The sequence below is a fragment of the Chlorocebus sabaeus genome, chromosome 12, assembly GCF_047675955.1.
Source record: "Chlorocebus sabaeus isolate Y175 chromosome 12, mChlSab1.0.hap1, whole genome shotgun sequence".
NCBI lineage: Eukaryota > Metazoa > Chordata > Mammalia > Primates > Cercopithecidae > Chlorocebus > Chlorocebus sabaeus.
The window spans coordinates 44,757,015-44,869,463 of record NC_132915.1 but is presented as its reverse complement, the minus strand read 5'-3'; the positions used below and the strand labels follow the sequence as shown (position 1 = coordinate 44,869,463).

At 40.1% G+C, this 112,449-nt stretch overlaps 2 protein-coding genes and 1 non-coding gene across 6 annotated transcripts; 2 read left to right on the top strand and 1 right to left on the bottom strand.

The window, feature by feature from the left end:
* The first annotated feature begins 1,271 nt into the window (after positions 1-1,271).
* PSIP1 (PC4 and SRSF1 interacting protein 1) lies at positions 1,272-51,903 on the top strand. Of its 4 annotated transcripts, XM_007969195.3 has the most exons (16): positions 1,272-1,376; positions 1,867-2,066; positions 5,499-5,575; positions 24,747-24,885; positions 28,257-28,361; positions 29,103-29,165; positions 35,761-35,857; positions 36,878-36,953; positions 41,527-41,755; positions 42,980-43,098; positions 45,724-45,779; positions 46,382-46,452; positions 46,662-46,763; positions 46,874-47,087; positions 49,199-49,310; positions 50,450-51,903. In XM_007969195.3, the coding sequence occupies exons 2-16, from the start codon at positions 1,995-1,997 to the stop codon at positions 50,508-50,510; spliced, it is 1,593 nt and encodes a 530-aa protein (XP_007967386.1). In that variant the 5' UTR covers positions 1,272-1,376; positions 1,867-1,994; the 3' UTR covers positions 50,511-51,903. The 4 variants fall into 4 exon arrangements, with proteins under 4 accessions (XP_007967386.1, XP_007967387.1, XP_037854300.1 ...); XM_007969196.3 differs by lacking the exons at positions 45,724-45,779; positions 46,382-46,452; positions 46,662-46,763; ... (1 more) ...; positions 49,199-49,310; positions 50,450-51,903 and adding an exon at positions 44,481-44,937; XM_037998372.2 differs by lacking the exons at positions 45,724-45,779; positions 46,382-46,452; positions 46,662-46,763; ... (1 more) ...; positions 49,199-49,310; positions 50,450-51,903 and adding an exon at positions 44,401-44,937.
* A 1,867-nt stretch (positions 51,904-53,770) lies between these two features.
* SNAPC3 (small nuclear RNA activating complex polypeptide 3) lies at positions 53,771-96,213 on the bottom strand. The gene is made up of 10 exons (XM_073021618.1): positions 95,863-96,213; positions 95,069-95,146; positions 81,219-81,303; positions 71,855-71,959; positions 68,991-69,140; positions 64,830-64,912; positions 63,014-63,178; positions 58,162-58,269; positions 55,630-56,217; positions 53,771-54,271 (listed from the first exon to the last, which is right to left on the bottom strand). The coding sequence occupies exons 1-9, from the start codon at positions 96,177-96,179 to the stop codon at positions 56,070-56,072; spliced, it is 1,239 nt and encodes a 412-aa protein (XP_072877719.1). The 5' UTR covers positions 96,180-96,213; the 3' UTR covers positions 53,771-54,271; positions 55,630-56,069.
* On the top strand, positions 82,817-82,924 carry LOC119624583 (U6 spliceosomal RNA). Its single transcript, XR_005240743.1, has one exon. It is a non-coding gene; the product is annotated as a U6 spliceosomal RNA (small nuclear RNA).
* Positions 96,214-112,449: the final 16,236 nt, after the last annotated feature.

Sequence of the window (112,449 nt, the reverse complement as noted above, 5' to 3'; positions counted from 1 at the left end):
CTTCCTTCTCCTTTGCCAGCCAATTTCTCTTTTTGCTCCACTTGGAACTCTCCGTGTATTGCCCAGGTATAATTTCTCGAAACTCCTTGCAGGACATTTTACTTTGGGACTGTCTTCTTTCATTCGTATTTAAAGACATGCTGTATTGCTTTCAAAAAATTCTCAATTTTTACCAACTCAAAACAGCTTTCCCTAATTCATTTCCAGTTGAGTCCTGTATTTAAAGCAGTATTATCTAGGTGCCAATATGTCTTATTATTCTTATTTTTATGTCTTAACATTCTGTTTAAAAATATTTTCAGCCTCTCTAAAGGATCAAAAAATAAAATGATCTTTAAAAGCCCTTGAAGAGCATTTTAAGAGAGAAAATATTTGAGGTTTAGTAACACTTATACATTGTACCACCTACTAGCTCCTATTCTACTAGGGAGAAAAAATTTGGATGCAGCTAAAATTTAGTTAGGGCCCGAACCCACATCCTATCTAAAAGATTTCTGTTTTCCTGTCATTGTTTTCCACCCTTCGCATTTTGCATTCAGTAGGGCTGCATTTTTCTTAATAGTTCTTGGTGATTCAAATGTAAAATAAATCAAATAGGGCTCTCTCATATTACAATTTCAAGGAAAAGGAGACTACGAGGCCCATTCAGCGAGGTGCAAGAGGCCTGCATGCAGCACACCCTGCAACCGCCGCATGCTCCAATTTCATCTTTGGGTTTTCGCACAGCTCCTCTTTTTTGGATGATGCAAACCGCGCAAAAGCAGCCTTCAAGCCTCCCCACCCTGGAAAACGATACAAGAACATGAAGCTTTACTGCCAGTTTCTCCCTAACACGCAGCCAAGGGATACAGGCCCGGATACCCGCCCCCAAACCGCGTCCACAACAATCATTTCCTCCCTCCCCGCCTTTTACATACAGTACACATACAAATACACACACGCAGAGAGGCCAGCAGGGGCGGGCCGGGCCCGACCACTCTGCAAACCGCAGGGGGAACTTGCGGCAGGCCGAACTATTTTCGCCCAGTCCTTTCTTCTTCGCTTGCGTCTCCCTCTCCATCTGCATGCACTTGTTACATGAAAGCGAACTTGGGGACCTAGATTTTCAGAAAATCGGCTTCGGAGCCACACGCCTTCGCCGGGTGCTGCATCATCCCCCCTCTCTCGGTAAGCAGATGGTCGCGCCCCAGTGCTAGCGGGCGCCGAGCGGGAGCCGCGCGGGAGCAGCGCAGCTACGGCGGCGGCAGCGGCGGCGCGGTTGCGATTCCGAGCCGTTGAGACGCCTCTGCGGCAGCTGGTGGCGCAGGTGGCTTGCGTGGACGCGGGTAAAGGCGACCGGCCAGCAACCGCAGCGTCGGCGCCCGCGGCCCCGGCAGGTGAGCGGGCGACGGGGACTCGCCCCGCCCCCCCCCCGGTGGCCTCGCTCCTGGCTGTAGCGGAGAAGTGGACGCGGCCCGCTCGGGAGCCGAGGGGGCCGAGGCTGCAGTCGCTGGGCAGCAGGTTGCGGGGGAGGCCTTGCGTGGGCGGAAGGGGGCCGCTCGCCTCTCGGAATCCCTGCCTTTTTCTCTCCCATGCAACCCCTCCCTTCTAGGGCTTAAGCCCGGTGGAAAAAGCCCGGAGAAAGATGGGGCGAGCGGACGGGAGATTTCGGGCCGGGCAGCATCCCCGCCTCAGGTGGTGGCGTCTCTTCGGTGGCGGGGCGGAGGACCTGCCCCGGCGCGGAGGCAGCGCACTGGCGGGGGAGGAGCGGGAGGCGGCCCTCCCCTCGCTCTGCCACCCCCACCCGCCGGCTCCCCTCCCCCTCCCCTTGCGGCCCCTCCCTTCGGGGTTCTTCGCTTTAACCGCCCTCGGTGCTCTCCCTGGCAGGCGCGTCGGGACGCCCCGAGGCATCATCCCCAGCCCGTGGGCGGCCAGTGTCCGCCGCCCGCATCCCCGCGCCGCCGCATCTCCTCGTCGCCTCCCGGGCTTCGGACCCCCAGTCTCGCCCCCGAAACATGACTCGCGATTTCAAACCTGGAGACCTCATCTTCGCCAAGATGAAAGGTTATCCTCATTGGCCAGCTCGAGTAAGTGATTTGTAGCCCTTGCGCTTAGCAGTGCTACCCTCTTCCCCGGAGGCCTGCTGCCCACCGTGTCTCTTCATTTTTTCCTCTGTCCTTTCTCTCCCTCGCTTTCGTCTCATTTGTAACCTGATTTTTCATTTTAGTTTTTTACCCACTAATCTCCCATGTAATTATAAAAATTCAGACGTTTCTACATACCTGTGTATTTCTCTATGGTTTATTGGCCGACTTGGACAGATTTTTTCCCTAGGAAATATTTAAATACGTTACTAGTTAATATTCCATTGTAGGTGAAATAATGAAGAATGAATTTTGTTTAAAAATTATTGAAACATTGACATTTCCGTAATTTTGGATCAAGTACAAAATATCTGGAATTTGTGCAGATTACACACAAACTCTTGGATGTCAGAGAAGTGCGTATGTGATTAAATTGCATTTACAGGGTTTTTAAAAAAATACCTTGTACTTGATGAGGCCTTCTGGATTTGCTTGTTTAATACAGAGATTCAGGACTGGATATTCTTGAAAGTATTATAGTAGTTTAGCACCGAGGAAGGGCCAGAAAATTCATTTCTCCCTTTTTATTTGAGGTGTTTATGACCTTGAAGAAGTTGTTTTACCTTTTCGTTTCCAATAGGCAAAACGGAGGTGTGGACCAGATTCCTGAGTTCACATCTAGTGGTACAGAGAAATGATTAAGGACCCAGGATGTTTTGTGACATTTAGGAATTGAGACTGTTTAAAGATATACGCTCCATTTTTAGAAAAAGGGGTATTTTTGTTTATGGTGGTACCCAGGCTCTAAAACAGTGATAGATAGGACCTAAAATATGTTGCAATCCATTAGATTGGGTAAACTCGAGATCCTTTAAAAATATATGGTGTTCTGAAGTTGTATTTTTCCAAGCCATTTATTTTCGACTAATTTACTCTCCTTTGAAAATGTGTTTCTTAAAAATAGTTAAATTCTATAGTTTTAGTTATGTCAGCAGGGAAGAGGAATGGGGGAAAATACCCATTAGATAACAGAGTCCTGTCTAGGAGTTGAGAGTGCCATCCAAGTGTAGAATGATCACTGTTCCTTGACTTTCTTCCATCTAGCTGCTCTACGTAGACTCCTGTTCACAAGTTTCCTTCCAAAGCTTTTTTCCTTGCCTATAAAGTCTGCCTTTTCGGTGCAGTCTTACTTGAACAATCCTTAGTCATAATCCTTGTCTATATATTTTACTTTCTAATCTATTCCTTTCGTGATAATCTTTTGTTTTAATTCTTACTCTGTGTATGCTTTGACTTCCAAGTATATTGTGAGCCTGAGGGCAACAACCTTAAATGGAATGTAGTACATATAATGCTCACAATTCACGTTCAAATGGAGCCCAGGGAAACTGATCAGGTTTAAGGCCCCTCTAATATACTTTTTCATGATTATCGAGGTATCCTTGTTTATTTTGAGGTGTTTGAAAATCTGAGGTTGTCTAATACATCTGTATTCTGATTTGCATGCCACAATGCAGTTGAAAGCCAATGAAACGTTTTAAAAATCTCCCAAATCACCCTCCCCACGCTCACGTTAAGTGACTAAGAGTGCTACTGAAAATAAAATAGGGTAGCCTTTGGAAGACCACAGTGTTTTCCTTATTTAACAAGTTCATTTGGATTGGAAGGGAAGTGTTTGTCTTTTCCCTTTTCCCCGTCATTTTGTTCTGAGAAACAGCTGCATTTAGTTTTGGTGTATTCTGTGTCCAACAATGATTTCCTTTTTCTGTTTTCATTAGAAATTTGAAATCTTTGCTGTAGAGAGTTTAGAGTACATATTTAAAGTCTGAGCTGTAAAGGTGACACCTCTTGTTGCAATTTTTGCTTTAACATTTCTGTCTGCATGTCCCAGACTTTAATTTTTAAGTCTTAAACATTCATGTACATAATCCTTTACCAGTAATAATCATTTTAAAAAATCGAATTTTGCCTGGCATTTGTTAAAGGCTATAGGTGCTAGGTACTTGCATAAACTCTTAAAGCTGTTTGCTAGCAGAAAGAAGCATATGAACTGGGTTAACAAATTATCTCTTAAGGGATTAAGCATTTTTGCAATTATCGGGACCTTCCCACAAAGTTCAGATAACAGGTGTGATCTTCATCATATTGGTGGGGAAATAGGTCCCTAGAGATACTGGGTGGTAATGATTCTGTTGATGTGTGAGAGCCTTTAGACTTCACTTATGAATAACCAGTTCAGTCATCCTCATGGTCTTTTCTGCAACACCATAATGATTACAGAGGGGATAGTAGGTCCTCTAATGGTCAGCCCCCTTCTTAAGAAAGTCAGCTGATTTTCAAATTGAAGTGTTTCTGAAATTACGAAAATTATGACATTTAAAATAGATATGATGTTAAATTCTTTTTGTTTGTTTGTTTTTTGTTTTAAGACAGAGTCTCACTCTGTCACCCAGGCTTGAGTGCAGTGGCATCATCTTGGCTCACTACAACCTCTGCTGCCCAGGTTCAAGCGTTTCTCCTGCCTCAGCCTCCCGAGTAGCTGAGATTGCAGGCACCTGCCATCGCGCTGGGCTAATTTTTGTATTTTTAGTGGAGATGGGGTTTCACCATATTGCTCAGGCCGGTCTTGAATTCCTGACCTCATGATCCACCAGCCTCAGCCTCCCAAAGTGCTGGGATTACAGGCGTGAGCCACCATGCCTGGCCGACATGTTGTTAGATTCTAGCTAGGTAGTACTGCTTTAGTCCTGAGGTCTGCTTTTCCTTTATTGATAAGGGAAAGTAACAAATATTATGGATATATTAGATGTGATAGCACCTGATGATTTCTGCCTTATATAATTTAAAAGGTTGAAAGAGCAGTGAAAAAGGAACAGCTAGCCTCATGTGATTCAGGCATATTAGTGAAGGATCTTTTCATAAGCTTTTCAGACTTCGGGAGGTACTAATTTAAACTTTTGTCAATGTCTGCTTTTACATTATTCTGTTATTTGTATAGATTTCCTGCAGAACTAACATTTAGGGTTGTCAAATAGATTCAGACTCCTTACCTGAAATGATGATATGATTAATAATTCCGAATTTTGGGATTTTAGGAAGGCAGGGAGAGTACATATATATTTTGCTTCTGGTGTGGTCTGGAATAGCACATGATAATCTTAATTATCTGCAAAGAACAGTGGAAACAGTAGGTGGACAAAAGAAATGACTGATACCCGCAGTGTCAGTCCAGGTTTTGCCACCAAATGAGTTTTAACAGAAATTGTGGTTTTCAGAGTTTCTTGGGTTTCAGATTTGGGGATAGGAGATTCTGGGCCTGCAGAACTGGTCCATTTTATAACAGATCCTTTTTGGATGTTTTGCTCTCGTTTATTCAGATAAATGTTGAGGTGTGTGTGTTTTAAAATATTTTAATTTTTCTCACTTTTCTTTTAGGTAGATGAAGTTCCTGATGGAGCTGTAAAGCCACCCACAAACAAACTACCCATTTTCTTTTTTGGAACTCATGAGACGTAAGTCCTGTTAGCTTTAAAGGCAAATCAGAGCTAATTTAACAGGGTTATTGGGCAGTAGACATTAATTCAAGGGGGAAATAGTAACGTAATAGGAAACTTTAAAATCTTTGAACTTTGGAAAGAGCCTTTAAGTCTCTTTTTAAGGTAGTGTTTACAGATGCTGTAGGTTTATTTTTTATTGGAATTGATATTTCCTTAACCAAAAAGGAAAGTAGAAATTCTCTCAGCAATAAGAATGGTTGATGGATGAAAATATGTAGGGAAAGTTTTAATAAGTTATCTAATATTCCTATGCAGTAAGTGCTTTTTATAAGGACTACTTGGTACCTAATTTTTGGTTTTATGATATCAGATATACAAACTGTGTATATTGTGGGGAAGGTGAGAAGAGGAAGTCTAGATACTTGCCTCCTTGTGTTTATATGGTCCCTGAAGCTCTGCTGCCTCTGATGGATATGTGGGCAGAGAACTAATGTGGTGAAGCAAATTTTTCAGAAATTGCAGCTGAATGTTGAAGCATGTTACTGCCAAGTGCATGGGATCACTCTGGAGGCTACCATTAATTTCCCAAAGAATATTCCTACGTACCTATAATTTAATGGCCTTGCAAATACGATATGATCTGGTTGATTTTGGACTTGAAGTTTGGAGTCTGTCATAATTGTGGTAGTGTTGTTTACCTGGGATGAGGAGAAACAAAACGATTGCTATTCTGATTAGAATTACCTATTCCTAAGAGTGGCTACGATGGCAATATTTGGTTTAATGTTGCTTAGCTACTGTATAAACTTTCACACAATGTCTTTAATAGCTTTATTGAGATGGAATTTATATACAAAGAAGTTCACCTGCTTAAAGTGTGTAAGTCAATAGATTTTAGTATATTTACTATCATAACCTATTGTTGATCACTTTCCCCTCTCCAACCCTAAATGACCACTAGTCTACTGTCTGTGTAGACTTACCAGTTCTGGATATTTTATTTTGAGGGTATAGTACAATATTTCATAATTAGTTTTTTTAAAAATACAACTTTGGATCCAGAATTGATTTGGCCTTCATCATAATTAGAGTTAGGTTCAAGTGTGTTCTATGTATAATAATAGAATTTTTAAGAAGTGATACATTTCTGATTCCATGGGATACTCTAAAGAAACTCTTCAGTAAATTTAGTAGAGGACAAAGGTATCTTTTAATGGAAAATTGTGCAGTGTATATTAGAGTAGGGCTTTTCAAAGTGTGTTGTCAGGTCTAGCACCATTAGCATCTCATGGGAACTTTAGTTAAAATGTAAGTTCTTGACTTTGTGTGGTGGCCCATACCTGTAATCCCAACACTTTGGGAGGCCAAGGCGGGAGGATCGCTTGAGTTAGGAGTTCGGAGACCAGCCTGCAGCATGGTGAAATTGTGTCTCTACAAAAAATACAAAAATTAGCCGTTTGTGGTGGCACACACATGTGGTCCCAGCTGCTCCGGAGGCTGAGGTGGAACCATCACCTGAGCTGGGAAGGCAAAGCTTGCAGTGAGCCAAGATCTCACCATTGCAGACCTTGTCTCAAAAAAAAAAAAGTTCTTAGGTCTTACTCTAGACCTACTGAATCAAGCTGTGAGTGTGGAGCCAAAAATCTGTTTTAACAAGCCTTCCGGCCGGGCGCGGTAACTCAAGCCTGTAATCCCAGCACTTTGGGAGGTCGAGACGGGCGGATCACGAGGTCAGGAGATCAAGACCATCCTGGCTAACACGGTGAAACCCTGTCTCTACTAAAAAATACAAAATATTAGCCGGGCGTGGTGGCGGGCGCCTGTAGTCCCAGCTACTCGGGAGGCTGAGGGAGGAGAATGGTGTGAACCCGGGAGTCGGAGCTTGCAGTGAGCTGAGATCCGGTCACTGCACTCCAGCCTGGGCCACAGAGCGAGACTCCGTCTCAAAAAAAAACAAAAAACAAAAAACCAAGCCTTCCGGATGATTCTGATCTGGAAGTTTGGATTCTGATCTGGAAATTGAAGTTTGGAAATACTGTGGTAATGTGAGTGGACATTCCTTAGCATTTTTCAGTTTTATAAGCTTAGAATTCTTTAATTCTGATTTTTGTCTGAAATGGAACAGATTTTTTTTTTTTTTTTGAGATGGTGTCTTGCTCTGTTGCCCAGGCTGGAGTGCAGTGGCGCGATCTCCGCTCACTGCAAGCTCCGCCTCCCGCGTTTATGCCATTCTCCTGCGTCAGCCTCCCCAGTAGCTGGGACTACAGGCACCCGTCACCATGCTCAGCTAATTTTCTGTATTTTTAGTAGAGATGGGGTTTCACCGTGTTAGCCAGGATGCTCTCGATCTCCTGACCTCATGATCAGTCCGCCTCGGCCTCCGAAAGTGCTGGGATTACAGGCATGAGCCACCATGCCCAGCCTGAAATGGAACAGATTTTATACTTCTATATATCCTTATAGTCTTATAGAACACACAGTCCCTTCTTACATTACTATTTTAAATTCAGAAGAGGAATGATTATCCCTTCCCTAGCATTTGAAAGGATTTTCACATTATAAATATATGTACCCTTTTTTTTTTTTTTTTTTTTTTTGAGGCAGAGTCTCACTCCGTTGCCCAGGCTGGAATGTAGCGCCATCTCGGCTCACTGCAAGCTCCACCTCCCGGGTTCATGCCATTCTTCTGCTTCAGCCTCTTGAGTAACTAGGACTACAGGTGCCCGCCACCATGCCCGGCTAATTTTTTGTATTTTTAGTAGAGATGGGGTTTCACCGTGGTCTCGATCTCCTGACCTCGTGATCTGCCCACCTCTGCCTCCCAAAGTGCTGGGATTACAAGCGTGGCCTGGCCAAATATATGTACGCTTTAAACCAAAGCAAACTAAACCAAGTAACTAAACTTAACTGTTGTTTAGTTAATAGGTAATTAGGTAGTTAATGAAGACAATGAATTACTAATAATTCAAGAATTTAGGATATATTCAAGGAATTCAAATGTATTTAACTTTAAAGTTAAATTAATGATACTGAATTTTCATTTCAAAATGCCCTTGGTTTTTGCCTTAGTGTTCTTATATCATTTATCTTTGGAAAAGCAGTGCTGCCCCATATGTATGTTGGTCTGGCGGTGACTTGAGATTAATTTTGGGCTGGGCGTGGTGGCTTAGGCCTGTAATGCCAGCGTTTTGGGAGGCTGAGGTGGGAGGATCACGAGGTCAGGAGTTCAAGACCAGCCTGGCCAATATTGTGAAACCCCATCTCTACTGAAAATATAAAAATTAGCTGGGCGTGGTGGTGTGTACCTATAGTCCCAGCTTCTCGGGAGACTGAAGCAGGAGAATTGCTTGAACCCGGGAGGCAGAGGGTGTGGTGAGCTGAGATCATGTCATTGCACTCCAGCCTGGGTGACAGAGTGAGACTCTGTCTCTAAAAAACGAAAAAGATTAATTTTTGGAAACTAAGTCGCTGATGATCTTTTTTCCCCTCAAAATTTGGGAGGGTGGTTATTTGAAGTTTTTTTTTTGAGACAAGTCTCATTCTGTGGCCCAGGATGGAGCACAGTGGTGATCATAGTTGACTGTAGCCTTTTAACTCCTGGGCCCAAGTGATGCTCCCATCTCAACTTCCCAAGTAGCTGATACTACAGTAGTTGACTAATTTTTGTATTTTTTATTATTATTATTATTGTTATTATTTAGAGACGGAGTCTTGCTACATGGCCCAGACTGGTCTCCTGGGCCTGGTTTCAAGTGATCCTCCTGCCTTAGCCTCCCAAAGTGCTGAGATTACAGGCTACCTGAATTTTTTTTTTTTTTTTTTTTTTTTTTTTGAGATGGTGTCTCCTCTGTTGACCAGGCTGGAGTGCAGTGGCACAATCTCCGCTCATTGTAACCTCTACCTCCCAGATACAAGCGTTCCCCCTGCCTCAGCCTCCCAAGTAGCCGGGATGACAGGCACCCGCCACCACACCCAGCTAATTTTTGTATTTTTAGTAGAGATAGGGTTATCACTATGTTGGCCAGGCTGTTCTCAAACTCCTGACCTCAAGTGATCCACCTGCCTTGGCCTCCCAAAGTGCTGGGATTACAGATATGAGCCACTGTGCCTGGCCTGTTTGAACTTTTTAGTTTGGATTTTGCATGAGTAGTTTAGTCTGCTAGCCAGGAGTTAGGGAGATGGGATAGTAAGAACATACAAGAAGAAAGGGGTATTTGGAAAATCGTACTAATTCATAACTGATTTATAGATTAAGATTTTTTAATTGTTAATTTAGAGCAGAATTCTTTTGTAACTGCATTCTTTTCCTGGCCTACAAACATCTGGTTTTACTTAGGACATTCATAGTAAATATTCAGCAATCAAGTTTTGAATATTAGACAATGAGCCCTAACTGTGACCGTGTACTAGATATTTTAAACGTAACATATTCAAGCAGATTTTTAGTAAGTGGGAATGACGTAGACTCAATTCTTGCTAAAGCCAAGTCTTGGTATTATCCTTGATTACATATTACAGTCTTTCCCCTTTCTACATCTAGTCAGTCAGCAAATCTTCTTTTCCTTTCAAATGCATTCGGATCTGTCCACTCTTGATCATCTTTGTATAATTCAAGTCCATGCGTAATGACTTCTGTAAATAATGTTCTAAGCTGGGCACACTGGGACATGCCTGTAGTCCTAGCTACTCAGGAGGCTGAGGCAGGAGGATCCCTTGAGCCCAGGAGTTCAAATCAGGCTTGCAACATAGTAGGACCCTGTCTTGCAGGGTAAAAAAATTAAATTTTTTTTTTTACTTACTCTATGTTGGTTTCAGTTTCCACTCTTCATATACAGTTGGCCTGCTGTATCTGTGGGTTCTGTATTCGTGGAGTCAACCTGTCACAGATAGAAAATATTTGGGGAAAAAAGATGGTTATGGCTGTACTGAATATGTGTAGTTTTTTTTCCTTGTCGTTACCTTAATGCAGTGTTAACAACTATATAGCATTTACATTGTATTAGGTATTGTAAGTGATCTGGAGATGATTTAAAGCAGTGGTGGAAGACATTTTTTCCGCAGGGGTTGGGGGGGATGGTCTTGGGATGAAAACTGTTCCACCTCAGATCAGCAGGCATTACTTAGATTCTTATAAGGAGCACTCAGCCTAGATCCCTCGCATGTGCAGTTCACAATAGGGTTTGTGCTTCTGTGAGGATCTAATGCTGCCACTGATCTGACAGGACACAGAGCTCAGGTGGTAATGCCTGCCTTCTGCTGTGTAGCCTGGTTCCTAACAGGCCACGGATGGGTACTGGTCCTTGGCCCGGGGACTGGGGATCCCTGATTTAAAGTATATGGGAGGGTGTGCATTATATATATGTGCTGTTTTATGTAAGGGACTTAAACATCCATGAATTTTGGTATCTGTAGGCGTGGGGGAAGGATAATCCACAATCTTACGGATACAGAGGTACAACTGTCTAGTCAAAGAGATCTTTATATCCCAATTAGATCATGTCATTTCACTGAAAACTTTCAGTGACTCCCTATTTTAACATTAGCAATGAATCAAAACCAAAAACTACCTACAAATGCTATTTGTAAAACCCTATATGAACTAGCCCATGCTTACCTCTCCAGCCTTATTACATTTTTCACCGCTTATTTCTGTTGTACAAATAAGCCTCATCTTGTCTCAGGTCTTTTGTTTTCCCTTTGCAGGAAAGGTTATGCCATCGAATATTTGAAGTCATTTAGATCTTAGCTCACATCCTCGTCCTTGTGTTTATTTTCTCCATTGCAACAATGACTGAATTTTTTTTTTTCTTTTCTTTTTCTCACCCACACTCGAAGAGCTGGATCAGCAGGGACCTTGTCTGTCTTGTCATCATTAACTTAAGTGCCTGGCACTTAGTAGCTGTTAAATAAATATTTGGTGATTGAAAGCTTTGTGCACTAGATAAAGTCAGTTGTTGATTATGCATCTGCTGTCCATTAGCCAACGTTTATGTAGAGTTTAAGACAACTAGATCAGAAGTTTGTTTTTGAATCCTGACTGCCACTTAACCTGCTATCTAATCTTGGGCAGGTTACTTATATTTGTGTTTTTTTCTTTCTTGTTTGTAAAGTGGGGATAATAATATCTTGCCTCAGAATTATGGGATGCTAGTAAGACATGACATGAAAAATGCTTAGAACAATGCTTGGCATGTATTGAAGACTAAATAGCAGCTATTATTTATTTAAAATGTTTAGCTTTGGCAAACTTAAGTTTCATTTTGGGAACAAGACTTGTGGGGATTTACCCATTTTTCTAAGACTTCTACTAGTAGTATTTATTAAGTTGAAATGCAGCTCAGTTTGAGGTTTGCTGACTAATTACCTCTGCTAATTCAGGGGATATTCCTGTCTAGCTCTATATCTTTGAAGTCTAGAAAATTTAAATAAAGATATTTTGCTGTTTTTTCCTCCTTACTGCTCTTAATTGTCTTAATGCAAAGAAGTTGGGTGCTCAGTTTTAGGAACTTTAAATATACATCACAGGCTGTTTTAAAACCCATCTAATTTATAGTTTTAGGAGTGAAGGTCAATGCAGAGGTACTGATAGTGGTCACAAGAAGAAAATAAAGTAATGAATCATAGGATAGGGTTTTTTTCTTCTACGGTAGTTCTTCTATACAAGTTTCATAGCTGCATGTATTGGTGTGGGACTTGTATGATTTCTCTTAAATTTTACACCAAATAATGAGATGAACTGTTTATTCATCTCTTTTTTATTTTTTATTTTTATTTTTTGAGGCAGAGTCTCACTGTCGCCCAGGCTGGAGTGCGGTGGCAGTGGTGCGATCTCTGCTCGAAGCAAGCTCTGACTCCCAGGTTAATGCCATTCTCCTGCCTCAGCCTCCCTAGTAGCTGGGACTACAGGTGCCCGACACCATGCCCAGCTAATTTTTTTGTATTTTTAGTGGAGACAGGGTTTCCCTGTGTCAGCCAGAATGGTCTCGATCCCCTGACGTCATGATCCGCCCACCTCGGCCTCCAAAGTGCTGTTATTACAGGCGTGAGCCACCACGCCTGGCCCTATTGATCTCTTTTTACCAGCAGGTTCATGACTAATAGTGCATGCATATTCAATTGTCTGTTGAATCATTTTTCTATTATAGAATAATACATGCTATTATAAAATATAAAATATTTATAATAAACTTTCATATTTTGTGATTTATAATGTAGAAATGAAGCAGCAAGTTAGAATCAATATGTTGTTAAAAATGGGATTTTTCTGTTTAGCAATATTACTTGGCAACAGTTATTGTTTTGAGCTTCATATATTTGGCTCTGATAGGATTTCTGTTTTGTATATGTGACTCTTTTTTTTTTTTTTTTTGAGATAGTCTCTCGCTCTGTCACCCAGGCTGGAGTGCTGTGGCGTGATCTTCACTCACTGCAACCTCCGCCTCCCGGGTTCAAGTGATTCTCCTGCCTCAGCCTCCTTGAGTAGCTAGGATTATAGGCACGTGCTACCAAGCCCAGCTAATTTTTGTATTTTCAGTAGAGACGGGTTTCACCGTATTGGCCAGGCTGGTCTCGAACTCCTGGGTTTGAGTGATCCTCCCACCTCAGCTTCCCAAAATGTTGGGATTACAGGCATGAGCCATCATGCCTGGCCTGTGACTTGTTTGTTTTAAGAGTTCTAGCCCGGCGCGGTGGCTCAAGCCTGTAATCCCAGCACTTTGGGAGGCCGAGACGGGCGGATCACGAGGTCAGGAGATCGAGACCATCCTGGCTAACATGGTGAAACCCCGTCTCTACTAAAAAATACAAAAAATTAGCCGGGCGAGGTGGTGGGCATCTGTAGTCCCAGCTACTCAGGAGGCTGAGGCAGGAGAATGGCGCAAACCCGGGAGGTGGAGCTTGCAGTGAGCTGAGATCCGGCCACTGCACTCCAGCCTGGGCGATAGCGATACTCTGTCTCAAAAAAAAAAAAAGGGTTCTAGTTGTGTAACAGCTGAATTTTTGTGTGTGTTCTTGTGGGTATACATACTACTCACAAAAAATGAATTAACAGAAATAACTGCTTTTCTTTGTTTATAAATCATTAGGAAAATAGGGATGCACATGTATACACTTAGGACTTCAAAGTGTGTGCCATGTAAGAAACACATTGTAGGATTTGAGTTGCCTCAGTATTACAAAACTAGTATTGAATTCAGTTAATGATTTGCAGTTTTCTTAGGATGTTTTACATTAGTCTTGACTCTTATAAGCTTTGACATTGGTGTTTGAGGTCTGAGTTCGTACATATAGAGAAATAGCATGAATATTTTATTCGGAGATGTTTCAAAGACTGTATTACGGTGGTTAAAGGAAAGCCCAAAACCTGTTTAAGGAACACTGCAAGTTAAAACTCTGCTGTTTTAATAGGTAGATGACTTTGCCTGATTCAGTCTTTTTGAATTTTAGTTTTCTAATATTTAAAATGAGGTTTTGGTGATCCCTCAGTTTCCTTTCAGTTCTGAAATTTGGTAGATAAGTTACCTTGAATGTGTATCTTGTTAAAATTTTTAAAAACAATATAAAAGGAAACAAATCATTTTTATGCCTATTTTTAAAAATAACCCCTAAACCTGGTAATATTTTGGTGTATTTTTTTCAAACTTGTCTATGCATTTTTTAAAGGAGTTTCTGTCGTATATAGTTATGCCCTGCTTTTGTGTGCATGTGCGTATTAAGCATTTGGTATGTTATTTTAAAATGAAATGCCTTGAATGAATCAGTCAGACCTACTGTTAACATTTTGATATATTTTCTTTCAGACTGACTTTTACAATTTTTTGGTATTTGCTATTATGTATAATTATATCCTGCTTTTACTTAGCATATTAAGGATTTTTTTATATGTAATTTTAAAGTGGAATGCTTTGAAGAATGCATCAAAACCACAGCTGCATAAGGTTGTACCCTTGGGAAGTAGTATAGTGATGTCTCGAAAAACTAATGTGGTTCATTGTTTACCAAACCCGTAGGACTGTGTGCCCAAGGAAGATTTTTTTTTTTCATCTTCTGTCGTTTTTAAGTCTCATTAAGAGCTCATGAGTCTTGAGCATATCTTTGACCTACTTACTCTTAGTGTTTTTGTTTTGTTTTGTTTTTTGAAATGGAGCATCACTCTGTCACCCAGGCTGGAATGCAGTGGCACAATCTTGACTCACTGCAACCTCCACCTCCCGAGTTCAGGCGATTCTCCTACCTCAGCCTTCCTAGTGGCTGGGATTACAGGTGCCCGCCATCATGCCTGGCTAACTTTTATATATTTAGTAGAGATGGGGTTTTGCCATGTTGGCCAGGCTGGTCTCGAACTCCTGACCTCAGGTGATATGCCCGCCTTGGCCTCCCAAAGTGCTGGGGCTGGGATTACAGATGTGAGCCACCATTCTCGGCTTGACCCACTTACTCTTTTTTTTTTTTTTTTTTTTTTTTTTTGAGACAGAGTCTCGCTCTGTCGCCCAGGCTGGAGTGCAGTGACCGGATCTCAGCTCACTGCAAGCTCTGCCTCCCGGGTTTACGCTATTCTCCTGCTTCAGCCTCCCAAGTAGCTGGAACTATAGGCGCCCGCCACCTCGCCTGGCTAGTTTTTTTGTTTTGTATTTTTTAGTGGAGTTGGGGTTTCACCGTGTTAGCCAGGATGGTCTCGATCTCCTGACCTCGTGATCCGCCCGCCTCGGCCTCCCAAAGTGCTGGGATTACAGGCTTGAGCCACCGTGCTCGGCCGACCCACTTATTCTTAGAATTTATTGTGAAGATAGATGTAGAGATTGAGCAATATGTTTATTACAGCAGTGTGATTTTATAATATAAAATTTGGTATGGAAAATGGCCCAACAGTAGGTTTAGCTATTCAGTGAAGTACTGTGTAGGTGTTGAGTAATTGTTGACATAAAAAGATCCTCATCTTAGGCCGGGCGCAGTGGCTCACGCCTGTAATCCCAGCACTCTGGGAGGTCGAGACGGGCGGATCATGAGGTCAGGAGATCGAGACCATCCTGGCTAACACGGTGAAACCCTGTCTCTACTAAAAAATAACAAAAAACTAGCCGAGTGAGGTGGCGGGTGCCTGTAGTCCCAGCTACTTGGGAGGCTGAGGCAGGAGAATGGCATAAACCAGGAGGTGGACCTTGCAGTGAGCTGACATCCGGCCACTGCATTCCAGCCTGGGCGACAGAGTGAGACTCCCATCTCAAAAAAAAAAAAAAGATACTCATTTTAATTTGAAGAGGTCTGCTTTTGAGTACGTTTGTATCATATACATTAAAATTGTATAGTTGTATATGTATATATACAAATAAGTGGGCTGAAAACAGATTGAGTTAGTGAAATTATGGATTAGTTTTCTTTGATAGGATATGTTACTGTCAAAAACTTTTAACAGCTTTATTAAAATATAATTCATTTCTCCAAAAAGAGACCATGTATCCATTTACTTTCCATTTCTACCCAATCTTCTTTCCCACCTTGGTCTAGGTGGCAGCTAACCTCCTTTCTTCCTATTCTGGGCACTTCATTATAAATGGAATCCACCGGGTGCGGTGGCTCATGCCTGTAATCCCAGCTGTGGCAGGCGGATCTCGAGGTCAGGAGTTCGAGACCAGCCTGGACAACATGGTGAAACCCCAACTCTACTAAAAATACAAAATGTAGCCAGGCGTGGTTGCACATGCCTGTAATCCCAGCTACTTAGGAGGCTGAGGCAGGAGAATTGCTTAAACTTGGGAAGCAGAGGTTGCAGTGAGCTGAGATCACGCCACTGCACTCTAGCCTGGGTGACAGAGAGAGACTCTGTCTAAAAAAAAAATATGGAATCCTAGAACAAGTGGTCTTCAGTGGCTGGCTTTTCTCACTTAGGATGATGATTTTCAAGGTTCATCCATGCTCTAGCCTGGATGTGATAGTGCATTATTACTTTTTATTGTCAAATATTCCATTATATTGAGTTACTGTATTGTATTTATTCATCACTTGATAGACATTTGAGTTATTTTTACTTTTGGCTTTCATGAATAATGCTGTGAACATTTGTGTTGAAGTTTTTTTGTGAACATAAGTTTTCATTTCTCTAGGAGAAAATTCCTGGGTCAGATGTAACTTCATGTTTAATATTTTGAGAAACTCTCAGACTTTCCAAATCAGCTGCACCGTTTAACATCCAACCAGCAATTGTATGAGAGTTCCAGTTTCTCCACATCCTTGCCAACACTTGTTATTATTTGTTATTTTTTGGCCGCCTGAGTGGCAGTGAGGGTGGTATCTTGTGATTTTTGATTTACATTTCCTGAATAACTTAATGATGTTGAATTATGTGAACTAAAAAAAAATGTGCAAATTTAAAAGTTTTTTGTACTTATGAATTTACATTTGTAAAAGTCTTTCAGTTGGAAGGACATAGTTAATTTTTGGTATATTAAGATTCGTGAATTTATGTATGACATCAGTTGAACCGTAATGGTTAATGAAAGGTACAGGGCCGGCCGCAGTGGCTTATGCCTGTAATCCCAGAACTTTGGGAGGCCGAGACGGGCAGATAATGAGGTCAGGAGATCGAGACCATCCTGGCTAACACGGTGAAACCCCATCTCTACTGAAAATAGAAAAAATTAGCCAGGTGTGGTGGCGGGCGCCTGCAGTCCCAGCTTCTCGCTTGGGAGGCTGAGGCAGGAGAACGGCGTGAACCCGGGAGGCGGAGCTTGCAGTGAGCCTAGATTGCGCCACTGCACTCCAGCCTGGGCGACCGAGTGAGACTCCCTCTCCAAATAAAAAAATTTATGAAAGGTACAACTTGTAAATCTGAATCTGGGAGTAGGAGTAAGGGGTGAATTTTTTTAAAAACTTACTTAGCAAAATTAAAAACCAATTGTAATGAAAAGGTACGTGTAAAATGAGGTGGTGTGAATAAAGCTAAATGCAAACATTACATTTTATGAATAAATATAGTTTCATTAATACTTTATGTGTTAATAAACCATTTTGCTATGTCTTTTTTTTTTTTTTTTTGAGATGGAGTCTCGCTCTGTCGCCCAGGCTGGAGTGCAGTGGCCGGATCTCGGCTCACTGCAAGCTCCGCCTCCTGGGTTTACGCTATTCTCCTGCCTCAGCCTCCCGAGTAGCTGGGACTATAGGCACCCGCCACCTCACCCGGCTAGTTTTTTTTGTATTTTTTAGTAGAGACGGGGTTTCACCATGTTAGCCAGGATGGTCTTGATCTCCTGACCTCGTGATCCACCCATCTCGGCCTCCCAAAGTGCTGGGATTACAGGCTTGAGTTTGCTATGTCTTAATTTTGTGAGACAAAGCTCAAACAAAACAAGACCAAGTAATGATATAATGTCACAAAGAAAGCAGGAATGGCAATACTGCTGTCTGTTAAAAGTGGAATTTAGGCCGGGCGCGGTGGCTCAAACCTGTAATAGGCAGTCCTTAGCTTTACATAGTTCCTGTAGGCACAAATTTCAATTGCCATGACTTAGCTAAATAACAGTCCCCTAACAACATGGTTAAAATTTCACCTACCCTGCCGTATTAACTGTAATTACATCAACTACAAAATTTGCTGCTAGTCTTTCAACCCACAAATTGAGATGTAAATTACAGGTGCATATAATGTCACTTTCAAAGTTTCTTGGTGATTGGTCACCGTGCATCAGTTTCTCAAAATCATGCACAGTGGGATGTATAGTTGGCCTCTCTCTCCTAATGATGTCCCCATGTGACAGTTTACCAAAATAAATGAGGAAATTGATCATCAAAGATGATAGTGCAGTAAAAATCATAATGCTAGATGGGAAATTTGAATTTAATATAAATGGAATAATAGAATAAATGGCTTACCTTGTAAATATAGATGGTTTGCAGTTGGACAGACACTAATTGTCCAGCCAGAGAAACTTAGTGAAGGCAAGCTTATCAGCGTAAATGAAAAAGGTAGTTGTAATGGAAAAGATGAAGATATCCTATTAGTAGAAGTGATACCAACAAAAAACATTGAGGATATTTCACAACATTGAAAGCATGAAGGGTAAAATATTGGAATCTGATCCAAACTTAGAAAGGAGTATAACAATTTGCCAAGGCATAGAAGATAGACTCATGCCATATCATAATTAGTATCACTAGAAGAAGGCAAGCACTGTTCAAAGTATTCTTTTTTTTTTTTTTTTTTGGAGATGGAGTCTCGCTTTGTCACCCAGACTGGAATGTAGTGGCGCAATCTCGGCTCACTGCAACCTCTGCCTCCTGGGTTCAGGCAATTCCCCTGCCTCAGCCTCCTGAGTAGCTGGGATTACAGGCATGTGCTACCACGCCCAGCTAATTTTTTTGTGTTTTCAGTAGAGATGGGGCTTCACCATATTGGCCAGGCTGGTCTCGAACTCCTGACTTTGTGATCCACCCACCTCGACCTCCCAAAGTACTGGGATTAAAGGCGTGAGCCACCGTACCCGGCCCTGTTGAAAACTATTCTTTGTTTTGTTTTGTTTTGTTTTTTGATATGGAGTCTTGCTCTGTTGCCCGGGCTGGAGTGCAGTGGCCGGATCTCAGCTCACTGCAAGCTCCGCCTCCCAGGTTTATGCCATTCTCCTGCCTCAGCCTCCCGTGTAGCTCGGACTGCAGGCGCCCGCCACCTCGCCCAGTTAGTTTTTGTATTTTTTAGTAGAGACGGAGTTTCATCGTGTTAGCCAGGATGGTCTCGATCTCCTGACCTCGTGATCCGCCCGTCTGGGCCTCCCAAAGTCCTGGGATTACAGGCTTGAGCCACCGCGCCCGGCCATGTTTTGTTTTGTTTTAACGAAGAAATGATACACTTTAATCTCAGTGTTCCTAATGTTTTAAGTTACAGAATACTAAGTAAGTATTGGTTTTACTATTTCGTTTCTGTATGCATTTACGTAACTGTCAGTAACAGACTGCTTAATGTTCTGACAGTTTTTAAAGGTCACAGAACAGTTGTAACTTTTCCAATTGATTATTAAGATTGCCTTGCTTGGTCATTTTTAAGAACTGCTTTGAGGTTAAGAAAAATGATTCATGTAAAAAAATTTATCTCTAATCTTTATACAGTAACTTTGTGGTAGATCAGTCTTCAGTGGCTTTTAGACTTAGAGCCAGCCATACTGTTAAAAAAAAGCCACATTTGAGGTTTTAAAACATTTTCTTGTAATTATTTTTGAGGTCTTTTCCTACTCCTGAAGTTTCTGGTGACCGCAATTTTGAGCCCTTTGGGGATGTTAATTTAGTAAATGGGGGTGCTTAAGATTCAACTTCTTCAGTCTTGTTTTTAGCTTCCAAATTTTATTTTTGTCTTAAGAGTTTATACTTTTAAAATAATCTCTTTACTGTTGTTTTTCAGGAGGGAGAATTTGTGTTGAATTGGTTTGTTCTGACCAGAAATATATTTTCATGGAGGTTTAACTCAAGTCATTTACTTGGAATTTGAAACCTGTTACATAAGAGGAATGTTGTACTGCTATAGCTAAATGTGTTAATTTTTCTAATTTGAGATTATGGACAGGAATTAATGATGTCTAGTAAAATCTTCAGTTTTTGATGGAATGAGATGATTTCAGTTTAACTCCAAAGTAAATTTGGTAAATAATTGGTTTGCCTTAATCCTAGCATAATATTACTTTGAAAATGGGATGTGCAGTTAAGATACATGGATACAATGAACATTACAGAATTTAAATATTAAAGCTGACTTTTATATACCCTCATTTTTTATATATATATATTTATTTTATTTTTTTGAGGCACACTTTTGCTCTTGTTGCCCAGGCTGGGGTGCAGTGGTGCGATCTTGGCTTCCCATAACCTCCACCTCCCAGGTTCAAGTGATTCTCCTGCCTCAGCCTCCCAAGTAGCTGGGATTACAGGCGTGCGCCACCACGCCTGGCTAATTTTGTATTTTTAGTAAAGATAGCGTTTTGTCACGTCGGCCAGGCTGGCTTTTGACCCTGACCTCAGGTGATCCCCCCGGCTAGGCCTCCCAAGTGCTGGGATTATAGGCATGATCCACCACTCCCGGCCATATTTAAATAGAACTCTTAAGCTTTCTTTTAATTGAAATTTTATTTTAGAGCCTTTAAAAAATTCTAACTAGAATGTTAACTGTACTCATTAGTTCCCTAATTCTTAAAGAATTTTAGCAGATAAGGAATTTGTGATATACATCTAATGATAGTAATAATTTTAAAAGTTAGTACATTTTAGAGGAAAAAAGTATCAATTCCATTTTCCTGTTGCTTTGGGGAGTATATGTATATCAGCTGTCATAGTAAAATTATCAACATACTTATGTCTAGCTTTATAGAACTGACAGACTTCTCTATATGACTCACTGATGTGGGGAGGAGATGTACAGGGTCCGTCCTGGATAATGCCTCTAAATATATATGTACAGATGGTCCCTGACCTACTGATACGATTTGGCTCTGTGTCCCTACCCAAATCGCACCTCGAATTGTAATAATCCCCACAGGTCAAGGACAGGACCAAGTAGAGGTAATTGAATGATGGGGGTGATTTCCCAAATGCTGTTCTCATGATAGTGAGTCTCATGAGATCTGATGGTTTAAGTGTCTGGCATTTCCCCTGCTTGCACTCATTCTCTCTCCTGCGCCCCTGTGAAGAGGTACCTTCTGCCATGATTGTAAGTTTCTTGAGGCCTCTCCAGCCATGCGGAACTTTGAGTCAATTAAACCTCTTTTCTTTATAAACTATCCAGTCTTGGCTATTTCCTCATAGCAGCATGAGAACCGACTAATACAGTAAATTGGTACCAGAAAGCGGACTGATGCTGTAAAGATACCTGAAAATGTGGAAGTGACTTTGGAACTGGGTAACAACAGGCAGAGGTTGGAACAGTTTGGAGGGCTCACAAGAAGACAGGAAAATATGGGAAAGTTGAGAACTTCTGGAGACTTGTTGAATGGCTTTGACCCAAATGCTGATAATGATATGGACAACGAACTCCAGGTTGAGGTAGTCTCAGATGGAGATGAGGAACTTGTTGGGAACTGGAGTAAAGATCAGTCTTGCTGTGCTTTAGCAGAGAGACTGGTGGCTTTTTTCCTTTGCCCTAGAGATCTGTGGAACTCTGTACTTGAGAGAGATGATTTAGAGTATCTGGCAGAAGAAATTTCTAAGCAGCAAGGCATTTAGGAAGTGACGGAGCATAAAAGGAAAATTTGCAGCCCGATGATGCAGTAGAAAAGAAAAACCCATTTTCTGAGGAGAAATTCAAGCTGGCCACCAAATGCTAATCACCAAGACAAGGGGGAAAACGCCTCCAAGGCATATCAGAGACCTTCATGGCAGCCCCTCTCATCATAGGACTGGAGGTCTAGGAGGGAAAAATGGTTTCCTGGGCTGGGTCCAGGGCCTCCCTTGCTGCGTGCAGCCTTGGGACTTGGTGCCCTGTGTCCCAGCTGCTCCAGTCTTGGCTAAAAGGGACCAAGGTATAGCTGAGGCTGTTGTTTCATAGGGTGCAAGCCCCAAGCCTTGGCAGCTTCCACGTGGTGTTGGGTCTGCGGGTGTGCAGAAGACAAGAATTGAGGTTTGGGAAACTGCCTAGATTTCCAAAGACATGTGGAAATGCCTGGATGTCCAGGTAGAAGTTTGCTGCAGGGACAAAGACTTCATGGTTCAAGAACCTCTGCTAGGACTGTGTGGAAGGGAAATGTGGGGTTGGATCCCCCACACCGAGTCCCCACTGGGGCACTATCTAGTAGAGCTATGAGAAGAAGGTCGCCATCCCCCAGACCCGATGATGGTAGATCCACTGACAGCTTGCACCATGCACTTGGAAAAGCTGCAGACATTCAACGCCAGCCCAAGGTGGGGTGTGTAGCATACAAAACCATAGGGGCAGAGCATTTTAAGGCTATGGGAGCTCACCTCTTACGTTTGCATGATCTGGATGTGAGACATGGAGTCAAAGGAGATCATTTTGGAACTTGACTGCCCCTATTAGATTTCGGACTTGCATGGGGCCTGTAGCCCCTTTGTTTTAGCCAATTTCTCCCATTTGGGATGGGTGTTTATAGCCAGTACCTGTCCCCCCATTGTATCTAGGAAGTAACTAACTTGCTTTTGATTTTACAGGCTCCTAGGTGGAAGAGACTTGGCTTGTCTCAGATGAGACTTTGGACTTGGACTTTTGGGTTAATGCTGGAATGAGTTAAGACTTTGGGGGACTGTTAAAAGGGCATGATTCTGAAAGGGGCCGGGGCAGAATGATATGGTTTGGCTCTGTGTCCCCTCCCAAATCTCACCTTGAATTCTAATAATCCCCATGTGTTAAGGGCGGACCCAGGTGGAGGTAATTGAATGATGGAGGTGGTTTCCCCCATGCTGTTCTTGTAGTAGTGAGTTTCATGAGATCTGATGGTTTCTTAAGTGTCTGACATTTTCCCTGCTTGCATGCATTCTCTTCTGAGGCCCTGTGAAGAGGGGCCTTCTGCCATGATTGTAAGTTTCCTGGGGCCTCCCCAGCCATGTGGAACCTGTGAGTCAGTTAAACCTCTTTTCTATAGAAATTACCCAGTCTCGGGTATTTCTTCATAGCAGTGTGAGAATGGACTAACAACTTAGATTTTTGACTTGAGTGGGTTTTTCATGGTATTTAAATGGATTTCTGACTTAAGATATTTTAGATTTACAGTGGGCTTATTGGGACATAACCTCTTAGTAAATTAAGAACTGTCTGTGTATATATGTACACACACATGCAAACAGTTGAGGCTCATTATTTGTGGATTCCATATTTGCGAATGTACCTACTCACTGAAATTTATTTGTAAGCCCAGATCAGTAGTACTTGTTGTACAGGTCAGTCACAAACATGCACTGAGTAGCAGAAACATTTGAGTGTCCTGATACAACACATTCTTAGCTGAGATTGAACAAGGGAATGCTTGCCTTCTTTTTTTCAGCACTCATACTGTAAGCAAGTATCTTTTTTGCAATCTGTTTATTGCCATGGGTTTTGCATTTTTGTGCTTTTGTTGGTCATTTTGCCAATTAAACCAGCCCCCAAGCCTAATGCTAAAGTGTTCTTTAGTGTTGGTAAGTACGAGAAGGTTATAATGTGCTTTACAGAGAAAGCGCATGTTACATACGCTGTTGGCTGTGAGTTCAGTGTTAATGAGTTAGCAATCTGTATTAAATAAGGTGTCTTTAATAATGGAAACACACGTAAAATGAGTTTATGTATTTATTGGTTTATGAAAACCTTGTGATTACAGGAACTTAACCCTGTATTTCCCCTAGGAGCAATGGTTGAGTTATTTGCTAATTCAGTTTTCACAGTGACTTTATAGAACATTACTACCGCAGATAGCAAGAATTGATTGTACCTATATGAATGAATGGGTTATAACATGTCTGATTCTCTCATTGAGTAAAATGAAATTCTTAACATAACTCATTGATCATTTTAAAAACGTGGTAAGTTTTGTGAGTTGTATAATATAAGAAGTTATTTTGAAGTGAAACTATATTTGGGGTGCAGTTAAATGTATTGATTAATGCTCATGTGTCAAAGTTTGTAGTTTATCATCGTAGGTTAAAAAAAACAAATTTATTAACTTTGTGTTTTTTTTGAGATGGAGTCTGACTGTCGCCCAGGCTGGAGTGCAGTGGCGTGTCAGCTCACTGCAACCTCCGCCTCCTGGGTTCAAGTGATTCTCCTGCCTCAGCCTCCCAAGTAGCTGGAACTATAGGTGTGCGCCACCATGCCCGCCTAATTTTTGTATTTTTAGTAGAAACAAGGTTTCATCATGTTGGCCAGGCTGGTCTCAAACTCCTGAGCTCAGGTAATCCATCCACCTTAGCTTCCCAAAATGGTGGGATTATAGGTGTAAGCCACCGCGCCTGGCGATTTAACCATTTTTAAGTGTATCATTCAGCAGTGTTAAGTACATTCACATTGTGCAACCTCTGTGGTTTTACTTAATAGAATTACAGATTTAAGTAGTAGCTTGTTACTGAATTTAATGAAAGTATTTGGAATTATTAATTGTCCTTTAACTTATATAAGATTTGTAATGCAGTTTAGATTATGCATTTTTGATAATTGCATAATAGGGTGTATTATTTAATAAATTATATATTTGAGCTTGCTTTGTACTCAACGTCCTCCCTCCTCCTTTTTTAGTGCTTTTTTAGGACCAAAGGATATATTTCCTTACTCAGAAAATAAGGAAAAATATGGCAAACCAAATAAAAGAAAAGGTTTTAATGAAGGTTTATGGGAGATAGATAACAATCCAAAAGTGAAATTTTCAAGTCAACAGGTAAGTCATTACATAAAATTTGGTATTACTTATTTAATCCTGGGGAATAATCACTATCCTGGCTGTAGGAAAATAAATACTAAAAGCCTTGTGAATTTCATATTAGCTTGTTGTGTTCTTATTTGTGAGGTTGAACCTTGGACATTTTATATCAAAACGAATTGACGAAATCATTATTTTGTGTAAACAGATCTCAAGAAACTGGGAATTATTCAGTTATTTAACTCCTCCTGATTGAGGGTTTAATACATCATTGACTTTAAAGCTGTATGTACTATTCTCCTAAATTTAGGTTTTGCAACTTACATGATGTGTGCTTTAATTTTCTTATTCTCTTTTATTATTATTATTATTATTATTTTTTTGAGATGGAGTTTCGCTCTTGTCACCGAGGCTGGAGTGCAATGGTGCAGTCTTGGCTCTCTGCAACTTATGCCTTCCGGGTTCAAGTGATTCTCCTGCCTCAGCCTCCCGAGTAGCTGGGTTACAGGTGCCCGCCACCACACCTGGCTAACTTTTTGTATTTTTAGTAGAGCCAGGATTTTGTCATGTTGGCCAGACTGGCCTCAAACTCCTGACTTCAGGTGATCCACCCACCTCAGCCTCCCAAAGTGCTGGGATTACAGACGTGAACCACTGCACCCAGCCTTTAATTTCTAAATCCATAGAATTGTATTCAAATATGAACCTCATGAGTTAAATTAATATGTGACAAATATAACACTGTGCAAATTATATTTATTGGTGTCAGCAGCCACCTTATACTTTCTTTTCTGTGTTTTTTCCCATGGGTCCAGAGCTTTTATTAATTTACATGTGATACTAAATTTTCATGGAGTGGTTTGCCTTTATCCAATTTGTTTCATTTTTATCATACTACAGAAAACACCTGTTCTCTTATTTTCCTTTGTGTTGGTATTGATGTGATTTAGAGAAAAAAAATTTTTTTTTTTTTTGAGACGGAGTCTCGCTCTGTCACCAAGGCTGGAGTGTAGTGGCGCCATCTCAGCTCACTGCAAGCTCCGCCTCCTGGGTTCACACCATTCTCCTGCCTCAACCTCCTGAGTAGCTGGGACTACAGGTGCCTGCCACCACGTCTGGCTAATTTTTTGTATTTTTAGTAGAGACAGGGTTTCATCGTGTTAGCCAGGATGGTCTCGATCTCCTGACCTTGTGATCCGCCCGCCTCAGCCTCCCAAAGTGCTGGGATTACAGACCTGAGCCACCACGCCCAGCCTAATTTTTTGTATTTTTAGTAGAGACGGGGTTTCACTGTGTTAGCGAGGATGGTCTCGATCTCCTGACCTTGTGATCTGCCTGCCTCGGCTTCCCAAAATGCTGGGGTTATAGGTTTAGGAAAATGTTTTGTATTGTCGATTGCACTCTTCAGTTGTTGTACGTATTCCCAAATGAATGTCTCAGAGCTCTTACGATTTAAAGTAAACAGATGGCTTTATAATAAGATCAGAGCGCTATGAGAGGAGGTCTTTATGAAGATAATTGGGACAGTTTCTCATTCATCAATAAATGTCCTCTTTTTAAGACCTGAGGTCCAAAAATTGGGAAGAGCATGAGTAAACCTAAAGAAGGGAGGTAGCAACAAAGTGGAAATTCTACAGCTTTTTAGCCTTTTTTATTTTATTTTTATTTATTTATTTTTGAGACAGTCTTACTCTGTCACCCAGGCTGGAGTGCAGTGGCGCAGTCTCGGCTCACTGAAGCCTCCGCACCACCCCCCCACCCCGGGTTCAAGCTATTCTCTTGCTTCAGCCTCCTGAGTAACTGGGATTACATGCGCCTGCCACCATGCCTGGCTAATTTTTGTATTTTTAGTAGAGACGGGGTTTCACCATCTTGGCCAGGCAAGTCTTGAACTCCTGACCTTGTGATCCACCCGCCTCGACCTCCCAAAGTGCTGGGATTACAGGCATGAGCCACCATGCCCGGCCTAGCTTTTTACTTTTTTTTTTTTTTGAGATGGAGTCTTGCTCTGTCGCCCAGGCTGGAGTGCAGTGGCCAGATCTCAGCTCACTGCAAGCTCTGCCTCCCGGTTTACACCATTCTCCTGCCTCAGCCTCCCGAGTAGCTGGGACTACAGGTGCTCGCCACCTCGCCTGGCTAGTTTTTTGTTATTTTTTAGTAGAGACGGGGTTTCACCATGTTAGCCAGGATGGTCTCGATCTCCTGACCTCGTGATCCACCCGTCTCGGCCTCCCAAAGTGCTGGGGTTACAGGCTTGAGCCACTGCGCCTGGCCCGCTTTTTACTCTTAAACCTGTAAATTTTATTTCTTCACATGTGCCATGCTTTTTCTTAGAGAACTTTTTAGATACTGTTCTATCTGGAACATATAAATCTTTCATTGATGCTCCAAGGCCACATTAAATGATCATAAGTGACTTTATTACCTCCGAGTACTTACTTGTTAATGGATTCATCAAACCATATCATAACTGTTTCTGTACTTGTCTGTACCTGCTACAGAGTTATGTTGCCTCTGTGAACAAAGGTTAATGTCCTGTGTGCCCAGCATGTGCATGTGTGAGAAGAATAGCTAATCACTAAATATTTGTTGAATGGCTACGTGGTTTCTCATCATTATTGCCTTGACTGTGTAGTGGGAAGACATCTGTCTAACAGACGGAATTGATTGTTTTCTGAAAATTAATGTCTTGTAATTTTCTTTTCTTTTTTATTTTTTTTCTGGAGACAGAGTCTTGCTCTGTCACCCAGGTTGGAATGCAGTGGTGCAATCTTGATCTTGGCTCGCTGCAACTTCTGCCTCCTGGGTTTAAGCTATACTTGTGCCTCAACTTCCTGAGTAGCTGGGATTACAGGCGCATCACACCGTGCCTGGCTAATTTTTGTATTTTTGGTAGAGATGGGGTTTCACCATATTGGCCAGGCTAGTCTTGAACTCCTGACCTCAAGCAATCCGCCTGCCTCAGCCTCCCAAAGTACTGGGATTACAGATGTGAGCCACAGTGCCTGACTACGTTTTGTAATTTCTCTTGGATCATTTGTCCTGTGATTGCACCTTTATGGTCTTTTTCATCCTCCAAATTGCCAAGCCTTGTCAGCATATAGTCTTGGAATTTTTTTATTTTTTGAGACTGTGTTGCAGAGGCTGGGGTACAGTGGTGCAATCATGATTCACAACAGTCTTGACCTCCTGGGCTCAGGCTGAGGAGGGAGGATGCCTTGAGCCCAGAAATTGAGGCTTCAGTGAACCACGATTGCACCACTGCCTCCAGCCTGGGTGATAGAGTGAGACCCTATCTCTAAAAAAAAATAAAAATAAAAATAAAGAATTGCGTATATTATTGGGGTAAAAACTTATTTTGCAAAATTAATAGAGTTGATTGCTCACAGGCAGCAACTAAACAATCAAATGCATCATCTGATGTTGAAGTTGAAGAAAAGGAAACTAGTGTTTCAAAGGAAGATACCGACCATGAAGAAAAAACCAGCAATGAGGTATGTTCTGTTTCTCCTAACATTTTAAACCCGTTTTGTTTCAAGGAACAAATAATGAAATAAGTTGGCCATGATTATTAGTAAGTAATTTTTAAAGTACTTGAAAAGTGAATTAGAAAATATTTAAGGCTTATTTCCTTGTGTAAGTATTAAATACACTATTGCTAAACAAGTTGTGCATCTTTAAGATGCATACATGTTATTTGAAGTTATTTTTATGCGTAAAACATGAAGTACAACTATAGGGTGTGGTAGTGTTAAGAATATTTTTTAAAGGGAAGTATATTGGGATGGATTTACTGGAAAGAGCATTAGACTAAATTTTTAAAAACCTAGATTGATGTCCAACTGTATATGATCTGTGTATAAAGATTACTCATTTAGCCCTTCTAGGCCTCATGAAGTGGTTGGAGACGATCTTCAAAGTCCCAGCCACCCTTTAAAATTCACAATCCTAAAATTCAGAATTCTAGTGTAGAAAAAGTAGTTTTATAAATGTAAATAGACAAACTTCCTGGTGTACTAGCAAGCATGACTTTTATATTTGATCTGACAGTGGAAATGCATTTTTCTCACTTTATTAATGTTGAGACATAATGTTGATAATTTCAGAACTCTACAGAGCAAAACAAATTTCCCCAGTGCTTTTAGTTAAACATGCTTGTGACTTTTAGTTTAAGAAGGTTTCTTTCATTCCTGGAATGATTTATTCAGTATTCAGTTTTCTTTTTTCTTTTTTAGGATGTGACTAAAGCAGTTGACATAACTACTCCAAAAGCTGCCAGAAGAGGGAGAAAGAGAAAGGTAATTTCACGGACTTACCAATCACAGGGATCTGAAAAGAATTTTTATTTCAGTTGGGTTGAGGGAGAGTAGATATAATGAAACTTTAAATTTCAGCTTTTATTCTAAACCCTTTAATTTTTTATGGGTTATGTTTTACTTGGCAAAACTATCTGTGTTTCTTTCTTAGTGATGTAGCACCTTTAAAATAACTTGAGTGGTAAAGGAAATGAAATGCACCAGTTTTCATTCATTTTAATGACTGCTTCAGTTTCTCTAAAATGGCTAGAAATACATACTCGAAGGTTGTGGAGGATGAAATGATTTAACATATGTAAAATGTTTATGCTAAATCCTGGTACCTAAACACTAGTAAGTGCTATATAAGTGTTGTCCATTATGTTTTTGTTATTGTTACTTCACAACATTGTTGTGAGAAATGAGTGTGAGTGACAGTGCAAGGTTAGGTACATAGTAGGCTTTTAATTAATATGAAATTTTCCTTCGATATACGAAGTTTTGTTCACACCCTTTTCTGACCTATTTATGTCTCAAATTATTATTATATACCAAAGATACAAAGAAAACCAAGAGTTCAGTATCTCATGAGGAGGTAAACTGTGAAAATAAATAATTATAGTGGCTTATTTGCTATGTAGTATGGGTTGGAGGTGGTGTGATAACAGGATTTTAAAATACAGGCAGAATTTTGTCAGGCAGATGAAGGAGCAGCGAAGGACACATGAAGCAATTTGAATAGCATATACAGACACATAGCAGAAATTCCGTTTCAAGCATCTTGAGTATTGCATTTCAGTATTAACACACCATAAAGTTTGAGGGAATAGGTACCAAAAAAACCTGACGTTGTCCTAAAGACCTTGGAACTTACAGAAGTGATGGGAAATGATTGAATTACTTCAAATTTTAGATACCTCCTTTAAAAAAATTTTTAAGAGATGGGGTCTCGCTCTAATACATAGGCTAGAGTAGTGCACTGGTGCAATCGCACCTCACTGCAGCCTCAAACTTTTGGGCTCAAGGGATTTTCCCATCTTACCCTCTCTAATAGTGGGGACTACCAGAAGTGTGCCACCGCACCCGGCCTTTTTTTTTTTTTTTCCTGAGACGGAGCTCGCTCTGTTGTCCAGGCTGGAGTGAAGTGGAGCAATCTTGGCTCACTGCAACCTCCACCTACCGAGTTCAAACAGTTTTCCTGCCTGGGCCTCCCAAACTGGGATTACAGGCACACACCACCATGCCTGGCTAATTTTTGTATTTTTTGGTGGTTTGTTTTGTTTTGTTTTGAGATGGATTCTCACACTGTTGCACCAGCTGGAGTGCGGTGGCACCATCTCGGCTCACTGCAGCCTTCGCCTCCCAGGTTCACGTGATTCTCCTTCCTCAGCCTCCCGATTAGCTGGGATTACGGGTGCACACCACCATGCCCGCCTAATTTTTTTGTATTTTTAGTAGAAATGGGGTTTTACTATGTTGGCCAGGCTGGTCTTGAACTCCTGGCCTCAAGTGATCCACCCGCCTTGGTCTCCCAAAGTGCTGGCGTGAGCCACCGCGCCTGGCTGATTTTTGTGTTTTTAGTAGAGACAGGGTTTCACCATGTTGGCCAGGCTTGTCTTGAACTCCTGACCTCAGGTGATCCGGCCATCTCAGCCTTCTGAAGCGCTGGGATTACGGCACCGGGCCTGGCCATTTTTTCTTTTTTTTTTTTAAATAGAGATGGGGTTTTGCTATGTTGCCTAGGCTTATCTCAAACTCCCAGCCTCCGGTAATCCTCCCAAAGCACTGGGATTACAGACGTGAGCCTCTGTGCCCAACCTGATGCCTCATTTTTTTCTTTTTTTTAATATAAATTTGGGTGTTTTTTTTTTTTGGATACAGAGTCTCATTCTGTCACCCAGACTGGAGTGCAGTGGCGTGATCTCAGCTCACTGCAACCTCCACCTCCTGGGTTCAAGCGATTCTCCTACCTCAGCCTCCTGAATAGCTGGGATTACAGACGTGCACCACCACGCCTGGCTAATTTTTGTATTTTTAGTAGAGATGGGGTTTCACCATAGTGGCCAGGCTGGTCTCAAACTCCTGGCCTCAAGTGATCCGCTCACCTCTGTCTCCCAAAGTGCTAGGATTACAGGTATCTGCCACCATACCCAGCTAATTTTTTGTATATTTAGTAGGGACGGGGTTTCACTATGTTGGCCAGGCTGGTCTTGAACTCCTGACCTTGTGATCCACCTGCCTTGGCCTCCCAAAGAATGCATCATTTTTTTAAAGCAGTGTGAATGATGGGGATTGGATTGGGGCATTGAAACCAGTTCACTGTAAAATTCTTTCAGAATTTTAGTACTAACTTGCCTTGGCATGGATTTGAGTAGTCAATAAAGAAGACAAGGTCTTTGTTTCCATTGAACTTAATTTTTTTTTTTTTTTTGAGACAAAAAATAAATATTTAAAATAAGAGGGTCTAAATGGGGAGTTAGTGAGTTGGCAGCTGACTAGGCTACAAACGGCCTTTCTAAGGAGTTGGCATGAGACTGGAAGGACAAGGATCTTATAGCAGATTTTTTAAGTGGTATAGACGAGAGATGGGATTTAAGAGCACTTAAAGAGGTTAAGTTGATGGTTGATGAGAAGTGGCTGGTGAAGGCGGGGGGCAGAATCTAAGGTGGCTCCAAGGTCTTTACTTGAATAACTAGTTATTGGGAGTGCAGAGGATGTTGGTTTGGAATCACAGGCATGAGTAAGGGGAAGGTGAAGCACCTGTGGGAATTGGAGTGAAGAGATATATATTTTGTATATATATTGTTCTGGCACCAAAAAGAGAGAAGATGTAAGTTACAGATGCAGTCTCTGGCATGAAGACAGGGTAATAGATGAGGTCAAAGGAGAATTGTTTATTGAGAGGATACAGAAACCAGAATCCTGAAGGAATATAATGGAGAGTGGGGAAGGTTGCTCTGTGAAATTATGGCTGAGAATGAACTGTCAAGAGAAAATCTAAGAGGATATCAAGCTAAACAAGGGAAGGGAGAACGTTCCAGAATGAAGAAGTGGTCAGTAATGTCCTGATATACAGAGGGTCCCAGTAAGATACTTGCCAAATAGACTCTTCTAGGATACTTTCAGGTGAACTCCATTTAGTTGAATGGTAAGGACAGAAACTAAATTAAGGGGTTAGAGAATAAATGTTTAATGGTAAAGTTACACTGTGCTTTTGAAATATTTGAAGGAAAGGAGAATGTGGCAACTTAATAGGGGTTTTCATGGCTAAGGGAAAGTGTTAAAATGACAAAAGACAGTAGATGCCCTAACACTTTCTTTGCAAAATTAGGAAAGCCTGTAATGCCAGCACTTTGGGAGGCCGAGACGGGCGGATCACAAGATCAGGAGATCAAGTGGCTAACATGGTGAAACCCCGTCTCCACTAAAAAAAAAAATACAAAAAACTAGCCGAGCGAGGTGGCGGGCACCTGTAGTCCCAGCTACTTGGGAGGCTGAGGCAGGAGAATGGCATAAACCCGGGAGGCGGAGCTTGCAGTGAGCTGAGAACCGGCCACTGCACTCCAGCCTGGGCGACAGGACAAGACTCTGTCTCCAAAAAAAAAAAAAAAAAAAATTAGGAAAGATCACAGATGTAGAGTCAGTATAAATTATTTTACATAAATATGTGTTGGATCAGAGAATGGAGGGGACATTGAAGGAATTGACTTAACAAGGAAGAGATGGATGTTACAGTCTCTAACACTGAAGGAGAGGGATGAAAGAGGCTCTGAAAATTTCTTGGGACACCAGGAAATTAAGGGAATTCCTTTCTATGGCCCTTACTCCCTTCTGCCCTACCCACATCAGAGCAAGACTTTGGGTGTGGTACAAGTCAGGAAGAATGGATTGAGTGTTGATGCAGCTGTTGATGGGAGAAGGAGGCCTGATCAGAGAGAGGGTAAAGTGACTTTGAGATCTCAACTGAGATTGCATAAAATGAATGCATGTTTGTACTTTTTTTTTTTTCCAGCAGGCCTCAGCAGCTGGGAATAATACAACAGAGAAGGTAGAATTGTATAGTAACCTCTTTCTTGAGGATTTGTGGGACAGATATAGCAAAACAAGGATGTGGAGGACTTATGAATGCATTTGAATGGTAATCCCATGAGGTTTTTGTGTGCGTGTGAGGTGGCGTGTTTTTAGTTAAGATCAAGGAAGCTGTTAGAGCTAGAAAGTGGGGTAAAAAATGAAGAGAAAATGAATTAAAGGGTTAGAGGTCTCAGAGCAAGTAAAATACGGAAGAAATAAATCTGTAGTCAATAGTGTAAAATATTTGCATTTAAGATGTTTAAATATTTAAGCATATCCTAAGAGTGGAAAGAACTTTAAATATGTGTATTTCATATAGCTTCATTGGTCCTTTCTTTAGATAAAATGTTTCTGATTTTATTTTCATGAGGAATGGTTCTGACTTGCATGATTTTGCTATAATAGTCGTGAACACACATGCATGGTAGGGCTGATCTCTTAGTGTTAATATATTTTTAATTATTATCGATGAACTTGTTATGCTTATTGGTACCTCCTTAGAAACCATCTCTTCTACCTATAATTTTTTTTTTTAACTTTTTAATTTTTTTCTGAGATGGAGTCTTGCTCTGTTGCCCAGGCTGGAGTGTGGTAGCAGGATCTCAGCTCACTGTAATCTCCACCTCCTGGGTTCAAGTGATTCTCCTGCCTTAGCCTCTTGAGTAGCTGGGATTACAGGCGCCTGACTTATTTTTGCATTTTTAATAGAGATGGGGTTTCACCTTGTTGGTCAGGCTGGTCTTGAACTCCTGACCTCAAGTAATCTGCTCGCCCCAGCCTCCCAAAGTGCTGAGTGGGATTACAGGCATGAGCCACTGCGCCCAACCCTACCTATAATTCTTATTCAGTGTCTTGATTTATTTCCAAAAGCAGAAAGTTAAGTGAAGAGAGTCTTCTTTGCACCAAAGAATTGATCAGTTATAATTTTAGCCAAATTATGCCCTCTTCTCAGTAGGAAAAGAGCTCTCAGTCTTGAGTTATTAAGCTTTGTTAACTGGGGAGCTTTTTAAAAACACAGAATCCTGGTTCCCTGACTCAGAGCTATCGAATCAGGATTGGGGCAGGTCAACTTTGTAAGTTCTTAAAACTCTAGAAATAAAACCTGAGCTAATAATGTTCAGGGAGGAATTTTAGTGTTCTCTGAGAACAACTCAAGGGTTACCTTAGATGAGTTTTAATAATACTTTTAATATGCTTCATTATGTTTCAGTTATTAAAAGAAATGTTTAAAAACGTAATAAAGAAATGGATACATTCGTAGAAGTGGAATTGCCGTATAAAGATTTTGTTTTTGTTTTTTGAGACAGTCTTGCTGTGTCACCCAGGCTGGAATGCAGTGGCACGAATCTCGGTTCACTGCAACCTCTGCCACCTGAATTCCAGCAATTCTCCTGCCTCAGTCTCCCATGTAGCTGGGATTACAGGTGTGCACCACAAGGCTGGCTAATTAAATTTTTGTATTTTTAGTAGAGAAGGGGTTTCATCATGTTGGTCAGGCTGGTCTCGAACTCCTAACCACAAGTGATCCACTTACCTTGGCCTCCCAAAATGCTGGGATTACAGGCGTGAGCCACTGTGTCCAGCCCTATATAGAGATTAGCACATTCTCTATTGCCAATACTCATTCATAATTACACTCTTTATCATAAAGTATTAGTTTATTGGTACCAGCTTATTGATCATTGATAGTCAATGTATGAATGCTTCTCCGCCTGCTTACCAACACTGGGCATTATGTTTACAAATCAAATCATTGATGAAAAGGCAATTTTTAATTTTTTTAATCAATGAGATTGGATTATGCATGTTTTTGAGTGCCTTGCTTATATCTTTAGTGATACAGTTAATGCTGAATTTTAAAGAGTTGGGGGAGATGGGAAAGGAGCCCATCTCCTTTGGTCTCTCTCTTTCCTCCTCTTGCAGTTATGATCAGTACCAACTGCTGCCTCATGTTTACATTTCGTTTCTAATTTGTGGTTATTAACCTTTGTTCCATGTTAATGCTTAAATCAATAATACTGATTCTCTTTTGAAGCCATTCTCTCCAGGAGAGTCATACCAACAATTATCAAAGGGCATTAGAGTTTGCAAATGGTCAGAGGATTCCTTACTCTATGCTGTAGTAAATCCCTTCTTATGGGAAATAAGAATAACTCCTAGAGGAGAACTGTTAGGTCACAGTGTCAGTTTAGAAATAAAATGTGTCTATATGAACGAAGAATTAGAAAAAGCAGTGTTAGTTCCAGTGTAATGACATACTTTGTTCTCCATATTGCATCAAGAATATTAGCTTTATTTTTACAAATGACTTCATTTCTAAGAAGTTAATTTTTAAGAATTGTTCACTAGAGTTATAAACTAAGTTTGAAGATGTTACTCTGATTGTTGAAAAATAACAAAGATCATATAGAGGTTATATCTGTACTTGAATTCACGTTACCGTAGACTGGCGTATTTTTGCCATGGAATTAAACTTTCTGAGTGCCTACTATTTGCTAAATAAGTTAATTAAATTTTTGTAATTCAGGCAGAAAAACAAGTAGAAACTGAGGAGGCAGGAGTAGTGACAACAGCAACAGCATCTGTTAATCTAAAAGTGAGTCCTAAAAGAGGACGACCTGCAGGTAGGATTGCTGATGTTTAAATATCTGTTTGGCTTGTGATTAATATTCCAGTCCATTTAAAGTGTTGCTGCCTCAAATATTTTGGAATGAAGTGAAAAGGCAATTGATTGTGTGTAACATACAGATTTCAAAGGAGATAAACATGATTTGTGCTCTGTTTCAAAGTATTTAAATTTGAAATAAACTTTGCTTTATCTCTGTTATGTTTTCCCTAAATAGTGGTAAGAGAGGCTGTGGTGAGGTTAAAATTATCATGAATAATGGGTTTATTTTACCTTTCACTTAAGAGTCATAAGGTTTCAAAATGGAGTTATAATCAGAGAGTGAGAAATAGCATTTGATTAAAGCCATTAATATTTTAAATTTTTGCGTTCTCTGTTGATAGGGATTTTGATTTTTACAGTATGCAGCTCTGTAAAAGTATTTTCTTAATTTGGCAAATTGGAAATATTTTGGAAAAATCTTCCTAATACAAAGTAAAACAAAACCAAAATTGAATTTTTTTCTACTTTTTACTAGAATTCTTACTGAAAATGGGGGGTAAGATGAGTAATACCAAGAAAAGAAAAAAAATTTTTATTTACATAATATTTTGGAGTTTCATATTGTAGTGGATAAAATAGTGCTAGGAAACTCAGTGAATTCTAATACGAACTTCCAAAGATATGTAACTGCATAAGTAATATATATAGTATGTATATGAATATTAAATATAAGTGCTGCTTCCTATTCTAAAGTTGAATTTTGTGACATTACTGTCAAAATGATAGAGAAAAATGTTTTAAGCCCTCTCAGTCATAATAAGGACAAAATGAGGATTACTCAGTTTACCTCTTTATAAATTTTTTGTTGTTGCTCATTTGAATCATGGTGGGGAGGTGTTTTTTAAATTTAGCAATAATTGTATCTAATAAGCTACTCATATTCTTATATAGTATGTATCATTTCTAATATTTATATCAGATTTGTATCTTAACTAGAAACTAGTAGTTACTGATTTTTTTTCCATGTGTACATTAGCTACAGAAGTCAAGATTCCAAAACCAAGAGGCCGACCCAAAATGGTAAAACAACCCTGTCCTTCAGAGAGTGACATGTGAGTTTATTTTTAATGTATAATTAGTTATGCAATAAATGAGACATTTGACTTCAAACAAACACATATCTCTGCGTTTTTATCAGTTTTCTCTTACAGGATGTTTGTTGTTATTTTGATATTTCTTAAAATTACAGAAAAAACTGGAAAAATTTTGTAAAGTAAAAATTGGTAAGGAATGGCTGTTTATCATTTCATTAAGACTTTTGGGTATATCAATTTATATAGATACTTAAGATAATACAAGGTAAAATACATAATAGAGAAATTGGGCAAGATGTTATGTTTCGGGAATTTTACACAGAATATATTTGAAGCAATGTCAAAAAAATTTTTTTTTTTTTTTTAAGATGGGGTTTCACTCTGTCGCCCAGGCTGGAGTGCAGTGGTTCAGTCACACACTGTAACCTCAAACTCCTGGGCTCAAGGGATCTTCCCACTTTAGCCTCCCAAGTAGCTGGGACCACAGGCATGTGCCACCACACCTGGCTAATTTTTTTTCATGAGACTGGTCTCATCTTTCCCAGGCTGGTCTCAAACGATTCTCCCACCTCATCCTCCCAAAGTGCTGGGATTATAGGCATGAGCCACTGTGGCTAGCCTACAGATCTTTTTTTTTTTTTTTGAGACGAGTCTCGCTTTGTCACCCAGGCTGGAGTGCAGTGGCCGGATCTTGTCTCACTGCAAGCTCTGCCTCCCGGGTTTACGCCATTCTCCTGCCTCAGCCTCCCGCGTAGCTGGGACTACAGGCGCCCGCCACCTCGCCCGGCTAGTTTTTGTTTTTGTTTTTGTTTTGTTTTGTTTGTATTTTTTAGTAGAGACGGGATTTCACCGTGTTAGCCAGGATGATCTCGATCTCCTGACCTCGTGATCCGCCCGTCTCGGCCTCCCAAAGTGCTGGGATTACAGGCTTGAGCCACCACGGTGGCCCAGATCTTTTTTTAAATCTCCTCCAGAATAGGTGCTTTATTTAAAAATGGGCTAAAATAATTTTTGTATGTAAATTTAATTTTCAAAGCATTTCAGAATAATAATTCAGTTATCCAGGAAATACGAGTGTTTTTTGGTTTTTTTGCATTTTTCCCTTGCTGCCTTTTCTACTTGGATCCTTTTTACTTTGACTTTTTTGGGGCATCTTTGCCAGAAGGAATACAGTATATTTAGACAAAGGAGGAGAAAAACTTTTTGTGGCTATTGTGTTTAAAGATTTGAAAGGCTTAAGTGGGGTATGTCTATTAAGCATAGATTTAGGCTTAAGTGGGGTATGTCTATTAAGCATAGATTTACATTGTTTTGAATGAACTGATTATAGAAAATTCTAATTGTAGAACACTATTAGAGAATTGGTATGTTTCAACCAAAATATATTTAAAGAATTTTACTGCCGGTCTGTATTTACTTTGAAAAATAGTGACACATAACAATATATTGTATACTTGAAAATTACTGAATAGAGAGTGGACTTTAAGGGTTCTCATCACGAAATAAAAATACGTATGTGAGGTAGGTAGTACATTAAATAGCTTGATTTAGCCATTCCACAATGTATACATACATCAGAACATTGTGTTGCACACCATAAACACATAGAATTTTTACCTGTCAATTTTTAAAAATGGTGGCAGAAAAAATACAGTATACTTTATTGTAGTGGAATTAAGAAATTGAGTACTTAACAGGTGAGTTTGCAGTCATTATTCCCTTGGAAATCTGAAATTCTGCTGGGAAAATATTGTGAGATCCCTCTATTTTGGATATAATTAGTGTTCCCTGATTAGGTCCCAGTTTTCCCTGGGAGTATGCTTCCCACTCCGTTTGTATTCATGGCTTTTGGCTGATTCCTCAGGAACTTCTCTACTTTTTCAGTATCATCCTTTGTTGCATCTGAAAAGGTCATTGGAAAATACCGCCCTGCTTATCAGCTGAGCAGCTTTCTCAGCCTGCTTTCAGACCATAGTAATGTGAGGGCCCGGTGTTCCTTTTTAGGAACTTATCCTTCTCTCACTTTCTCTTGATGCAGTCTGGTGTCACTTTTGGTAATATAATACTTTTGTATGTGTGTTTAATTCTGGTCAGCTTCCTATGCAATTATTCGTAAGGCTTTTCTCAGACATGCTCATCTTTATGTATTTAATAACAGATACTTTGAGTTTATAGGTTTTTCTGAGAAACCATCCCTCAGGAATCATTTGTCCATCTGAAGGATTAAGGAAGTCCAGTTTTAATTCTTAAGGATTGCAGCTATACCCTTTATTGGGTCTTTGACTCAGGCTATCACCCTGTTCGAAAGTCCTACATCCTTCCTTGAAAATAGGCTAATCTTTTTTGAACACATCTCTTTCTTGAACACTATCAGATTTATCTTGATGGTCATTTCATGCTGCCAGTATTCCATTTTGAAGCTTCTTCATCCAAAGCCACAAGTTCATTGAATGTATTTTCTTATTTTTGCTACTGTCCAATGGTTTTACCCACTGTATAATAACGTATTAGGGTTTCCAGTCTCCCAGCCCCAAAGCAAGTCACTACATGTTTTAGGTTTTTGGTCCTGGTGTCAGTTTCTCTATTAGTGAGCTTTTTCCTGAGGCAATGGACAACCCTAAAACAGCAGTAGCCTTTACAACATTTATTTCTTATTCATGCTGTGCGTAGGCTGAGTGTGAGCTGTAACTACTCTTGGTTGTGTATCTGGGCACATACTCAGTGGAGTGCAGAACTAAACTGTGTAAGCTCTTTTTAAACTTCTGCTCTTCACCATTAGAACACCATGTATCTCTTAGCGTCTGTTTCTTTGCCATGGGTACTGATGTGACACGACAGTAAAATAGAGCCCAGAAGAGCTAAAAACCAACTCTCAATCCTCAGAAATGTTTGTTAAAGCCTACTGAAGTATTTGGGGTTGTGTTTACATTAGTCTTTGCTTATATTAACATATATTAAAATATTAAGAAATTTACAAATACAACTTTGCTAATATCTCTTGAACTACTGAAAAGGGAAATTGTCACAAGTCTGTATTTTATGGAAGAACCACTGGGAAAAGACTCATTGGTAGCAAGCAGTGATAGTCATGTTTATGCAAATTATTTGTTTTGGCACAAAGATTATTTCACACCTTGAAATAGTCTTTTTTATGACCTTAGGATAAATTTTTAAAATAAATCCTTAAAGTCACTTTTTAAAGACGTGCTGTATGATATCCCACTGTATATGTTTTATAATTCTTAAGATCTATCCTATGTATTGATACATGATTTTAAAAACATTGTCATCTATTCTTTTGTACATAATGCAAATATATTGGTTAGGATACATTGTTAGAAGCAGATTTGCTGGGTCAAATGGTATTTGTATTTTTCATAGCTATTTCCTTCCATACAGGTATAACATTTTGGGAAAAGTAGTTGGCCAGTATTGTTTGAGACAAAGAAATGCCTTTTTAAATGGGACTCTAGTCCCATTTTTAGGAAACCGATTATCAAAAGATATACATCAGTAGATGTCCTGAAGAAAGCAAATAGTTTCACTTGCATGCTTTTACTTTCATTTATTAAAAGGATGGTTTTAATCCCAGAGAGGCTAAAGTTAAAAGGATGAAACCCATAGGACCATTAGAAAATAAGCATACCCAATGATAATTATGTAATAGAAAGTTTGTAAAGGGGCAAAAGTAAATTTCTTCTCTTCCAACTTAATAGTTCTTAAGTGGTCAAGGAATCCCTTGTCTGGAAAGAGGTTAATGGATTTGGAATTCAGACACTGGGCTTGTTATTTGACCTTTTGCATCATTTTCTCATCTGTCAAATGGAAGAGGTTGAACTGAATAAGTCTTCGAGCTCTCAAATTCATTGATTTAACTGAATAATTTGAGAAAATCTCAATGAAATTCTTTGGACAGTCAAAAGGTTATAGTTTTTAAACAGCTTATTCGAGCTTTAAAGGAATTGTTTTGGAAGAATATGTATCAACCATAAAATTAATTACGTGGTTAGTATTTGCATAATTTGATTCTCTTAGAGCCTATTTCTGTAGTACCAACTTGCATAAATATGCAGCAGTAATTAGGATTATTGAGCAGTTTAGGTAGTTTCTCTTGTTTTAGTGGTCTCTGTGAAATTCAGTGGTGATGGGAATACTTAGGTGCTAGTCAGCACAGCACTGTCTGAAAACATGCTTAATTGGCTATGTATTTATCATTACATGCTTAAGTTGCGACCTTTTTACCCTGCAAAGAATATTTATATGAGTTCTAAAATGACCGTATTTGATTTCACTTCCGCAATTCCATTTCTCCCAGTATGTCTACTTTTTAAACATAATTTATTCTTAACAAATATGTAGAATTTAAGTTCGATAAGAGCCAGGGATCTACCCACCTTATATCTTCTAATTTATACCAAAAGGATGTTCTGTGACAGAATTCCTTTTATGATTGGATAGTGAAGACACTCTGTTTTACTTTAGGTTGCCTTTAAATTAAAAATTATAGCTTACTGATACCTAAAATACTGTTCACTTGACTGGGAGAATATAGTTGAATGACAAATATACATTGTTATGTTCTCTGAAATAGCATTACTGAAGAGGACAAAAGTAAGAAAAAGGGGCAAGAGGAAAAACAACCTAAAAAACAGCTTAAGAAGGATGAAGAGGGCCAGAAGGAGGAAGATAAGCCAAGAAAAGAGCCAGACAAAAAAGAGGGGAAGAAAGAAGTTGAATCAAAAAGGAAAAATCTAGCTAAAACAGGGGTTACATCAACTTCCGATTCTGAAGAAGAAGGAGATGATCAAGAAGGTGAAAAGGTATAAAGTCTACATATATAAAATGGCTGTTCTATTCTTAGTTTTTATGTATATTTTTTTCTTTTTTTGAGATGGAGTCTCGCTGTGTTGCTTAGGCTGGAGTGCAATGGCACGATCTTGGCTCACTGTAACCTCTGCCTCCTGGATTCAAGTTATTCTCCAGCCTCAGCCTCCTGAGTAGTTAGAAGTACAGGCATGTGCCACCACTACTGGCTAATTATTGTATTTTTGGTGGAGACGAGGTTTTGCAATCTTGGCCAGGCTGGTCTTGAACTCCTGACCTCAGATGATCCTCCCATCTTGGCCTCCCAAAGTGCCTGGATTACAGGCTCCACACCTGGCCGTTTATATATTTCTTAATCTTTACCTAGTTAAGGAGCTTTTAATATTTTGGAGGAAGTCTATAAATATCAGTGGCAGTTAAACTGAATTTGTTCACGTTTTTGAATAGACTTGAATTAGCTATGTTACAAAGTGTATTTAAAATGTCCCTTTATTGTCTGTTCTCTAAATTTATCTTACTGTTTTACAATTATGATCTGGAAATTAAGTAAACAGTACCTTTCCAATAACTCCATCTGTCTAGAAAAGGTAGATGAAATGAAATAGGCTGTGCCCAGTGAAGACACATGTTAAAAGAGGTGGATTTATATAGAGATTTTTGTTATTTACCCCCAAGAAATATATTAACACTCTTCAGGCCTATTGTACATTTTATCAGTGGTATGTAACTTTATTTGGACGCCATAGTGGTTGGGAATCTTACTAAAGCTGTGTATCCTTTTGTGTAGAAAATAAAATGTTGTATATAGCCTTAGAGATTTACAGATCCAGGTCATGCAAATCTTTTGTTTGCTTTTATCTGATTTTTGGCTCATTTCTTAATCTTTTAGAAACCAAAAATTTTAAACTGGATAGGTCATGTAGTGTGCTTGTCACTAAAGTTAACTCACTCTGTAGAGAGGCAGACAGAGAGACATACTACATTTTATCCAAAGGACATCACTCCTATAGCCGGGCATAAAACAAGATGATTATTTCACGGTCATTAATCAAAGTTAAACTTGCAGAGATAGGTGTAATTCAAAGACTATTTTTAGGTTGCTAATTTGAGTATTCATCCCTTTTTTAAAAACTAGCTGCTGCTTTTCACAAGGTTGTAATTCCATAAGCACTAGTCATTGACTTTATAGTTAACTGAAACCATCCTAATTCTCAAAACAGAAGAGAAAAGGTGGGAGGAACTTTCAGACTGCTCACCGAAGGAATATGCTGAAAGGCCAACATGAGAAAGAAGCAGCAGATCGAAAACGCAAGCAAGAGGAACAAATGGAAACTGAGCAGTAAGTATTTTTTTCTTCTAAATTTTGGGTTCTTTTTAAAGGCTAGCATGGAATTTTTAAATAATAGACTTTCATTTTCCAGACTTTATGAAGCCTTTTGAAGAAGTGACTTTTCCCATGTGTTAGAAAAATCTTCAGTATATGATGATGATCTTATTTCAGGCTTCATTCTTTTCTGAGAGGATGAAATTGACTCAGGCAGTCACTCTGTAAATTATTTTTGAATTTAAACAAAGTGCAGATAGGATTTGATAGTGGCTTTGCAATAAGTGTACTCATCCTCTACTATCTGTTTGTATGATATAATACATATAGAAGGAGAGTTGGTAATATACTGGTGGAGAAAGAATGCAGGAAATACCCTTATTCACCACACCACCAAGCAGGCCTCACCCTAAAGACCAGCAAAAGTAACAAAAGCACATTTGGAAACCCAGGAAGCCAGTAAAAGTAAATCTGAAGGCTGACAGGGTGTACATTATTATATATGTGCAATATAAATCAAATTCAAAGCTGTTTTCTCTTAAATTTTGATAGAGATCATACTTGCCACGGGGAATTTCTTTCCCCTTATTATTTTATTACTAGAAGGAAAAGTAATAGCAATGATAATAAACAGACTTCATGTCTTTATTACATTTGCTTTCCTAGTTACCTTTAGACTGTCACTTCTGAGTTCTTTCTCTGACATGCTTTTCTTTCCTTGTGAAGCGTCTTACATTCTGACTAAACTTTGTTTTTTTTGTTGTTTTAGTGAGGTGATTTTTAAAACATGCTCTAGGTCAATAAGACAAAGTTAATCATGAGCAGTGAAACGATTCTTGGAATAATTTTGTACTCTTTTTCTTTATATAATATATCCGTAAGCCAAAGTCTTTCTTGACAAGTACAGTGTTTTACTCTGCTTTCTTAGTTTGGAGGATATACAAGTAGTTTTAGCTCCTTGAGGGAGTAATTTAAATAACTTATCTAAAGCTCAAAAATATTATTCCCTCTAATCTGTTAGACTTTAAGCACTTCTGTAAATATTTAAGTTATTCTTTGTCACCTATCATTTTCTATTCTATCTTTTCACTGAAAAGCTGTTGGACTGTTTGTTGCTTTTGACTTTATTGTGCTCCCAAAATTAAGATATAAAATTAGTTGTTATTAGTATATGTAGCCCAACCCTTCTTTAGTATCTTAAAGTTAACTTTATGTATTTCAGTTTCTTTTGAATGTCCTCCAATGTAACTTTCTCAAATTCTAATATTTGTGTTTTCTTTCCTTCTCCTGTTATTACAAAACTTTGTACTTGGACAGTTTTGCTCTGTAAAGCATTTCAGATGCAGCTTGTGTGAAATGCATTATGCAAAATAAAGTTTATTGTATTGTATTCCCAGCCAAACAACATGTAATCTACAGTAATAAAAAATATATCTCATTTTGGGCTCAAAGCATTAATCCAGTTACTGAAAAGAGAATACAAGTGGAGCAAACAAGAGATGAAGATGTTGAGACAGACTCATTGGACTGAATTTCCCCCTTCCCCCCATTGATGGAAGAATGTTCCAGATTCTAAATTGAGGACTTCATTATTAATGGCATTACTGTGTTATGATTGTTAACAAATTTCATGTAAGGTACACACTACATACTAAGGTCGGCCATCATTCCTGTTTTTTTTTTTTTTTTTAACCAAGCTTAAAATGAAGCTTTGTGTTTGAAAGTAATAAGCTCAGACGAAGATGGTGGTTGTACATTATTCATTTAGAAAATATAAAAATTCATTTTGTTTTGAAGCTAGTTATTAAACTGGAATAGCAGTTATACCCCCTGAGAATGGGGCCCTTCCCTTGACATTCCTTTGTTGTTTAATTCTTTAGAATCTTAATAAATGTTTTTTTAATCCTGAGAGATTAAACAGTAGACTTGTTAAGAAAAAAATGAAACTGTAACCAAAATTTTAAAATAAAGTTTTTTTAAAAAAAAAAACCTGATTTTTAGATATTTTTTGTTCTTGTCTATTTGAATTGGTTCATAATATGGCCTGAACTCTAAGCTAAGATACTAGAAATTAAGATTTTAATTTTAAGTGGTGATTTTTGTGATTGACAATAAAATGGTACCTTTTAATTTGTGAAATGTTAGTGAATGTTACTGGACGTCATTCAAGTTTGATATATTGGCCAAAAAAAAAAAAATTGGTATCTTACGTCTATTTAACGTTAAAGCTAACTTCAAAACTCATTTATCTACGTGTTACGTGCACAACAATTAAATTGGTCTATTTTAACATGCGGCTCTTAAAAAGAATTGATGTAGAAGCCATTAAATATTTATAGGTATTATCTTCCCATTGTGGCCTATTTGTCCAGTGACCCTGAAATCGTTCTTCTAGCAACACACTATTTATGATGTCACTGAAAAGTTAGATATGATTTAATTTAGCATGTTAATTTGAGTTTTGCTTATATTTATGCTATGGAACTGCACCATTCAATTTCTACAGTCAATTCCTTTGCAGTCTAGGTTATTGACTTGTTTTAAGGAAAACATTTTTAGTTTTTGCATAGGGATTGTGGGCATTTAGTGATCAGTCACAAAGTTCCAATGTTTTGAAATATCTGTGTTAACATTTGATAGGCAGAATAAAGATGAAGGAAAGAAGCCAGAAGTTAAGAAAGTGGAGAAGAAGCGAGGTTAGTTATTTCACTTTCTAAGATACATAAAATTATACATGGAAAGGAAGTTACATAGACATAACTTTTCGTGTATTGGTTTTGGAATCATTTCATACTCATATCCTACAGATACACTTTTTCAAATCCCTAATGGGCTTTATATAAATTGCATTGTATTTTAAGCATAATCAAGTGAACTTAAGTTGTCTTTGTTTAATGCTCATTAATTATTTGACAGTGTCAAATTTTAGTACACTTGCCGAAAGCTGGATGCTTTCCCATTTCAGACAAATCTCTTGGTTAAACATAAGGAAAAGCAGGTGTTTAGGGACTGGAGAGCAGAGGAGTTATCATATGCAGACTATTCATTGTAGAAAAAACGCAGCCAGGTGGTGCTTTTGTGCTTTTACACTGCATGTTGCTTTTCGCATCCAGACGCTAAAAATGGCAATAAGTACTTATTCTTAGTTAAGCTATTGTGTGTATCTGTGAGCTTCTTAGTAAAGATTACTGAGAAATTTTTTTTTTTTGAGTCCACTAATTCATTATACTTAGCCTGTATACAGAAATACTGGTTTTGGAAAACCTGTTCACTGTTTTTCACATATTTTAATTTATAGAAACATCAATGGATTCTCGACTTCAAAGGATACATGCTGAGATTAAAAATTCCCTCAAAATTGATAATCTTGTAAGTGTTTAACTTCATTTAAAACTACAGTACTGCATTTATAGCTTCATCTTTGATTTTCTCACATGATCTTATAAGTATGTAAATTTAAGATAAGGGATAAATTACTGGTCATTTTGCACTACCTTATTTTTTTTAAGTGATCTTTAGAAACAGATTATAAGTATTATGATAATTAACAGCTATGAAATTACTGTTTTGTCATGAAGGATGTGAACCGATGCATTGAGGCCTTGGATGAACTTGCTTCACTTCAGGTCACAATGCAACAAGCTCAGAAACACACAGAGATGATCACTACACTGAAAAAAGTAAGTGATTTCAAGTCATGTAGATTCTTTGAATTTTGTCATTACTTCATTTAAAAATTATTTAAATCAATTAGGCAAACAATTATGATGAATGTATATTGTTTTCTCAGATACGACGATTCAAAGTTAGTCAGGTTATCATGGAAAAGTCTACAATGTTGTATAACAAGTTTAAGAACATGTTTTTGGTTGGTGAAGGAGATTCCGTGATCACACAAGTGCTGAATAAATCTCTTGCTGAACAAAGACAGCATGAGGAAGCGAATAAAACCAAAGATCAAGGGAAGAAAGGGCCAAACAAAAAGCTAGAAAAGGAACAAACAGGTATGTGATAAAAAGCCAAGAATTTCACGCCAGTTTTTTGAACCATTTGCCAGGACTGCTCTTAAAAATGGCTTTGATGCATAGTTTCAGTGTTACCACCACAGAAAAAGTATACATAGGCAAAATGGTGAAAATGTGATGGGCTTATTGAAGGACTAGAGCAGTGTACATTCAGAACAAAAAAGTCATGTCAATTTCTACTAGACTTCTAAGGCAGAAACCATTGTTCATGAGGCAGATGACTCTGGATAAACATTTTTAAAAAGCCATCCATCACAATGCCTCCTCATCCCTAGAGGACCCACTTCCTGGTTGCTCAACTGCTTCTGATGTTTTCTTCTCACCTAAAAAGTAAAATAGCATACAGTAGCCTTTTAAAACACAGCATCATAGGTGGAGACTACACTTGGTATTACTTGTTGCTGTTGACAGGCTAATACAAGTATTCTGATGATGCTGCTGAGTTACCCTGAACAGACTGTATTTTCACTGTATTAATGCCATGTCATATTTTTTACTATAAAGTACTTATGTGTGAATAAAGACAATGATTTCTCATTGGTAGCATATAAATTTAGTCAACAATGATGGTGATGCCAAGCAACCACAGATTGTCCATATGGGTCGCTAAGATACACCTTTGCTTTTTAATGGTTTTAAATGTACACAAACTTTCATATATAAAATTAAGATTGTGTGAAATTACCTTTAGGCTGTGTTTATAGGTGTGTACAAAACATAAACTAATTTCATGTTTAGAGTTGGGTCCCATCTGCAAGTTAAACTTACGTAAATTCAAATATTTCCAAAACAATTCTGTACCATACCTACATTAAATGAGAAAGTATTTTTGGTTTTTTTTTTAAAGATGGAGTTTCACTCTTGTTGCCCAGGCTGTGGAGTGCAGTGGTGTGATCTCGGCTCACCAAAACCTCCGCCTCCTGGGTTCAAGCAGTTCTCCTGCCTCAACCTCCCGAGTAGCTGGGACTACAGAAACGTGCCACCACACCTAGCTAATTTTGTATTTTTACAAATTTACATGGAAAAATTACAGATTTCTCCATGTTGGTCAGGCTGGTCTTGAACTCCCGACCTTGGGTAATCCACCCGCCCTGGCCTCCCAAAGTGCTGGGATTATAGGCATGAACCACCACACCCAGTGAGAAAGTCTTATAAAGCACTTAGATGTGTAGCATATATGTAAAGCACTCAACCCTAGCTTCTTTTTTACTAACTTTTAGTAGTAGTTAAATCCTGCTAGTATTTTTTACTAACAGTAGTTATTTTCACTTGTATTAGTAAAAATTTATAACATACACAAATAGAAATAACTTCCTATATCCCTGTCATCCAAAAGCTTTCTCTGTGCCCCTCTTAAAAGTTGTTTTATGACAAATCCCAGACATATCATTTCACTCATCAGCATTTCAGAATGTATGAAATACTCTTAAAACAGAATCATAGTACCATTATCAGCTCTTCCAGTCTTGTTATTAAACATCTTTATGGCAGCTGCTTAAGGTAGAAGCTGGCATTTCAAAAGCGGTTGTTTTTTTGTTTTTGTTTTTTGTTGTTGTTGCTTTATTGGGGAATGATATGGGTCCCCTTAGAGAATTATTAATATGACTTACAGGAAAAGCCCCCTTATTTATTAGGCACAAAAATATCAATTAGGAAATACTCCTTTAGCACTTTGTTCTAAAATAATAAATTTTAAAATTTGATTCACATTCCTTTTTCTTAGTAGTAGAATAAATCAATATGCTAAGAATTGTAACACCCTGTAGTCTTCCTGGTAATAGTAACCACCAGAATAACCGGATTAATAATCCACTTCCTGTACCATAGATACAGTTAAACTGCTTTTTATGGTACCTTAGCTACCCAAAGCCTCCGGTGGTGATCCGCTCCCCTCTTTTTGATAAAGCATCAAAACCCAATTCTAACATTCAAGAGAGGGCTGTATTACAATGTAATTTCAAATAAAAGAAACTAAGTAGTAGAAACACGAGGGCCATGTTGTATTTTGATTTTGGAACTTTTTAGTAGACACCTTCAGTTATTATTTTGTAAGCTTTTAACAAAGTTTTTCCATTGGATTCCTTCTCAAGGGTCAAAGACTCTAAATGGAGGATCTGATGCTCAAGACGGTAATCAACCACAACATAACGGGGACAGCAATGAAGAGAGCAAAGACAACCATGAAGCCAGCACAAAGAAAAAGTGAGGAATAGGTTTTAATGGGTCTTGTGTGTTTTATTATTCAAGTTTTTAATCACAGTTCTGTTCCAAGGTTATTTTAGTATAAGCAATTATCTTTTGATCACCCAATTCCTGAATTCAGTAAGCAAGTTACAATTCAAAAAGGCAGAAGAGTAAAAACCTTTTATTGACAATGACTTTGCCACTGAATTCAAGGGAATGGAGCTCGCTGGGAATGCAGTTAAAAAGAAAATATTTGCTCCTGGACTTCTTTTACTGAGATACTGTTAGTAATGACTTGCATTCACACTTTTGTGAATTGTGAGAGGATAATTGTAAACAGTTAGATGGAGAATCACAGGCTGTTTTTTTTTCTTTTTTTGAGACAGTTTCTCTCTTGTTGCCCAGACTGGAGTGCAATGGCATGATCTTGCTCACTGTAACCTTCACTTCCTGGGTTCAAGTGATTCTCCTGCCTCAGCCTCCCCAGTAGCTGGGATTACAGGCACTTGCCACCACGCCCATCTAATTTTTGTATTTTTAGTAGACAGGAGGTTTCACCATGTTGGCCAGCCTGACCTCAAACTCCTGACCTCAGGTGATCCACCCACCTCGGCCTCCCACAGTGCTGGGATTACAGGTATGAGCCAACACACCCGGCCATCACAGGCTGTTTTTTAATACCCACCCTAAAATAGGCTATGGAGCCATAGTTGAAGTCTTGGTTTGTTCCATTGTGTATTTGAAGGACTTTGAAGCATCCCTTCTAATTCTGAAATTGAGGGAAATCTTGTTGTCTATGTGTATATCAACCTTACTTTTTGTTTTTGTTAAGATTTTGAAATGTGTTGGTATCACAGATACAAAACACGCTCATGTTCTTTAATCACTTTTAAGCTAGAAATGATGGAAAAGGCTTGGTCTGTGACACTTTCCTGAGTTATTTTGCTTCATCTGCATATTACTTTGGGAAGAAGATGTAACAGTTTTGAAGAAGAAAAAAATAATGACTGTTCTAATAACAAGTCAAGTTTATTTTTGGTTTGATTTCAATCTTTTCATGAGTTTAAAAATATAATGCAGACTTAATGTCTTTTTTTCTTCATTAGGAGAAAATCCTAATTCCAGTTATTGTACCTTTCTTTCCCCCTTTTCTTCAGGCCATCCAGTGAAGAGAGAGAGACTGAAATATCTCTGAAGGATTCTACACTAGATAACTAGGTTGACATACCGGGAATATAGAGAACACTTGAGAAGTTTGTAATGGCTTTCATTTGAAATAGACTGCTGAAAGTTTTAAATTTTTATAAGCATAGGTTTGATGTTGAAAATTTGTTACGGGGGAGAAGATCCCTTTATCTTTGTTTTAAAGTAAACATTATCGCTAAGTATACTTGTGCAGTATTAACAGCTACATTATACAGTAAATGTGGGATAAAATCCATTTAGAAAATGTTAAACTGCTTTTCCAGACATGGTTGTAGCATATTTTCAATTAGTGTGTGTATGTTAATGTGTAATTGATAGTAGAACAAAGTTACATTTTTAAAACTGCTACTTGTATAAACCTTGCCTCTTTCCCCAAATACCGTGGGTTTTGTGCATAGTTTTTACAAACCTTGGATTTACCAGACTGTCTTTTCACTGTTTGTGGGTTTTGTAGAAGTTGAGCATTTTTATGGTAGATAAAATGTTACTTCTATACAAGTACTCACTCCCTTTTTATCAAAAGTCTGTATGGTTTGTTTTGGTATGACAACTAGTTAAGTAACTGACATTGAACTGACTGAGAAATCTACAAACTATAAAACATGATGTTAATTTTTGAAGGTAATTTAGTTTTGTGGCTGGACATTCAGTGAAGTCTTAGGACTTCTCTGCAGATAACTGACTGGCTATATATAGGAATGAATCTGGCTTTAGGGTTAAATCATTTAAGGTCCTTTTATAGGCAGGCACTAGTAATTAAAACTGAAAACTAAGTAAGTTTATTTTTGAGAAATGTTAAAGATGTCTTCAGGAAATCACTAAGTAGTACTTAATTGGAAGAAAAAATCATGATGCTTAGACAATAAATATAAATAAATGCTATATAAGGAAACTCACCTATTTGAAATTATGGCTATATTATTTTTATTTTCTAGATTCCAAAAATACAAACACTGGTTCTTCCAACATAGTACTTTGACAGTCTGTACATTGACGGGTATGGACTAAATCCAGGGTGAAATCAATGTTACAAAATTTAAGGGTATGTTAACTAAATGATAGCATTTCTAAGATTTTGAATATTACGTCATTTGGCATTTTTCAGTAAGTAGGATACTTCTCATGTTTTGAAACTATATGAATATGGAAAAAAATGGCTTAAGACCAGTGTCTGTGTATGACATTGTATGGTTGACTCTCTGGGATAACTGTTTTCATCTACAGAATTGAAGTTTTGCTTTTATGAAGTCTTATAGTGGAACTAGGAATCACTGTTTTGAGAGAACCTGCATATATACCAGTCATTATCTGTTCGATCCTTATACAGTTTTAACTTAGATTTATTCTAGTTAAGCCATAAGTTCAACGTGTAAACTTGTTTTGATTAAAGAATTTTTCTACCAAACTTGAGTAGTAAATTACTTTCTTCCTATTTACAAGAGTAAGTGATGAAACTCTGGGTTTGCTGCCAAGGAAATAATTTCTTAGTTAACTGGTCACAGAGGTTGTGTTGTTTTGGGAAACAGGGTTAACTAAACAGTGAGCTCAAGATGATAAAAATAAAGGAAATATTTATCTTTTGTTCACCCTCCCTCCTTTCTTCCCATAACCCACTAGATCTATAGTTTTGCAAAGAAGCCACAGAATATTCAACTTCTAGAGATACAGCATCATTCTCATAATTTATGTCAGCTTGTACAAGCTGATCTTGCTCTAACTAGTTGATGTTCGCTTCAAGCATAACTGCCTTTTAATTGTAACTCTCAAGAAATTTGCTTTGTCATAGGCTGATTTACAGATAACTATCATTCTCAGAACTCTTGATAATTATTCATAAGACTTAAGAACTTTCAGGATCATTGAAATTGTTCATTGGCTCAATTGGTGTGTGAGGTCAAAACTCCACAGCTTGACAAGGCACCAAGAGGTAATTTTGAGATAGCCCCCACCCTGCCCCGCAAAAAGTATGTGTAATATGTATGTTTTAACACCTCTTTTGGGCTGGTATGTGTGTACGTATGTGTTTTGATTACTGGGTAAAAGAGTCATACATCAGGCGGGCTCAGTGGCACGTGCCTGTAATCCCAGCTACTCCGGAGGCTGAGGGAGGAGAATTGCTTGAACCTGGGAGGCAGAAGTTGCAGTGAGCTGAGATTGCCCCACTGCACTCCAGCCTGGGAGACAGAGCGAGACTCCGTCTCAAAAAAAAAAAAAAAAAAAAAAAAAAAGTCATACATGACTGAGCAGAACTATTGAAGGTTTTCTTAGCTGCTTGGAGAAATCACAGATACATCCATCTGAATCTGAGAACTGATTGGGATTTGGTATGTGAACAACTGGAGAGAACCATGCACTTTAATATTATATCCGGTGATTTCAAATAATATGATAGATTTTGCTGATACAGTACTGCTGTCTATGTTCCTACTCACACTTACCTGGTTACAGATGTCAGGTCAAGATGAGGTCTGCATCTAATCCTGTATAAGAGCAAAGATTTTTCATAGGGTGCTGTGAGGGCTTCGCTAACTTTATTTTGTCCGATTGGCCAGAGAAAGGATGCTCTAATGGAAATAGCAAACCCGTATCATTAAACTCTTTAGAAACAAAGAAGCTGGTTTAATAGGCAGAAATGTGTGTGTTTGGGCTGTGTAATTCTGCAACACAATGTTAGAGATGACCTTTGTCCTCGTAAAACTAAAATGTCTAATTATCCTTAAACGGTACTGAGGCCTGAAGAACGTTTAAAGAAATAGCTATTGCTTCTCTGGTGACTTTTGTGCATGTGCATCCACTGTTATATAAAAGTCAAATTCAACTACCAAGCACGTTGATTGACATGTTCATGACAACATTTTCACATTTGCCTGTCTTCATTAGATAATGTGTTACATGTAATTTGACAGGTGTGTTATTTTGATTGAAATAAGCATAAAGAAAAGCTGTCTTGAAAAAAGAGAAAAGCTGTCTTAAATCAGGGGTTTTATAGCTCCAGAAATATACAAAGTTAGCAATTTCTTTTGACTTGAACTTGGTTGGATACCTGTATAACTGATACATAACACATGGGCAAACTGGGAGTAACCTGGTTAACTTTTCTCCTCAGTTTCACCAGGAAACAAAAATAGGTACCTGAGTCTTTGATGAAAAGGTTAACCTTAAGAACTAGCAGAAAAACATTCTCAAATAATAGAATGCCAGTAGCAGAAATGTTTTAACTGGCATGTTTCTTCTTTGTCCACTAAAATGAATTGACACCACACACGGAATAATGCATTATGACAATACTTAACTTTTTGAAGTTTGAGAGTATGAAGTGAAAATGAATAAAATATCCTTGCATATGCATGTAAGACCTATAAGGAATGCAGTATTACAAATAAAGGAATCAAAATTTTTACCCATGGAATTTTAGGGTTGGGTAAATCATTTAACTTAAATCTATGGTTTGCTGGCTGTTATCAATCTGCTCAATTTTAGCATTGTTGTATACAAGAAAGTAAAAATTTAGGTATAACATAAGCCAGCCTCTGAGTTCTCTATACTGATTATCTGCATACTGACTGAATCAGTGAATGAGAACACTAGACATACCAGAAGCACGTGTTTGTCCTCTCCAAGCCAACGGACTTAACTGTTTGTGGCATTTAAGTCCATAAAACATACTTCACTGTCAATCTTTTAAACACATAGGCTTATAGGTTTCGTCAGTTTTCCATTTATATAAATGTCTGTTCTTAGCCATCCATTTTTCAGTCAAATTTAAATACAACCTAGAAGAGAAAAAGTGGAATTTATTTATTTTAAATGATGCATTTGAAATCTATAGTATTCCTAAACGTTTTTAAACAGTAATTTTCTACCCATAAAGGTTTCCAGAAAATATTTGAATGTAGAGAGCTATAAATCTATCTGATGGTCTAAACCTGAAAATAAATAGTTTCTTTTGCTGGGTGCTATGGCTCATGCCTGTAATCCCAGCACTCTGGGAGGCCAAGGCGGGTGGATCACTTGAGGTCAGGAGTTCGAGACTATCCTGGGCAACATAGTGAAACCCTGCCTCTACAAGAAATAAAAAAATTAGCCCGCCATGGTGGCCGGTGGCCTGTGGCCTGTGCCTGTGGTCTCAGCTACTTGGGAGGCTGAGGTAGGAGGATCACCTGAGCCTGGGAAGGTCAGGGCTCCAGTGAGCCAAGATCACACCACTGTACTACAGTCTGGGAGACAGAGTTAAGACCCTGTATCAAAAAATAAGTTTAAAAAGTTTTTTTTTTTTTTTTTCTCAGAATAAGATGAGAGTAACTAGGATTACTATAGTAAGGGGACCAGAAAAATGGAAGACCTGGGCCAGAAAAACTTATTTTTTTCTTTTTGCTTATAGAATACTGGTATATATCCAATAATATCATTACCCAAGAATAAGTGAGCCAGAGCTAGCACATCAATAGGATCTTGATTTTTCCATGTCTCCACAGTCATACGAAATCTATTGTTTTTAAAATCATAGTATTAAATTGACATATTTTAAACTCATAGCATTCATAAAGCTTTTGTCAAGAAATAAAGCTTCAAGCTAATGTTATTTCTGGAGTTGTGAGTATACACTCAATATCTTTTTAAATCCATTATTCACAAAGTCTTATTAACATGTCTTGTATGCCTAGTTTCCTTCAAAACAAAACCTAACATTACTCAACAGCACACGAACATTAAATTACCCCAAAGCAGCCGGGCGCGGTGGCTCATGCCTGTAATCCCAGCACTTTGGGAGGCTGAGGCGGGCGGATCGCCTGAGGTTAAGAGTTTGAGACCAGCCTGGCCAACATGGTGAAACCCTGTCTCTACTAAAAATACAAAAATTAGCCAGGAATGGTGCCAGGTGCCTGTAATCCCAGGTACTCGGGAGGCTGTGGCAGGAGAATCACCTGAACCTGGGAGGCGGAGGTTGCAGTGAGCCGCGATTGCACTGTTGCGTACATTGCATACACAATTGCGTACTCCAGCCTGGGCAACAAAAGCGAGACTTTGTCTCAAAAACAAAAATAAATTATCCCAAAGCTATTAATTTTGTCTTGTTTGTAAATAATTCATTCTCCCTAATTTCCATTACAGATATTTGAAGGATCTTTACCTTGGAAGCCTCATGGTAGAAGGTGTAGCTCTCACATTCTTCAAAGCATTTTCAAAACACTTCCACTACTTGATGTATCATTAATTCTATCTTTAGCAAAAAAACACTCTGGACAGAGAATGAATAGGGAAGGCATGGATTGGGAGAAAGAATATGTGTGTCTGACAAAGGATTTAAAGTCAGAATATATAAAGTACTACAACTCAATGGGTAAAAAGCACTAAATTAAATACTCTTTGGAATAAATATGAAATTTAACTATGTTATAAACATTTAAATACAATCATTATAAGAAAATCTGTGATTTGGAATTTTTTTTGGTAGCTTTAGCAGACTGTTCAAAGTGGATCCTGTTCCTCAGTGGCGTTTCTTAGAAAAAAGGTAACCATCCAAGAGAACAGTTATTTCATGAGGGGGTACTTTCGTGAGTGTAGCTATTCTTAATTAAAGGTTCCAGGATCAACATAAGGATAAGCAAGGAATTCCCCCAGTTTGTTGCCTTCTGAATCATAGTGGAGCATTCGGAAGCAAACATCACAAAAGAAACATGGGTCCTCTGGTGCAAAACTGTCATTGTTCGTCACCCATCTGTAGTTTTTAAAAAAAGAAGTACATCATTACAATCAAATTTTCCATACCTTAACATGCTTTAAGTTACGACCTGTAGCAATATGTAAATATAACATTCTCACTATTTCCTTATTAGTCTGTTATTAATGCATAATCTTTAATTTTGTATACATAGATGCAAATACCACCAATACTCTCTACAAAGCCAAAAGGTCATCTAATATTAAGAAACACTGCAGAATGCTGTTTCTCTGTAATAGTTACCCTTAAAGAAGAATATAAATCTACTTGAAAGCATCACACATTTGCCATGACATACCTATCCTCCAAGTATGAATATAGTCATTTTCTTCTAACAGACCATCTTGAAAAACTGTAACAAAATTAGATGCTACAGATCTGATACACTTTTGCAAATATACCTTCTTAACTGATAAATGAGTACCGGTTAATTTGAAAACTTATGTAACTATATTTACCTATAACTCAAGATTATGTTATAAAGTATATACAAATGGCAATATGGGCAACATTATTCAACCAAAATGTTGAATGGCATGAAGATGCTATTGTATGGTATGTTTGAATTATGCATCTCATGGAATGTTTGCTTTTAACATTATTTTCCCTTTTATCTGATTTATCATGCTTTCCTGTTGATCTTTTAGAAAAGAATATTGTGGGGTGGCGAAAACAAACTGAAGATACAAGCTGAGTATCCTTTATCTGGGCTGGGCGTGGTGGCTCACGCCTGTGATCCCAGCACTTTGGGAGGCCAAGGCGGGTGGATCATAAGGTCAGGAGTTTGAGACCAACCTAGCCAACATGGCGAAACCCCATCTCTACTAAAAATACAAAAAAAAATTAGCTGGGTGTGGTGGTGTGCGCCTGTAATCCCAGCTACTCAGGAGGCTGAGGCAGGAGAATCGCTTGAACCCAGGAGGCAGAAGTTGCAGTAAGCCGAGATTGTGCCACTGCACTCTAGCCCAAGGGACAGAACAATACTCCATCTCAAAAAAAAAAGAGTATCTTTTATCTGAAATGCTTGGAACCAGAAAGAAGTATTTCAAATTGCAGATTTTTTCAGATTTTTAAATATATTATGCATATATTTGCCGGCTGAGCATTCCACTGAGAATGTGAAATCCAAAATGCTCCACTGATCATTTCAGCATCAGATGTTGCCACTCAAAAACTTTCAAGTTTTGGATTTCTGATTCTTGAAATTTGAAATGCTCAACCTATACTAAATTTCCTGTCCTCTGAGTGGCTTTCAGATTTTTTTTTATAGTTATTGCTGTGTTGTCCAGGCTGGTCTCCAGGCCTCAAGTGATCCTCCCACCTCAACCTCCAAAAGCAACAAACTTTTTTTTTCACTGACCCACAGTAAGAAATGCTTTATAATCTAAACATGAAATAAAAATTTTATAAAACTCTATTTTAACTTCATGTGATGTGCTGTGGTATTTTTTTAATTGATGAAGTTTTATTGATGAAGCTGATTATGTAAACTGTGTGGACAAGAGGCAGAAAGAACATGGTTCTCCAAGCATTTTGTATTAAACAAGGTTTTCTTTCCTTAGACTTCCCAAATCCCTTTATGGTAATGTACACTGTGACCCTTTAACAGGGAGTTACTGTACAGAGCTTTTCTTGAATGTATTCTATCAAAGAATCCTTGCTTTCTTAACACTAGTAACTTTTATTTTTATTCACCTAGCTGTATACATTTTACAAGCCTGAAATTTGACCTACCCCTGGACTTGTGTATATATAATATTTCCTTACTATTTAAGAATGTCAGTTTTAACTCACTAAACTGGTTTTGTGGCACTTCCCTACTACATGATACTTCATATTTATAACCTAAAGTACAAATATTCTTAGATCCAAAGTGGAAAACAAATACCAAAAGTCAAAACTACCATTTCTCAGAGAAAAAAAAAATACATTATCACTCACCTAGCTGTATACATTTTACAAACAAAACATTTTCTGGTCCATAGCCAATGCTTCTTGATAAGGAGGGGATACAGTGTCCTATCCAAGCAGTCATCATGATGCACAAGCCTTTTGTTCATGGGAAAATAAAGACATTAAGGTGATAAATATTAAATGACAAATTTTTATGAGCTATTAAATAAATCTGTACCTGAGTATTAGGAAAATAGATACTTTCAATTTTTGCTTACAAGATGTTGCTAAATTACTTGTTATACCATGTTTGACCAAACTGTGTTCCACAAAATACTTTCTCCAAGAGCATTTTGGATTAAACAAGGTTTTATTTCCTTAGACTTCTCAAATCCGTTTACGGTAATGTACACTGTGACCCCCGCTAAGAGGGGGTCATCATATACAGCATTTCTTGAATGTATTCTACCAGATAATCCTTGCTTTGCTTAACACTAGTACCTTTTATTTTTATTTATTTGAAATGGGGTCTTACTCTGTTACCGAGGCTGGAGTATGGCGGCATAATCTTGGCTCACTGTAGCCTCAAACTCCTGTGCTCAAGCAGTCCTCCCACCTCAGCCTCTCCAGTAGTTGGGACTACAGGCATGCACTACCACACCTAGATAAGTTTTAAAATTTTTGTAGAGACAGGGTCTCACTATGTTGTCCAGGCTGGTCTCAAACTCCTGGCCTCAAGCAATCCTCCCACTTCAGCCTCCCAAGGTGCTGGGATTACAGGTGTGAGCCACCACACCTGGCTAACATTTAGTACCGTATAATGAAACAATTTGGGCAAAGCTACTCAGTAATATTTTACCTAGATTAACTGGTTGTTAGAATGTGGCTCTTGTTTTTTTAATGTCTCCTTTATTAAAATCTAATTCTGACTCATGGCATAATATGAATTGGTAGAATCTTAGTTTTAAGTGTCAGAATTATGAAACCTTTAAGAAGTTTCATAACTTTTATTAAAAAAAAAAAAATTGAAGTCAGTCTCTACTCTGCCACTAATCAGCTCCACGGCTTTGGGTAAATCCTGTAAATCATGACAGACTTCAGATTATTCTGAAAGATGAAAGGACTACACAAAATTGTTCTAAAGGTCTCTAACAATTCTAAAATACCACTTTTTTTAAATTAAAACTTTCACCATCAGAAAATAATTAACCTTTTGATAGCTGGTATTATGGAATGGCACTGAATGATTAAATCCACCTGTAAGATAAAAATGACTTCTCTAAATTGCCTTTTGAAAAGCCCTACATTGCATACTCTTAATAAATGTAAACTTTTAAAAAAAAAACAAAAGGGCAGATGTGGTGGCTCACACCTGCAATCCCAACACTTTGGGAGGCCAAGGCAGGAGGATCGCTTGAGCTCAGGAGTTAAAGACCAGCCTGGGAAACAGAGTGAGACCCTGTCTCTACAAAACATAAAAAAATTGGCCACGCATGGTGGCATATGCCTATAATCTCAGCTATGGGAAAGACTGAGGGAAGAGGACTGCTTGAGCCCAGGAGGCTGAGGCTGCATTGAGACATGATTTTGCCACTGCACTCCAGCCTGAGCAACAGAGTGACACCCCCTTCTCAAGAAAAAAAAAAGTGTAAATTGCTTTTTCTTTGACATTCAAACAGATCATGTTTCTTTTGTTGATCATTGTATCAAGAAGTTACCATGAGTTTAAGGGTCATGTTTTTATCCTTCAGCCTTGGAATCACATTGTTTATAGAAACAGGCCTACACTATAAGAAATGTATGGAAAAGGCCAGGCGCGGTGGCTCATGCCTGTAATCCCAGCACTTTGGGAGGCCGACGTGGGCAGATCACCTGAGGTCAGGAGTTCGACACTAGCCTGGCCAACATGGTGAAACCCCTTCTCTACTAAAAATACAAAAATTAGGCCGGGCGCGGTGGCTCACACCTGTAATCCCAGCACTTTGGGAGGCTGAGGCGGGCAGATCACCTGAGGTCGGGAGTTCAAGACCAGCCTGACCAACAGATAAGAGTAGAAACCCCATCTCTACTAAAAATACAAAATTAGCTGGGCATGGTGGCACATGCCTGTAATCCCAGCTACTCAGGAGGCTGAGGCAGAAGAATCGCCTGAACCCGGGGGGCAAAGGTTACGGTAAGCCGAGATTGTGCCACTGCACTCCAGCCTGGGCGACAAGAGCAAAACTCGGTCTCAAAAAAATAAATAAATAATACAAAAATTTGTCGGACAAGGTGGCACTCACCTGTAATCCCAGCTACTTGGGAGGCTGATGCACGAGAATTGCTTGAACCCAGGAGATGGAGGTTGCAGTGAACTGAGATCATGCCACTGCATTCCAGCCTGGGCAACAGAGCGAAACTCTGTCTCAAAAAAAAAAAAAAAGAAAAGAAAAGAAATGTATGGAAAATAAAGCCATCAGAGAGAACTGGGGGTTGCCTTCCATCTTATGTTTATTATAAGGCTAGCATATTTTCCCACATTTGAAAGGAAGAGCAGGCAGAACAGCTTATATAATTTTTTTTTTCTTTTGATACAGTCTTGCTCTGTCGCCCAGGCTGGAGTGCAATCTTGGCTCACTGCAACCTTTGCTTCCTGGATTCAAGTGATTCTCATGCCTCACTCTCCCAAGTAGCTGGGACTACAAACGTCCATCACCACACCCAGCTAATTTTTGTAGTTTTAGAGACAGGATTTCACCATGTTGGCCAGGCTGGTCTTGAACTCCTGACCGCAAGTAATCTGGCCACCTAGGCCTCCCAAAGTGCTGGGATTACAGGCATGAGCCACAGTGCCTAGGCTGCTGATATAAAATTTTAATAACATCCAAGACATAAATGTACTGTCTATAATTTTAAAAGCCATATAAATCCAAGGTTTATATACGCTTCTGGCTCTTGCCTCCCCATTCTTCTTCCCTAGGGGCAACTGTTTTCCATTCTTAATTGTTTGTTTAGAATTTAGCTCCTCAACTTCTCCCCACAGAACTACCATAATTTTGGTTAAACAGATATTTAATTCATGATGAATTAGTGCTATTTCTACCTAAGCCACACAGTTGACATTTATGGGATGACATTTTGTTTTCTAGCTATTAATCTATTAATTCTCTCCTATTTACATTTGCTTAATTTTCTTTCTTTTTTTTTTGAGACGGAGTCTTGCTGTTGCCCAGGCTGGAGTGCAGTGGCGCAATCTCAGCTCACTGCAAGCTCCGCCTCCCGGGTTCACACCATTCTCCTGCCTCAGCCTCCAGAGTAGCTGGGACTACAGGCGCCTGCCACCATGCCCGGCTAATTTTTTATTTTTATTTTTTAGTAGAGACAGGGTTTAACCGTTGTTAGCCAGGATAGCCTCAATCTCCTGACCTTGTGATCCACCTGCCTTGGCCTCCCAAAGTGCTGGGATTACAGGCATGAGCCACCACACCTGGCCCATTTGCTTAATTTTCAATGTACCTATCATGAATTCAGTCACCTATTTTCTGACAGAACAGTGAACAACCGGGAGTCAACCAGTTTATTTTCCCCCCCAGACATCCTTCCTGAGTTCTGTATGCTCCTGGCTCCAGACCCTGGATCAAATCTCCAGATCTGGTACAAAGCTCTCACACTGGGATTCCACTTTTCCATCATTCTGAGAATCCCTTTTATGTCTATTTAACCTATTCTGCCTATTCTGTGTTGCATTCCATGTCTTTCTTGTTCATGGTGTACACTTTCTGTGAAGCACTTTTACATCTTCTGGTAGTTTCCGGAGATGGAGTGCATGAGATACAAAATTTTGGAGATGAGTCAGTAAGACTAAAAATAGAAGCAGGGACTTTCTGAAAGCATCAGTTTCTTTCTTTCCTATTTTTTATTTTTGAGACAAGGTCGCACTCTGTCACCCAGACTGGAATGCAGTGGCATGATCATAGCTCACTGCAGCCTTGACCTCCTGGTCTCAAGCAATCCTCATGTTTTAGCCTGAGTAGCTGGGATTCCAGGCACACACCACCATGCTCAGCTAATTTTTGTATTTTTTGTAGAGAGGGTTTCACTTTGTTGTTCAGGCTGGTCTCGAACTCCTGGGCTTAATCTGCCCACTTCAGTCTCCCAAAGTGTTGGGATTATAGGCGTGAGCCACTGCACCTGGCAGGCATCTGTTTCTATTACTGGTATAATAAATTACTAATTAATACTAGTAATTACTGGTTTCTAATTACTGGTCAAACATAGGTACATTATTGTTCCACAAAAAAGTTTTAAATGGTCTCTCATAAGGAATCAAACCAGCACTGGAGCAGGGTTTCTTCGTACACAGTATTCTTTCTTAAACAGATTTCCTAAATAAAGAGGAAATGAATAGCCTTATTCATGGAATAGAGCTATTAGCTGTTTAAATTTATAACTGATCCCCAAATCTCATTTTAGACTATCTTAGCTCCTTCCCAATTTAAATCTTTGTCAAAGCATTAAGACTTCACATTTGTCAAATATTAGAATTACTCTTCCTCCAATTCCCTTTTATCTCCTTCAAATTTTGGCAAAAAGAGAAACCTAAAAACAAAGTTGCAATGTTATCTATAAATGGATAACTACTACCTGAATAACAGCTGTTTAATACAAAATGGAGATACTTTTTAAAGTATTAACAGATTTTTAACCTTCTAATAGTAAAGTATTTCTTATAGATTTTCCAAAATAATGAACAACAGAGGATGCAAATGGATGGAAAGAGTTGGTCTTTGCATGGAAAGAAGACAGCATTTTTGCTGCTTCCAAGTCAAGTTGCACTGATCATTACTTTTACTCTTCTTATTTTTAAAAAAACTATCTCTGCTTTTGTACTCTGAAATAAAGAAAAAAAAAAGTAACCTACCTTATGTCAGTAATGACAATGACATGTTCACAGTCTCCCTGATGACAGTATAAGTAAGGAAAACCCAGTTTAATACACAAGTCATTGAAGGTGAAATCTTCCATTCTAGCAGTCTGAAACTTTCCATATCCTCTATCATGGGACTCTGACCACTCAATGATAGTTCTAAGGGGGGAAAAGGCAAGGATATATCATTTTTCCACAAAAACTTAAGAACTACAGAAAACAGTTTGTGACTGCAGTAATTCACATTAACCTAGCTCACCCAACTAACTGGACAGTTGCCATCTTGAGATGAAGACCAAAATGTTTGATACATGTTGAGATTAGGAATGCTGAATTTTCATAAGGGATCAGTTTTCTGCAGGTTACATGATGTGTATCACTTTAGCTTAAATGCAGAATGTGTAACAATGTCACTCATTATTGAGTTTTGAAAAATATTTTTCACAAAATGTTAGTATGTAATGAGATTTAATATTTCAAATGTTTCTTAGTTTGAATGTTTAATATCATAAATATTGATAGTTATAACCCACATAAGCAGAAGCTCATCGGAGTCTTCAATTATTTACAGTATAAAGAAATGCAAGGCTGGGCACGGTGGCTCACACCTGTAATCCCAGCACTTGGGGAGGCCGAGGTGGGCGCATCACTTGAGGTCAGGAGTTCGATTCCAGCCTGACCAACATGGGGAAACCCCATCTCTGCTAAAAATACAAAATTAGTTGGGTGTGGTGGTACATGCCTGTAATCCCAGCTACTTGGGAGGCTGAGGCAGGAGAATCGCTTTAACCCGGGAGGCGGAGGTTGCGTTGAGCCGAAATCACGCCATTGCACTCCAGCCTGGGCAACAAGAGCAAAACTGTCTCAAAAAAAAAAAAAAAAAACAAAAACCAAAAATGCTGAAACCAATAGGTTTGAACTGTTGGGTTAGAATACAGATTAAAAATGGCTATAATAGGTTGGGCATTGTGGCTCACACCTGTAATGTAGCACTTTGGGAGGCTGATGCAGGCGGCTTGAGGCCAGGAGTTCAAGACTAGTCTGGCCAACATGTCGAAATCCTGTCTCTACTAAAAATACAAAAATTAGCCAGGCATGATGACACACACCTGTAGTCCCTGCTACTTGGTAGGCTAAGGCACGAGAATGGCTTGACCCAGGAGGCACAGGTTGCAGTGAGAGCTGAGATCGTGCCACTGTACAATGACAGAACGACACTTTTTTTTTTTCTTAAAAGGCAACAATAATATATATACTTATATACTCTAATTGCTAAGACATTGATAATGAAAGTATAGTCTCATTAAAATGAGCTTATAGATTTTTTTCTATATTATGTACTTAAGCAACATATATATCACCATCATCTAGCACAAACAATAGTATATACTAGATAGGCAGAAAAAACAGTGACAGGTTAATTTACCACTATTACTTATATGTAAAGGCCAGAGACTAATAATGCGTGTTAATGGGATTTAATTTATTATTATTTTTTTTAGAGACAGAGTCTTGCTATATTACCCAGGCTGGAGAGCAGTGGGTATTCACAGGTGAGATTATAGCATGCTATACAGCCTTGAACTCTTGGTCTCAAAAGATTCTCCTGCCGCAGCTTCTGGAGCGGCTGGGACTACTGTACCTGGCTAATTTTTTTTTTTTTTTTGGATGTATGTAATGCTCAAGACAAGATTTACCAATAATTCCTTGGCAAAGGTCCTTAAGAGGCCAATAATAGGATTTGTGGAGATAACACTACTTTGATAACTAGAAATAGGAAGGACTTTGAGAAGATTTTTGGAAACTATACCTGCTCAAATCTCTGCATTCTGGGTATCTTTTATCATTATAAAATGTTCCTTCAAAATAAAAGAAGGCTGATTTGTATAGGTCCTACAAGAAAACAGATGGTATTGAGAGAAAGTCAACTATTAACAATTATGAAATTGCTCTAAGTATTAATTCAAAATTTATGTATCATAAAATCACACTAATACAGGTTACAAAAACTGCTGCTACTTTCAATTTTACCCTACTGCTGTTTTAATCACTACGTTTGATTCAAATGTGTATATTCTCCCGAGATTCATGAAAGAAACCCAATTAGAAATCAAATAAACATCATTATTTTATCCTATGAATATACAGCAGTAAGTAGTGTTGGATACTAGAACTAAAAACTAAACAAAGTCCTATCTTTAATGTTTCCCCAGTGATAACATTGATCATCAAGTTATGTTTTTCTGGCATTTTTTATATTTGCAATGTTTTTACAAAAATTCTCTCTTTATATTTTCAGTAACTCTTAGGCAGACAGAATCTGAATTTCTATTTTTACTCAAGCAATCTTGCCCCAGGTACCATAGTTGTACCACAACTGGTGGGAACCTTCAAGGTTTCTTAACTCATTCTACCACAGCTTCCGTCAAAGGAGTGGCTCTCACTCCTGACTGCAAAATCAAATCACAAAAAAACCAAACACCAAATGTCAACTCGGACTCATTAATTAAGAATCTTTGGGGATCAGTACTTTTCCAAAGCTCTCTAGAAAAAAACATGCAACCAGAGTTGAGAAGCACTCTGTTAAACTGGTCCTTCACCATCTATTTAGACCCCTGGATGAGGGTCAGAAGACCTGAGTTCTTTTCCTTAACCTACCACTTACTAGCTTTGTGATTCTGGTATGTAGCAATCACTTCTCAGACCTATTTTCTCATCTGTGAAATGAGAATAGTAGTATATGCCACGATGTCTTACAGGATTGTGGTGAAGACCAAAAGCAATTTATGTATAGGAGATATATGCTTCAGGTACTAAAATAATTTTCCCCTAATATTTTATTTTTTTCTCTTACTTCTTTGAAGCTTCCATTTTTCTTTCCTGTCTTCATTCCCCCACTTACAGATCATCTTGTGTTCGCATCAGACACTCTTGTAAGACTGGCTATCTTGTTTCTTCTTGGACCAGTCACTAAATCTCACTCACCCTCTGTTCTCCCATGTAAAATGTGAGTAAAGCCTTTACCTTTCTCATTGGTTGTTATGGAGATTAAAATGTATAATGTACTTAATGTCATATGACTAGCTGCTACAATACAAAATCTGCCACTTAATATACTTCTACACCCTCAAAGAGGTAAGCAGGGTCTGAAATAAAGGTTCTAAATAAACAACTATTGACTTATTTTGGAAACAAAATGAAGTTTAATATATATAATTGTGTTTTACAAAACACTTCCATAAAACCTCATCTTAGGTGATTTAAGCAACTTAATATCTTTTGGCATAATTATTAATTACAAGGTGAACTCTAAAAGAACAAGAATGTTTTCCATTTAAATCAAAAGTCATCCACTAATAAATTTCCCTGGCCGGCATAGTGGCTCACGCCTGTAATCCCAGCACTTTGGGAGGCCGAGGTGGGCAGATCACCTGAGGTCGGGAGTTTGAGACCAGCCTGACCAACATGGAGAAACTCCGTCTCTACTAAAAATACAAAAATAGCTGGGCATGGTTGTGCACGCCTGTAATCCCAGTTACTCAGGGGGCTGAAGCAGGAGAATCGCTTGAACCCAAGAGGCAGAGGTTGCTGTGAGCCAAGACCGCGCGCCATTGCACTCCAGCCTGGGCAACAAGAGCAAAACTCTGTCTCGAAAAAAAAATAGAAGAGACAGAAACAATATGACAGTAGATATGTAAATATTTTAAAATACAATTATGGGTTATTTAATCCCTGCTTAGAAAACTTCTGAAGGTATCAGCACCAATGTACAGACCAAGTAAATTGACAAAGCCTGATTAAAACCTTCTCCTGGGCAACACAGTGAGTTGTTGCCCAGACTGGACTTGATCAAAAACAGACTAACATTCTCCAGGGCTTCCTGAAGGTAAGACTGATTCCCAGATCTGACTCAAATTGCTCTGAGCAATGTTCAGATGGTCGAAATGAAGAGGATAAATTCAGATTTTTCTTCTTAGATTGATCTTATTATTTAACAGTTACATCTTATGTTTTTTTTGACAAGATTAACTTTGCAGAAGATTGCCACTGCTGCTTTAAAGAAAAGATAAATCTTGGCCAGGCGCAGTGGCTCACGCCTTGTAATCCCAGCACTTTAGGAGGCTGAGGTGGGTGGATCACCTGAGGTCGGTAGTTCGGACCATCCTGGCCAACATGCTAAAACACCGTTTCTACTAGCCAGGCATGGTGGCTCATGCCTGTAATCCCAGCACTTTAGGAGGCTGAGGCAGGTGGATCACCTGAGGTCAGGAGTTCGAGACCAGCCTGGCCAACATGGTGAAACCCCGTTTCTACTAAAAATACAAAAATTAGCTGGGTGCAGTGGGGCTACCTGTAATCCCAGCTACTTGGAAGGCTGAAGCACGAGAATCACTTGAAACTGGGAGGTGAAGGTTGCAGTGAGCCGAGATTGCATCATTGCACCCCAGCCTGGGCAACAGAGCCCCATCTAAAAAATAAAATAAATAAATAAAATAAAATAAAATAAATCTCGTATTTCCTGGTTCACAAAAAATTTTGAAATTCTACTTTTCTTTTTATCCTAATGTTTCTCTCCAAAAGCACTAAGATGGCAACCCTGAAGAACCTAAATATCTAAAAACCATTTTTAGCATAACTCAACAGGTACTTAAGTGAAATCTACATGTGAGCCATGATGCTAGTCTCCACACTGGTCACCAAAAACTGGAATACAGTCAGCCTGTGGAGCAGACACACATGCATTACACTGAATCAGCATACTGAAATATACACTACAATGGACAAATGAAAAGGTGCCAGGGTAAAAAAGAAAGGAGTCAAGAAAACTTGTATATAATTGGTGAGTTTTGAGCTGGGTTTGGAAATCTGAGAATGAACTCACAAAATGGATGGAAGGAAGGAAAGGGCTTCCTACCATGTTCAAATACTCAGAAACATGAAAAAGTATGGTACACTGATGAAAATACACAAATTCACTATGGATGAATAGGTGTAAAGGCAGTAAGTGAATAGTACAGAAAGTTAATTTGGGAATCATCATTATAAAAGGTCTTATATGTCAGCCTAGGGAGAAAAAAAAAAAAAAGCTAACATTAAACCTAAGTTATACCAACATTTATGTGGCTGGTGGAACAGGAACCAGGAAAAAAGGAGATTGTATTGGTTCCTGTCCAAACACTATCTCCATCCTTGTTGTTCCAAATATCTTTCTACTTATCTCTAGGAGATGCTATCCCTCCCCCGAAATAGCCCTGTCAACCTGAGGCCCTCTGCCAGAGTTGTAGCAGGTATAGTTCAATCCTGCCCTATGATGAAATGTGGAAGGGACCAAGGCCCTCCTGCTTTATTAGGTAAACAATCCTTTCTGAAAACATTGTGGGTAGCCAGTCTACCACACTGCTCCTTTCCATCCTTATGGTATGCAGGACTTCTCTTTCCTTTTGAGAGCAACACACTGGGGAAACACCATCAAGGACCAACTTTATATGGTCTCTCCTTGTTTGGTACTGGTCCTTGGGCAGCGAAAGGCAAAGAATGGGTGCTAACTATTAAGGCTCTCAGGTCGACTCCAGCCTTTTGCTGGGGGCAATTATGACAGATCGCAATGCTGACAGAGCTTAAAACAAGAGTGAATGAACAGCAAAGTCATATGCTACAGTGAGGTCAAATTATATAAAAATGGAAAAGTGACCAACTGCTTAGAAAATTAGGTGGTCACTATTAGCCCAGAAGGAAAAGTCTCCATACAATAGTTTAGAAACAAATGAGAGATGAAGAAATCAAAACAGAGTCTAGCCTCTTCTTTGGAAAAGTTCCAGTGATAAAGGGAAAAAATGAGATAGTGTAGTAGCTTGATGGAATCCCACAGGAGAAGAAAAGGATTTACTGGGACATTTATGAACCTGCTAGAGTAATCACTATTTTCTTAGCTTGCTATTTCCTTTTGTTTTATGGGAGGAAATCACCTTACTTTGCTGATGTGCTCAGGGGCTTGGTCAGGAGTGTTGCTGAATTCACCACCAATCTGGAGGTCACTGACACAGCGAATTGAATCCCTCAGTTCTGTGAGCTTTTGACTGCCCAACACCAGCATTGTTTGGTATGGTTTGTGTTCTTTGTGCTAAAAGTCAAAGAATAAATAAGTGTTCATTTAGAGACAAAGCAATAAAACTACAAATCCTGTCATCACTAGAACAAAACTAAATTGCTGATTTTCTTAAGTTTTTTTTTTTTTTTTTTTTTTGAGATGGGGTCTTGCTCTGTCGCCCAGGCTGGAGTGCAGTGGCACAATCTTGGCTCACTGCAAGCTCCACCTCCCGGGTTCACACCTTTCTCCTGCCTTAGCCTCCTGAGTAGCTGAGACTACAGGCGCCTGCCACCACGCCCGGCTAAATTTTTGTGTTTTTAGTAGATACGGGGTTTCACCACGTTAACCAGGATGGTCTCGATCTCCTGATCTCAAGATCTGCCTGCCTCGGCCTCCCAAAGTGCTGGGATTACAGGCGTGAGCTACTGTGCCCAGCCAGTTTTCTTAAGTTTAAATTGTCCCCATAACTTGATGTTCTATATTTTCACATCCAATAATTATAAGGCCAAACTAATGGTCAAAATTCAGAGTGGCTCCCCTGTGATCCAGAGCCACTCTGAAACCACCTCCTTTATCACACAACAAGCCACTATTTCCCTCAACCTGGTATTCCCTCAACCTCAATCCACCCAGGGCCCAGCACCAGGCTACAAGTGACAGCCCCTCTGCCCCCAAACCTACTGGAATTATTCAAATTAGCCAATCCTAAACTGTTTACTCTTCCCTACCTTGTCTTTCCCACAGAAATCCCAATAAAAACTGTGGTCTATGCCTTCCCCTCTCCCCTTTCAGCCTCCTGACTGAGAATGGTGCTCTTCCTGTGGCCCTACATGGTATGCGCCCTCCTCTAAGGAAATGTAATAAAAATCTTCTTTCAAAGGCATTATAGCCTCCCCATGTCATCACTCAGTCACCTCCATAAATCAGAATAGTATGGAATGGCCAAGCACAGTGGCTCATGCCTGTAATCCCAACACTTTGGGAGGCCGAAGCAGGAGAATTGCTTGAGCTTAGAAGTTCAAGATCAACTTGGGCAACACAGAAAAACCCCATCTCTACAAAAAATTTAAAAGTTAGCTGGGCTTTGTGATACATGCTTGTATTCCTAGCTACTTGGGAGGCTGAGGCAGGAGGATTGCTCGAGCAAAGCTGCAGTGAGCTGCGATTGTACCGCTGCACTCCAACCTAGGCAATGGAGCAAGGCCCTGTCTCAAAAACAAACAAACAAGCAAACAAAAATCCCATAGGTACAACTGACATACTTAGCCATGGAAATTTTCTGGTTTAAACTAAAGCTTATAATCAAGATGATACCAAACTGACATGAGCATTAACAGTCACTGGAAAATAACTTCATTTAGCAAGACTGTCTTAAAATTTCCTAAAAGTTACTTCATTGAGGTCAGGCAATCTATACTGCAACCTAAGGTTATAAACCCAGAAGCATTACTTTGGTTTGGTTTGTTTTTATGATTGGTCATTTGGGATCTTTTTTTGGGGGGAAAGGGGTGATGGTGGGAGCAGAGTCTCATTTTGTCACCTAGGCTGGAGTGCCATGGCATGATCTTGGCTCACTGCAGCCTTGACCTCCCGGGCTCAAGCAATCCTCCCTAATAGGTGGGACTACAGGCACAAACCGCCACACCTAGCTAGTTTTTGTATTTTTTGTAGAGATGAGGTTTTGCCACATTGCCCAGGCTGGTCTTGAACTCCTGAGCTCAAGTGATCAGCCCACCTCAGCCTTCCAAAGGTGCTGAGGATATAGATGTGGCCCATTACACCTGGCCAGCAATTTGAGATCTTAATTAAATAAGATAGTTAGTACTAACTACATCCCAGATGCTTCGTAAAAGCCTATTTATTCGTAAGTGCAATTTATATATATTAATATTTCAATGACAACTCATCAGAATTTATGACACATCTATTTAAGGAATCAAGAATATATACACTCTGGGCTAGGAAAGAGTTCTTTGTCCTAAGAGAGTCTTGGATACCCTTGACTTAATAACATTCTGTATTTTCATCAAAGAGTCATCTCTGGTCAGTTCAATAACTTCCCAAGTATTCTAAATTAGTGAACATAGGTCACTCCATTCCTCCGTTAGCCACCTATTCTGCAAAAATCTCTCAAGAATTTGTAGAATTAGAATCATTATGGATTTACATATACTTTCAGTTGCTTCTAGTGTAGAAATCAGGCATATATTTCAATACTATAGCTGTAATCCTATTGGATTGAGAGACTGTTTGAAATTTGACCTTATTTCCAATATTCCTTATTAGAACAGATGACACAAGATTACAGATTGTCAACTCTAAAAAGAAAATGTCAGATAGGCAGCATATACTTGCATTTATTAGACAAAGTCTCACTCTGTCTCCTAGGCTGAAGTTCAGTGGTGCAATCAGCTCGCTTGCAACCTTGAATTCCTAGGCTCAAGTGATCCTCCCACCTCAGCCTCCCAAGTAGTTGGGACTACAGATATGCACCACCATGCCTAGCTAATTTTTCTGATTTTTAGTAGAGACAAGGTCTCACTATGTTAGCCAGATGGGTCTCAAACTCCTGGCCTCAAGTGATCCTCCCGCCATGGCCTCCCAAAGCGCTGAGATTACAGGCATGAGTCACCATGCCCAGAGCATTTATTTTTTAACGTAAGCATAGGGACATGACTCTTCAAATAATTAAACACTTGTACAAAAGTTACTATTATCCATGAACTCCAAAAGGTTTTACTACTTACCTTATGAAATATAACAGGGTACAGGATATTCACAGATAGGATAAGCTCCCCTTCTTCAATCATGTCTGCTGAATTTTCAGGCTTTTTTCCTATGGCATGTGACTCCTGAAGAAAGAAAAAGAGACAATGAAATCAGATACTATAACTCAGGTAAGATGCAGTGTGATACAATGGCTCTCAGCAAGGGATTGAGTCAAGCAGCCTTGGGTTTGACGCCTAATTATAGGCGTCCAGGAAAATTGTTAAGACATCTCTAAGCTTTAGTTTCATCTTCTTTCAATAAACAAACAAAACCAGAAAATACTTACTTTACAAAACTGTTGCTGGGAATGTGTACATAATGCATCTAATAAGATGTGTGGTACTGAATACTTAGCAGTTGATGAGCAAACAGGAGTATCAACTAATGTTGGTATAACACTGGCATTTCCAATTATATTTTTACATTCCTTATCAAATATTCCTATGAAAGCTATTTTACAGATAACGCTCACAGGTTCAGTGATTTACTCAAGGCCATACCAGAGAGTTAGGATGCAAATACAGATTTGTTTGGCTCTAAACCCCATGCTTTTTATAACACCATGACATCTTTAATATATTTTGATCTTTTATGTGTGCTGAATTAATATAAATCAGGGGCCAGGCTGACCTGGTTTAGATGCAGGATGTTTTAAAAATAAGTGGGAATGATGTCACAAAATAGAGTAGGCAGCTCCAGGGCTCAGTCCCTCTAACAGAAGCAACCAGTAAGCTGGAATGAAAGACTCGAATAAACTACTTTGGAACTCCGGAACCTAATGGGACACTTAAAACAATCAGGGGAGTGTTTGATGAAGGGAGAAGTTGCTGCTTTTTATTAGTAAGCACTGTGTGCAAATCAACTACCACCCTCACTCCTTCACCCCTCTGTTGATGAGACAGCAGCCTGAATTCCTGGAGAAGCTGGCTGGTGCCAGGGCAGACAGTGAGGACCTGTTCTCTAAGAACTGGGGATTGTATGTTCTGGTTGGTGTGGTGATACCGAGTGCCTGGCCCAGATACGTGCATTGGTTTTGACCCTCTTGGTGGCAGCAGCTTCCCCCAGCAGGATCTATATTGGAAGACTTAGAGACAAGATGCCTTTTTTCTTTTTGGAGCCAGGTATTTAAGGAAATCTTTGTCAGATCACTGACTGACCACAGAGATAATGAAACAGAAACATCAGTGACCACGTACAGTAAGTAATAAACATGCTGCAATAACTGTTTGGAAAAGTCACAGGCAACTCCAGCAATGCACAAGAAAAAATATACCTAGAATGTCTAGTTCTCAACAAAAACATATAAAACACACGAAAGAGGAAAGTATGGACAATTCTTAGGAAAATAAGAATTTGACAAAACCAACCTTGAGGAGGCCCAGACACTGGAATTACTAGTCAAAGTGTCAATTAATTATTCCTACAGGCAATAACTACATTCACATATAAATAAAAGTCCACTAAACAAAGATGTTAAAGCAACTGACTTAAATGTGCTCAACGAGTACCCCAGAAATTTGTACAATTCATTATGTATCAACTTTAAAAATGTGCTCAATCAGCTAAAGGAAACCACAAATACTTAAAGAAAATCAGATTCCTCAATAAGATTAACAGCAGTTTTCTCATCAGAAGCCATGGAGGTAAGAAACCAGAGAATGGGCAGATAGACAGATGAACTGACTGATTTTTTAAAATCTATCTATCTGTGTAGCCTAGGTTGGCCTCAACCTCGGGATCAAGTGCTCCTTCTGCCTCAGCCTTGCGATAACTGAGACTATGGGAACCCACTACTGTGTTCAGCTTTTAACTTTTTTTACCTCTGGATGACATATTTAACCCCATGAAAGAAAAAAAAAATCCTGTTAACCAAGAATTCTGTATTTGGCAAAACTATCCTTCAGGAATGAAGGAGAAATTAAGCCATTTGCAGATAAACAAAAGCTAGGGGAATTAATTACTACCAGTAGACGTGACCTGTAAGAAGTGTTAAAGAGGATTCTTCAGGCTGAAATGAAAAGACATTAGGCAGTAAACTGAAGTCATAAGAAGAAATAAAGAATACTGCTAAAGGGAACTACATAGGTAAATATAGAAGCCAGTATCACTGTACTTTTGGTTTGTAACTCACTCCTCTATGATTTTTCTGTTTTTCCAATATAATTGCAAAATAAATGGATTAAACAATACTTACAAGGTTATGTTAATGGACACCCAATATATAAAGACATGATCTGTGACAACCCAAAGAGGGACAGACAAAGATGTGGAAGCAGAGTATTTGAATACTATAGAAACAAAACTGACATAAATGCTCAACAATCATGGGATGATGCCCCAATAAACCCCATAAATAAAAAACATCACAAGTGGAAAATGCATTTAAGACCCCAATAGGCCGGGCGCGGTGGCTCAAGCCTGTAATCCCAGCACTTTGGGAGGCCGAGACGGGCGGATCACGAGGTCAAGAGATCGAGACCATCCTGGCTAACACGGTGAAACCCCGTCTCTACTAAAAAATACAAAAACTAGCCGGGCGAGGTGGTGGGCGCCTGTAGTCCCAGCTACTCGGGAGGCTGAGGCAGGAGAATGGCGTGAACCCGGGAGGCGGAGCTTGCAGTGAGCTGAGATCTGGCCACTGCACTCCAGCCCGGGCGACAGAGCGAGACTCCGTCTCAAAAACAAAAAAGAAGACCCCAATAAACCCATCACAAAAACACCCTAAGTCAAACCACTGTAGGGTGAGGACTGTCTTTTATATAAACCACTGTAGGGTGAGGACTTCCTTTTATACAAAGGAAGTTGTTTCAGTTTTAAGACTTAATTGTAATCCTAGCTGGGCACAGTGTTTCACACCTGTAATCCCAGCACTTTGGGAGACTGAGGCAGGCGGATCACTTGAGGTTAGGAGTTCCAGACTAGCCTGGCCAACATGGTGAAACCCTGCCTCTACAAAAATACAAAGATTAGCCAGGTGGGTGCTTGTAGTCCCAGCTACTCGGGAGGCTGAGGCACAAGATTCACTTGAACCCGGGAAACAGAAACTGCAGTGAGCCAAGATCAGGCCACTGCACTCCAGCCTGGGCGACAGACTGAGACTCTATCTCAAAGAAAAAAAAGTAATCCTTAAGTTACAGAAAAATAAGATGTTTTCACATGTGTTTGTAGTCCCAGCTATCAGAAAACTGATGTGGGAGAGTCACTTGTGCCTAAGAATTTGAGGCCAGCCTGGGGAACATAGCAAGACCCCATCTCTAAAAACAAATTTTTTTTAAGGTTTCAATAGACAAAGAAAGATATTATACATTGGGAAAAGAAGCCATCCAGCAAGAAGATATATACATATACAATTACAAACTTATATACAGCTAACAGAACTCTAAAATTTAAGAAGCATGGGAGACCAAGGTGGGCAGACTGCTTGAGTCCAGGAGTTCAAGATCAGCCTGGGCAACATGGCAAAACGCCATCTCTACAAAAAATACAAAAACTTAGCTCAGCATGGTGGCACACGTTTATAGTCCTGTCTACTCGGGAGGTGGAGGTGGGAGGATAACTTGAGCACAGGAAGTTGAGGTAGCAATGTGCAGTGATGGTGCCACCACACTCCAGCCCGGGCAACAGAGCAAGACCCTGTCTCAAAAAACTTAAGTAAAATAAAATATATGAAGCAAAAAGCCGAGAGAATTGAAGAAATAGACGGTTCTATGGTAATAGTTGGAGACTTTAATATCCCACTTTCAATAACGGGTAGAACAACTAGACAGAAGATCAATAAAGAAACAGGAGACCTGAACAACTGGAACAATTAGACCTAACAGATAAACAAAGAACTCTCCATCCAACAACAGCTGAATACAGGTTCTTCTCAAGTGCATATGAACCATTCTCCAGGATAAATCAACAAATCTTATATTAAAAAAAATTAAAGTAATAAAGGTATCTTTTCTGATCATAAGTATTAGAAATCAGTAACAGGAGGAAAATTGGAAAATTCACAAGTATGTGGAAATTTAACAACACGCTCTTGACAAAAATCACAACACAGGAAACTTAGGGAGATGCAGTAAAAAGAGTGATTTTAAAAAGTTATAGCTGTATAACTTTATATAAAAAGAACAATCTCAATAACTAGATAAGGAATTAAAAAGAATAAACTAAACCCAAAGCTAGCAAAAAAAATGGAAATTATAAAGATGAGTGGAGACAAATGAAACAGAAGAGAAAATATAGAAAAATCAATAAAAACAAAAACTGGTTCTTTGAAAACATAGAATTTGGCCGGGCGCGGTGGCTCAAGCCTGTAATCCCAGCACTTTGGGAGGCCGAGATGGGCGGATCACAAGGTCAGGAGATCGAGACCATCCTGGCTAACACAGTGAAACCCCGTCTCTACTAAAAATACAAAAAATTAGCCGGGCGAGGTGGCGGGCGCCTGTAGTCCCAGCTACTCGGGAGGCTGAGGCAAGAGAATGGCGTAAACCCGGGAGGCGGAGCTTGCAGTGAGCTGACATTCGGCCACTGCACTCCAGCCCGGGTGACAGAGCAAGACTCCGTCTCAAAAAAAAAAAAAAAAAAAAAGAAAACATAGAATTTGACAAACTTTTACTGCACTGATTAAGAAAAAAGAAGACTCAAATTACTAAAATGAGAAGTAAAAGTGGAGACATTACTACTGATTTTACAGGAAAAAAAGGATTCGAAGACAAAACTATGAACTACTATTTGCCAACAAACTGGATAATCTCGATGAAAAGGACAAAACCCTGGAAACATACAAACTATCAAAAGTGATTCAAAAAGAAACAAAAAATCTAAATAGACACGTAACAAGTAAGGAGGTTGAATCAGCAATGAAAAATCTCCCAAAAAAGAAAAGTTATCAGAACCAGATGACTTCACTAGTAAATTCTACCAAATATTAAAAGAAGAATTAATATCAGAGTTTCTCAAACTCTTTCAGAAAATTTGAAAAGCAGTAAACACTTCCTAACTCATTCTATGAGACCAGCATTATCTTGATACCACAGTGAGAAAAAGACACTACAGGAAAACTACAGGTCAATATCCCTTTATAAATAGGAATGCGATAATCTCAACAAAATACTAGCAAAGCAAATTCAGAGCCATATTAAAAGGATTTTGTCAAATGCGTTAATTTTTGTGAATTTTCCAACTTTTCTTCTGTTTATAAGAAAAGGTATTTTTCATGATTACAATTTTTACTGAATTCCACAACCAAGTGGAATTTATTTATCCTCAAAATGCAAGGGTAATTTAACATTAGCAAGTCAATCAATATAATACACCACACTAATGGAATGATGAGGAAAAAAAAAACAGATCACGACCTCAATTGACACAGAAAAGCATTTGACAAAAATCTAATACCCTTTCATGATAAAAACACTAAATAAAATAGGAACAGGGCTGGGTGCAGTGGCTCATGTCTGTAATCCCAGCAATTTGAGAGGCCAAGGTGGGTGGATCACCTGAGGTCAGGAGTTCAAGACCAGCCTGGCCAACGTGGTGAAACTCCGTCTCTACTAAAAATACAAAAAGTAGCCAGGCATGGTGATGGGTGCCTGTAGTCTCAGCTACTTGGGAGGCTGAGGCAGAGGTTGCAGTGAGCCGAGATTGCGCCACTGCACTCAGCCTGGGCGACAAAGTGAGACTCTGTCTCAAAAAAAAAAAAAAAAAAAAAAAAAGGAATTAAGAAAACAATTTCACTTACTATTAATAGCATTCAAAAGAATAAAATATTTAGGATAAATTTAACCAAGGAAGTGAAAGGGTTGTATACATAAAAAGTATAAAACACTGCTGATAGGCTGGGCACGGTGGCTCATGCCTGTATCCCAGCACTTTGGGAGGCCGAGGCGGGTGGATCACCTGAGGTTGGGAGTTTGAGACCAGCCTCACCAACACAGAGAAACCCTGTTTCTACTAAAAATACAAAAAATTAGCCAGGCGTGGTGGCACACACTTGTAATCCCAGCTACTCAGGAGGCTGAGGCAGGAGAATCGCTTGAACCTGGGAGGCGGAGGTTGCGGTGAGCCACAATCACGCCATTGCACTCCAGCCTCGGCAACAAGAGCAAAACTTAGTCTCAAAACAAACAAACAAACAAAAAAAAACTGCTGAAAGAAATTAAGTATCTAAATAAATGGAAAGAAATCTCATTCATGGATTGGAAGACTCAATATCATTAAGATCTCAATACTCCCCAAAGTAATCTACAGGTTCAATGCAATCTTTATCAAAATCCCAATGGCATTTTTTCCAAAAATAGAAACACCCATCCTAAAATTCATAGGGAATTTCAAGGGACTCTGAATAGTCAAAACAATCTTGAAAAACATGAACAAAGCCAGATTTTGAAATCATACTCCCTGATTTCAAAATTTACTACAAAGCCAAAGTAATCAAAACAGAGTAGTTCTAGGTTAGAATAGACATCTAGACCAACAGGATGTAACAATGAAACTTATATGGTCAACTGACTTTGGACAAAAGTGCCAAGATCATTCACTAGGGAAAGGACAGTCTGGAAAAATTAGATATCTATATGCAAAAGAACAAAGTCAAACCCTTACCTTACATCATATAGAAAAATCAACTCAGAAGTGGATCAAAGACAAACTTAGGAGCTAAAGCTATAAAACTCCTAGAAGAAAACATATGGGAATATCTTCGTGATGCTGCATTAGGCAATGTTTTAAGTATGACATCAAAAACAAGGACAACAAAAGAAAAAGAAAAACTGGACTTCATCAAATTTAAAAACTTTTGTACATCCAATAACATTATCAAGAAAGTAAAAAGGTTGGGTGTGGCTGCTCACACCTGTAATTCCAGCACTTTGAGAGGCCGAGGCGCATGGATCACCTGAGGTCAGGAGTTCGAGACCAGCCTGGCCAACATGGTGAAACCCCATCTCTACTAAAAACACAAAAATTAGCTGGGAGTGGTGGCGAGCGCCTGTAATTCCAGCTACTTGGGAGGCAGATGCAGGAGAATCACCTGAACCCAGGAGGTGGAGGCCGCAGTGAGCTGAGATTGCTCCATTGTACTCTAGCCTGGGCAACAAGAGCGACACTCTCAAAAAAAAAAAAAAAAAAAAAAAGAAAAGAAAACAAAAGAAAAGAAAAGAAAGTAAAAAGACAACATATAGAATGGGATAAAATATTTTTAAATTACATATACAGTAAGGGTCTAGTATGCAGAATATACAAAGAACTCTTTATTTTTTTTTTAGACAGAGTTTCGCTCTTGTTGCCCAGGCTGGAGTGCAATGGCACAAATCCCAGCTCGCTGCAACCTCCGCCTCCTGGGTTCTAGCAATTTTTCTGCCCGCCTCCAGAGTAGCTGGAATTACAGGCACCTGCACCACGCCCGGCTAATTTTTTTTTTTTTTTTTTGAGACAGAGTTTCATTCTGTTGCCCAGGCTGGAGTGCAGTGGCATGATATTGGCTCACCGCAACCTCCATCTCCCAGGTTCAAGCAATTCTCCTGTCTCAGCCTCCTGAGTAGCTGGGATTACAGGGGCATGCCACCACGACTGGCTAATTTTTGTACTTTTAGTAGAGACGGGGTTTCACCATGTTGGTCAGGCTGGTCTGGAACTCCTGACCTCAGGTGATCCACCCACCTCAGCCTCCCAAAGTACTGGGATTTCAAGTGTGAGCCACGGCACCTGGCCAAGAACTCTTTATGACTCAACAGGATAAACAACCCAATTTCAAAATGGACAAAATATCTCAATAGATCTTTTTCAAAGAAAATATACAGATGGCCAAAAACCAAATAAGAAGATGTTCAGTATCACTAATTATTAGGGAAATACAAATCAAAACCACATTGAAATACCACTTCACACCCACTAGCATGGCTATTATTTAAAAAAGCTAGAAAATACACGTTCACAAGTACATGGAGAAATTGGAACCTTCATGCATTACTGATGGGAATGTAATATGGTATCATCGCTATGAAAAACAAGTTTCTCAGAATTAACCATACAATCCATCAATTCGTCTCCTAGGTGCAGATACAAAAGAACTGAAAAAGGACTTAAAAAGATACCTGTATACCAATTTTCATAGCAGCATTATTCACAATAGCCAAAAGATAGAAACAACCCAAATGTCCATCAACAGATAAATAGAACAAAATGTGGTATATCCATACAATAGATATTATTCAGCCATAAAAAAGAATGAAGTTCTAATACATGCTACAATATGAATGAACCTATAAAATATTATGCTATGTAAAATATGCCATAGACTGGGTACCGTGGCTCACGCCTGTAATCCCAGCACTTTGGGAGGCCGAAGTGGGCAGACTGCTTGAGGTCAAGGGTTCGAGACCAGTCTGGCCAACATGATGAAACCCTGTCTCTACTAAAAATACAAAAATTAGCCAGGCATGGTGGCAGGTGCCTATAATCCCAGCTGCTTAGAAGTCTGAGGCAGGAGAATCGCCAGGAGGTGGAGACTGCAGTGAGCCGAGATGGCGCCACTACACTCCAGCCTGGACGACACAGTGAGCCTCTGTTTCAAAAAAAAAAAAGCCATACAGTAAAGGACAAAAAAAGCATTCCACTTACATGAGATATCTAGAATAGGCAAATTCATCGAGAAAGAAGGTAGAATAGAGGTTAGGAGGGGCTGCAGGAGGAAAAACTGGTGAGTTATTGATTAATAGGTATAGAACTTCTGTTTGCGATGATGAAAAAGTTCTGGAAATAGTGGTGATGATTATACAGCATTGTGAATGTACTTACTGCCACTTAATTGAACACTTTAAAATGATCAAAATGGTAAAGTTTATGTTATGTAAATTTTACCACAATAAAAGTAAAATAAGTGGGAGAGACAATAGGTGCTCATATGCATGATCAAGTGCCAGCACACTGATTCTGAACCCATCGTGTCTACTAGCTCCCAATTCCTCAAGAGTCATCATCTTGAATTTTCCCAGAGTTTTACACAAGAGATAATAGATAAGGATTAAGAATGTGGTTAAACCAAAATCAGGAGCAGAACAAAAAGACCAGAAATAGGGTAGTGAAAAGGCATAAATTTAGCCTAATACCAACAGCAAGATAAAACCAAACAAGAATAAAGGCAGAGATCTGAAAAAGTCAAATATGTAGTCACTTGAGTTCTAAGGGTCCTCTTCTCTCACTAGTTCCCAGACTCAAAAGAGTTACTCTAGTTTGTTTTCAACTAAGCATATCCAGTATAAAGCTACCATACTGTCATTACTAACCCTCAGCCAATGTCAGTTTACTGTTTTAAGAGAAAAGGGTGAAAACGATGAGACTCTTAATTACCATCTCATAAACGAATGTTTCTTGTCTGCAGGCTCGATCTATTGTAATGGTTTCTTCCCGATGTTCCAAGAACCTTTTTCTAACCCTGTTGTAGATGTAAAAGGAAAAAAAAAAATCAAAGTTCAACATTTGTTATTCAGACTTCAAAACATTCAGTATATTTTATTTTGAACTAATTTTAAGTAGCAAAAGCAGGAAAAAGTTCCCTTCTCTTGTTCAGCTTCCCTTATGTCAACATCTTATATGATCATGAGACAATTATCAAGAACAGGAAATAAATTATTATATAATATTATTAGCTATAGGCCTTTTTAAAATTTCACATGATTTTTAATTTACTCGTTTTTTTTTTTTTTTCTGTTCCAGATTCCTATTCAGGATCCCACATGGCATGTTATTTGTCCTTAGTCTCCTTGAGTTTGTTAAAGTTCTTCAGTCTCTACTTATGTTTCATGATCTTGACAATTTCAAACAGCTCTAATCAGTTATTTTATACAATGTCCTTCAATTTGTGTTTGACTGCTAGTTCCTCATGATAGGAATAAATTTAGCATTTTGGTAAGAACACTACAATGATGTCCTTCTCAGTATATCATATCAAGAGGTTCATGATATTAATATGACATTTTACTAGTGATGTTTAGCTTATTTCTGTCTGCCAGGTTCCTGCACCAGAATGATACCTTATTTTCTATGAACTTGGTAAATATTTTGGGGAAGATACTTTGACACTATGCAAATCTTGTTTCTCCTCAAACTTCACCCAGGAATTTTAGCATTCATTGATAGATTTTCTCTGCAACATTTATTACTGTGGTGTATGCCTAATAGCAATTCTGTCTTTCCTTTCTTCTACATTTATTCATTGGAATTATATTTTGAGGAAGACCTGCCTCTTTCCTCCCATCTGTTTACTTCATCATTTCTATTAGTATGAACCTATAGATAATTGTTTTATTCTGGGGTTAAAATCTAATATTACCATTATTTTGTTGTTCAAATTGGTAGTTTTAGTCATTAGGAGCTCCTGTTCTTTCAGCAAGTCCTCTCCTTTTTAAAATTATTTTTTATTTTTTGAACATTCCCTTACTTTCTGGCACCACAAGATGCTCAAGGCCCATCCTGTATTTTTCTTGTCTCATCCCAGGAATTGACCACTTGTAAGAGCCCTAGTTCCTTTACTGGAAAAAGGTGTTTAGAGACCAGTATCTGGGTTCTAGGCATTCTCATTGTCACTGGAGTCACTGCTTCTAGGCTTCTCAGCTGAGATAGGCAGGAAATATATGTATGTATACTAACCTATACATGTATAAATATCTGTATTTCTGTATTTTACTGTTACATATTTAAAACTATGAGTTTTATACTGATACTTCTGATCCCAAACTAAAACCACAGGATTCATTTTAGCCTTTAACATTTCCTTGTTTATAACTTCTTTCTCCACAAGTGAGAAATCCAGCATTCACTGTCAGCAACCTATTATTTGTTCAATTCTAGTAAATACATAAAATGGTTACAGAATTGCTAACCTATACCCCTGTGAGAAACACTAACTTATAAAAAGTTCTGTCTTCACCCTTACATTATATCAAGATATGCTTTTGGTAGCATTTTATTATTTAAAAATCGGAACAATATAGTTAAGATTAGCACAGCCCCTATGCACGGATGATATGCAAATTCATGAAGTGCTCAAAAAAAAAAAAAAAAGATAGGCTTTAATAAAGACTTTAGTTCTTTCTTCCCCACCCTCTTCAGTGGTGTTATATTACACATTTGTAATGCAACTAGGCTTATTTTTTAGTTTTTGAATTCAGTTTTGGGTTCCCCCTACATCCTGGTTGGTTTTAATTGTCTCATTACATCTAGGGTATGTGAAAAATATGTGACACATCACTATGATCCTAAGAGTCAAAAGTGTCACTCCCTCTTTGTCCCTACTAACCTGATCCCATTCCCTCCCCTTCTTTCCACCCCTTTCGCACCCACCCCTGCAGGCAATGAGTCTCTACAGTTTTGCTTTATCCTTTCCATTTCTTTTGTTCAAATAAACAGATATTTGTGTATACTCTTTTATCTCCTTCTGTATCAATCTGAGTTCAATTAGGAAGAAATAAAAAAATGAATAGCAATTTGAACAAAGGTTAAGGATTCAACAACTTTAACAGAGGATTGGAATAATGAGGGACTGGCAAGGAAGCAGTAAAAGGGAACACCAAAGAACAGAATAATCGCAAATACAAGGAGCACCCTACCCCTAGGGCTGAGAAAAAGCTCAAGGAAGTCCTTTTTTCTTCCCAGGACTGAGATCCAGAGGAGCAAGAGAAAGAAGTTGCTATAGTGCTGCATCAGTGGAACTTGCTGGAAATCTACCCTTAAGGGCACCAAGAAAAACTGTTCAGGGGAGCTGTGGAGGGAAATGGGGTTGGCAGGGAAAGCTGCTGGGCGTGGAGTGCTTCAGACTGCAGTGTATTGCAGGAGCTGGGCACTGGGGAAGCTGTGTGCACTGCAGAATCCTGCTGGGCCAGCACATCAGATCAGGAAGCAAAACCCTTGAGAGTCCTGAAAGGTCTCTCCATCGCCCTTCACTGACGAAGCTTAACGATGTGCTAGTTGGCAAAAGAAAAGTATTTAAAAGGCCAAGGTCCACTTTTACAGAGCAGGAAAAAGAAGTAAATTTGAAGATGAGAGCCAATAAACTACACCTGGCACACCTTTCTTACATGAAAGGTGGCATATACTTTGGGATTTTGCTTTTTTCACTTAATACAATGTACTAGAAATTACTCTGAGTTAATCCTTTCTCATCCTTTATTATGGCTGCAAAATATTACAGTGTGGATTTCCCATAGCATATTCAACAATCTCCTCTCCTATGTCTGTATATTTAAGGTATTTCAAATATTTTGCAATCATGAACAATACTTCAAGGAATAACCTTGAACACACATGTTTTCATATTGTTGGAGGGGTATCTTTGGTATAAATTACTAGAAGTGGGATTGCTGGGACAAAAAGTACACATATATGTAATATTGTGTTAAGTATTACAAAATTTACCCTACAGAAAAGTTCTAACAATCTGCCTTCTCTTCAGAAATGTAAAAACAAAAAACCATCTGTTTCCCACAGCCTTGTCAAAAAATGTATTATATATTAAAATTTATGCCAGTCTCATAGGAAGAAAAGGTATCTCAATGTAGGTTTAATTTTCACTTCTCTAATTTTGAGTGTGTTTGAGCATTTTTTCATGTTTGTGAGTAACTTTCATGTTTTTTGTGTGAATTACTGGTTCATGTCTTTTTCCCATTGGGTTTTTGGTCATTGTTCCTCAACTTTTAAGAGTTCTTACATATTGGGGATATTACCCCCTTTGTGGTATATGTCATAAATATTTTTCTCCAAGTTTGGCAGCTGTCTTTTGACTTTATGTTGTGAAAACATTTTAATTTTTAGTTAGTTTTATCCATCTTTTTATTTCCTCTGGATTTGAGTAACAGAAATCCTTTCACTACGCACCATAGTATGCATGTTTCATTCTCTACACTTTGTTTTTTGTTGTTGTTGTTGTTGTTTTTGAGATGGAGTCTCGCTCTGTCGCCCAGGCTGGAGTACAGTGGTGCCATCTGGGCTCACTGCATCTCCACCTGCCAGGTTCACACCATTCTCCTGCCTCAGCATCCCAAGTAGCTGGGACTACAGGTGTGTGCTACCACACCCAGCTAATTTTTTGTATTTTCAGTAGAGACGAGGTTTCACTGTATTAGGAAGGATGGTCTCGATCTCTGCCTACCTCGGCCTCCCAAAGTGCTGGGATTACAGGCCTGAGTCACCATGCCCAGCCATTCTCTACACTTTGATCCCTATCTATTATTCTTGTGTATAGTGTCATACTACATTTGTATATGTATTTGACTCTAATTCTGGACTTTTTATTCTGTTCCACTGGTCTATTTATGAGCTACTACCCACCATTTTAATTATAAAGGCTTTGTGGCATATCTTAATATCTGGTAAAATTACTACTTCCTCATATATTTTTTTTTTTTGGAGACAGAGTCGTGCTGTGTCCCCCAGCCTGGAGTGCAATGGTGTGACCTTGGCCCACCGCAACCTCCACCTCCCAGGTTCAAACGATTTTCTTGCCTCAGCCTCCTCCTCCTGAGTAGCTGGGATTACAAGTGCCCACCACCATGCCCAGCTAATTTTTGTATTTTTAGTAGACACGGAGTTTCACCATGTTGGCCAGGCTGGTCTCAAACTCCTGACCTCAGGTGATCCACTCATTTCGGCCTCCCAAAGTACTGGGATGACAGGCGTAAGCCATCGCCCCACCACCGAGTGGTGGGTTTTCTTTTTCCCTCCAGAGTCTTCCTATTCTTGCATGTGTTTTCTGCACGAACGCTATTATCAACTTGTTTAACTTCATAACAGATACTTATGGTATTTTTATTGGGATTACACCATATTTATAATTTAATTTAGGAAGAACTGACATCATTGTAATGTTTAGTCTTCCTATCCAAAACAGAGAATATCTTTCAAATTGTTCAGGTTTTCTTCAGTCTTTCATAACTGTTTTGGAATTTTCCTCACATAAGTCTTATACATTTATTGTTAAATTTATTTCTAAGTATTTAACCTTCTTTTGGGGTATCATAAAAGGAATTTTCTCCACCATCTCTAATTGTTTATTGTCATATATATGAAGGCTATTAAGTTCTATATATCAATTTTGGATCCTATTTCACTAAATTATTCTTCTGTTTGAGTTAGTTTTCACATTGACTAATTTTCCATGCATACTAATCACATAACCGGTAAACAGAGAAGTTTTTATTCTTTACCTACCCCTATACCTCTAATTAATTTATCTTGCCAAATTGCATGGCTATACCTATAGACTATGTTGCAAAATGCTTGCTTTTTTCTGGATCTTAGAAAATGCATGTATTGCTCCCTTACTAAATAAGGTGCTAGCTTTACAACTAAGATATATATATATATTTTATCATGTTGGAACAGTATTCCTCCAACTTCTATTTCCTTAGTATTTTTATCATGAATGTGTGCTGAATTTGTTAAGGCCTTTGCAGCATCTCTGGAAATAATACTTTGTCAGATTTATTAACATGGTATATGATATTAATACATGTTCTCATACTGAACCAATGTTCCATTCCTGAACTAAATCCCACTTGGCAATGGTATAGAGTGTCATCTTAATATGATGTTGGATTGTCTGGTAATATTGTGTTGAATGATCCCCATGTCAAGTTTTCTTTCTCTGTATTGTCAGTATCTAGTTTAAGTATGTCATGTTTGCTTCAGAAAAATAATTAAGAAGTTTTTCTTCCTTCAAGGCCCTGAGGCACTGGGAGTATTTAGTCTTCGAATGTCTGGTAGAATTCTGTGAAACCATCTGGACTTGCAGTCTTTTTGAAATAGTTCCTTACATAACTTTCTCTGTTTTTCTACAGAAACTAAGTTTTATAAGTCTTAAGGGCTTAATTTCAGTAATCTGTTTTTCCCTAGGAAATTATCCATTTCATTTAGGTTTTCAAATTTATTTGCTTAGAGCAGGGATCAGCTAACTTCTCCTTAAGGGGCCAAATAGTAAATATTCTAGGTTGTAGGCCATATGACCTCTCTCACACAACTACTGAACTTGCCATATAGTACAAAAGCAGCCACAGACAATATGTGAATAAATGGGCGTGATTATACACAAAAACAACCAGCCAGCCCATAGGCTGCAGTTTGTCAACCCTTGAAAAAAGTACTGCTAACCAGTCTCAGCCATTTAAAAAAAAAAAGTTTCCGGCCGGGCGCGGTGGCTCAAGCCTGTAATCCCAGCACTTTGGGAGGCCGAGACGGGCGGATCACGAGGTCAGGAGATCGAGACCATCCTGGCGAACATGGTGAAACCCCGTCTCTACTAAAAAATACAAAAAACTAGCCGGGCGAGGTGGCGGGCGCCTGTAGTCCCAGCTACTCGGGAGGCTGAGGCAGGAGAATGGCGTGAACCCGGGAGGCGGAGCTTGCAGTGAGCTGAGATCCGGCCACTGCACTCCAGCCCGGGCGACAGAGCCAGACTCCGTCTCAAAAAAAAAAAAAAAAAAAAAAAAGTTTCCATTTCTTCTTAATCAAGTTAACTATTATATCATCTGCCAGTAGAGGGACTTTTTCTTCTTTACCTACTCTTATGCCTCTAATTAATTTCCCTTGCCAGACTGTATGGCTAACACTGGTAGACTATGTTGCAAAGTAGTAGAGATAGTGGGCATGCTTGCCTTGTTCCAGATCTTAGTAGAAAATGCATGTATTGCTCCTCTATTAAATAAGGTTGGGTGTGGTAGCTCACGCCTGTAATCCCAGCACTTTGGGAGGCCAAGGCGGGCAGATCACCTGAGGTCAGGAGTTCAAGACTAGCCTCGTCAACACAATGAAACCCCATCTCTACTAAAAATACAAAAAATTAGCCGGTGTGGTGGTACATGCCTATAGTCCCACCTACTCAGGAGGCTGAGGCAGGAGAATCTCTTGAACCCAGGAGGCGGAGGTTGCAGTGAGCCAAGATCAGGCCACTGCACTCCAGCCTGGGTAACGGAGTGAGCCTATCTCAAAAATAATAATAAAATAAAATAAACAAGATGTTAGCTTTATAACTATTCAGCTGGATATAAAATCCTTAATTCACACCTTGAGTTTTCTTTTAAAATACAGCTCTATTGTTGCCTTGTTTTATATGTTAGTTAACTAACTTTTAAATTGTTTCAGAAAGTCACCATTTTAAATTTAATTAGGGCCAGGGGCAGTGGCTCACGTTTGTAATCCCAGCACTTTGGGAGGCTGAGGCAGGCAGATCACCTGAGTTTGGGAGTTCGAGGCCAGCCGGACCAACATGGAGAAACCCTGTCTCTACTAAAAATACAAAATTAGCTGGGCGTGGTGGTGCATGCCTATAATCCCAGCTACTCTGGAGGCTGAGGCAGGAGAACTGCTTGAACCTGGGAGGCGGAGGTTGCAGTGAGCCGAGGTTGTGTCAATGCACAATCTACTCCAGCCTGGGCAACAAGAGTGAAACTCCGTTTCAAAAAAAAAATTAACTAGACCCATGGTTTTCCTATCATTTTCCTTATTAATTTCTGTTATCTTTATTATTTCCTTTCTAGTATTTTCTTTTCACTTACTTTATTGTTCTTTTCTCGTTTTCTGAGCTGGAAATTTATTTTCTTTTTGTTTTTTAACAGGGTCTTTTTCTGTTGCCCAGGCTGGAGTAGAGCAGTAAAATCATGGCTCACTTCAGCCTCAATCTCCCAGGCTCAAGTGATCCTTCTACCTCGGCTTCCAGAGTAGCTGGGAGCACAGGCATGTGCCACCACAGCTGGCTAATTGTTTTTATTTTTTTGTAGAGGCAAATTCTCCCTATCTTGCCCAGGTTGTTCTTAAACTCCAGGGCTCAAGCAATCCTTCCACCTTGGCTTCCCAAAGTGTTGGGAGTACAGGCATGAGCCATTGCACCCAATCTGTTTGTAATATTCTATTTTCGGAATGTCACTGATGTTACCTTTGTGACCTAATACATAATCAATTTTTGTGAAGATGTCACATAGTTTTCATTAGCAGGGAGCAAATTTTATGCATACGTACCTCCATAAGATATAAATTAAAAAGTGTCCTTTATCCCATGTAATACTTTGGGGCTTGAATACTATTTGTCTGATATCAGCATCACTACTTCTGCTCAATTTTTGTCTCCATTTACTTGGTATACTTTTGTCTAACCCTTTATTTTTAGCTTTTCTGAATCACTTTATTTTAGATATGTCTCTTGTCTCCCCAAGATTTTTGTTTTACAAGCCAAACTGAAAATCCTTTAATAGGTTGCTTAAGACTGATAGATGTATTTGGTATCAACTCTATCACAATATTTTCTAATTATCCGTATTTTGTTGTATTAGCTGTTTTTCATTATGAAATGTGTATTCTTTTCCATTTATTTTTTAGAAATTGAGGGGGAGTTGGTATTTCTATTATTGTTCTACTGGTTACCTTTGTACTCATATTTTTTAAATCCTACAGTTACCCATTTTCTTATTTAACACTTTACTATCCAATGTGTCAGATTTTGTTTTCCCTCTGCGGTAGTCTTTAAAAAACCCATCTATTGCCCACATGTTATCCATTTTTCTCCTTCCATTGTTTTAGTTGCAATACCGCACTTTGTTACAATACCCAACAGTTACACAAATCTTCCACCCTCATCCTCTCTGTATTAGTCCTTTTGCTGAAAATTTCCCAGTCATCAATTGGTTGGATAAAGCTCATTCTCTTGTATGCTCCTCAGAAATGGCCAGCAGGTACAGAAATTACCCAGGTTCTTGTATATTGAAAACTCTCTCTCTATAACCTTGATATTTGAGGACATTCAGTTAAATACAAAATCCTTAATTCACACCTTCATTGAGCTTTAAAAAAACACTGCTCTATGTTGCCTTGCTTTGTATGTCAGTTTTGCAACATCTGATGCTTTCTGTAAGTTTGCCTTTGCAAGTTATGTGTTCTTTTTGGGCATGGAAGACGTGATGACTTCATCTTTATCTCTGAAATCTAATAGTTTTACTAATATATATCCCAAAAGCCAGTAAGTCTGGGTTAGTTTTTCCAGGTACCTAGCGAACCCTTTCCAGATTTAGTTTTTTTTTCAATTTTGGAAACTTTTGTTAGATTATGTTTTTAAATACGAATTCTGCTCCATTTCTTTTTCTTCTTCAGGGACTCTGATAATATGACTATTATATCTTTGCCTATCTGCCGTTCCCTACTCTCTCGGATTCATCTTACTTTTTTTCTTTGTCATTTTCAATTCTCTTGCTTGTTTTTATGCCTTTCTTCATTGCCTCTTGCTTTCATTTCAGTCTATTTTCCCTTAGGTATCTTAAAATTTATTCGCTTACGAAGTAATTGTCTTTTCTTCCATTTCTTTCCTGCGTTTCATCAACTCTTTTCATTTCTCCTTTAGTCATCATTTCCATTCTTATTAATAGTTTTCAAAATTCTAAGCCAGCCGGGCGTGGTGGCTCATGCCTGTAATCCCAGCACTTTGGGAGGCCGAGGTGGGTGGATCACAAGGTCAGGAGATCGAGACCATCCTGGCTAACACGGTGAAACCCTGTCTCTACCGAAAATACAAAAAATTAGCAGGGCGTGGTGGTGGGCGCCTGTAGTCCCAGCTACTCGGGAGTCTGAGGCAGGAGAATGGTGTGAACCCGGGAGGCGGAGCTTGCAGTGAGCTGAGATCGCGCCACTGCACTACAGCCTGGGTGACAGAGCGAGACTCTGTCTCCAAAAAAAAAAAAAATTCTAGGCCAAGGTAAACATTTTTATATCCTCAAATGCTTATCTGAGTATATTCAATTCTGTGTGGAGTGTAGACTTATAGGTTTTCTTCTGTTTCCTCATTGTTTTCTGGGTGGAAGCAGGTAGTCTCCAAAGTTGATTTGTATAAACAGTTACAGTTATTTCCTCATTATCTACAATAAGCTCTCTTTAAATTTTATTTCCTCTTGCTCATTTTTGTAATATCTGGGGTATAGTGATAGTTTACAAGATTCCTAGTTTGACGGTGCTCATTTCTGTCATTCTAGTCAACCTCAGATATATGAGAGTTGTTTGAGTGTTTTTTTTTTTTGTAGACAGAGTCTCGCTCTGTCACCCAGGCTAGAGTGCAATGGTGTGATCTCAGCTCACTGCAACCTCCACCTCCCAGGTTCAAGTGATTCTCCTGCCTCAGCCTCCCAGGTAGCTGGGACTACAGGCAGGTGCTACCATGCCCAGCTAATGTTCGCATTTTTAGTAGAGGTAGAGGTTTCACCATATTGGCCAGGTTGGTCTTGAACTCCTGACCTCAAGTGATCCGCCCTGTTTGAGTTTTTTTAAAAAGTCATTTGTGGTTGGTTTGGAGTTCTCCAATGTCATGGTTCTTTTGGTTTTTTTTTTTGCAGGACTCTAAAGTTCCCTTTTTTAGCCTTTAAACAATACATTCTGGACCTGTAAACAGTACTTTCTTGGTCACAAAAGTGAGGGGGACGGGCAGAATAATCTCAAATTTCTATTGTATTAAAAGTAATGTTGCTGAAGGGCTGGGCACGGTGGCTCACGCCTGTAATACCAGCCCTTTGGGGCAAGGCGGGCAGATCACTTGAGGTGAGGAGTTCAAGACTAGCCCGGTCAAAACGGTGAAACCCCATCTCTACTAAAAATATAAAAAATTAGCCAGGCATGGTGGCACATGCCGGTAATCCCAGCTTCTTGGGAGGCTGAGGCAGAAGAATCGCTTGAGCCCAGGAGGCAGAAGTTGCAGCAAGCAGAGATTGAGCCACTGCACTCTAGCCTGGGTGACAGAGTGAGACTCTGTTTAAAAAAAAAAAAAAAGGAATGCTGCTGAAGCTTTTGGAATGACAAGTAAGTTTTAGCAGCACCCATGTATTAACAATTCTCTCTCCTATTCCTAGGAATTAAAACCTTCCAACTAAGTAGTCAAAAAAAATTTCAAAACTGCTGAACCTATGCTATAGATTAAGGGAACAACAAGTATCAAGGAAGAATCAGTATCTACCAACTACCCTTTGTCTCTCACATGCATAAAATGAGCTCTATCATTTGATGTAGAAAAGAAAAATACCAGAAATTTATTTTATGTCATAATAAAGAGATGATGTACTTATGTTTTATTTTTATAATAGAATAATGTTAAATTACTGGTGAGGAGAAGGAAGGTTCAGAGAACAATAAAGCATAAAAACACAAATTTAGGCTTTTGCCACAAGTCTTAATTTTTTTTGGCAGGACCATGAAGGTTAACAATGGTCATGTATTAAATACACTAGCTTCACAGTATATCAAAATAACACTGTACTGATTTACATTAGATTATATATAATTCTACCCACAAATCCTGTTTGGAGGGACTAGAAGATAACCAGAGAGATCTAGTTGACCTAGTAGTGCAAAGTAGTCATGAGAAGCAATGTTTAAGTAGTCTTAAAATTACTATTTAACATGGCTTAACAAAATTACTATAAATCAATTAATGTGTTAACTATAGCAAAAAGAGTCTGCTTTAATATGATTATCATCAACGTTCTTTTTTCAGTCTATCTCAGAAATCACTTCCTGAGTCTTCTGAAAGTTTCATTTATTCCACTCATTCTACAAATATTTGTTAGTGTTAGCTAAAGGATTATGGACTCCATTTAGGTACTCTTGTATGCTCATGTTATATCTGCCACACTCACTGCTATATTACCAATTCCTAGAACAGTGAGTGCGGCAGATATAACTTAAGGAACTTTCAAGTGTAGCTAAGAAGACAGAAAATTAAACACGTATATTATAGATGTGATGAGCATTTCATTAGGGAAGCATGGGGTGCTACATAAGCATACAAGAGGACCTAAATGGAGTCCATAATGAGTATGGACACTTGCAGGATGAGTAGAAGTCAGCAGGGTCAGGAGATAAGCAAGAATGACTATTCTGGGCAAAAGCCTGGAGTGAGAGAGCACATTCCAGGAACTGAAACACAGTGGAGTGTGGCTGTTAACACTGCAGAGAGAAAGCTGAAAAAAATCAGCAAGGTCAGCCAGGCACGGTGGCTCACGTCTATAATCCCAACACTTTGGGAGGCCGAGGTGGGCAGATCACGTGAGGTTGCGAGTTTGAGACCAGCCTGACCAACATGGAGAAACCCCATCCCTACTAAAAATACAAAATTAGCCAGGCATGGTGGCGTATGCCTGTAATCCCAGCTACTTGGGAGGCTGAGGCAGGAGAATCACTTGAACCCAGGAGGCGGAGGCTGCCGTGAGTGGAGATCGGGCCACTGCACTCAGGCCTGGGCAACAAGAGCAAAACTCTATCTCAAAAACAAAACAAAATGAAAACAGCAAGGTCCATTCCTTAGAGGCTTTTGTGAGCCACTACAGACTCAGGACTTCAGCCTAAGGGACATCAAAAGGTTTTAGGCAAGGGAGTAACAATCAGATGTGCATTTTAGACAAATACAACTAATCAATCAACAATAGTTACAGAGCACCAATTGGAGTAAGGCAGTATAGTGGCTCTGAGAACAATACACAGATGGGAGTTTGGACTCTCACTGAGCCTTCAAGGACTTTAGAAATGGCAGAGTTTAAGGCAGTACAAATGTACCTGTTTCCTAAGGGAAAGATGGGTTGTGGTAATCTGGAAAGGAATCTTTAGGTTTTTAAAGAAATTGGTATGGGCCAGGTGTGGTGGGACTCAGGCATGTAATCCTAGCACTCTGGGAGGCCGAGGTGGGAGGATCACTTGAGGTCAGGAGTTGAAACTAGCCTGGCCATCACGGTGAAATCAGTCTCTACTAAAAATGCAAAAAAGTTAGCCAGCCCAGGTGGCGGGCACCTATAATCCCAGCTACTCCGGAGGCTGAGGCAGGAGAATCACTTGAACCCAGAGGCAGAGGTTGCAATGAGCAGAGATCACGCCACTGCACTCCACCCTGAGCAACAGAGTGAGACTCCATCTCAAAAAATAACATAACATAACATAACATAACATAACATAACATAACATAACATAAGTGATATGTTTCAGATGGGAGAGAGACCACATGCATCCTGAGCCATCTGAAAGTGGCTGAAAATAAATCTGGAAAGGCAGATTTGGGATACATGTGGAAGGCTTCAAATGTCTAGCTAAGGAGTTTGAAATTTTCCCATATAGGAGGTGTAGGGCCATAGACCATTTTTAAGCAAAATACATGCTCAGGCGATAGTATGATGGATAAATCAATGGGAGAAACGACTGTACTTAGCAAAGACAGTTAAGAACCTTGCATAGCGTTCCAGGTGTTGCTGCTGTAAAAGTTAGCAGTAGGGACCAGGGGAACAGATTTGGCAGTTATTATGAAAGAAAACCCAAGTAGAGTTGAAATGACTGCCTGAATATTTGAGGGGGATAATATCAGAGGATCAAGAACGACAGAACATAGTTGAAGTGGTATGAAATAAGTGGACTATAAACTGGAAATTATAAATTTCACTATTACATGCACAATTTCTCTATATTATCATACAACAGTGCCTCTCAAAGAGTGGTAGGCAGACCAGAATTCATCTACGACCTATTTGTTAACCAATCTGTACAGAAAATGTGATTAAGCATTTAGAAACTTCCATTATCAGTTGATAGTATTTTTATGTCTGTTGAATTTAATTAAAAATTTGAACTTACATTGTGTTTGTCTTTTTTAATTCCATTTTTCTAGCAATTCTTTTTGTAGTATTTTATCAAAGTATAAATCTGTCAAAAATTTAAAATTTTTAAAAACAAAAACTGTCCTTTACCACAGTTTGAGAAACACTATCAGAGTATTTAGCTTGCCCCCCAGATCTAAGTAGATTAACTCTACCTCTATAAACACACATTCAAGAATATTAAAAAATAAACACAAGTTTGAATATGGACTGAATATTACAGATTATGCATTTATGGTTAATTTTCTCAGGTATAATAATACCACGATAATTATGTAGGAGAATGATACTTTTAGAAGCTATATGCTTATGTATTTAAGGGTAAATCATCATGTCTAACTTACTGAATGGGGGATAGCAAAACGAAAAAACACACAGCAGGCATCCCATACACACGGCTAAAGTAAACATGGTCAAATGTTAAGAACAGCTGAATTTAGGGGGTGCGTATACAGATAACAATCAACACTGTACTTTCAACTTTTCAAAACATAATGTTGAAAAAATGTTTAAATAAATACGTCATAAAAACCAAGTCCTCCATACCCCAAAGTCACCAGGTCAGTATTCTCCGGAATGACTTCTGGATCCTCACCGTCCTCAAGGCATTTCAGTTTATCAAGGCTAAAACAAAAAGGAAAAGCAATACTTTAAGGTCGACTCTGCATCTGGTTCACAGCGAGTTAGGGTTGTTTTCCTAAATACATTACTGAATTACGAAGTCAGATAAAATCCAGCAGGCGGCTCGGAGAGACCAGAACTTAAGACAAAGATTTCTGTGGTTATATTTTATAATGAAAAGGCCGATGAAGGCAGCCAGTACTATTAAATGGAGAAAGAGATTAAACTTATTTTTATATTTTCACCCCCAAATAAGGCACTTTTAGGAAAAATTTCAGTAACAGAATACCCGGAAGGTCCCCAAAAGAAATCAGTTAGTCGGGGTTTTAACACTCCTTTGATGAAGTCTCCCGCAGCTTCACCATTACTCAGATTCCTCCACTGTCAAAGTGTCTGTCAATGGCAGGTACACCTCGCTGTTGCCCTGACTGCCATTCTTTATTAACAAGCACTTTTAGAACAAGCAAATAGAAAAACTAGTCTTTGATGCAGCTGTCTTGGCCCTTTGCTCCAACTCGCAGAAACTGGGCATTCGGGTCCCAGGACTTCTCCTGGTGTTCCAGGGAGGCTCCAGCGGGTTGAAAGCTTTGAAAGAGTAATACTCCTAGCCCAGGTCCAAACCACAGGCCCTTCTCAGGGATGAGTCCCAGAGGAGCGCAGAAGCAAGGATGCACCCTGTTTGACCCCAAGCTGCAAGAGCCCCTTTGCTCCGCACTCACCCGCACACCGCCCTCAGTTCAGCCGCCGCCTCCAGGCTGCAGTCCAGATCCCTGGCCACCGCGGCATCCTCCCGGTCGGAGTCCGCAATCCCCCGGCTCCCAGGCAGAGCGGACGCCGGCGGCTCCCTCAGCGACAAGTCCCCGGCCCCGCGCAGACGGCCCCGCCACAGCTCCCCAAAGGCGCCCACATGGAAAGCGCGCGTATTTAGTTCGGGAAGCTCATACTCTGGAAAGTTGCAGCCGCCACTGCCGGAAACTGAGTCCTGCCTGCCAGCCACCCGGCTACACGTTGGTACACCTCGGCTTCCTTCAGCCATGTTCGCCCCACTCCCTTCCCTGCAAAAGCCTGGAGATCAAGGCCTCGCAGAGCGTGATGGAACTTGTAGTTGCTTGGAGCTCCCGGCCTGCGAGCCACGGGGCGGCAAGGGCGGGGCTTCAGAAACTACATTTCCCGGCAGGCCCGCTCCAGGGCGCGGCACCGCGAGGCTCTACGGGCAGGGTGCAGCATTGTTCTCCGACCTGGGCGGGGCGGGAACCGTTGCGGCTGTCGGTTAACGGCAGCGGGTGAGGCTGGGTGTCTGGTCCCCAAGTTACACAGCAACTGCCTCTGCTGGGTAGGGCGGCCTCGCCAGGCGCTTAGGCCCCGCTCCTTGCGGCTCTCGGACCAAGGGGTGCAGGGCTTTTTCTTGACTCTGGATTTCAAGGACTGCATTGCTGCCTGCTTGCTTTAGAGTCTAAGAAACAAGGAGGGCGAGGGCCGAGACCAGGGACACGATCAGTCCTCCAGATCTGGTTCTTTCAGAACCTCCCCAGAGGCGCCATGTGCGTGTGTGTGTGTGTGTGTGTGTGTGTGTACAGTAGTGTTTCAGAGCGTCTGTGTATCACACACTGCACATGATTAACCCTGGTGTATGTTTTTAATGTTTTTAAAAATTACAATGACCTTTCCGGAGAGGGAGTATCACCCCGTGATGCTGTTAAGGAAGGAGTTACCTGCGGGGAAAATGGAAGCAGGATCGGAACCCAATCAGTCTGGCTTCAAATGGAGCTCTCTCCATTTCTCAGAGGCCCTAAAGGATACAGCAGGACATACTATTTATTAGACTGTAATCACATGCCGTATAATACACCCATTTGAAGTGTTCAATGCTTTTTAGTGTATTAACAGACTTGGGCAACCATCACCACTATTTGAGAACATCTTTTACCACTCCAAAGAAGAAACTTGTATCTTTTAGCTATCACCCCTGATCCTCCCACCTCCAGCCCTAGCCAACCAAGAACCTACTTTCTGTCTTTCTAGATTTAACTAATCTGGACATTTAATATAAATGGAATTACATGGTCTTTTGGTGGCTGGCTTAATATTTGCAAGGTTTGTTACAGGTAGTTAGGCATGAGCAGGCAGGAGAGGGCTCTTCCCTCACCCACTAGGAATGCATATTGCCTCTAATAGTGATAAATTGGCAGCCAGTGCCGGGGAGAGGCCATTTCCTGATGGCCCACACCTGTTGCACTAAAGTGCTCATCGAATGCAGATGACAGGGAGAAGCAACTTCTTGGGCATATGCATTAAGAGACAAAATCGGGGAGTATGACCTTCCAAGAAGACTCTATCGGAAAAGGCAAGAAAGCCTCAGATGGGCATGCGTGCAACTGCCTACATACTGCGCTGTGCTCACTTCCCAATGATAAGGAGGGCACTGCGCATGCAGGCAGCCCACCCTAAGGGAAGAATCATGGGAAAGGAGCCAGCCTATAAAGTCCTAGGATCAAGGTCAATATCACAGTTGAACTCAGTGATAGCTTGGGACTCTTCCGAGCGTGCTTTCCTTTCTTTCCTATTCTAAAGGCCTTTTAAATAAACTTCCACTCCTGCTCTGAAACGCCTCAGTCTCTTTTTCTGCCTTATTGCTCCTCAGTCAAATTCTTTCTTCTGAACTCCCGACCTTGTGATCCGCCTGCCTCAGCCTCCCAAAGTGCTGGGATTACCAGCGTGAGCCACCACGCCCGGCCTTCTGGTTGTTTTGTAGTTGTTGTTTGTTTGAGATAGCGTCTTGCTCTGTCACCAAGACTGGAGTGCACGGGCACAATCATGGCTCACCGAAGCGTGTCAAGCTAAGTCATTATATCCCCTGTGACCTGCATGTATACATCCAGATAGCCTGAAGCAACTGAAGAACCACAAAAGATGACATTCCACCATCGTGATCTGTTCCTGCCCCACCCTAGCTGATCAATTGACCTTATGACAATACACCTTCCCTGCCCTTGTGATAACATACTTTGTAATATTCTCCCCACCCTTGAAAATGTACTTTGTGAGACCCACCACCCTGCCCACAAAAAATTGCTCCTAACTCCACCGCTTATCCCAAACACATAAGAACTAATGATAGGCTGGGCGCCGTGGCTCACGCCTGTAATCCCAGCACTTTGGGAGGCTGAGGCAGGCGGATCACAATGTCGGGAGTTCGAGACCAGCCTGGCCAATATGGTGAAACCCCATGTCTACTGAAAATACAAAAATTAGCTGGGTGTGGTGGCAGATGCCTGTAGTCCCAGCTACTTGGGAGGCTGAGGCAGTAGAATCGCTTGAACCCGGGAGGCAGAGGTTGCAGTGAGCTGAGATTGTGCCATTGCACTCTAGCCTGGGCGACAGAGTGAGACTCTGTCTCAAAAAACAAAAAAAGAAAACAGCTAATGATAATCCCACCACCCTTTGCTGACTCTCTTTTCAGATTCAGCCCGCCTGCACCCAGGTGATTAAAAAGATTTATTGCTCACACAAAACCTGTTTGGTGGTCTCTTCACACAGACGAACGTGACACAGCATAGACCTCCCAAGCTCAGGTGATCCTCCCATCTCAATCTCCTGAGTAGTTGGGACTACAGGTACACTGCCACCACATCCAGCTAATTTTTTTATTTTTTGTAGAGAAGAGGTTTCGCCATATTGCCCAGGCTGGTCTTGAACTCCTGGCTTCGAGTTATCCTCCTGCCTTGGCCTCCCAAATTGTTGGGATTACAGGCATGAGCCACCACGCCCAGCTGGAGCTCTGGTTTTTATCCGTATATCGTTGTCGGGAATATCTGTTGTTTTTGTCAGCCTAGTATTGTTTAATAGATCTGACCTTCCCTACTACTTTTGATCCTCCTGTGGCTGCCAGTCACAGAACCATTCCCAGTCTGGCCATAGTGGTTAGTCCAAGGATGAGCGAGTGTCTCAAATAGAGCCAATCAGAATTCTGTGGGATTTTATCTATAAACCAAGAAGCTCTTTACCCGTTCTAAGGACTTAACAATGTGTCCTAGACACAGACTGTTCCTGCCAGTGGAAGAGTCAGAAGGAACAGAGGCAAGAGTTTGAATAAGCAAAGGCAGAAAATGGAGAAGAGAGAAGTCAAGTGACTTGGAGGTATTGGGGCTGAGGCCATGTGCTCCCTTATATTTGCCATTAGGTAAAAGAGGCAAAATTTTACCTCTACTCTGTTAGGATTTTTCAGCTGGGCCTGAGAATTAAATTGACATAAGACAGAGCAACAGGAGAAAAACGTACAAATTAATTTCATAAAAGTGTTATGTGGCATATGATCCTTCATAAGGGCGCGGTGGCTCACGCCTGTAATCCCAGCACTTTGGGAGGCCAAGGTGGGTGGATCACGAGGTCAGGGGTTCAAGACCAGCCTGACCAACTTAGTGAAACACCGTCTCTACTAAAAATACAAAAATTAGCTGGGCGTGGTGAAGGGCGCCTATAATCCCAGCTACTCAGGAGGCTGAGGCAGGAGAATTGCTTGAACCAGGGAGGCGGAGGTGTTTTAATTTAATTTAATGTAATGTAACTTAATTTAGGAGAGCTAAGTAATTAAACATGAGGCCAAAGTACGTAAGAAAGTGGCAGTCTTTTATTGCAAATATGCACACACTCTCGGACGAGGTTCTCTGGCCCTCAGGTGTGGAGGGCCAGGGAAGTCACACCGGGGCTCTCCGGTGATGTTTTCCAGTCCACAAATATGGGGGCGAAGAAGTCACGCCGCCTCCTGCCGGCAGCGGACTTTTATGCCTGGGAGCTGGAAGGGGAGGAGTTCGGGGGGGGGTGTGTAGGAGTGGCTTCTTGAATTTCGGTGTCCTGGGCTTGACGTCATTCTGTGCATGCTCAGTTGATTTGGTTCTTTTCCCGGGCACGGGAATTTTTCCCGGGCGTGGGAAAATCTGTGAAGAAGAACCCGGAAACAACAGCAACTGCTCCATCTTGTTCACCTTCCTCCATCTTGTCCCTTTTCCTTCACCCAAACAGGAGGTTGCAGTGTGCCACTGCACTCCAGCCTGGGCGACAGAGCGAGACTCTGTCTCAAAAAAGAAAACAAACAAACAAAAGACTCCTACCACACAAGTGCCTTTAACTCAAAATAGTATGCCACTACTTTGGGGTGGTATATTCTTAACTCCTTCACTAGTAACTTTTAATGTTTTTATTTATTTATTTTTGAGATGGAGTCTTGCTCTGTCGCCCAGCTGGAGTGCTGTGGCGCAATCTCGGATCACTGCAAACTCTGGTTCCCAGGTTCACTCCATTTTCCTGCCTCAGCCTCCCAAGAAGCTGGGACTACAGGTGCCCACCACCACGCCCGGCTAATTTTTTGTATTTTTTAGTAGAGACGGGATTTCACCATGTTAGCCAGGATGGTCTCGATCTCCTGACCTCGTGATTCACCTGCCTCGGCCTCCCAAAGTGCTGGGATTACGTTCCCGGCCTTTTTGTTTTAATCTTAAACTAGTTTGAGTTGGATTCTCTTGCAACCTAAAGTCTTCTGAGGTCCTGAAATACTTGACCCAAATTCCTCAACAGGGGGTGCCCTCACTTGAGAGAATGAGGTCATGTTTCAGGTAGAACTGGTCTAACATATTATCTAGAGATTTAGTAGCATTGGCTTCAGGACTGGTGACCACACAGGTTCCCGGGCAGCAGTGGGCAAGGGCAGGGATCAGAATGGCTGTAACCAAGGGAGGTGGTTCATTGTCACTGTGAGGAGTACCACTTGGGAGCAACAGCTTCAGAGGTGGGAATTACAGGGATCACTCGGGAAAGAAGAATTCATGGTGAGCATCAGCAGCAGTCACAACAACTTGGCAGTCATTTGGGTCTTAGCTTCCATGTAACGCCCCTTCCTGGAAGCAACCATAATCATATTAGCAGCTGCCCTTCTTGGGATAAGGTCATGGCAAAGGCAGCTTCTAGGTCTGTGGCAAATTTGGCAAAAGATGGGAGTGTTGTAGTCCTGGCACTAGGAATAGCACCAAGGAAGTGGAAAGACTCCAAGGTCCTGGGATAAGTATAGTCCCTGAAATTCTGTATGAGCTTTCTATAATTCCTGGGAGAAAAACCCCTAAGGTTTCCTGATTACAGTTATTGGACCTGACCACTAGGTTGGGGTAGTGGTGTGGAATTTAGAATCAGGAATACTGAGTAGTGGGTCAAACCAAGGTCATTATGGAGTGTTATCTGGCTCTTGAGTTCCCAACTCTGCTTATTGAAGAAAATATTAAAAACTGGGGAGTAGGAAAAGGGGCCACTAACTCTTACAGTTGGCCTCTGAACCAGCTTCCTCACCTGAGGTACTTATATGGGCTCTGCAGGTGATGAAAATGAGAAACACTGGCTGGTGGGAACTGTGGCAAACTGGCGAGTACTCTATCCTCTCTAATGGGGGCAGCTGTGATGGTGCCACGTGAGAATGTGGGCCTCACCTACCAGAGTTTTCATAATTTCAAAAGATTCCAGAGTTAAACCATAGAGGTCTAAAAAAATAACAAAATAAAAATAAAAAATAAGAATTTCAAAAGAAGTCAGATAGCCAATTTGTTTAAGTGTGAAATCTCTTGATCTTAAAATGTTGGCAATTAACTTATACAACATTTAAACACGGTATTTCCTTCCAGGCTAGTCTGAGCAACATAGTGAGGCTGAGTCTCTAAAAAAAATTAAAACAATAGGTGGGGCACAGTGGCTCACACCCATAATCCCAGCACCTTTGGAGGGAGGCTGAGGTGGGTGGATCACCTCAGGTCAGGAGTTTGAGACCAGCCTGGCCAACGTGGCAAGACCCGTCTCTACTAAAAATATAAAAATTAGCCAGGTGTGGTGGTGTATACCTGTAATCACAGCTATTCTGGAGGCTGAGGTAAAAGAATCACTTGAACCTGGGAGGTGGAGGTTGCAGTGAGCCGAGATCATGCCATTGCACCCCAGCCTGGGCGACAGAGTGAGACTGCATCTCTAAATAAATAAATAAATAAATAACAACGGTATGCAGTATTCAAGTCAAACACAACTCACAGGCATCTGGCGTTCGTGATCTCTGATCTGTACTGTGATTTCTGATCTTTCATATCTCTAAAATCCATCCAGCTCCCAGTTTATGCAATTCCACATGTAAAATTCTTTCAGTTTGTTTAATTCTGCCACTGCCCGAAGGCCTTCTTTCTTGTAATAAGGCTATAGGTACCTGGGAGTCTCCCTGGGATTGAGGTCATGTGGGTATCCCACCATTTCAGTGTTGGCTATCCAAGTTGTTTTTTTTTTTTTTTTTTTTTGAGACGGAGTCTTGCTCTGTTGCCCGGGCTGGAGTGCAGTGGCCGGATCTCAGCTCACTGCAAGCTCCGCCTCCCGGGTTTACGCCATTCTCCTGCCTCAGCCTCCCAAGTAGCGGGGACTACAGGCGCCCGCCACCTCGCCCGGCTAGTTTTTTGTGTTTTTAGTAGAGACAGGGTTTCACTGTGTTAGCCAGGATGGTCTCGATCTCCTGACCTCGTGATCCGCCCGTCTCGGCCTCCCAAAGTGCTGGGATTACAGGCTTGAGCCACCGCGCCCGGCCCCAAGTTGTATTTCCAGTTAGTTTCCCCTACTGTCTAAATCTTTCCTATAGATAAATCATTTATTTTATTCTACTTCTCTGGCTTCAGTTTCTTTTTCTCTGAGTGTAGAACTGGTCTAGATTTTTAACAATTATTTTTACCAGCTTGGGCAGCATGGCATTTAGTATTTTTCTACTAAAAATACAGAAAATTTGCCTGGTAAAAAAAAAGAAAAAGAAAAAGAAAATTTGTCTGGTGTGGTGGTGCATGCCTGTAGTCCCAGCTACTCAGGAGGCTGAAGTGGAAGGATCGCTTGAGTTTGAGTGACAGAGCCGAGACTGCATCACTGCACTCCAGCCTGGGTGACAGAGAGAGACCCTATCTCAAAAAGAATTTAAAAAAAAAAAAAAAAGGCCGGACACAGTGGCTCACGCCTGTAATCCCAGCACTTTGGGAGGCCATGGTGGGTGGATCACAAGGTCAGTAGATCGAGACCATCCTGGCCAACATGGCAAAACCCTGTCTGTACTAAAAATACAAAAATTAGCTGGGCATGGTGGCGTGTGCCTGTAATTCCAGCTACTCGGGAGGCTGAGGCAGGAGAATCACTTGAACCAGGGAGTTGGAGGTTGCAGTGAGCCGAGATCACGCCACTGCACTCCAGCCTGGTGACAGGGCAAGGCTCTGTCTCAAAAAAAAAAAATAATAATAATAATAATAATTCTGAATAGGCAATAACTTTATAAGGCACATAATTTAAAAGATATAATAAATTATACATTTGTTACTTATATTTATTGTTTCTATTTATGAAAATATTAAATATTTATAATGTACAGATTTTATACACTAAAAGAGAATTTTCCCTTCCCTCTTCCCCAGCCATTAGAGCTTTCCTGGAGGCAACCGTAATTATATTAGCAGATTTTTTTGGCATTCCAGATACACACACACACAGAAACACACAGGCACACACAATTTTTGGCACACAGTGATAGCATACATACTACACACACTGTTCTATAGTCTATACTTCAGGTTTCCTACTTCACCACATATCTTAGACTTCCTCATATATTAACATATAAAGAGTATCCTAATTCTTCTACTCTCGAAATACATTTAGGTTATTTGTAGTCTTTTGCTACAACAAATAAGGCAACAATGAATAATCTTACAGTCATTTTGTTCATGTATATCTGTGCTCCGACCTTAATTAATAAATCTACTTAAGGCCGGGCGCGGTGGCTCATGCCTGTAATCCCAGCATGTTGGGAGGCCGAGACAGGCGGATCACGAGGTCAGGAGATCGAGACCATCCTGGCTAACGCAGTGAAACCCCGTCTCTACTAAAAATACAAAAAAATTAGCCGGGCGTGGTGGCGGGCGCCTGTAATCCCAGCTACTCAGGAGGCTGAGGCAGGAGAACGGTGTGAACCTGGAAGGCAGAGCTTGCAATGAGCCGAGATGGCGCCACTGCACTCCAGCCTAGCGACAGAGCGAGACTCCATCTCAAAAAAAAAAAAAACTAAAGTTTTTTTTTTGTTTTTTAAGACGGAGTCTTGCAATGTCACCCAGGCTGGAGTGCAGTGGCGCCATCTCGGCTCAATGCAAGCTCCACCTCTGGGGTTGAAGCGATTCTCCTACCTCAGACTCCCAAGTAGCTAGGACTAGCAGGTATGCACCACCACACCCAGCTAATTTTCATAGTTTTAGCAGGGACAGGGTTTCACCATGTTGGCCAGGATGGTCTCGCTGTCTTAACTTCGTGATCCACCCCCCTTGTCCTCCCAAAGTTTTGAGATTATAGGCATGAGCCACTGTGCCCGGCCAAAAGATTATTCTTAAACTGGGCATGGTGGCACATGCCTGTAAACCCAGCTACGTGGGAGGTTGAGGTGGGAAGATTGCTTGAACCCAGGATTCAAGTCCAGCCTAGACAACTTAGAGAGACCCTATCTCTTCAAAAAATGTTTTTTTAAACATTTCTTCTGTTGCACTCTGTTAGATCATTCACCCTGTAGGAAGCTAACTCTATGTTATGAGACACTCAGACAGGGCTATGGGGAGGTAAACGTGAAAAGGCCTCTTGTGAATAACCAGCACTAACCTGCCAGGTATGTGAGTGAGTTACTTAGGAAGCAGGCCCGTTAGCTCCAGTTGAACCTTTAGGTAACTAGAGTCCTGCCAATGTCATGACGACCATCTCATAGAGACCCTGAGCTACAACAACGTAGCTTAGCTGCTCCCAAATTCCCAACCCACAGAAAATGTGTGAGATAATAAATATTTATGTTTGTAAGCTGCCAAGTTTTGGAATAATTTGTTACATCGCGATAGATAACTAATATAGACAACGATATGAACAGAACCATGTGTTTGTGGGGTAAATCTAAGTGGGCCTAGGGAGACAGACTAGAAACGGAAATACTTCAGAAAACAAGTACGATAGTCCAGTCAGAGGCAATAACGGTTTAAGAATAGAGAAAGGGATTCATGAGAGAAGTAGAGAAGAAAAGGAAACATGAGAGACTCGAGGAAGAAGGCTAGGTCTAAGGCACGGTTCCCCAACCCCCTGGACCATGGATTGTTACTGGTCTATGGCCTGTTAGGAACTGGGCCACACAGCAGGAGGTGAGTGGTGGGTGAGTGAGCACTACTGCCTGAGCTCTGCCTCCTGTCAGATCAGTGGCAGCATTAGATTCATAGGAGTGTGAACCCTATTGTGAACTATGCATGGGCGGGATCTGGGTTTCACTCTTCTTATGAGAATCTAATCCCTGATGATCTGTTACTATCTTACATCACCCCCAGATGGGACTGACTAGTTGCAGGAAAGCAAGCTCAGGGCTCCAACTGATTCTGCATTATGGTGAGTTGTATAATTATTTCATTATATGTTACAATGTATAATAATAGAAATAAAGTCCACAATAAATGGAATGTGCTTGACTCATCCTAAAACTATCCTCCCTGGCCCTGTCCATGGAAAAAGTATCTTCCAGGAAACCGGTTCCTGGTGCCAAAAAGGTTGCAGACCACTGGTGTAAGGTTTCCATCCTATATAACTAGAAAGATGGTGGCAGTGTAATAGAAATAGGGAACAATGGAAGGAGAAGCAAATGTATGGAAGAGAAATAGTAACTTTCAGAGTAATCTTCTAAGATATTTTTATTTTTATAGAAATTTGTATTTTGCCCAGTTAAGAATTTGAGGCTGAGAATGATTCAGTGATGGGCTTGGTTTCATAGAGTTATGACTCTGAGCTCAGAAAACAATGCCTTAAAATATGTTGCTTTGGCATGCTGGTTGCTTTGAATTAAAGAAAATTGAAAGGCTTCAGCAATAAGCCTCAGAACCAAGGTCTCTCTGTCCTTCCTCCATTACCCTGTCTCTCTGACCCTCAAATTCTTAATTGGGGAAAATACAAATTTCTGTAAAAATAAAAATATCTTAGAAGATTACTCTGAAAGTTACTATTTCTTTTTTTCTTTTTGAGACAGAGTCGCTCCATTACCCAGGCTCGAGTACAGTGGTGTGATCTTGGCTCACTGCAACCTTCACCTCCCAGGTTCAAGCAATTCTTCTGTCTCAGCCTCCCAAGTAGCTGGAATTACAGGCGCCTGACACCACACCCAGCTATTTATTTATTTATTTATTTATTTTGGTATTTTTAGTAGAGATGGGATTTCACCATGTTGGCCAGGCTGGACTCGAACTCCTGACCTCAAGTGATCTGCCCACCTCGGCCTCCCAAAGTGTTAGGATTACCGGCTTGAGCCAACGCGCCTGGCTTGAAAGTTACTATTTCTCTCTCATACATTTGCTTTTCCCTCCATTGTTCCCTATTTCTTTCTTTTTTTGTTTTTGAGATGGAGTTTCGCTCTTGTTGCCCAGGCTGGAATGCAATGGCACGATCTCAGCTCACTACAACCTCCGCCTCCCGGGTTCAAGTGATTCTCCTGTCTCAGCCTTCTGAGTAGCTGGGATTACAGGTACATGCCACCATGCCCAGCTAATTTTTGTGTTTTTAGTAGAGACAGGGTTTCATCATATTGATCAGGCTAGTCTCGAACTCCTGAATTCAAGTGATCTGCTTGCCTTGACCTCCCAAAATGCTGGGATTACAACCGTAAGCCACCGTGCCAGGACATTGTTTCCTATTTCTATAATAATCTTTCTAGCTGTGTAAGCTTGACACGTTAGACCAGTGGTCCCCAACATTTCTTTCCCAAAGAACTGGGAAGAACTCTTTCTGGAATTTCCTTATCTGACTAGGGAAGCTTCTTTCCAAAAAAGGAAAAAAATTAAAACTAGAAAAGTAAATAAATAGGCCGGGCACAGTGGCTCATGCCTGTAATCCCAGCAGTTTGGGAGGCCAAGGCAGGCGGATTACCTGAGATCAGGAGTTCAAGACCAGCCTGGCCAACATGGCAAAATACCGTCTCTACTAAAAATACAAAAAAATTAGCCAGGCGTGGTGGGGCACACCTGTAATCCCACCTGCTCTGGAGGCTGAGACAAAAGAATCACTTGAACTCTAGAGGCAGAGGTTGTAGTGAGTCGAGGTCATGCCACTGCATTCCAGCCTGGGTAACAGAGTGAGACTGTGTATTAAAAAAAAAAAAAAAAAGAAAAATTAATAATAATAAATAAATAAATAAAAGAGATCCTAGAGAGCTGTCTAGCCCCTTCTACCATGTGAGGACACAGGTAGAAGTGTTGTAGGACTTTCTCCTTAGAGTTCTTGTCACCTAACCAGGAAAGATTAGGCTCATAGACACATAGAAGGGTAAGCAAAATGGAATTTATTGGGCAAAAAGAGAAAAAAAGGGAAACGGGCTTTCAGTAAAGTAAGAGTCCTGCTAGCAGGTTTCCTGCCTCACAGACTGAAGCCCAGTAAGTTACCACCCCGGAACAGAAGAGGCCAGGCTCCTCCCTGCTGCAAATGGTGTGAATTTTCTGAGGCTCCACCCCAGTGTGGATTCCTCCCAGTGCCATACTGGTTGGAGGTTCTCTGGGGAGCCCTTTCTCCTTGGCTGTCTCAGAAGGTACCATCTATGAACCAAAAAGCGGGCCCTCACTAGACACTGAATATGCCAGTGTCAGGTCTCTGAGCCCAAGCCAAGCCATCGCATCCCCTGTAACTTGCATGTCTGCCCAGATGGCCTGAAGTAACTGAAGAATCACAAAAGAAGTCAAAATGCCTTACCCCACCTTAACCGATGACATTCCATCACAAAAGAAGTGAAAATGGCCAGTCCTTACCTAAAGTGATGACATTACCTTGTGAAAGTCCTTTTCCTGGCTCATCCTGGCTCAAAAAGCTCCCCCACTGAGCACCTTGTGACTCCCACTCCCGCCCTCCAGAGAACAACCCCCCATTTGACTGTAATTTTTCTTTACCTACCCAAATCTATAAAATGGCCCCACCCTTATCTCCCTTCGCTGACTCTCTTTTCGGACTCAGCCCGCCCGCACCCAGGTAAATAAACAGCCATGTTGCTCACACAAAGCCTGTTTGGTGGTCTCTTCACAGGGACGCGGTGGTCTCTTCACAGGGACGCGGACACACATGACAACCAGTACCTTAACCTTGGACTTCTCAGCCTCCAGAACTAAATTTCTTTTGTCTATAAATCACTTATTCTGTGGTATTTTGTTATAGCAGCATAAACAGACTAAGACAGAAGCATACCTCAATTCTAACTTTTTTTTTTTTTTTGAGAGGGAGTCTCGCTCAGTCGTCCAGGCTGGAGTGCAGTGGAGGGATCTCGGCTCACTGCAAGCTTCACCTCCCGGGTTCATGCCATTCTTCTGCCTCAGCCTCCCACGTAACTGGGACTACAGGCGCCCGCCGCCACCCCCGGCTAATTTTTTTTTTTTTTGCATTTTTAGTAGAGACGGGGTTTCACCATGTTAGCCAGGATGGTCTTGATCTCCTGAGTTCCTGATCCACCCACCTTGGCCTCCCAAAGTGCTGGGATTACAGGCATGAGCCACCGCTCCCGGCCGAATTCTTTTTAGTGACAATTACAAAGTGCTTGATCTTTCCTTCCTGCTCTGAAGGGCAGGCATTCGCATCAAGTTCAGAAAAAATGCTCCTGCAAGACTCACTATGAAATAGCTGCAAGTGTGACTACATCACTTTGGCATTTCTAGTGAGCAGTGGGGAGGGGCAAATGCCCAGTCCACACCCATGCCTTAGGCATTGTGGGACTTTAGGAAAATAACTAGCAAACTCTTCCCTACAAAATGGTTGGGGACTTGCTGAAGATATGAAAAGAAGAAAATCTTTGCTTGGTGTTTTTCCTGGATCCTCTGCTTCAACAGGTTGATTGTTCAGGTTGCTTTCCTGAATCCAAGTTACCACATAGGGGCTTCTCTGTCAATGAAAGGAGGAATAGAGTCAATGAAAGGAGAATCATGCGAATGAGAAACACAGCTGAAGAGCTCTTAGTCAGAAAGGCAGTTGGTAAAATAATAATAAACATTTAGTAAGGAATAGATTTATAATCACTCTTTTTTTTGAGATGGAGTTTCGCTCTTGTCACCCAGGCTGGAGTGCAGTGGCACTATCTCAGCTCGCTGCAACCTCCACCTCCAAGGTTCAAGCGATTCTCCTGCCTCAGCCTCCTGAGTAGCTGGGATTACAGGCACTTGCCACCAAGCCCAGCTAATTTTTGTATTTTTAGTAGAGATGGGGTTTTGCCATGTTGGGCAGGCTGGTCTCGAACTCCTGACCTCAGATGATCTGCCTGCCTCCACTTCCCAAAGTGCTGGGATTACAGGCATGAGCCACCTCACCTGGCAGATTTATAATCATTCTAAGGTCTGGCATTAATTACAGGAAATTTCTTCTTTTTTTTTTTTTTGAAATGGAGTCTTGCTCTATTCCCCAGGCTGGAATGGAGTGGTACCATCTCAGCTCACTTCAACCTCTGCCTCCCAGGTTCAAGGGATTGTCTTGCCTCAGCCTCCCAAGTAGTTAGGACTCAGGTGCGTACCACTATGCCTGGCTAATTTTTGTATTTTTAGTACAGATGGAGTTTTGCCATGTTATCTGACCTCAAGTGATCCAACCTCAAGTGATCTGCCCACCTTGGCCTCCCAAAGTGCTGGGATTACGGTCGTGAGCCACCATGCCAGGGTGGATTCATTTATTTATTTATTTTTAGAGATGGGGGTCTGGTTACCACCGCACCAGGCTAGAATTTTTTTTCTTTTTTTTTTTTTAGAGATGCGGGTCTCATTGTGTTGTTCAGGCTGTTATTGAACATCTGGGCTCAAGCGATTCTCCTTCCTCAGCCTCCCAAAGTACTGGGATTACAAGCGTGAGCCACCCACCCTGGCCTAATTATGTGGAATTCTAAAAACTGACGTGAAAAACCTGAATCTCCTATCCTCTTTAATTCTAAGCCATGCTTCTTTTCAAGGCTGATTAACTGCTAATAGACACATATTTGCATAATAACTTTATTTTTATTCTTTAAATTGCCTCCAACTAATTGCCTTAGGATATCTCTACTGTTCCTTGTTCTTCCACCCCCACCATCCCAGCTCCATTGATATGTAAAAAGTAGGTAATTAGCTTTTTCCAAGAATAATGACTAATTTATTATAACTTGTTTTAAATCTTGGGATTAGCAAAGAGAGCAAGAAAGTCTAGTGATAGAAAATAGAGAATCAGAGAAAAATATATGAGAAAATATTCTGGCCCTTTTGGGTTATAAAGATTGTCAACATGGAGGCGACATTTGGGAGAAGCTGTAATTTTTTGAAGAGTGACTTGGACCAGGATGTTGTCTGACTCCCATGACATGAGGCTAGCATCATCCTTAGATTCTGCCAATCAACCATTTTTTAAAATGTGCTTAAGTTACCCTGTACCTCTGGTGAGACACACACCCTGAAACAAAGGTAATGGATCCTGGAAATGAAATAAAATGATTGACGGTGAAAAGTTATGGGACTGGGTAATCTGATGCTAACATAAGATTCTGATCCCATCATAGAAGAAAAGCATTTTTCAACTGTAAAATTCTGCCTGACTTGGAATCTCCAATCCCATTTTCCTTTGTTTAGTCTAATAGGATATATAAGCCTCAATCATCTGGCTGCCTCCTTGAACCACAGTTTTTTCTTTGTGAAGTCCTCTGCACAGGTTTGTAATTGAAACTGTTTTGCTCTGGTTTGTCTTTTCTCAGTTTGATTTCCAGGACCCATCTAATGAATCTAGGAGGTTGTAGAAAAAAGATCTTCCTTCCTTCTTTCCTTCCTTCCTTCCTTCCTTCCTTGACCCATCTAGTGAACCTAGGAGGTTGTAGAAAAAAGACCTACCTTCCTTCCTTCCTTCCTTCCTTCCTTCCTTCCTTCCTTCCTTCCTTCCTTCCTTCCTTCCTTCCTTCTTCCTTCTTCCTTCCTTCCTTCCTTCTGTTGGAACCTAGTTTTTAGATTCCTTCCTGGGCAGGGGTCGCCGCGAGAGACCACTCGACACGGAAGTCACAGCGGAGAGATTTATTGCTAGCGCGCTAGGGTCCTATGTCCGAAGTTGGCCACAGGACCCCGAATGCCTAGTACAGACAGTTTATAAAGGCAAAAACCACAGAAACTCACAAAGCTTGAGGCGCAAGATGATTGGAGCAGGTTATGGCCTGAGCAGGGTGTCTTACTCTGATTAGTTGGTTTGAACCCGCGCGGGGTATTTCTCAAACTCGTTTTTCTGTTTGAGTTCCGGGAATTTTGGGTGGGTGTTTTGGATAGCCACATGGACGTTGGGCGGGTGCTTTAGATGGCCACCTGGTCATTCGGCGTGTGCTTTAGATGGCCATCTGGTCATTGGGCGGGTGCTTTAGAGCCTGGTGTGGCTTTTCTAAGCTTTCTAAGTTTCTAAGTCTCTAAGTCTGTAAGTTTCTAAGTCTATAAGTTTCTAAGTCTCTAAGTTTCTAAGTCTATAAGTTTCTAAGTTTCTAAGTCTATAAGTTTCTAAGTCTCTAAGTCTCTAAGTCTATAAGTTTCTAAGTTTCTAAGTCTATAAGTTTCTAAGTCTCTAAGTCTATAAGTTTCTTTTTTTTTTTTTTTTTTTTTTTTTTTGAGGCGGAGTCTTGCTCTGTCGCCCAGGCTGGAGTGCAGTGGCACTATCTCGGCTCACTGCAAGCTCCGCCTCCTGGGTTCACGCCATTCTCCTGCCTCAGCCTCCCGAGTAGCAGGGACTACAGGCGCCTGCCACCACGCCCGGCTAATTTTTTTGTATTTTTAGTAGAGATGGGGTTTCACCGTGTTAGCCAGGATGGTCTCGATCTCCTGACCTCGTGATCCACCCATCTCGGCCTCCCAAAGTGCTGGGATTACAGGCTTGAGCCACCGCGCCCGGCCTAAGTCTATAAGTTTCTAAGTTTTTATGGCCTATTTTCCCTTCCTTCCTTCCTTCCTTCCTTCCTTCCTTCCTTCCTTCCTTCCTTCCTTCCTTCCTTCCTCCCCTCCTTCCCTCCTTCCCTTCTTCCCTTCCTCCCTCCCTCCCTCCCTTCTTTCCTCTGTTGCCCAGGTGGGAGTGCAGTGGCATGATCTCGGCTCACTGCAAGCTCCGCCTCCAGAGTTCATGCCATTCTCCTGCCTCAGCCTCCTGAGTAGCTGGGACTACAGGAGACCACTACCACACCCGGCTAATTTTTTGTGCTTTTAGTGGAGACAGGGTTTCACCATGTTAGCCAGGATAGTCTCGATCTCCCG

Excerpts from the sequence above, each read along its gene's own strand:
- PSIP1 (XM_007969195.3), top strand. The coding sequence starts at position 1,995 with ATGACTCGCGATTTCAAACCTGGAGACCTCATCTTCGCCAAGATGAAA. Across the intron at positions 35,858-36,877 it reads TAAAAGAGGACGACCTGCAG|CTACAGAAGTCAAGATTCCA; the intron begins GTAGGATTGCTG and ends TGTGTACATTAG. Across the intron at positions 46,764-46,873 it reads TGATCACTACACTGAAAAAA|ATACGACGATTCAAAGTTAG; the intron begins GTAAGTGATTTC and ends TTGTTTTCTCAG.
- SNAPC3 (XM_073021618.1), bottom strand. The coding sequence starts at position 96,179 with ATGGCTGAAGGAAGCCGAGGTGTACCAACGTGTAGCCGGGTGGCTGGC. Across the intron at positions 95,147-95,862 it reads GAACTGAGGGCGGTGTGCGG|CCTTGATAAACTGAAATGCC; the intron begins GTGAGTGCGGAG and ends TTTTTGTTTTAG. Across the intron at positions 63,179-64,829 it reads GAATGCAGAGATTTGAGCAG|AACTATCATTGAGTGGTCAG; the intron begins GTATAGTTTCCA and ends TTCCCCCCTTAG.